The 144,179-nt window shown below is 46.4% G+C and overlaps 1 protein-coding gene across 1 annotated transcript; it reads right to left on the bottom strand.

The window, feature by feature from the left end:
• Positions 1–60,747: 60,747 nt before the first annotated feature.
• Positions 60,748–110,244, bottom strand: LOC115081985 (interferon-induced very large GTPase 1-like). Its single transcript, XM_029586226.1, has 3 exons — positions 109,776–110,244; positions 71,421–71,720; positions 60,748–68,255 (listed from the first exon to the last, which is right to left on the bottom strand). Exons 1-3 carry the CDS (start codon positions 110,242–110,244, stop codon positions 60,946–60,948), a joined length of 8,079 nt encoding a protein of 2,692 aa, XP_029442086.1. The 3' UTR covers positions 60,748–60,945.
• Between the last annotated feature and the right edge of the window lie 33,935 nt (positions 110,245–144,179).

Genomic DNA, 144,179 nt, shown 5'->3' on the forward strand with positions numbered 1-144,179 from the left:
TTATCGAATGGAAATAAATTAATAACATGTTGGACAGCCGTGCATGCATCAGCACTATCAACATATAAGGTATGTAGCGTGCTAGATTGTCCTATTTGGTCATCTGAAACCCGGTCTGCCATAACGGAATCCTGCCTACGTTTCCTACGCACTAGTAACTGGATATAGTAACAAATGCAAAATAGACACAAAAAATATATACACGCTAATAGCAAACCACACAATAAGTACAAGAAAAATATCACTGCAATCGTTTCTGCAGTATTTTAACCCTGGGTACCCACAAGAAAAACAACAAAAGCTGCAGCGTTAAAACCCTTGGCGCCTTTTCTCAATTCACGATTCACTCAGGACTCAGCCTCTGCTGAGAACGTGAATCTATACTATTACCAGGATTCACTCAGGACTCAGCTTCTGCCGAGAACGTGAATCTAAACTATCACCTGGATTCACACAGGACCCAGCCCCTGCCGGGAACGTGAATCTAAACCTCTTAGGTGCACCCTTCAGCAAGATTCACACAGGACTTGGCTTTAAACTGATTACTCCCTGACCACGGCTGATCACTCCGAGTCAAGGGAATCACCAAAGAACGTGAATCTTCTACACTTCACTAGAAACAATCAGAGTTGCTCCCACAAACATATGCGGAAGTTCCCCGGCATCTCCACCAATTGTTTAAAAGACCACCTCAGAGGTAAAATAGTTTATAAGAACAACTCTGATTCTACTTTTAATTAATAATCTTTATTGGAAATCATATACTATTCATACACAAAACAGATCAATACTCAGGAAGCTAAAAGTACACAGGAAGCAAATATAGTAAATATATACTTACATAATAAAGAGCTCAGCGCTGGCTCTGCTACAGATTCCTTGCTAACCCCCACTACATACCAGCTCTGCTTATATAGGTTAAAAGAAAAAAAACAAGGCCAGCAAGCCATCTGGTTTCTGCTTGCATGCTTCACACCACAAACTTTATTGCTTTGTTTGCTTTTGCTTTGTCTCTCCCCCTATCTCTCCCTTGCATTCCTTCCCAAGGATTGTCTGCTTCGTACCCCAGCGCTGTCTCCTGCTTCATCCTGTGTCTCACTGCTGTTATCTATGACGTCCTGCAAGAATGGTTTATAACTTTTTCTCCAGAGCCTGGCATTCACGGTCTCCGGTATTTTCTGGTATTTTGCTATCAGCAAAACTTGCTGGCAAGCAGAGTCTGCAAGTCTCAACCTAGTCCTTCATGCTCTCTGTGCGGCTCCCTTCGAGCCTCTTCGCCACGCTACGCTCAAGGATCTTACTCTAAAGACTGTCTTTCTGGTCTCTATTTCCAAGCTTCAGGTGCTGTCCTGTCGGGAGCCCTTCTTGCGTTTCTCCGATTCCGGGGTTTCTCTCAGGACGGTTTCTTCCTTCTTGCCTAAGGTTGTCTCTGCTTTTCATGGCAACCAGTCGGTCGAACTCCCAGCGTTCTCTCTGGAGGAGATTGTGGGTACGGCGGGTGGCGACCTTCATCGGCTAGATGTAAAACGAGTCTTGCTTCGCTATATCCAGGTCACCAATGACTTCCGGGTATCGGACCATCTCTTCGTCCTTTGGAGTGGTCCCAACCGTGGTAAGTAGGCTTCTAAGACCACGATTGCGCGGTGGTTGAAGGAAGCCATTTCCTCGGCGTATCTTTATCAAGGTCGTCCGCTTCCTGAGGGTCTGAAGGCCCATTCTCTGCGTTCTCAAGCTACTTCATGGGCGGAGAGTCAATCTGTCTCCCCGCAGGAGATTTGCAGGGCCGCCACTTGGACGTCTCTGCACACTTTTGCTCAGCACTACCGTCTGGATGTACACGCTCCGGTGTTCGGTTCCTTTGGGCGGCAAGTGCTTCGAGCGGGACTGTCTCAGTCCCACCCAGTTTAGGGAAGCTTTGGTACATCCCACTGTCTGGACTGATCCGGGTACGTACAGGAAAGGAAAATTACTTGGTCCTCCTCGGACCAAGTCAGGCTGCTATAGAGCCCTACACAGAAACTACTCGCCAGCAGAAAACCTCACCTAAATCACATGTGCTGACCCTCACCTAACAAAGAATAAAGAGACCAAAACGCATAACTAGAAGCATTTTCGATCCTGTAGTACCACGGATCAGTCCAGACGCCCTTCCCTGTCTGTCTTCTGTCCTCTCGAAGCTTGTTTTCTTGCAGGTCTGCAGATTTTCATATTTTCCTTGATGCAAGATTACTGAGCATTTACACCGGAAGCCTTGGTGGTTATTTTATACCAAGTTTATGCAAGAGCGTATAGGTATACCATGCTTCTACATTAATCTATGGTTGCTCCGTTGAGCTTTTTGGTTACTTGCTTGATCCTATTCTTGGGTTTATTATTTTATGCTTTGACATATGTTATACTGAAGGGTTAGAGGATAGGCTCTGTCCTGATATAGGGCATCCTGCAAGTTTTAGTCTGTCTCCACCTGCTGGAAAGGAGGCTCAACCCACTGTCTGGACTGATCCGTGGTACTACAGGAACGAAAATTAACAGGTAAGAACTAATTTTCCTATACATCTCCTATTAAGAAAACGGACCAAGTCAGGCTGCTATAGAGCCCTACACAGAAACTACTCGCCAGCAGAAAACCTCACCTAAATCACATGTGCTGACCCTCACCTAACAAAGAATAAAGAGACCAAAACGCATAACTAGAAGCATGCAGAAAAAACTGATTTGGAAACTGCAACAAGCCAGAGTTACTGTATGTAGTGTAATAAAGGAAAAAAGAAACATCACCCATCCTTATAAAACAAATCAAGAAATATAAAATCAGTAGCAGTAAAACTATACTAACAAAAAGAACAGATTATTTCGAAACAGCTGATGAGTTTAATATCCAATAATTTAAAACTCATATAAATAATTTCTAGATACCAATAAAATATTTCAAAATAGCAGACACAAAGACCCAGTAATGAAAAATAAGGATACAAAAATTTTTTTTCTGGGCATACCTGGGAACATTTGATATCCAGGTGTCCTGAGATTGTTTTGAATTAGCAGGAGGAGGGGTGGTTTGCTTGGAACTTTCTCCTCTCTCTCAGTCACATACCAGCGCTCTCTCTCACACTGGCTCTCAATTACACACCTATACACACATGCTCTGTCACTCACATATACACATGCTTTTTCTCTCACTTATATAGGCTCTTAATTACACATTTACACACATGCTGTCTATCTTTTCACGCTTACACACATAGGCTTTCAATCAGACACATACATGCTGTCTTTTTCTCTCACACACAGGCTCTCAATCACATACTCACATGCTCCCTCACCTAAACCAGCTCTCAATCACACATAGACACACATGTTCTCTCTCTTACTTGTACACACAGGCTCTTAATCATACATACACATGATCTCTCTCACACACAAAGGATCTCAATCATACACACATACTCTTTCACACAAACAGGTTTTCAATCACAAACTTACACATACAGGTTCCCAATCGTAAACTTACATTCATGCTCTCTCTGTCACAGGCAGGCTATCAATCACACACATACTCTCTTTCACATATACAGGCCCTCAATCATTCATATACATGCTATCTCACTCACACACACAGGATCTCAAACACACATGCTTGCTTGCTCATTCACTCTCTCTCTCCCTCCCTCCTCGGAACTAGCGGCAGCAGCAGCCTCCTCCCAACCCTAACCTCCTTCATTTTCAGCCCTTGCGGAGAAAGGAGTTCCATCGGCCACGGGGGTTGACGTTCTTCCTCATTTTCCTCTGAGCCGCACTGCTAATTCCTCCGGCCGCGTCTCTCTTCTGTTCTTCGGGCCGACGCTGACCACACTAGCATGGTCTCTTCTTCCCACGCACGCACCCGCTGCTCACCACTTCCTCTTCTGGGCCGCTGGGGGGGAGAAGAAGAGACCATGCCGGTGCTGCTGACTCCAGCTGTTCTGCTGCGTTCCGCCCGGGCTGACAGCATTTTAAGCCCAGGTGGAGGAGGACTGGGGATCAGCTGGGTCCACGGGGGACCGGGAAGTGTGGCGACAAACCTGCATGTTCATGGCGACACACTGGTTGAGAACCACTGGTTTAGATTCCACAAGCCTAAGTGAATTGTGCCAATCTATCTTCTGTGAAAAAAAAAAAAGTTTTCTTGACTGATTTTCCTTACTTAATTTTCCTTTTTAACATTTGTTATGTTCAGAGATGGTAAATGAAATGATGGCAGCAAAAGACCAAAGTGGTCCATCCAATTTCTGTTAAGGGTAGTAACTGCTGCTCCATGCAGGTTATCCCTATGCTTTCTGATAAGGGTAGTAACTGCTGCTCCATGCAGGTTACCCCTATGCCTTCTGTTAAGGGTAGTAAACATAGAAACAGAAATTGACGGCAGAAAAAGACCAAAAGGCCCATCTTGTCTGCCCAGCAATCTTATTTTGTATTGGATCCACAGACCTTTAGTCCAGGCCCATATTTTTGTCACTAGGGTTCCAATTCCCACCTCCCTGTTCTATTGAAGCTGATAATATTGCTAGGATGTTGTATATTATGTAATTGTTTTGTATTTTGTATTTACCATTTTCACCCAGTGTCATGTAATTGTTCTGCAAACCCCCATGACTCTTGGATTTAGCCCCCAATTGTTATTATTAACCCCATGTTACTTAGATTTAACTGTTTAGGGATCCACAGAGTTTATCCCATGTCCTCTTGAAGTCCCTCACTGTCTTCTTCACCATCTCCTCCGGAGGGACATTCCAAGCATCCACCAACCTCTCCATGAAAAAATATTTCCTGACATTCGAGTTTTCCTCCCTGGAGTTTCATATCATGACCCCTCGTTCTCCTTATATCTTTCAAGTAGAAGAGATTAGTTTTTAGTTGTTTGTTGTTTATATCTTTCATGTATCGGAAGGTCTGATTATGTCCCCTCTGTGTCTCCTCTCTTCCAGGGTATACATATTTAGGGCCTTCAGCCTGTCCTCGTAGGTCATATGATGGAGACCTCCCACCATTCTGGTCGCCTTTCTCTGAACTGCCTCCATCCTAGTTCTGACTCCCTTGAGATATGGACTCTAGAACTGAACATAGTATTCCAGGTTGGGCCTCATAAGGACCTGTACAAGTGAATTATCACCTCTTTTTTTCTTGCTAGATATTCCTCTTTCTATGCAGCCCAGCATTCGTCTGGCTTTAGCTATCGCCTTGTCACACTGCTTTCCCATCTTCAGATTGCTAAACACTATGACTCCAAGGTCCCTCTCTTGCTCCGAACACATCAGCCCTTCACCCCCCCTAGCACATACAGTTCCTTTGGGTTGCTGCAACCCAGATGCATGACTCTGCACTTCTTAGCATTGAATCTCAGCTGCCATGTTTTGGTCCACTTCTCGAGCTTAAATCACGTCTCATTCTCTCCACCCCTTCTGAGGTGTCCACCCTGTTGCAGATCTTAGTATCATTTGTGAATAGACAGACTTTACCCTCTATCCTTTCCACTATATCGCCCACAAAGAGATATTGAACAGCACCAGTCCCAACACCGATCCTTGCGGCACACCTCTCTCTCTTCAGAGTAAGTTCCATTCACCGTCACACTCTGTCTTCTATCAGTCAGCCAGTTTGCAATCCACGTCACCATCTTGTCTCTCAGCCCTAAACTTCTCATTTTGTTTACAAGTCTTCTGTGTGGGACCATATCAAAGGCTTTGCTAAAGTCCAAGAAGACCATGACTAGCGCTCATCCCTGGTTCAATTCTTTAGTCACACAGTCAAAGAAATCTATCAAATTCATCAGACAGGACCTCCCCCTGGTGAATCCATGTTGCCTCGGATCAAGCAACCTCCTAGATTCTAGATAGTTTACTATCCTCTCCTTCAATAGTTTCTCCATTAATTTTCCCACCACTGAGGTGAGGCTAACCGGCCTGTAGTTTCCAGCCTCATCTCGGCGCCCACTCTTGTATAGTGGTACCACTACTGCTCTTCTCCAGTCTCTCGGCACCTCACCTGTATCTAGTGATCTACTGAACAGGGCACTTAGCGGACTCGTCAGCACATCTCTGAGTTCACTCAGCACCCTGGGGTGAATTTTGTCCGGCCCCATGGCTTTGTCCACTTTTATTATTCCTAGCTCTTCCCATACCTTTTCCTCAGTAATTGGCTTTTCGTCTATTACACTTGCACCCACAGTCAGATGAACCAGCGGTGGTCCATCTCCTGCATTTTCTTTGGTGAACACTGAACTGTTTGTTTAATATTTGTGCCCTTTCAACGTCCCCCTCTACATACCGATCAGTGTCATCCCTTATTCTCAGTATGCCTCTTTGGACTTCCCTCTCTTCTCTGATGTATCTGAAATATGATTTGTTTCCCTTCTTAACCTCTTTGGCAATCTTTTCCTCCATCAGTCTTTTTGCTTTCCTGATTTCTTTTTTTGTTTCCCTCAGTTCTTCTATTTGGGATCTTTTGTATTTCCTAAATGCCATTTGTTTGGTTTTTATAATGTCAGCCACTTCCTTTGTGTACCAGATTGTTTGTTTTTTTTCCTTTCTTTTACTTTTGCTTACTCATTTAACTGCTGCTCCATGCAGGTTACCCCCATGTCTTCTGTTAAGGGTAGTAACTGCCGCTCCGTGCAGGTTACCCCCATGCCTTCTGTTAAGGGTAGTAACTGCTGCTCCTACAGGTTACCCCCATGCCTTCTGTTAAGGGTAGTAACTGCTGTTCCCTGTATGTACCCGGATCAGACCAGACTCCTGGGTTTGCCCCCCCCCCCCCCCTAGCAGATGGAGACAGAGCAGTTACCATAACAACGCTCCGCCTATAAATAGAATGGTGCCACCTACAGTCCGGCAGTATTCCTCTGTCTCCAGCAGATGGTGGCGGTGCCAAACCTACAGGCTGGTCTGTGTGGTAGTTTGTTTTGGGAGTTAGTCAGAGTTAGGTGGTTTTTTTTGGTTCCTTTTCTTATTTCTTAGTCAATTGGGCTTAAAAAAAAACAACCCAAAAACCTTAGCCATAGCAGTGTTGTCTTCAGCCTCCCAGGGGGTTGTGAGGTCCTGAGAGGGCCATCCCCCACTGGTCGTGAGGCAGCTGCATAAGAGGGTCGAGGACTGTAATTTCTTTCTTGGGCAGCTTTGGGTGCAACACCGGGGAGCCCGGTTCACCTCACCCTACAGGAATCAGCACCTTGGACCACTGCCGGGCAAGTTTCTACAAAAAAAAAAAAGTTTCTTTTCATTCGGCCGACAGTATCGCAGTGGCTCTCTCCTTCCTGGAGCGGGGGTGAGTTATTTTTAACATTTTTTCTTGTCAGTGTAAATTTCTATTTTCTCTCGATGCCACGATCTTCTTCATGCTGTGTGTGCGGCTCGGCCTGCGCGCGCCTTTCATGGGAGGGCCTCTGCTCCGCGTGTTTGCCGGAGGGGGAGGGGTCCTCCGGGGCCATTAATGCTGTCAAAATAGTGGAAACCAAATCTACCCTAGTGACTGTGGGCTCAGATACTGCAGGTCAAGCTGGGGCTGACCCGTTCCCACTCAGCGTGGGAATGGATGCCATTTTGCAGTCTTTCAGAGCTGCCACTTGTGCTGCGATAGGGGAGGGGTTTTTACCGCCTCCTTTTTCTCCTCAGCAGAGGTTCCCAGGTGAAAGGGACCTTTTGCATCATGATTTGCCAGCAACAGAGGATAGCCCCGAGGGGGTTTCTGACTCCTCCTCTTCCTCGTCGGACTTTGTTTTACTGCTCCATAAAGCTTATACAGCAAAAAAATCAGGGAAGCAGCAGTCTGGCTTAAAATCCTTCTCTTTGGGGTCCAAGCCTATTTTCAAGAAACGCTCTAAGCACCCTCTCCGAACAGGGGTCCCTCAGACTGACTCAAATACCTCTGATCAAGATACTGACCCTGGGGACCCAGACCCTCAGTCCAAGCCCCCACAGGGGGTGGATACTGATGCTGATGTGCATCCGCAGGGTTCAGCGAGGGGCTCGCATGTGACAGAAGGGCACGACCCTAAAGTGGTCCATCTCTTTAGAAGGGAGGAGCTGGGTCCTCTTACCCTTCTATTTTGGCTGAGCTGGGCATTGAGGGGCCACCTGAGGAATCCAAACTGGGAGCGACGGATCCGGTTTTCCTGGGCCTGAGAGGCCCTGCTACTTCCTTCTCTTTTCATTTTTCGGCTACAGACTTGCTGTTCCGGGTCTGGGATACCCTGGATCTCGATTTGAAGGTGAGTAAAGCCATGGATAAGCTATATCCTCTGCCGGATGATGCTTTAGAGCTGCTATGAGTGCCCAGGGTGGACGCGGCGGTGTCCGCGGTTACCAAGAAGACCACGATCCCGGTCACAGGAGCTACAGCACTCAAGGACTTGCAAGACAGGAAGTTTGAGGTGCAGCTTAAAAAGATTTTTGAGGTGTCGGCACTGGGAGTGCAGGCAGCCATGTGCAGCAATTTTGCCTTGCGAGCGGGTCTGCGCTGGGTTCATCAGTTACAGGCTAATGCGATGAGGAGGCCACCCAAGCAGGACTGCTAGAAGCTTCAATGGCCTACAGTGCTGATGCGCTTCATGATCTGTTGCGGACGTCGGCGAGGTCCAGGGTATCCGCAGTCTCTGCTTGGAGACTCCTGTGGTTAAGAAACTGGTCGGCGGACGTGTCCTCCAAGGCGCAGAATACATTTTTGTTTGATTAGTGAGTTGTTTGTATAGTGAGTTGTAAGAGGAAATATCTATTGAGGATCTGGAATTTGTTGCCAGAGGATGTGGTTAGTGCAGTTAGTGTAGCTGGGTTCAAAAAAGGTTTGGATAAGTTCTTGGAGGAGAAGTCCATTAACGGCTATTAATGAAGTTTACTTAGGGAATAGCCACTGCTATTAATTGCATCAGTAGCATGGGATCTTCTTAGTGTTTGGGTAATAGCCAGGTTCTTATGGCCTGGTTTGGCCTCTGTTGGAAACAGGATGCTGGGCTTGATGGACACTTGGTCCAACCCAGCATGGCAATTTCTTATGTTCTTATGTTCTCTTATGTTCTTTGCCCTTCAAGGGTAAATTGCTTTTTCGGAAAGGACTTGGAAGATCTGATTCAATCTCTGGGAGAGAATAAGGTCCATAGGCTGCTGGAGGACAGACCTAAGTCATGAGGTGCTTTCTCGTCTCGGGCCAGATTCAGAGGGAATCGCCGTTTCCGGCCAGCTAGACCACCCAGTTCTTTTTTTCGTCAGGCACCAACTAGACAGCAGTCCTGGTCCCAGTCCTTTCGTGGCAGAAAACTTGTCAGAGCCTGGAATTCCCAGTCTACTTCGGGAGCTAAGTCTTCACAATGAAGGGGCACCGGTCCATTCCTCGGTGCCTGCGCTAGGGGGCAGACTAACCCTATTTTTCGAGGAATGGGCCAAGTTAACAACGGACCAGTGGGTGCTGGCTATAAGACAAGTCTAGACTTGATAAACACTGTGGATCCATCAAGTCTAGAGGACGTGAATGAAGAGGGGGTGGCTCGCGGGTATGAAGGCTACTACCTGGAGATAATACCCTTATTCAATATACATACACACGGTTAATGGTTACTGCGACTCCAACATTGCTCTAAGCTTCAACAGTAAGAGGAAATGTGGAAAAAAAAAAGAAGGATTTGCATTCACAAAAAAGCGGGGTGTAGCTTGCTTGTTACGGCGGTTACTACCTCCAAACCAAATAAGCCTGATAATTTACTTTCAATGCATATCTAGCATAGCTCTCTGCTTCAGTGGCAGGGGAGAAAGTCTGATGCTTCACTTTCAACGCATATCCAGCATAGCTCTCTGCTTCAATGGCAGGGGAGAAAGTCTGATACTGATACTTCACTTTCAACGCATATCCAGCATAGCTCTCTGCTTCAACAGCAGGGGAGAAAGTCTGATACTTCACTTTCAACGCATAGCTCTCTGTTTCAACAGCAGGGGAGAAAGTCTGTTACTTCACTTTCAACGCATAGCCAGCACAGCTCTCTGCTTCAACGGCAGGGGAGAAAGTCTGTTACTTCACTTTCAATGCATAGCCAGCATAGCTCTCTGCTTCAACGGCAGGGGAGAAAGTCTGATACTTCACTTTCAAGGCATATCCAGCACAGCTCTCTGCTTCAACGGCAGGGGAGAAAGTCTGATACTGATACTTCACTTTCAACGCATATCCAGCATAGCTCTCTGCTTCAACAGCAGGGGAGAAAGTCTGATACTTCACTTTCAACGCATAGCCAGCACAGCTCTCTGCTTCAACGGCAGGGGAGAAAGTCTGTTACTTCACTTTCAACGCATAGCCAGCATAGCTCTCTGTTTCAATGGCAGGGGAGAAAGTCTGTTACTTCACTTTCAACGCATAGCCAGCACAGCTCTCTGCTTCAACGGCAGGGGAGAAAGTCTGTTACTTCACTTTCAACGCATAGCCAGCATAGCTCTTTGCTTCAACGGCAGGGGAGAAAGTCTGTTACTTCACTTTCAACGCATATTCAGCATAGCTCTCTGCTTCAATGGCAGGGGAGAAAGTTTGTTACTTCACTTTCAACGCATATCCAGCATAGCTCTCTGCTTCAACGGCAGGGGAGAAAGTCTGATACTTCACTTTCAAGGCATAGCTCTCTGCTTCAACGGCAGGGGAGAAAGTCTGTTACTTCACCTTCAAGGCATAGCCAGCACAGCTCTCTGCTTCAACGGCAGGGGAGAAAGTCTGTTACTTCACTTTCAACGCATAGCCAGCATAGCTCTCTGCTTCAATGGCAGGGGAGAAAGTTTGTTACTTCACTTTCAACGCATATCCAGCATAGCTCTCTGCTTCAATGGCAGGGGAGAAAGTCTGATACTTCACTTTCAAGGCATAGCTCTCTGCTTCAATGGCAGGGGAGAAAGTCTGTTACTTCACTTTCAATGCATAGCCAGCATAGCTCTCTGCTTCAACGGCAGGGGAGAAAGTCTGTTACTTCACCTTCAACGCATAGCCAGCATAGCTCTCTGCTTCAACAGCAGGGGCAATGTAGAAAAGAGTATCTATATATATATAGACAACAACCAACAAGGGCTAAATTACGTAGTCGAGTAAAGAAAAGCATGGGTGTAGCTTGCTTATTGAGGCGGTTACTATCCCTAACTAAGCTACATTTTCAATTAGATGCAGTTCCAACACTGCTCTCTACATTAATGGTGGGGTGGAAGGGAAATAAAACTAAAAGGTACTAAGAGCCAAGCTTAACAAGTAAGAGGAAAAAAAAAAGTGCATAGCTTGCTGGGCAGACTGGATGGGCTGTTTGGTCTTCTTCTGCCATCATTTCTATGTTTCTATCTATGTTTCTAAGTCTACTCTTTAGATACTGCATGGCGCCCTCAGGACATTTTCTCATCTCTCCCTGCGGTTAAGCAACAAGCGAAGAGCGGTCCAGGAAACTTTGCAGCGCCAAAGAAAGAGGGATCCTGTTGGCCCATTCTGGATCTCAAACGAGTGAACAGATGCCTCAGGGTGCCACGTTTTCGCATAGAAAAGCTCCGGTCAGTCATTGCCTTGGTGCGAAAGGGAGAGTTTCTGACGTCCCTGGATCTCACGGAGGTGTACCTTCATATAGGCATCTGATCAGATCATCAGAAGTTCCTTCGTTTTGTGATACTGGGTCAGCATTTTCAGTTTCGAGTGCTGCCCTTTGGGCTGGCCACCGCGCCCAGGACATTCACCAAGGTAAGTAGTCATGGCAGCCCAACTCCGAAAGGAAGGGCTGCTGGTACATCCCTACCGGACGAATGGCTGATTTGAGCGAAGTCGGAACTACAGGCCTGGTTGACAGTTCACAAGGTACTCCAGCTACTTCAGTCACTGGGCCGGGTGGCCAATTTATCCAAGAGCAGGCTCGTGCCCTCTCAGTCCTTGGAGTATTTGGGGGCTCTATTCGACACACAGCAGGGCAGAGTATTTCATTTTTTTTTTTTGTAAATTATTTTTATTAAGCAACCAGCATAATACATCAAAACATTTACATCCAAAAATAAATCTAAGAACATTGCACAGTTCCTTGATTTTTCCCTCTTTTGTGAGCATGGATAACCAATATGATAAGTTACATACCAACGACAGCAAAACCCTCCCCACCCATCCCCCCTCCCCTCATTTCCGCGTCTTGGTGGCATATAAAGAACCTTAATATGGTAGACAGCAAGGTGGTATGAGAATTAATAGAAACTATCGCTCATAGTATAGCATATGACAACTTCTTCGAAACCTAAGAATCAGACACGGTTCAGAGGTGCAAGGACCTTCACAGCAGCAGGAAAATGTTGATAGTAGTCATACCATATAGCCTTAAAGAACTTCTTCTTCGGTGAGAAGCGCTTATAAAGAGATCCATATTCCAATTGGTACAGTTCCATTAACATGACATTCCACATCGCTCTCGTCGGAAGTTCCCTTTCAATCCATTTTAACATAATACATTTTTTTGCTATTAAACATGCTTTTACAAAAAATTGCACATTATCATGATTCAAGCTTACATCTCCCACATCATTATGTAATAGGCAAAAAGAAGCAGACCAACAAACTTCCATCACAAATATTTCCGATAGCTGTTTCCGGATATCCTCTCAGTACTCCTGTATACAAACACATTCCCAGATACAGTGAATAAAAGTAGCTTTACCCTCTCCACATTTTAAACAAACATCAGAAGTGATAATGCGCATCTGGTGTGTTCTAACTGGGGAAACAATGATTCTATGAAAAATCCTTTGTTGGAGTTCCCTATAACTGGCATTGTTTGTTACAGTGGGGATGGCAACATAGCAATCCCGTTCTAAAGTTAAGAGGACTGAGTGAGGGAGTATATTCGTCAGAAACATATCTAAAAATGATAAAGTACCCTTAACTAGCCTCTATAGTGGTATACAGAGCTCTACTAGAATTGTCAAGTGGACCAGTAACAGTGTGAAGAAGATCGCTGCAGGTGTCCCTCGGTTATCCATATAAAAGAAAATGTGTAGGTTGAAACCCCAAGAGAGCGTGACATTGTATAAAAGTATTAATGGTGTTAGTGTTTGGATCAATTATGTCCTTCAACTTCCAACGTGAGGAGACATGGAAACCATGAACCCTGGGCAGTATCTCCAAAGATAGTGCAGTGACTCCTCTCAGGGGGAAATGTATAAATAAGTGAACCGGTAGTCTTAAAGCCTGCCTAAGGAGTCCCCATATCTTCCTCATAGTTTGTTTTAAAGTGAATTGCCGATGGCGGCCTGACATTTCCCGCCGAGGGAGGTGCAAGAGGAGATTGGGATCCATGGGGGCACAGATATTTATAATCAAATCCTCATCAGTGTACGGAGATGTCCCATTTCATCAGTCACCCAAAAATCGTAAATTAGCAGCCCAAGTATAGGTGCAAAAATCTGGGAACCCATATCCCCCTTGATTCTTGGGAGCACACATAGTAGAGAAAGATAAACGAGCCCTCTTGCCCTGCCATAAGAAATCTCTTAATAGCTTCTGTAAAAGAAGGCGGTCGTTTGCCTTCCTTAAATATGGGACCATTAGAAAAAAATAATCAATCTTGGGAGCTATGACCATCTTCACAACCGCTATTTGGCCCTGTAAAGACAACAGGAGAGACTTCCAGCTATACAGTTTCTGTTTGATTTTTTCCAAGAGAAGGGGGTATGTTCAATCCATACCAATGCATGGGTGAGTGATGGATCCATATCCCCAAATATTTAATAGAATCGTTTGCCCATTTAACAGGAAAATTTGTCCAATGTGCCCGTAAATTTCCCATAAGATCTAAGGCTTCAGTTTTGTTGAGATTGAGCTTAAAGCCAGAGACCATCTGATATTGTCGAAAGATGGTAATGGCTACCGGAAGAGGAGAAGAATATCGTTGGTAAACAAACAAAGTTTTATAGTGTTGGGTGCCCACCCTTATTCCCATGACGCACGGATCCTTCCACAGTTTATGTACCAGTGGTTCAACAGTTAAGATGAATAGTAAGGGGGATAGTGGACACCCCTGTCTCGTGCCCCTTGCTAAAGGAAACTCATCAGACAATACTCCATTTTCCCGTCGATAGCAGGGCTGAAATAGCCATGCTGTATGGGAACTGTCAATCAGGGCCCGGGAGGCGGAGCTTCATAGCAGAGTGAAGATCTTTTTGATCCTCTGCGGCTGCGCGTGGGTTCCTGCGCAGTAGTAACGGTTCTCCTCAGTCTGGTTTTTTCCGCGCGCGGGAGCGCACGTGGAGCCCTTCTTCTCCTCAGAAGAAACGTAAAATGTCCAAAAAACAGTCGGGGTTTAAACCGTGCCCTTGCGGTAAGATCATGTCCGTCACTGATGGGCATGATCGCTGCTACCGCTGTCTTGGGCGCGAACACCCCCAATCAGACTGCGAGCACTGTGAAAGAATGTCACCCAGAGCTCGTTGTCACAGAAGTTACCGGTGGCTGGAGTTAGAAGACAAGGCATCCACCACACACTCTTCTCCGGGACCCAAATCAAAATCTTCAACCTCTATGAAGCGAGCGGCTTCCTGGGACCCTCAGTCTCCGAAGGTACGGGAGACAAAAAGGAAACCCAGAGACAATGGATGGAGGACGGGAAACAGAGGCCTTTCAAGCTGTCTCAGCCCTGTTCCCAAAGTCCTCAAGGATTTACCGGATTTTCCCTCAAGGGGATTACCGGATTAAGGCCCTTACCGGATTTTCCCTCAAGGGGAAAATCCGGTAAGGGCCTTAATACTTTCAAAGGCCACGGAGCCGAAGCCGCGATTGAAACGAACGACGACTACGGAGCCGTCACCGGCGCCGAAGAAATCGCGTCCGGGAATGGAGACGCAATCGACGCCGAAAAGGTCATCGACGCCGAGTACGTCACGATCGGCGCCGAAGACACACCCGGAGCCGAAAAGTCACCCGGCGCCGAAGGAACCGGAGCCGAAAACACATCCGGCGCCGAAGTACCCAGAGCCGAAGACACATTCGGCGCCAACAACAAAGGAAACAGACAAGGGAAAATCAAAGTCCACTTCCGGACTCGAATCATTGGAACCGTTGGCGCAACATCAGAGGCCTGAGACTACATCTAGCAAGTCCTTGGACCCTAAGCGGCGCAAAAAGTCTATCGGGACAGTGCAGAAAAAGCCTGCATCGACTATGGCACGTCCAGAGACGATCAGAAGGGAACAGAGACAATCCAGTCAAGACCCACAGCCTATTACAACAGCGGACCCTCTCCATGGGTCGGGATATGCCCACTCAAAATCATATCCAGATTCACGGGGGCATAAGTCACGAGCGATATCTCCAAGAATAGAGAAGCACTCAGTCAAGGCATCAAGTTCAGACAAAGATTCCAGGAGCAGCAGAACTTCCTCTTAAAGGAAGAGACGTCATCATCATTCTATCTCATCGCCCTCCCCGAGTCGACACCACGGGGAATCTAAGAGGCATCATAGATCACATCAGAAGAGGGGAAAATCTTCTCCCTCTTCATCCTCTCATTACAAGAGTAGTTCAAATCGCTCTTACTCGTCCTCACACAGAGTGATTCCTGTTTCCTCGTCTCAGTCTCCCAGCAGTATATACTCGGTGCAGTCCAGAGGTCAACATGAAGCGAACTGGAGTGATCAATCAGATCGGGATAATGATACTAATCCTCTTCCTTCGCAGTCGCCTCAAGTGGCTCAACGACCATCAATGCCACAGCACACTTCAAAGGCTTTTTGGGACCTCACTAACTCCTTAGCAGGATTCTTCGAATCACTGCAATCCTCGTACACTCTACCACCAGAGTCTGCTACCCCGGAAGGGACGGCACACACTCCACCTCAAACTCAACGGGATATTCCCTCCTCTTTATCCCACTCTCCACCAATATATCCAATTTCCTCTTCCCAACACACAGATTCCATATCAGTACATTCCTCGCCTACTTCATCTACAGGTTATCCATCTGATCCACCTGAACAACCAGCGGAACCATACTCCCCCCCAGAGGATCTCACGTATCCTAAGTTTGTGGACAAAATGGGACAAAAAGCTAGATATACAGAAATTACCAGAGCCAAGGGCAGAGACTTTTGGGTTACTCAAAATTTTCGATGCCCCGGGGGAACCGTCGGCTCTTCCACCACACGCGGTGTTGCATGGAGTGCTACAGAAGTCATGGGATACCCCCTATACTTTATCAGCAGTATCGCGGAAGACGGACTTGAAATTTAAACTGCAAAAACCATCCATGTACTCCATCCCTCAGTTACCACATGAATCTATAGTGGTAGAGTCGGCACTTCAAAAGTATCGAAAAACAAAATGGCATACATCTGCCCCTCCAGGAAAGGACAATAAGTGCCTCGACGACTTTGCGAAACGGATATATCAGAACGCAATGCTTACGTCTCGGATTAATCACCATCATTTCTACGTGGTACAGTACTTGTACGAATGTCTACAGGCCACCAAAGGCATGTTCACGGCAGCGGGGGAAAGCATTCCGTCCTCGATATCAGACATGGAAGAATGCACTCGTCATATGCTGAGAGCGGTGTACGAAGGGTTCGAGAATTCATCAAGAGCTTCAGCTATGGCGATAGCGGCCAGACGTCTAGCTTGGCTTAAGGCTAGTGCCATTAGGGAAGATCTGCATGAAAAACTGGCTAATTTACCATGCTCGGGTGATAACCTCTTTGGAGACCATCTTCACGATACAGTGAGTAAACTCAAGGATCAGGCTCTAGCAGTCCAATCACTCGCAGCTCCAGCGTCTGCAAAACGATACTTTCCTTCCTCCCGCAGACAGCCATACGCCAGGAGACCGTATAGGACTTACCAGAACTTTAGAACACAGTCCTATACACCTTACCATAGACAAACAAACAATAATCCTCCTCAACAACAACAGAGGAGGGGCAAACCACGAGCACAACGTCAACCACAACAACAACAGACGGCAGTTCCAGCTAAAACTGCGCAGTCTTTTTTAGTCCACTGCCACCTCTGCCACCCTCCATACCAGAACATCCCCCGGGCAGGATAACCGCTTGTTACGCTGCATGGCAAACCATCACGACAGATCAGTGGGTTCTAGACATAATTCGAAACGGATATCAGTTACACTTCCTATCCAAACCCATCACTCCACATTTTCCCCTGATCAGGGGAAAACCATTACAACCCCAACTGACCCAGGAATTGACCACCCTTCTTCATCAAAAGGCGATTCACCCGATTCCTCGGGAATCAAAGGGCCAGGGGTTCTACTCCCCATATTTCCTCATTCCAAAGAAGTCTGGGGGCAGTCGACCCATTCTGGACCTCAGGGAACTCAACAAGTGCCTAGTCTGGGAAAAGTTCAAAATGGTATCCCTAAAGTCCATCCTACCCTTACTACAACACAAGGATTGGAGGTGTTCTATAGACCTCAAGGATGCGTACACGCACATTCCGATTCACAAATCCTATTGGCAAAACTCTGGGGTGTATACCATCCGGTCCAGGTGATTTACTACTCTTCAGTTTGTCAATCAGGCCTACCACATCTTCTAGGTTCACCGTGATATGATTCAGTCCATCTGAATCATTACCCATGAAAACCTTCTCCATTACGGGTACCTCCCCAACATCCTCTTCAGTAAACACCGAAGCAAAGAAATCATTTAATCTTTCCGCGATGGCCTTATCTTCTCTAAGTGCCCCTATAACCCCTCGATCATCTAACGGTCCAACTGACTCCCTCACAGGCTTTCTGCTTCGGATATATTTAAAAAAGTTTTTACTGTGAGTTTTTGCCCCTACAGCCAACTTCTTTTCAAATTCTCTCTTAGCCTGTCTTATCAATGTCTTACATTTAACTTGCCAATGTTTATGCTTTATCCTATTATCTTCTGTTGGATCCTTCTTCCAATTTTTGAATGAAGATCTTTTGGCTAAAATAGCTTCTTTCACCTCCCCTTTTAACCATGCCGGTAATTGTTTTGCCTTCTCACCAGCATCGCCACTCATTAAGTAGAATGTATCTTTGTTCTGCATTAGTTTAATTTTCACATCCATGCCATTATGAGCAACTTTTCTTGAAAAGACAGATCACTAATAAATGCTCCAGAAGCTCTACTTTATGACTAGCAGCTGTAAAAAAAAAAAAAAAGCTCTTTTGGTAAAACAAGCATTATGGGGCCCCAAGTCTCTCACTTCATGGTTTCTGGCTGTGTCTTTATAAAACAGATCGCCTGTAAACTGTGTTTTGAGAGGTCCTTCACCATGAAGGCTCTGTAAGATAACAGTTGTTGCTCTGACTAATGAGTCTGTCTCTGAGAGTGACATCCAGCTGGCTAAAAATAGAGGCTACTGGATAGCACATGATAATACTTTTGCTCTGAGAAGAAGTGGAACCACAGTTTTGCCAATGGGAGCCACATTGATCACAGCTAGATGTAGTTGAGCTGGGTCTATGATGTACTGAGGTGTTAGTATAGCATCCTCAGCCTCAGAAGTGTGAGAGAGAGCATCAGCTCGAATATTCTTTGAGGCTGGACGATATCGAATAGAAAAATTGAAACGAATGAAAAAAGGGACCAGCGTGCTTGTCGAGGATTTAATTGCTGTGCTTGACACAAATACTCCAAGTTCTTATGATCAGTGTGTACAGTTATTTCATGTTGGGTCCCCTCCAACCACTGTCTCCATTCTTCAAAAGCCATCTTTATAGCAAGCAATTCCTTATCTCCAATACTGTAGTTTCTCTCAGAAGACGTGAACTTCTGAGAAAAACAAGAACAAGGTAACAGTGTTCCCTTGGGCGAGAATTGACTAAGCATGTTCCAATCTATGTGAATTGGTTCGGATGTGGACCCTTGGTCCAGAGGGTACTCACCAAAGATCAGCCTTGAAGAGCTCTTCTCCGGAAGGGGGAGTGGAGTAGTCCAGGCGGACGTCAAGGCGGGCAGCAAGCAGTACAGAGTCCAAGACCAGGCAGGGTCTAGGCAGGCGGCAGGCAAACACAGAGTCCCAATCCAGGCAGGGTCAAGGCAGGCGGCAGGCAAACACAGAGTCCAAATCCAGGCAGGGTCAAGGCAGGCGGCAGGCAAACACAGAGTCCCAATCCAGGCAGGGTCAAGGAAGGCGGCAGGCAAGCACAGAGTCCAAATCCAGGCAGGGCGAAGGCAGCACCAACATAAGAACATAAGAAAATGCCATACTGGGTCAGACCAAGGGTCCATCAAGCCCAGCATCCTGTTTCCAACAGTGGCTAATCCAGGCCATAAGAACCTGGCAAGTACCCAAAAACTAAGTCTATTCCATGTAACCATTGCTAATGGCAGTGGCTATTCTCTAAGTGAACTTAATAGCAGGTAATGGACTTCTCCTCCAAGAACTTATCCAATCCTTTTTTAAACATAGCTATACTAACTGCACTAACCACATCCTCTGGCAACAAATTCCAGAGTTTAATTGTGCGTTGAGTAAAAAAGAACTTTCTCTGATTAGTTTTAAATGTGCCCCATGCTAACTTCATGGAGTGCCCCCTAGTCTTTCTACTATCCGAAAGAGTAAATAACCGATTCACATCTACCCGTTCAAGACCTCTCATGATTTTAAACACCTCTATCATATCCCCCCTCAGTCGTCTCTTCTCCAAGCTGAAAAGTCCTAACCTCTTTAGTCTTTCCTCATAGGGGAGTTGTTCCATTCCCCTTATCATTTTGGTAGCCCTTCTCTGTACCTTCTCCATCGCAATTATATCTTTTTTGAGATGCGGCGACCAGAATTGTACACAGTATTCAAGGTGCGGTCTCACCATGGAGCGATACAGAGGCATTATGACATTTTCCGTTTTATTCACCATTCCCTTTCTAATAATTCCCAACATTATGTTTGCTTTTTTGACTGCCGCAGCACACTGTACCGACGATATCAATGTGTAATCCACTATGACACCTAGATCTCTTTCTTGGGTTGTAGCACCTAATATGGAATCCAACATTGTGTAATTATAGCATGGGAGAAGCACAAGGAGCAGCCACTCTGGAATCTTGTTGCAAGGCATCTGCTAGGTCCCAGGGAGAGGTTTAAATCTCCCTGGGTGATGACATCATCTTCTGGGGCCGGCCCGGTCCTCGCGCCATGGCCCCTTTAAGAGGCGGGGTTTGCCGCGCTCTTTTTGATGCTGCAGTGCTGACGCCGGAAAAGTTGTGCCGCGGTCTGCGCGCCAAGGGAAGGCCCAGCACGGAAGGAGGTAGGGGGTCCTGGCTGGGGGCTACCTCGGCCAGGAGTCACAACAGTACCCCCCTCTTACGCCCTCTCCTGGAAGGACCGGGTTTCTCAGGATGCATTAGATGAAAGTGCTGAAGTAAGGTTTTATCCAAAATGTTCACTGATGGTTCCCATGAATTCTCTTCAGGACCAAAACCTTCCCAAGCAATCAGGTATTCCCACCGCCTGTGATGACGACGGACATCCAGAATTTCTCGTACTTGATAGATCGGGTCCTCCTCAGACACAACAATTGGTGATCGGGATGGAGAAGCATGGAAAGAGGAGGAGATCAAAGATTTCAGCAAGGAGATGTGAAAAGAATTATGAATCCGAAGACTGGTTGGAAGTCGTAGATTATAGGTTACCGGACGCAGGCGTTTACTGATGAAGAATGGCCCAATGTATCTGGGAGCGAGCCTCATGGAAGGAACCCAGAGGCGGATGTGGTGTGTACTGAGCCAAACTCGATCTCCTACATTAAACAGAGGGGAAGGTCGACGGTTCTTGTCCGCCATCCGTTTGGCAGAATTGCATTGGTAGCCTTCCAAAGGTCATGCAACTGTAATGTGGAAAGCTGGGCCGCTGGAGAGGCAACTGATAGAGATAGAGGTAGTGGAGGCCAGGGTTGCTTGCCATAGACGATCTGGAACGGTGAAGTTCCAGTAGCTGAGTGTTTATGGGAATTATGGGAGAACTCGGCCCAGGGTAATAGCATGGACCAATCATCCTGGCGGTCGTTCACAAAGAGGCGAAGAAACAGCTTCAATCCAAGATTGACCCTTTCAGCCTGCCCATTCCCTTGGGGATGAAAGGCAGTGGTAAACTCCAGCTGTACGCCAAATTTCTTGCATAGCGCACCCCAGTATTTGGCGGTAAATTGCGGACCCCTGTCCGATGTGATGTGGAGTGGAAGGCCATGCAGGCGGAATACATGATGGGTGAAGAGCCCAACTAGCTCAGGGGCAGAGGGTAATTTGGGCAAGGGAACAAAGTGGGCCATCTTGGAAAAACGATCTACCACTACCCATATTACTTGATGAACTGAGAAGGAGGGAGGTCCACAACAAAGTCAGTGGATATATGGGTCCATGGTTCCTGTAGCGGTGGAAGGGGTTGGAGGAGGCCCCATGGCCGGCCAGGTAATGGTTTCTGTTGAGCACATTTCGGACAGGAATCAACATAGGCACGCACATCCCGGCGCCAATGTGGCCACCAATAGTAACGGGATAATCTTTGCAAGGTACCCCTCCTCCCAGGATGGCTGGCCGTAAGGGAGTCGTGTGCCCATGAGAGTACCTTGGGATGAAGGCGGAGAGGAACTACTGTCTTCCCTGGTGGTGCTGTCTCTGAGGTGGCCAAGACCACCTTGGCTGGATCAATAATATAGCTGGGGGGGTCGGGTGTATCATTGGTCTCGTGCATTCGGGAAAGGGCATCTGCACGAATGTTTTTTGTTGCGGGACGATAGCGTACTACAAAATCAAATCAACTGAAGAACAGCGACCATCGAGCTTGGCGAGAATTCAATCGTTGCGTTTTACTAAGGTATTCTAAATTTTTATGGTCTGTGTAGACCATAATTGTATGTTGCGCTCCCTCCAGCCATTGCCTCCATTCCTCAAAGGCCATCTTTTTAGCTAATAATTCCTTGTCTCCAATCCCGTAATTTTTTTCGGCTTGGGAAAATTTGCGTGAGAAGTATGAGCGAGGGAGTAACTTTCCACGGTTAGAATGTTGGCTAAGTACGGCTCCTACCGCCACGTCCGAAGCATCTACTTCCACAATAAACGGACGTGTGGGATCTGGGTGACGGAGACAGGTTCTTGTGAAAATGCGGTCTTGAGATCCAGAAAGGCTTGTACAGCCTCGTTAGGCCAATTCCTAGGATCTGCCCCCTTTTTAGTCAAGGCCGTGAGCGGTGCTACGATGTGAGAGAATCGTGGTATAAAAGACCTGTAAAAATTAGCAAATCCAAGGAATCATAGGGCGCGAAGTCCTGTTGGTTGTGACCACTCTCGGATACTAGCTAACTTATCAGGATCCATTTGAAAACCAGTGGTAGAGATGATGAAGCCCAAAAAAGGTAGTGATTGTCTCTCAAATAGGCATTTCTCCAATTTTACAAATAATTTGTTTTTTCTCAAGCGTTGAAGAACTCTTCGGACATCTGTACGATGAGCAGCCAGATCCTTAGAATAGTTTAATATATCATCAAGATAAATGATTACTCCTTGATTTAACATGTCCCGAAATATCTCATTCATTAGATTTTGGAATACTGCTGGAGCATTATTTATTTATTTATTTAAATTCTTTTATATACCGAAGAATAGCAATCTGCCTTCTCTCCAGTTTACAGTATAACAACTTGATACAGGTAAAGAACTTGATACAAAGACCAAACGGCATCACCAGATATTCATAATGGCCTCTCGGGTGTTAAACGCAGTCTTCCATTCATCTCCCGGTTTGATCCGAACCAGATTATATGCTCCACGTAAATCCAGCTTAGTAAATACGTTAGCTCCATGAAGACGGTCCAATAATTCCGGAATCAGCGGGAGAGGATAGCGATCCTTGCGAGTTATTGCATTAAGTCCTCCGTATTCAATGCATGGTCTTAACGACCCGTCTTTTTTGGGGACGAAGAAGAACCCTGCTCTCGCCGGAGAGGATGAAGGTCGGATGAACCCACGTTCAAGATTTTCTTTAATGTATTCGGACATAGCCAGGGATTCAGGTCCAGATAAAGGATACACCCGCCTCTAGGTGGACAAGTATTGGGATGTAGATTAATGGCACAATCAAAGGTACGGTGTGCCGGGAGGATCTCCGCCTTTTCCTTGGAAAAAACGTCCATGAAATCTGCATATTGTGGAGGTGGTTGAAGTCTTGTAGCAGCTAGTTGGATCCTAGGTTGGGGTCTCTCATTCAAACAGGTAGCAAAGCATTCTGATCCCCAAGCTGTAATCTGAAGTGTCCTCCAGTCAATGGTGGGTGCGTGTTTCTGTAACCAGGGGAGGCCCAATACCACTGGGTGGACTGCTTTTTCAAAAATGAAGAAGAATATCTCCTCCTTATGGAGGATCCCCGTATGGAGTGTTATCGGGGTGGTGCAGGCGGTGATTTGATCCGGAAGCTTCTCCCCCTGAATTGATGAGATTTTATCATACTCCATTGTATATAGTAACTTATTGTATAAAATTATTTATCTTTCGTTCTCCCCCTCTTTTTTTTCCTCCTCCCTGTTAAGGCAACCCTGTTATAATGTAACTTTTATGCTCCTTCTAAATGACTCTTGTTGAATTGTTGGCTATAGTTCTGCTTAGTTCGATGTAAACCGAGTTGATTTGATCTGTATCAAGAAAGTCGGTATATAAAAGCCTTAAATAAATAAATAAATAAATAAAATAAATGAGATGTATAGAGGTGACTCGTGATGAAGTACTGGTAGTTGGTGAACTAATTCCGCTAGAATGAAGTTTCTTCCTGACCCCGAATCGATGAGGGCCAAGGTTGTAAGGGATACATGGAGGTAACTTAGCATGACTGGAACCATACAGTGAGGGGCGAGGTTGCTCCCTAGGGTCAGCCCCTCTAAGACACCTAGGTTCGAAAGTTTCCTGGACGTTCGGGGCACTGAGCTAGAAGATGTCCTTTGTTTCCACAATAGAGACAAAGTCCCATCCTTCTTCGATGTTGTTTTTCTTCAGTAGTCAGATAGCTCCTACCCAACTGCATGGGTTCCCCTCTGCCCTCGGAAGGTGCTTCCGGAATGGTTAGGTGGACCCTGGGGCGGGAGAAGGTGGGGGCCAAAGGAACTGGACGACGGTATGATCTCGACTCCTTGGCTCGTTGTTGTAGCCGATCAATACGTCCCGCGAGGTCAATTAACGCCTCAAGATCCTCTGGAATCTCTCGTGCTGCCAACTCGTCTTTGATATGAGGAGAAAGTCCCTCCAAGAAGATTCCTCTTAAGCAGTCCGTCTGCCATCTCAGCTCGGAAGCCAAGGTGCGGAATTCCACTGCGAAATCAGCCAAAGTGCGAGCACCTTGAAGGAGGTTAAGGAGTTCCGAGGAGGCAGTGGATAGCCGTCCAGGCTCGTCGAATACTTGGCAAAATGTCCGAACGAATCGCTGCAAGTCACCCAAAATGGAGTCTCCACGTTCCCAGATCGGGGACGCCCAGGCCAAGGCCTTTCCATCCAACAATGAGATGATGAAGGTCGTTTTGGCCCGATCCGTTGGGAATTGTTGTTCCTGCAGAGAGAACCGAATGAAGCACTGGTTCAAAAAACCACGGCAATGTTTGGCATCTCCGGCATATGGAGGTGGAGCAGGCAAATGGGTTACAGTACTTGGAATGCTGGAAATCGCAGGAGTAGGAACGGCAGCCTCAGCTCCTCGAACCGAGTCAAGTCAGTTTGCTAACCGTTCCACAGTGGCGGTCAAAGCTTCTAGGCACTGTTGTTGTTGCTGTTGTTGTCTTTGTTGCAGAAGTTGTTGGGCCAGGCCTGGAATAGCCTGGAGACCTGATAGATCCCCCGGATCCATGGCTTTGCAATCTGTTCCAGTCTATGTGAATTGGTTCGGATGTGGACCCTTGGTCCAGAGGGTACTCACCAAGGATCAGCCTTGAAGAGCTCTTCTCCGGAAGGGGGAGTGGAGTAGTCCAGGCGGACGTCAAGGCGGGCAGCAAGCAGTACAGAGTCCAAGTCCAGGCAGGGTCTAGGCAGGCGGCAGGCAAACACAGAGTCCCAATCCAGGCAGGGTCAAGGCAGCACCAACAGAGAAGCACAGGGAGCAGCCACTCTGGAACCTTGTTGCAAGGCATCTGCTAGGTCCCAGGGAGAGGTTTAAATCTCCCTGGGTGATGACATCATCTTCTGGGGCTGGGCCGGCCCGGCCCTCGCGCCATGGCTCCTTTAAGAGGCGGGGTTTGCCGCGCTCTCTTCGATGCTGCAGTGCCGATGCCGGAGAAGTTGTGCCGCGGTCCGCGCACCGAGGGAAGGCCCCGCTCTGCCGCGCGGAAGGAGGTAGGGGGTCCTGGCCGGGGGCTACCTCGGCCAGGAGTCACAACAAAGCACAGCTCCAATGGCAGAATCTGAAGCATCCACCTCCACCACAAATGGTCAAGAAGGACAGGATGTCATAAACAAGAGTCTTTGAGAAAAGCTAGCTTTAATTCTTCAAAAGCTCTCAGTGCTTCAGGAGGAATTAGTCCCTTTCTTAGTGAGTGCAGTGAGCGGAGCCACTATATTTAAGTAACTAGGAATGAAGTGGCGATAAAAATTAGCAAAGCCAAGAAATCGTTGGAGAGCCCGAAGTCCCACTGGGCGAGGCCACTTCTTTATACTTGCCACTTTCTCTGGATTCATGTGAAACCCGGTAGATGATAAAATATATCCTAAGAATGGAATAGATTCTTGCTCAAAGAGACACTTCTCCAATTTCGCGTAAAGATGATGTCCCGGAGAAGCTGAAGTACTTGTCATACTTGATAGCAATGGGAACAAAGGTCTTTTGAATATACAAGGATGTCATCAAGATATATTATTACCGAGGACTGGAGCATGTCACGGAAAACCTCATTCATAAGGTTTTGAAATACTGCTAGAGCATTTCAAAGTCCAAACGGCATTACCAAATACTCATCATGTCCATCTCGTGTATTAAAAGCTGTCTTCCACTCATCGCCTGGATTTATTCTAACCAAATTATAAGCCCCTCTTATAACCAAGTTATAAGCCTCTCTAAGGTCCAACTTCGTGAAAATCTTAGCTCCTTGCAATCGATCCAAAAGTTCAGGGATAAGTGGTAATGGGTACCTGTCCCGACGGGTAATGGCATTGAGTCCTCGGAAATCTATACATGGACTTAAGGAGCCATCCTTTTCAGCCACAAAGAAAAACCCGGCTCCAGCTGGAGAAGTAGAGGACATGAACCCTCTTTCAAGTTTATCTTGAATATATTGAGTCATAGCTTGAGTCTCAAGTAAAGATAGAGGATATACTTGGCCCCTTAGAGGTATAGAGCCGGGAAGCAAGTCGATTGCACAATCAAAAGGCCAATGTTCTGGTAAAGTTTCTTCATCATCAAACAGCAAAAGGCACCACCTATAACTCTTCAATTAGACTCGGCTCAGCAAAAAAAATGTATGTATGAAAAGATATACTTTTAGTAAAAGCTGCATCAGCAAGCCTGGCGACATGTTCAAACCGGCAAAGTTGAACCGTCCGGTCTTATAATCATTTGTGGCTCTTACCGGCTGTGAAGCCTGTAGAAGTGTTTCTGCATGTTCAGAGTTTTTACATATTTTTTTATGTTGTTGTCATCCCGTGTAGAAACAGTTCTTAAGCATGTGACACTGTCCCGACTATATGAGATGAATCTCTGAGCCCGACAGCGGCTGGTGTTTCGCTGCAAAAATGCAGCTTCATCAGGGGTAAATGACCTTAAAACAGAAGGAGCAGAAAAGTCAAAGTCAGACACGGGAACAAGAAGTAAATCATTTAGCTTAATATCTTTGCGGAGCCAACCTCCTTTTTATGGACGCAAGGTCTCGCAGCAGTTCTTCATGAACGCGGGACAGAGACCGATTACAGCAGGTTGTAAAGATTAAATAGCCCGCGTAAAATGGAACGTAGTGACGTCATGATGTTCTGTTGCCATGACAACTGTATCAACAAAAAACGATAGACGTTTCATAGAAAAACTTGTAATTCTAAAGCGGAGTTTAGACCATTCGGATGCGCTGTGTCAAGCAAATGAATCCACCTTTGTTCCTCTTGCAGCAGGACAGCATTAAAATCTCCTCCACGCCAGGATGGAAAAAGTTGTTCCAAAACGCATACATGCAGTGAATCAAAGTTATGAGCGTGTTCTAAGCAATGTGCAACCAAAGGCGCTGTAGTGCGTGCTTTATTGAGGCAAGATCTATGTTCAGTCATCCTGGTTTTCAGCTGTCATCTTGTTTTACCCACATACCAGAGGTTACAGGGGGCATTGTATGAGATAAACAACTCCTGTTGATGTGCAATCTGTCTGATGTTTTAATGAAAATGTAAAACTGAGTCTGGAGAAAAAAATGACAGAAGTGTCAATCATTATGTTGCACACTGAACAGGAGCCACATGCTTTATGTGACCCTGTGATGCCAGTGTGCTGTTGTTTGCCTGTATCCGAGTGTACTAGCTGGTCTCGTAAGTTGGTTCCACGGGTATAGGTAAACCGTGGGAACTTGTCAAAGTTCTGAATGAAGTTGTAAAATATGCCAATTCTTGACAATGATGTATCATAGAAGAAAAAGGAAGCACACAGGTAAGAATGTCCGGTCGATCCTCTGATTTAGGTAAAAATAACTATTCTCTGTGAGAGTGTCATGAACCCTGCCCGCGGAGCTGTACCCCCGCGAGCAGGCCCTGCTTACCTCACCCCATGCTGCTTCTGCTTCTTCACCCGACGCAGCACGGACGCCGCCGAAGTCTGGCCTTCCCGCGCGGCTGGAGCCGCGGACTTGATTTCCTTCGCGGCCCGGGAGCTGCACCTCATGTCCCTCTTCGCGGCCAGAGTCGCCCCTGACTTTTGCGACATCTTCGCGGCAGGAGGCCGCAAGCCCCAGCCTGGATTAGTGGCTGGAGCCGCCCCCGGGGCCTCCTGCAGCGGCTGGAGCCGCCGCCGTCATCGGGGTCTGCTTTCCAGGCCAGCCCTGCATCTGTACGTCGACGTCTGCAGGACCGCTGTCCACGGTCCTGCACAGCCAGATTCAGTTTCCTGTTCCTCACGCCTCTCTTCAATATTTAAAGGGCCAGCCACAGGAAATGAGTTGGGCCCCACCTATGGACTGATTTCCTGCCTAGCCCTATAAAAGGGCTGTCTTCGCATTACGTCTTCATCTTGCATCGGAGTTACTTCACTCTGGAGGCTCCTGCCTGCCAGAGCTCTGTCAGGTTTTCTTCGTGGAGCTCCTCATCGTTTGTCTTCATGTCATGTCATGTCAAGTCTTCGTGCCAGAGGTCCTTGCCCAGGTGTCCTGGTGTCTCGCCTTGATCTTCTGCTTCCTGATGTCCCAAGTTCCTTGGTGTCTTGCTCCTGTGTCTTCAGCGCTCCCGAGCCTTCTGGTCCTGTCAGGCCCGGCTCCCTCGGATGACGTCTTTCCCGAGCGTGGAGTGGCCTACAGGTGGAATTTGTTCCTGTGCTCCGGAGCCGTCATGTCCTGCCAGCCTTCGTGGTGCCTCGGACGACTCATGGCTCTGTCGTCGAAGTTCTGCCTTGGCTGGATTCTTCCCTGTGCTCGTCCCGTTCTCAGAGTGGTCTGTGACCAGCTTCCTCAGGCTGTGTAAGGTGCGCAGTGGGACAGGGTGGTCCGTGACCAGCCCATTGGGTCTGCCCGTGAAGGTGGGCTGAGTAGGGTGCCCTGAGAGACAGTGCCAATGTTCACCCTCCCAGCTTCTCGTCTCATCTGGACTTCGTCAAGTTCCTCGTCTCGTCCTGGATGCTGTTGCATCAGTCTTGGTGTCATGTCTTCGCTTCAACGTCTTGTTCCTGATGTAGACGCATCGACCATTGGACGGTGATGCCATTGCATCGACCCTGGTTCATGATGTCTTCGCATCAGCCTTGGTGTCATGTCTTGTTCCAGCCCTCGTCTCTGATGCCGTCCACATCAGCCTTGGTGTCATGTCTTCGTCTGTGATGCCGTTGCATCAACCTCGGTGTCATGTCTTCATGTCAAGGCCCGTCTGCCCTCGTCCTCAGGCCAGGCCTGCTGCTCCATGCTGATCCAAGCGGCAGGTCCGAAAGGGCTCGGAATGGTCGGAGGACCATTCACATTCCAACATCATGTTGTTGGCCTTGGGAGCTTGCAGGCCTGGCAGAGGGTAAGACCGTCAGCCATGCTGGAACATGCCGTCAACCCTCAGTTCGGCCCTGGATCCGTCTGGGGTCGGGCTGAGGCCCAAGGGCACGAAAACACCCGTTATGTAACAGAATGCAAGGCCTTTTGAGGCCGTTCACGTAACAGTGAGAATTTAGCTCTGTTGTTGGTTCTTTTTATACAACGTCTAGGGTAACCTCTTGCCTGTAATCTGGCACTTAAAAAACGTGCTTGAAAATTAAAATCCGTTACAGTAGTACATAGCCACCGAATTCGAAAAAAATTGGCTGACTGGCAGATTTTCTTTTAAACTGCGGGGGTGTGCACTATCGAAATGCAAAAACGAATTGCTTGAAATAGGTTTTTTGTATAATGTGGTGATAAATTTCCCAGAGGTCTTAATAATAGTAATGTCCAAAAAAGGAATGCTGTCCATCTGAATATCAGCTGTAAAGTGCAAATGGCTGTTGCATCCGTTTAGCCAGACCAAAAACAGAGACAAAGTTTCAGTGGTGCCTGACCACAAAAGGAAGATGTCATCAATGTATTGTTTCCACACTATGATGTTGTGTAAAAAAGGATTGTTTATATAAATACATTGATTCTCAAAATTTGCCATACATAAATTAGCCAAATCAGGGGCCATGGTGACCCCCATGGCTGTCCCATAAATCTGCTGAAAAAAGGCTCCCTCAAAAGCAAAAACATTTTTGTGAGGGCTATCTTTAATAAGGATCGTAGAAAATCAGTGGGAATCCTTTGTGGCTGTGGGCATGCTTCAAAAAATTGTGTGGCTATGTCTATAGCCTCATCCTGTTGGATGCTTCTGTACAAGGCCTCTACGTCAAGTGTAACCATCTTCAAATGAGATGCGTGTCCATCAAAAGATTCAAGAAACTGGCTCATGGCTTGCGAATCTCTAATATAAGATTTCTGCAATGGTATATAGGGTGCCAAAAAATAATCTATAAACTTCAATTAGGGTTCTAACAAAGAACCTCTGCTGGATACGATGGGTCTCCCAGGAGGTTGTGTAATGTTTTTGTGTATCTTAGGAAGGACATAAAAAACAGGGACCTTGGGAAATTTCTTCATCAAAAAAATGGTCTCCTGAGAGGTTACGTATCCTGTTTCTGTGCCTATTTTAACTAGGGCTTCAATTTCTATCGACAGTTCGTTAGTTGGATTAGTTTGTAGAAGTCTGTAAAAATTCTGATTGTTCAATTGCCTATAGACCTCTGTTAGGTAGTCGATGCGATGAAGAAGTACTATCTTTCCCCCTTTGTCTGCAGGTTTTACAATCAGATCTGAATTATCACAAAGGGATTTCAAGGCTGAAAGCTCCTGTCTGGTCATGTTAGAAAAGAGCGTTTGCTCGAGAATCTTTCCCATAGGTCTTGTATGGTCCTTTGATAAAAAGTGGTGATAACTGGGTCCAATGGACCAGGGGGCATCCATGTCGATTTGTTCTTTAATATGGACATCTCTGGACCACTTGGTTGTTCAGCAAAAAAATGCTTAATATGCAATGTGCGAACGAACTTGAAGAATGCCACTTCTAATTTAAATAAGTCAACTTTGGGAGAAGGTATAAAAGTTAACCCTTTTTCCAAGACCTGAGTTTGTGTAGAAGTGAGTCTGACTGAAGACAAATTGCATATCAAAGATTCTGACGGGATTGGGAACGAATTTGTCTGTTGTTGTGTTGAGGGTCGTCTTGCCAACTGACTCTTCGTGACCGGGGTGGTTGTCGATATCCCTGGCCTCAGCCTAAAAAACGATTGTCTCCACTCGCTTTCTTTCCAGGATAATTCGTGGTAGGTCTGTTCACAATTTCATCTCTAGAGGAATCATCAATCCCGGAGTCAAAGGTGGTTGTGTTAACTTTGGATTTGGCTTTTTCACTCATCCAGGGATATACATACCCCTGGGTATAATCTCATTCGTCCCTTTGAAATTTCTCGAATTTCAATTTTTTGTTATCTGATTGAAGTTTATCAATGGAGTCATTTAATTTATTAAGTTGTTCAGTGAAAGTGTCATGATCCATAGTAGTTAATAGTTGTTCTTTGATTGATGAAATCTCTTTTGTCTGTGCAGTTTTTATGATTAAAATCATCAGGTCTAGACTACACTTATTCAATATGACATTCCAGTCTTGGGGAAAATCAGGGTCTTCTTTATAAAGATGAGGCTCCTTTAGGATGCGCAACCCTCTAGGAATCCTGTGTGTCTGCATGTAAGGAGGTACGTGTAGAACGCCGAAACAGCTTATTTAAAACAGTCCATCTCAGTTGATACAGTCCTGGATCCAAATATAGATGGTCTAGTAAGCAGGGCTTGCAACTCAGCGTCAGAAAAGCTGAGAGTTTTTAGCGGCTCTGTTCCTGACATCGCTCAACAAATTGACAAATCGAAAAAAACAAAGAGCACTATGTTGGTTCTGAATGTCAAAATCAAACAGCAAAAGGTACCACCTATAACTCTTCAATTAGACTCGGCTCAGCAAAAAAAAAAATGTATGTATGAAAAAATATACTTTTAGTAAAAGCCGCATCAGCAAGCCTGGCGACGTGTTCAAACCGGCAAAGTTGAACCGTCTGGTATTATAATCATTTGCGGCTCTTACCAGCTGTGAAGCCTGTAGAAGTGTTTTTGCATGTTCAGAGTTTTTACATATTTTTTATGTTGTTGTCATCCTGTATAGAAACAGTTCCTAAGCATGTGACACTGTCCCGACTATATGAGATGAATCTCTGAGCCCGACAGTGGCTGGTGTTTCGCTGCAAAAATGCAGCTTCATCAGGGGTAAATGACCTTAAAACAGAAGGAGCAGAAAAGTCAAAGTCAGACACGGGAACAAGAAGTAAATCACTTAGCTTAATATCTTCACGGAGCCAACCTCCTTTTTACGGACGCCAGGTCTCGCAGCAGTTCTTCATGAACGCGGAACATAGACCGATTACAGCAGGTTGTAAAGATTAAATAGCCCGCGTAAAATGGAACGTGGTGACGTCACGACGTTCCGTTGCCATGACAACTGTATCAACAAAAAATGATAGAAGTCTCATAGAAAAACTTATAATTCTAGAGCGGAGTTTAGACCATTCGGATGCGCTGTGTCAAGCAAATGAATCCACCGTTGTTCCTCTTGCAGCAGGACAGCATTAAAATCTCCCCCAAGCCAGGATGGAAAAAGTTGTTCCAAAATGCATACACGCAGTGAATCAAAGTTATGAGCATGTTCTAAGCAATGTGCAACCAAAGGCGCTATAGTGCATATTGTGTTGGAATACCGATTCAAGATCGTATTCGAGATCGGACTAACTTATTTAGGCATGAAGAAAAACAAGTTGATCCCCATACTGTTATTTGTAAAGTTTCCCAATTAATTTGAGGTGAGTGTTTCTGTAGCCAAGGGAGTCCTAAAATCACTGGATGAATGGTCTTTTCCAGAATGAAAAAACGTGATTTGTTCTTCATGAAGAGCCCCCGTATGAAGAGTTATAGGAGCAGTGATAGAGGTCACCCAATCAGGAAGTGGACTTCCATGTATAGAGGAAATTTGCAGAGGAGGACTTTTGGAAAGTATTGGAAGCTGTAATTCTTTTACCAACTCAGCTAAAATGAAGTTCCCTTCAGCTCCCGAATCAATGAATGCCATAGTAGAGAAGATCCCGCCTGAGTAGTGCAATGATACTGGAACATTGCATTGGGGGGCAGTATTTACACAGCCTAAGGTCAGCTCCCCTATAACTCCTAGGCTCTTGAGTTTTTCCGGCCTTTCTTTACACTGAGCTAGCAAGTGACCCTTATCTCTAGAATAGAGACAGAGGCCTAAAGATCGATGTCGTTGCCGTTCCTCTGGTGTAAAAGGAGTGCAACCAAGTTGCATGGGCTCCTCTGAACGTGGTGAGTCCGTTTTGGTAGGCAAAAGAGTTAAAGGCCGGGAAAAAGATGGTGCTAATGGAATGGGTCGACGTCCAGTTTTTACCTCTTGAGCTTGTTGAAGTCGCCGGTCAATGCGACCAGTCAAATTAATTAAGGACTACAGATCCTCAGGTAGTTCTCTAGCAGCAAGCATGTCCTTAATTTTGGTTGAAAGACCTCCCAAGAAAACACTCTGCAGACTATCCTCTCGCCAGCCCAGCTCAGAGGCCAGGGTGCGGAACTCAACCGCATAATCAACCAGAGGATGGGCACATTGACTTAAATGCAAAAGTTCTGTGGCGGCTGTAGATTGTCTGGCCGGCTCATCAAAAACCTGTTTGAAGATTTGCACAAACCTTGGTAGATCTGACAGCAAGGAGTTGCCATGCTCCCAAAGAGAAGCCCAGGCCAGAGCTCGACCATCCAATAAAGACAAAATGTACATCGTCTTTACCTGATCCGACAGAAATTGAATCGGTTGAAGTGAAAAACGCAGTTCTTGCAGTTTGGCCTCAATTGTATGAGCTAATACAAAATATTTACCTAATTCCCTAGTTCCATTGACCATTTATGTGCAAGTACAGAGAGCAACTCCCCAAACTCCTCTAAAAATACAATTGTACCAAAAGGCAAGTGTATTGGAGCATCTGATCACTTTTTGAAATAAAGGAAAATTCCGTGGGGTGCCAGGCTATCTTAGCCTGAATCTGATGAAGATAATGTCTTTCTTGTAAGTACATATATTTTATTTATTTATTTAACTTCTTTTACTATACCGACACTCAAGACCAGGTCTTATCGTACCGGTTTACATTAGAACATGGGGAAAAAAAACCCAATTAACGTATAAGTGGAAATGAGAAGTTACATTAAAACAGGGAGAGTAAAAACATGGATGTCGGAAGATAGGACAGAATTATATAGAACTTATATTTTATATATATATATAAAATATATATATAGAACTGTGAATGGGGAATACAGCAACATTGTTGTAGTTGCGCAAATGACACTACTACCTTTTGCTCAGCAGAATAAAGGTTCCCCGAGTTTGGGAGGCAAGATGGCGTCCTGAATGGGACACGAACACAGAGCTGCTCCTTACCTCATTTCAGAATCTGTGTTTCCTGAGCTGCTAAGCCAAAACGAAAGGCGAGGGGTTTTCCCTCTATACCGACCCAACTTTCAGAGCAAACTGATTACAACCTTTCTATCCCAAGGAGCTGTAAATTTCAGGGAGGGAATCCCCATTGCGAAAGCGTCTGGAGGAAAGGCATTTCATCAGGGGCAGAGGTTTCCCTTAGTCCCCCCGATGTGCGACCACCGGCAGCCAGAGAAACGCCGACCCAAGACGCCCTGCAGGAGTTGCAGACTGATGAGGTCAGCGCTGAGAGTCTGCAGGGGGATTCGTCAATGAGGTCGGCTGAACCAGAAAGCAGAGGAGAAGAAGCATCGGGGGAGGTAGTTTCAGCTCCTGTTGCTTCAACAGTTCCAGTGACCTCTGCAGTGAACCCACTAACATCACGGGAACAACCAGGAATTCTGGCAAGACCTGCAGTCGTAACACTGGAATCCCTGTGGGAATTATCCACTGGACTTATTGGCTGTAAGGGAATGCAACAGTAAGTTGGATTCATTTTCTTTTCAAATGAATCAGAAAATACTATTGCAAGAGAACACTTTTCTCAAGTTCAGACATCTCTCGTAAAGGCAGAGACAGATAAAGAATTTTAATGTGGCAACCATTAAAGATAGAACAGCCCTGTCCCGACGCTTGGAAATGACGGAGAACTGGAACCGCTGTTTGAACCTACGTTTGATTAACTTTCCTAGAATCATGGGAGAACTGCCGATGATTACTTTTAAAAGATATCTCACAGAAATACTTCAATTACCTGAATCACAATTTCCTGCAATAAATAAGGTTGGGTTTTTTTGCCTACAAATAATGTTCAAAATCGTTAAAATGATGCTGCAGCTCCCTCTATTGATTTTCAGAATTTGATCACATTTTTGGAATACTCAGCTATAGAGATCATAAAATGTTCTACTTTGCTGGTGTCACTAATTATAGAACAAGACATTAGTAAGTTAATGTCTTTTTACTTTAGGCATTTAAATTCCTTATTCCATGGCAGCAAAATTCGATTGTTCCCTGATATCTCAAGGGTCACTCAGGAGAGAAGGAAGGGTTTTCTGAGCATGAGACAGGAGGCTATATCTAAAGGGGCCTCCTTTATATTACGATACCCCTGCAAATGTATCATAAAGAAAGAGAGTGATACCTATATATTCTTTTCTCCCGAACGGCTGCGAGTTTACTTAGATTCTTTTCTTTCCCAGGAAGTACCATAGGGAACCAGATAAATAAAAGAAAAACAGCTCTGTGATCAAGTAAAGCCTTATTATATTTCTTTAATTTCCTAATACTCCTCTAAGTTTAGCCTCCGGAGTCTCAATTGTATTGAGATTAGGGTTAGCCCATTAGAATTTTCTTGTGTTATATATGTAATTACTTATGTTAAAAAATGTTCTCTAATGTGGTATAACATGTTTCCTGTATACTTTAAAATACTTCATGTATTAGAAAAAGTGATAAATAATTAAAAAAAAAAAAAAAAGTTCCCCAAGTTTGACTCCATTCCTATGCCATATGTGAAATAATTGATTCTGTATACCAGGTATAAATGCAGGGTTCCCCACAAATTCTATTAAATCTGTTGCCTACAGATTGTTCCCCTCCTTCCCCCACATAAATCTCCAGGCTAGTATCACTGGTCTGAGAAGCACATCTTTTCCTGCAACACCGATATTCGGGATAAGGGAAGCTCTGCAAAGAACTCCTCGTATTGGGATATAATCGCCTGTTTCCGGGCATACAGGTCATAAGAACATAAGAAAATGCCATACTGGGTCAGACCAAGGGTCCATCAAGCCCAGCATCCTGTTTCCAACAGTGGCCAATCCAGGCCATAAGAACCTGGCAAGTACCCAAAAACTAAGTCCATTCCATGTAACCATTGCTAATGGCAGTGGCTATTCTCTAAGTGAACTTAATAGCAGGTAATGGACTTCTCCTCCAAGAACTTATCCAATCCTTTTTAAACACAGCTATACTAACTGCACTAACCACATTCGCTGGCAACAAATTCCAGAGTTTAATTGTGCGTTGAGTAAAAAAGAACTTTCTCCGATTAGTTTTAAATGTGCCCCATGCTAACTTCATGGAGTGCCCCCTAGTCTTTCTACTATCCGAAAGAGTAAATAACCGATTCACATCTACCCGTTCTAGACCTCTCATGATTTTAAACACCTCTATCATATCCCCCCTCAGTCGTCTCTTCTCCAAGCTGAAAAGTCCTAACCTCTTTAGTCTTTCCTCATAGGGGAGCTGTTCCATTCCCCTTATCATTTTGGTAGCCCTTCTCTGAACCTTCTCCATCGCAATTATATCTTTTTTGAGATGCGGCGACCAGAATTGTACACAGTATTCAAGGTGCGGTCTCACCATGGAGCGATACAGAGGCATTATGACATTTTCCGTTTTATTCACCATTCCTTTTCTAATAATTCCCAACATTCTGTTTGCTTTTTTGACTGCCGCAGCACACTGCACCGACGATTTCAGTGTGTTATCCACTATGACACCTAGATCTCTTTCTTGGGTTGTAGCACCTAATATGGAACCCAACATTGTGTAATTATAGCACGGGTTATTTTTCCCTATATGCATCACCTTGCACTTATCCACATTAAATTTCATCTGCCATTTGGATGCCCAATTTTCCAGTCTCACAAGGTCTTCCTGCAATTTATCACAATCTGCTTGTGATTTAACTACTTTGAACAATTTTGTGTCATCTGCAAATTTGATTATCTCACTCGTCGTATTTCTTTCCAAATTATTTATAAATATATTGAACAGTAAGGGTCCCAATACAGATCCCTGAGGCACTCCACTGTCCACTCCCTTCCACTGAGAAAATTGCCCATTTAATCCTACTCTCTGTTTCCTGTCTTTTAGCCAGTTTGCAATCCACGAAAGGACATCGCCACCTATCCCATGACTTTTTACTTTTCCTAGAAGCCTCTCATGAGGAACTTTGTCAAACGCCTTCTGAAAATCCAAGTATACTATATCTACCGGTTCACCCTTATCCACATGTTTATTAACTCCTTCAAAAAAGTGAAGCAGATTTGTGAGGCAAGACTTGCCCTGGGTAAAGCCATGCTGACTTTGTTCCATTAAACCATGTCTTTCTATATGTTCTGTGATTTTGATGTTTAGAACACTTTTCATTATTTTTCCTGGCACTGAAGTCAGGCTAACCGGTCTGAAGTTTCCCGGATCACCCCTGGAGCCCTTTTTAAATATTGGGGTTACATTAGCCACCCTCCAGTCTTCAGGTACAATGGATGATTTTAATGATAGGTTATAAATTTTTACTAATAAGTCTGAAATTTCATTTTTTAGTTCCTTCAGAACTCTGGGGTGTATACCATCCAGTCCAGGTGATTTACTGCTCTTCAGTTTGTCAATCAGGCCTACCACATCTTCTAGGTTCACTGTGATTTGATTCAGTCCATCTGAATCATTACCCATGAAAACCTTCTCCATTACGGGTACCTCCCCAACATCCTCTTCAGTAAACACCGAAGCAAAGAAATCATTTAATCTTTCCACGATGGCCTTATCTTCTCTAAGTGCCCCTTTAACCCCTCGATCATCTAACGGTCCAACTGACTCCCTCACGGGCTTTCTGCTTCGGATATATTTAAAAAAGTTTTTACTGTGAGTTTTTGCCTCTACAGCTAACTTCTTTTCAAATTCTCTCTTAGCCTGTCTTATCAATGTCTTACATTTAGCTTGCCAATGTTTATGCTTTATCCTATTTTCTTCTGTTGGATCCTTCTTCCAATTTTTGAATGAAGATCTTTTGGCTAAAATAGCTTCTTTCACCTCCCCTTTTAACCATGCCGGTAATTGTTTTGCCTTCTTTCCACCTTTCTTAATGTGTGGAATACATCTGGACTGTGCTTCTAGAATGGTATTTTTTAACAATGACCACGCCTCTTGGACATTTTTTACTTTTGTAACTGCTCCTTTCAGTTTTTTTCTAACAAGTTCTAACAAGTTTTCTCATTTTATCAAAATTGTAGCATAATATTCGTTATACCCGCTGTGGTGGTAGTTAGCTTCCCCTGATCATCTTATAGACCGGTAGTATATTGCTTCAGTTTGGAAATTCATACCAAATGCGTCCTGAGCTTTCTAATTTTGTTTCCTTGGCAGAACAAGACTGACTTGTAGCACAAAATGTGTTGCATTTCATGCTGAGAGAGCAAGGCATTCAATGATCTTCGAATGTTATTCATGTGCTGCAACACTTCTGGCTGCATAGTGGCTATATGGTGTTTTTTGAGAGAATGCAATTGTTCACCCAAATTTAATATCTTTGTCCCTCTGTTTTTTTTTTATACGCCACATACAGTTTAATCTGCCCTCTAATTACTACCTTCACAGCATTCCAGAAGGTCTCAGCACTTACATCAGAAGAAGAATTCAATGTTACATATTCATCCCAGTGTTTTTTCATATAAACTTTGAAATCAGGGTCATGATACAAGAATGGTTGCAACCTCCAGGCAAAGGGGGAAGTCATTTATTGACAAAGTTCAGTCCCAAATGAATGGGTGCATGATCAGAAATCGTGAATGTGCCAATACTTTTAAATCCAACCTTGGGGAACAGCTCCAAAGAAATTAAAACATAATCAGTTCTAGAATAGGAATCATGGACTCATGAATAAAATGTATAATCTTTCTTTAAAGGATGTAAAGAACAACAAACATCCATCAGTTGCAATTTCTGCATCAAAAAGTGAACCCCTTCCGAAGACTTATTTGATTTTTTAGCTCTTATAGGTTGGGTATCGAGCTGAAGGGAGATCAAAATCACCTGCCATCACTATTTTATAAGAGGGATATTGACTGAGAAGAATCATTAATTTACAGAAAAAGGATTGGTCAAACACGTTAAGCACATAGACACCACAAAAGACCATGGCTTCATGTAGAATTTTGTCTACTAGAATAATATAGCTCCCTGCACTGTCTATTATCTTATGTTCCAAAACAAAGGGACAAGATTTATGAAATAAAATGGCTACACCCCCTTTGCCTCGTAGAAAATGAAGCATAATCAGTGGCCCACCCAATCCTGCTTGAGTTTTCTGTGTTCCTTGTCATCTAAGTGAGTTTCCTGAAGGAATGCAATATGAGATTTTTTTTTTTAAACTAAGTATTTTTTTCTGCTTAACAAGGTGAATGGATGCCATCTACATTAAGGGAAATTATATGTAAATCAGCCATTACACATTTTCCATAAATCAGAAAATCTCAACACTTCACATCTGTTTTGTTGGGAAGTGATTGCCCAGCCTTGATCACCCCCCACATAGTCATGATAGTATTCAGGGGAACAAAAACTACGAATCCATATAGTCAAAGTCCATACTTATAGACTACACTTTCCACTTCAAATATCCAACATCACCATTCATACCACATACACACCACATCCGTCCACCCCCACATCGTATCCACACACAATCCAGAGTAGTTCCCCAAATCCCTCTCAACTGAGATCCAACCCACCAAAATAAAGACAAAAATACAAAACCAAAAACTCCAGACCATCTCCAAGGTCCTTGGACCACCCCATCTGGTTCTATTCTAGGGTGACCCGAGACCCCCATGTACATCACAACACAAATAATCTGCAAAAACCAACATTTTCTTTTGGTGACAATTGCTCATAACATACTTTGCGGCATTTGCTTCAGTAGACTGAGAAAGGAGAGTTCTCACACAAGTGCAAAATAAAATGTAAGCCAACTGCTCAAAAATTTAGCAGCCTTTGGCCCTTATGAATCCATGATAAGAACATTCCGAAGGCAATCAAAAAGCAATAAAGTAATCATAGAAACCAGCAAAAAAAGCCAAAAACAAAAATAGTTTTAAAGAAAAAAAGAATTAAAATGAAAATCATGTGTTGTGGCTTGTCGTCCTCTGTATGCGATGAATCCCCTACCCAGCATTTCCAACATAGGGAGCAAGGGAAAATTCCAAAGCATTTAATCAAACAAACACCACACTTAAAAAGCACAGTCTGGTGGATATGTATAGCTTATCCACTAGAAACCTTTCTGTCTCGAGCCAAAGCATTAGCTTTCATCTCTTGGAAAAGTCCCCCATAAAAAAAACCAAAAAATGCCAAAGCATATATGCACTTCCACATCTTGCACATAATGTCCAAAAAAATAAATATCTACCAATCAAGGACCCTTTAATCCAACCTCATGGTGAACTCAGGCATTCCAACAGTTTCAAAGCTTGATCCTTCGTGGTAACAACGGTAGCTGTACCCTTGTGAAACACTTTAAGCTTTGCGGGGTATAGTAGCACAAACTTGACTCCCTTCCTACGAACAAATTGGTGTCAATGCCTTACTGCATTCAGTCACTTTAGCAGAATAATCATTAAACAAAAGAATTTTGGAGCCATCATGTTGAATCTGGTGGTCCCCACCGTGCTTCTTTTTAAATTTTTTTTTATAATTTTTTCTTTATTGAATTTTCAGTTAATCTAACGCAAAATACAGGAAATGATATGAGAATCATAATCTTTAATAATTATAATCAAAAAATAAAAAGTTCTACATAATCAACCATAATTTTGGGGGGAACAAGGAAATATGCAGTCTTACCATAGTATTCTATTCTAAGTGCATATTCAAATAACATAAAATTAAATTATAGTAAGGAGAGTTTAATTATTCATTTTGGTTATCATTACTATCTCCTCCAGGTCTCCTATCTGACAAAAAGGTCTCTAGATGGAGAGGGTCAGAGAAACTAAATTTTTTCCCCTGAAAGGGAACAAAACATAAGGATATTTCAAAAATAAATTAACTCCTAATGCTATTAATTTACCTTTCAGGGACAGGAAATGCCTCCGTCTAGCTTGTGTAGATCTAGAGACATCGGGGAAAATTTGTATTTTCTGACCACAGAATGCCAAGTTCTTATTCCTAACAAAAATTATCTCCTATTCTCTATCTCATTCATTGTTCTTGTCAAATTTTCTATATTTTCCATTTTGTTGTATATAGCTAGACTATCCTTAATATGAATACTTTCCGTATCTTGTAATAATCGCACTTTGGCTGCTAACACACCCACACTATTTTCCAAACTGGAAATCTTTTTTGCCTGTTCCTCAATCAACAAACTATTTGAATTAACAATAGAAGATAAGGAAGCATTTACTTGAGAGACATTTGAGTCTAATTTGGAGATCATTAAACAAAGGTCTGTCCTTTGTGCATACATGTCGTTATGACTCTTTATCCACTAGGGTTGAATTGTACAAATTTTTCCGTCATTTACATTTGAAGGAGTTCTTTGGGGATAATGCAATGTTGATGGATTCCTCAAAGTTGTATAAACCTTCTAAATGGTCACCCCCACGGCACCTAGTCCACTATTACAGGCATTTCAGACTTTGGTTCTGGAAGATCTGAATGAGATAGAGAATAGGAGAGAATTTTTGTCGTTCAATCTTGCTAAAGACGAATGGAGTTCTTTAGGTCAATTACGGGAAGATACATCTATTTGCATTGTTGCTGCAGACAAGGGGGGTGGCATAGTGGTGATGAATCAGTTGGATTACCATGAGGAAGTAATGAGACAATTGAACGACAGATTATCTTATGTACAATTGGACACTGACATATCAGAGAATTTACACATTCGAATAAATGAGATTTTGGATCAAGCTGTTAAGGATAAAGTCATTTCTGAAAAGGAATATAGATTTCTTACTGTATCCTGTCCCACGGTAGCATATTTTTATATTCTACCTAAGGTTCATAAATCTTTGATCAAGTCCCCATGAAGACCAATTGTAGCGGGGATAGGTACAGTACTGGAACCCTTAGCTAAATTGCTTGATTATAATTTACAACCTAATGTATTAAACATTCAATCCTATATACGAGATACCACTGATTTCATCACACAATTAGCGAACCTCCCTGAGGTGGAAGATAATTGGATTTTGGTTACAGCGGACATCATGTCCTTATATACCAGTATTCCTCAGAGTGAGGCCTTTAACATCATTGAAACTGAGCTTAGACGAAATGGGCTGTCGAATCGACGTATTGAATTTTTATTGGTTATCGCTGAGATTACCCTTACCTCGAATATTTTCAGTTATAATCAACAATTGTATTTACAGACTAAGGGGATCCCTATGGGGTCCCCGATGGCACCTAGCGTCACATGCCTGTATGTGTCTCATTTTGAACAGACATATCTATTCCTCCCGATGGTACACTCACATTGTTAGTTGGAAGAGATACATAGATGATTTGTTCTTTATTTGGCAAGGTTTAGAAGAAGAACTGGATCAATTTCTAGTGGTATTAAATACGAGTGATGCAAATTTAAAATTTACTGTGACTAAGCACACTCAACCAGTTAATTTTTTGGATACTCAGGTATTCATTCACCAGGGGAGGCTTGTTACCACGGTTTACAGGAAGGTAACGGATAAAAACACATTGCTACACTATGACAGTTATCATCCAAAAAAATTGAAGGACAACATTCCTGTTGGACAATTCTTACGTTATAGATGTTTATGTAGTTCTACTCTAGATTTTAAGATCCAGGCTCAAATTTTGTCCGATAGGTTTATAGCACGTGGGTATACACGGTCTTGTATTAGGAAAGCCTACAAGAGAGCATTGTATGCTCACAGAGAAAATCTGTTCCTGCCTACTAACAAGAACACACCTTCCCGGGTAATTTGTGCGGTACCCTATTCTCGGAAAGTGTTTGATATAAAGAACGCCATCTTATTTATTTATTTATTTAGAATTTTTATATACCGACATTCTCGATACAAATATCAAATCAGATCGGTTTCCATTATAACAAAACAGTCGCGGTTAAGGCGTTACATTAAACAGGGTGTCTGAACAATAGAACATAAGAACATAAGAACATAAGAACATAAGAAAATGCCATACTGGGTCAGACCAAGGGTCCATCAAGCCCAGCATCCTGTTTCCAACAGTGGCCAATCCAGGCCATAAGAACCTGGCAAGTACCCAAAAACTAAGTCTATTCCATGTAACCATTGCTAATGGCAGTGGCTATTCTCCAAGTGAACTCAATAGCAGGCAATGGACCTCTCCTCCAAGAACCCATCCAATCCTTTTTTAAACACAGCTATACCAACTGCACGAACCACATTCTCTGGCAACAAATTCCAGAGTTTAATTGTGCGTTGAGTAAAAAAGAACTTTCTCCGATTAGTTTTAAATGTGCCCCATGCTAACTTCATGGAGTGTCCCCTAGTTTTTCTACTATCCGAAAGAGTAAATAACCGATTCACATCTACCCGTTCTAGACCTCTCATGATTTTAAACACCTCTATCATATCCCCCCTCAGTCGTCTCTTCTCCAAGCTGAAAAGTCCTAACCTCTTTAGTCTTTCCTCATAGGGGAGTTGTTCCATTCCCCTTATCATTTTGGTAGCCCTTCTCTGTACCTTCTCCATCGCAATTATATCTTTTTTGAGATGCGGCGACCAGAATTGTACACAGTATTCAAGGTGCGGTCTCACCATGGAGCGATACAGAGGCATTATGACATTTTCCGTTTTATTCATCATTCCTTTTCTAATAATTCCCAACATTCTGTTTGCTTTTTTGACTGCCGCAGCACACTGAACCGACGATTTCAATGTGTTATCCACTATGACACCTAGATCTCTTTCTTGGGTTGTAGCACCTAATATGGAACCCAACATCGTGTAATTATAGCATGGGTTATTTTTCCCTATATGCATCACCTTGCACTTATCCACATTAAATTTCATCTGCCATTTGGATGCCCAGTTTTCCAGTTTCACAAGGTCTTCCTGCAATTTATCACAATCTGCTTGTGATTTAACTACTCTGAACAATTTTGTGTCATCTGCAAATTTGATTATCTCACTCGTCGTATTTCTTTCCAGATCATTTATAAATATATTGAACAGTAAGGGTCCCAATACAGATCCCTGAGGCACTCCACTGTCCACTCCCTTCCACTGAGAAAATTGCCCATTTAATCCTACTCTCTGTTTCCTGTCTTTTAGCCAGTTTGCAATCCACGAAAGGACATCGCCACCTATCCCATGACTTTTTACTTTTCCTAGAAGCCTCTCATGAGGAACTTTGTCAAACGCCTTCTGAAAATCCAAGTATACTATATCTACCGGTTCACCTTTATCCACATGTTTATTAACTCCTTCAAAAAAGTGAAGCAGATTTGTGAGGCAAGACTTGCCCTGGGTAAAGCCATGCTGACTTTGTTCCATTAAACCATGTCTTTCTATATGTTCTGTGATTTTGATGTTTAGAACACTTTCCACTATTTTTCCTGGCACTGAAGTCAGGCTAACCGGTCTGTAGTTTCCCGGATTGCCCCTGGAGCCCTTTTTAAATATTGGGGTTACATTTGCTATCCTCCAGTCTTCAGGTACAATGGATGATTTTAATGATAAGTTACAAATTTTTACTAATAGGTCTGAAATTTCATTTTTTAGTTCCTTCAGAACTCTGGGGTGTATACCATCCGGTCCAGGTGATTTACTACTCTTCAGTTTGTCAATCAGGCCTACCACATCTTCTAGGTTCACCGTGATTTGATTCAGTCCATCTGAATCATTACCCATGAAAACCTTCTCCATTATGGGTACCTCCCCAACATCCTCTTCAGTAAACACCGAAGCAAAGAAATCATTTAATCTTTCCGCGATGGCCTTATCTTCTCTAAGTGCCCCTTTAACCCCTCGATCATCTAACGGTCCAACTGACTCCCTCACAGGCTTTCTGCTTCGGATATATTTAAAAAAGTTTTTACTGTGAGTTTTTGCCTCTACAGCCAACTTCTTTTCAAATTCTCTCTTAGCCTGTCTTATCAATGTCTTACATTTAACTTGCCAATGTTTATGCTTTATCCTATTTTCTTCTGTTGGATCCTTCTTCCAATTTTTGAATGAAGATCTTTTGGCTAATATAGCTTCTTTCACCTCCCCTTTTAACCATGCCGGTAATCGTTTTGCCTTCTTTCCACCTTTCTTAATGTGTGGAATACATCTGGACTGTGCTTCTAGAATGGTATTTTTTAACAATGACCACGCCTCTTGGACATTTTTTACTTTTGTAGCTGCTCCTTTCAGTTTTTTTCTAACAATTTTTCTCATTTTATCAAAGTTTCCCTTTTGAAAGTTTAGCACGAGAGCCTTGGATTTGCACACTGTTCCTTTTCCAGTCATTAAATCAAATTTGATCATATTATGATCACTATTGCCAAGCGGCCCCACCACCGTTACCTCTCTCACCAAGTCCTGTGCTCCACTGAGAATTAGATCTAAAATTGCTCCCTCTCTCGTCGGTTCCTGAACCAATTGCTCCATAAAGCTATCATTTATTCCATCCAGGAACGTTATCTCTCTAGCATGACCCGATGATACATTTACCCAGTCTATATTGGGGTAATTGAAGTCTCCCATTATTACTGCACTACCAATTTGGTTAGCTTCCCTAATTTCTCTTAGCATTTCACTTTCCATCTCACCATCTTGACCAGGTGGACGGTAGTATACCCCTATCACTGTAGTCTTCCCTGATACACAAGGGATTTCTACCCATAAAGATTCAATTTTGTATTTAGTCTCATGCAGGATGTTTATCCTGTTGGACTCTATGCCATCCCGGACATAAAGCGCCACACCTCCTCCCGACTGCTCCTCTCTGTCATTGCGATATAATTTGTACCCCGGTATAGCACTGTCCCATTGGTTATCCTCTTTCCACCATGTCTCTGAGATGCCAATTAAGTCTATATCATCATTTACTGCTATACATTCTAATTCTCCCATCTTACTTCTTAGACTTCTGGCATTAGCATACAAACATTTCAAAGTTTGTTTTTTGTTTGTATTTTTATTCTGCTTTTTAATTGATAGGGATAAGTTAGAATTTTTTAGCTCAGGTGAGTTTTTAGTTACAGGCACTTTGACTACTTTTCTAATTATTGGAACCTCACTGTCGGGATGCCCTAATTCTAATGCATCATTAGTATCCTTTAAAGATACATCTCTCCGAACCATGCGCTGCTGAGCGACTGTCGGCTTTCCCCTTTGTTCTAGTTTAAAAGCTGCTCTATCTCCTTTTTAAATATTAGATAGTCATAAATGAATCGTCGAACAGCGTTAATAGACGTAACAAAATAAATAAAATAAAATTGAATGATACATGTAACAGCGAACAATGTTAATGGGCGTAACATGAACTAATGAACTAATGCATCTACTAGGGTGTCTTTCATAACATATGGACTGTCCAAATCAGGCGTAGCGGGCCCTAAGGGAAGTGATAGTGATCATGGGTCTTGTAGTGGGCTGTTATGCCCTTTGACCGGTGTCAGAGTGTTCTTGAGATTCCGGGAAGGCTTGTCGGAAGAGCCATGTTTTTAGGTGTTTCTTAAAAGTTTGATGACATGTTTCTTGGCGAAGCTCCGGAGGCAGTGAGTTCCAGAGGGTGGGCCCGGCAATAGAGAATGCTCGTTTTCTTAATGAGGTTTTGACCGGAGGAGCATATAGAGATCCTTTGTAAGCGTATCTGTTAGGTCTTTGTGATGTATGAGGGCGGAGTTGCGTGCTTAGATTGAGGTGGGCAATGCCACTAATGTCCTTGTGGATCATCATTAACGTTTTGAAGGCGATCCTGGATTTTATAGGGAGCCAGTGAAGACCGTGTAGAATTGGTGTGATGTGGGCTCTTTTATTTGAATTAGTGAGTATCCTCGCCGCTGCATTCTGGACCATCTGTAGGGGTTTGGTAGTTATGGCAGGAAGGCCTAGGAGAAGAGAGTTGCAGTAGTCTAACTTTGTCAGAATGATAGACTGAACTACTAAACAGAAGTCGCTGAAATGCAGGAGGGGTTTCAGATTTTTGAGCACTTGAAGTTTGAAAAAACATTCTTTAGTAGTGTTGAGGACGAAAGATTTTAAGTTGAATTGATTGTCGAGTCGCACCCCTAAGTCTCTGACGGAGGGGGAGTGGTTAATGGATGATTTTGCGAATTGTGTTGCGCTTTGGGAGTTGATGAGAGTGTGGTTTTCATCAGGCGAGATGATGAGGATTTCAGTTTTATTTGAATTGAGTATAAGGTTCAAGCTGGATAACAGAATATTGATAGACTGTAAGCAATTGTTCCAGTGTGCCCAGGTTTTTTGCAGGGATTCAGTGATAGGAAGAAGTATCTGAATGTCGTCAGCGAAAATGTAATACTTTAGTTTGAGGCTGGAGAGTAGATGGCAGAGTGGTAGCAGATAAATGTTAAAAAAATGTGGGGGAGAGGGATGATCCTTGCGGGACTCCTCGGTTTGATTTGATTGGGAGTGATTCTTTGTTATTGATCCTGACCTTATAGAATCTATTCTCCAAGAACGATTGGAACCAGCTATGTGCTTCTCCTTGAATTCCTATATCAGAAAGCCGTTCCAGAAGGATGGAATGATTAACCGAGTCGAATGCGGCGGATAGATCGAGAAGGGCGATAAGGTAAGGTTGTTTTCTTTCAAGATTGAGAAGGATAGTGTCAGATAACGATGATAGTAAAGCTTCCGTATTGGCGATTTCCTGAATCCGAACTGGAAAGGGGAGAGTATGTTCTCCTCCAGGTACTCAGACAGTTGTTTGTTTACAAATCTTTCCATCACTCTTGAGATCAAGGGAAGGTTAGCGATTGGACGGAAGTTTGCAGGGTCAGCCGTCGAAAGGTTAGGTTTTTTTTAGTAAGGGTTTCAGGATAGCTATTTTAAGTTGTTCTGGGACCTTTCCTTGAGTTAGAGAGCAGTTAATGATGTCTGCTAACGCTTTGGAAATGGTGTTTGGAATGGATAGTAAAAGATTGGAGGGTATTGCGTCCAATGGATGAGAGGAAGGTTTGAGCTTTTTGAGTATGATTTCGATTTCCATTGATGATGGGGTCTCGAAAGATGTTAAGCTGAATTTCTTGGTAGGTGTTGAGGCGCTGGAAGGCAGTGCTGTCGGCTGTAGGGTAGAGATAGGCTTAAGGAGGTTGGTTATCTTCTTATCAAAGTAGATGGCTAATTCCGTGGCTTTATTGGATGCTTGTTCGTCAGGGATGATAGGTGGGGAAGGTTTTGTAAGAGATGATACAAATGAGAATAAGGCTTTGGAGTCGAATGAGAAGTTGTGAATTTTTTTTGCAAAGAAGTCTTTTTTGGCTTTGAGGATGGCCATCCTGTATGTATTGAGGTGGGCTTTGTAGTTTAACGTTGTGACGGTGGAAGGAGACTTGCGCCATCTGATTTCTTTTTTCTGAAGTTCTTGTTTAAGGATTTTAAGTTCCAGAGTGTACCACGGATGCCTATTGGCTTGAGGTGGTTTCAAGGGTTTCGTGATGGTGGGGCAGGATAGATCTGCGACCTCGTTTGTTATCTTGAGCCAGGAGTTAATAGCTGAGGGAGCATCAGTGAGATCCAGTCGGTCGAGCTCTTTGGTGAGCAGTTTGCTAAGTCTGTCTGTGGGGCAGGGTTTCCTGTATTGTATTGTGGTTGCCGGGTAGATAGGACGAGGCTGGTCTTTAATTTGAAGTTCGGCAGAGATGATGTGATGGTCTGACCACGGGACAGGGACGCAAGTAGGGTTAGTGGCCGAGGATAGGCCATCGTTGAGAAAAATCAGGTCTAGTGTGTGTCCCGCTTTGTGCGTGGGACCTTTGACGATCTGGTTGAAGCCTAAGTGATTGAGCGCTGTAAGTAGGATGTCACAGTTATGGGATAGACGGGAGATGTTTACATGGAGGTTAAAATCTCCCATCAAGATAGCCGGTTTGTCGCGCTTGAAATGTTTAGCTGTAAATTCAATTAATGGTGAGGGATCTGTGTCTAAGGTTCCTGGTGGTGAGTAAACTAAAGCTATTTGTAGATGGTCCGAATTGAATAAGGCAATATTGAAATATTGGCATATTTTGTCTCCTTTAAAAATTTTTGACCAACCTCCAATTTTCGCCATCAAGAAACGGCAATGCTTGCGGGAGAAATTAAGAAGACACAATATAGAATATATAGAGAAGGATGAGATCTGAGGCCAGGTCCCTTGCGGCTCATGTTCCGTTTGACAACATGTATTACAATGTACAAGCTTTCAACCCCCCAATATGTCTTATACGTATGTACTTCCTGAACTGTTCACGTGCGGGAGTAGTGGGGTGGTTTATATAATCAAATGCCCCTGTGATTTAATATATGTAGGGCAAACATGTAGGACGATCCGAGCCCACATTATAGAGCACCGCAGTCGGGTCAAGGCGTTGAAGGAGCATGCTCCCCTAGTTGATCACTGGATAGCATATAATCATTCCTGGGAGGACATTAGATTCATGGTGATTAAGCGAGTCCAGTTGAGGAACGGTGGGGATTTATCTGCCGTGTTGCGGAAAGCGGAACAACGTTTTATTTTTAAATGGTCTGCTACAATGCCGCACGGGTTAAATGGACCTGTTGAGTGGAACTGTTACAGTTTTGGCTGCAGTGCAACCGCCTCACCACCAGGGGTCCCTCTAGTGCTGGCTTCCGGACAGGCCCAGTCCATCTCCTCTCTATGTTCTGGGCTGTCCCTTATAACCCTGCCTGACAGTTCCCTCAGTGCTTCGGCATCGAGCTCACCTGGGCTCCCTGCTCTAGCCTTGCGCGGCCTTCTTCCTTGCTTTTCTTACCTGGCCTACGGGCCTTCTGACCTGCCTTGCCCCGACTACGGTGTGTGGCCTACGGGCCTTCTGTGTGTGTGTGGCCTACGGGCCTTCTGACCTGCCTTGCCCCGACTACGGTGTGTGGCCTACGGGCCTTCTGTGTGTGTGTGGCCTACGGGCCTTCTGACCTGCCTTGCCCCGACTACGGTGTGTGGCCTACGGGCCTTCTGTGTGTGTGTGGCCTACGGGCCTTCTGACCTGCCTTGCCCCGACTACGGTGTGTGGCCTACGGGCCTTCTCTGTGTGTGTGTGGCCTACGGGCCTTCTGACCTGCCTTGCCCCGACTACGGTGTGTGGCCTACGGGCCTTCTGTGTGTGTGTGGCCTACGGGCCTTCTGATCTGCCTTGCCCCGACTACGGTGTGTGGCCTACGGGCCTTCTCTGTGTGTGTGTGGCCTACGGGCCTTCTGACCTGCCTTGCCCCGACTACGGTGTGTGGCCTACGGGCCTTCTCTGTGTGTGGGTGGCCTACGGGTCTTTTGTGTGTGTGTGTGGCCTACGGGCCTTCTGACCTGCCTGCCCTGACCCAGCCTGAACCTAGACACTGCTTCCTGCTGCCTGCCCTGACCCAGCCTGAACCTAGACACTGCTATCTGCCGCCTGCCCTGACCCAGCCTGACCCAGACACTGCTATCTGCCGCCTGCCCTGACCCAGCCTGACCCAGACACTGCTATCTGCCGCCTGCCCTGACCCAGCCTGGACCAGACTCTGCTTTTGCCATTCCTGTCTCTCTCAACCTGGAGCCACCCTTCTGGGTGGTGTTCACGACTCCTGACCGGAGCCCAGCCGTAACAGTATGCCGAAGCCATTTACATTGGGAGAGACAGAAAGGACTCAGTATTCAGACGGTGAGTCTCCATGCTTTATTATCTGTACCATTTGTCAAACTCTGAATTATCCTACATACCTGAACTGTTTAGCTTGTCAGCTCTCGGACCAGGAGCACTGGATTTGCAGCAACTGTCACAAAAGAAATGTGTCTGTATACCAAGAATGCCTTAATTGCAATTCTCCCAAACCAGGCTGGTGGAAGTGTCTCTGTCTTCCTTGTCTTTTGCCTCCAGGCAAACCCTGCCCCCGCTGCACAGCTAACGGGCCACCGTCTCCTCATAAAGATTCAGCCAGAGCTATCACACTTTGCCCTGCTTCTGGCTCAGCTAGAAATGTTTTCACCCTGGACAATTTACTAACAGAAGATTGTAGCATAACTTGTCACAAAACTTTTCACCAAAATGCAGCTTATACTCCAAGAAAACAAAAAACTTACCTGGCCAAGAGAACTTCTAGGACTTCCGTTCTAGGAGAGCAAGCACGAAAACAGATGGAACTCATTAGCCCGAGCAGGGCTCTGCTTCCCACAGCTGCTGAACAGCCTGTAACGAGCACCTTCCCTAGACGTCCTAGAACTGCTTGTGCCTTTTCTAAAATGCTCCCCGAGAAACAAAATCAGGAGCTTCAGACTTTGGCTCGAGGTATCAAGCCCTTGGCAGTACAATCTGTGTCTTCCATGTACACTACTGCTAACCGTGCTGCTCTGCCATCTGAGTTTGCTGCATCGCCCCAAGAAGGGGCCAAGCCTGCTGCATCACCCCAGGAGGGGGTCAAGCCTGCTGCATCGCCCCAGGAGGGGGCCAAGCCTGCTGCATCGCCCCAGGAGGGGGCCAAGCCTGCTGCATCGCCCCAGGAGGGGGCCAAGCCTGCTGCATCGCCCCAGGAGGGGGCCAAGCCTGCTGCATCGCCCCAGGAGGGGGCCAAGCCTGCTGCATCGCCCCAGGAGGGGGCCAAGCCTGCTGCATCGCCCCAGGAGGGGCCAAGCCTGCTGCATCGCCCCAAGAGGGGGCCAAGCCTGCTGCATCGCCCCAAGAGGGGACCAAGCCTGCTGCATCGCCCCAAGAGGGGGCCAAGCCTGCTGCATCGCCCCAAGAGGGGGCCAAGCCTGCTACATCGCCCCAAGAGGGGACCAAGCCTGCTGCATCGCCCCAAGAGGGGACCAAGCCTGCTGCATCGCCCCAAGAAGGGGCCAAGCCTGCTGCATCACCCCAGGAGGGGGCCAAGCCTGCTGCATCACCCCAAGAGGGGGCCAAGCCTGCTACATCGCCCCAAGAGGGGGCCAAGCCTGCTTCATCGCCCCGAGAGGGGTCCGATCCTGCTACAACGCCCGGAGAGGTGTTCCAGCCTGCTGTTTCATCCCGAGCGGGGCCCGAACTTGCTGCACTACCCCGAGAAGAGCCTGCTAAACCGGTCCTGCTGCCACCCCCGGTGGGGCTCAAACCGGTACCACTAACAGACTTTCTAACTCAGCCATCTGAGCCTGTTGACTTGCTCCAGCTGTGGTTGCCCTCGGAGGGGCCAGATTTCATCTTTGAATACCCCCTGCTAAGATGGGACCCAGGAGGAGGGGGAGGCCTTGAGGAGGGGGTACTGTTACAGTTTTGGCTGCAGTGCAACCGCCTCACCACCAGGGGTCCCTCTAGTGCTGGCTTCCGGACAGGCCCAGTCCATCTCCTCTCTATGTTCTGGGCTGTCCCTTATAACCCTGCCTGACAGTTCCCTCAGTGCTTCGGCATCGAGCTCACCTGGGCTCCCTGCTCTAGCCTTGCGCGGCCTTCTTCCTTGCTTTTCTTACCTGGCCTACGGGCCTTCTGACCTGCCTTGCCCCGACTACGGTGTGTGGCCTACGGGCCTTCTGTGTGTGTGTGGCCTACGGGCCTTCTGACCTGCCTTGCCCCGACTACGGTGTGTGGCCTACGGGCCTTCTGTGTGTGTGTGGCCTACGGGCCTTCTGACCTGCCTTGCCCCGACTACGGTGTGTGGCCTACGGGCCTTCTGTGTGTGTGTGGCCTACGGGCCTTCTGACCTGCCTTGCCCCGACTACGGTGTGTGGCCTACGGGCCTTCTCTGTGTGTGTGTGGCCTACGGGCCTTCTGACCTGCCTTGCCCCGACTACGGTGTGTGGCCTACGGGCCTTCTCTGTGTGTGGGTGGCCTACGGGTCTTTTGTGTGTGTGTGTGGCCTACGGGCCTTCTGACCTGCCTGCCCTGACCCAGCCTGAACCTAGACACTGCTTCCTGCTGCCTGCCCTGACCCAGCCTGAACCTAGACACTGCTATCTGCCGCCTGCCCTGACCCAGCCTGACCCAGACACTGCTATCTGCCGCCTGCCCTGACCCAGCCTGACCCAGACACTGCTATCTGCCGCCTGCCCTGACCCAGCCTGGACCAGACTCTGCTTTTGCCATTCCTGTCTCTCTCAACCTGGAGCCACCCTTCTGGGTGGTGTTCACGACTCCTGACCGGAGCCCAGCCGTAACAGGAACGTATTTGTATAATATATACAATTCTGTGTGTGAATCTGAGGGAGGCATGTTTTCCTTTAATTTGGGCTGAGAGGTTAGTTGGGGGCGAGCCCCTTTTGGAGTAAGTATATATACTGTATCTTAAAGGATTATGCGTCATCACGCCTCATTTGAACGCCAGGAGTGCGTCAGTTCTGGGTAAGGGTAAATCGTAGCAGTTGGAAGACGGCGTGGGTAAGCATATTTATTTATTTATTTATTTATTAACTTTTATTTACCGACATTCGTGAAGCACATCATGCCGGTTTACAATGAACTCAAGCGGGAAATACAATAAACAATATAACATTGATCACAAAAACAAAAACAAAAAAATATAAATGAACCAAAGGAGCAATAAAATAAGGGAGGATAGGGGAAGGAGAGGTGGGGGAGGATAGGCAGGGGGGCATGGCATGGGGGGGGAGGGAGGGTAGGGGGGTAGGAGGGGTGTGGGAAAGGGGGGGGATGGGAGAGCGGAGGGGAGAAGGCATAGATAGATGAAGTAAAAAACAAAAAATAAAATAGAAAAGAGGGAGACTATGTACAGTTGAAGTGTGTACAGGTACCATTAACTTAAATATTACTACGGAAGTGTTGAAAAACCGGCCGTATTAACTGGGCGAAGGTATTCACTAGGATATATGGGATTTAAAATTTACCTTTTCATTCTTTACTGTGTCTTTACAGATGGTGGAGGTTAAAATTGAAATTTTATATCATGGTTTGAATATGATGGAGAGTGATATCCTCTTTTGAATATGTTTCATGGCCACAGTAGAATTAATCGGTATGGATAACACTTGGTCAATATTCACAGTTGATTTTGTAATATCTTACTACTGAACATATGATGAGTTGTTTGCTTATCTGTGATTTTTTGTTACAGATTCAGATACTGTGGGGTGTAAAGAATTAGATAGATGGTGACTCTAAGATCATAGTCGATGTTGCAATTTGATGCCGTTTCAGCATATGTGGAAAAGGTTCTAAGTTTGGTAAGCAATGTGATCCGTGGGTATGTGAGGTAGTCATGTTTCAGTACACATTCAGGCAGGTTTTTTTAATATATTTTTTTCATTGTTTTGAATTGATAGGTATATTTGAAGATTACATAAGTATAGATTGAAAATACATGGTGGAGAAATTCCAGATGCATTATAGAGTGAGGCGGTATTCTGAATATTTTTGAAGTCCATCCCTGAGGAAGCCCCTGAGTTAAAAGGGGTGAAACGAAGATCTTTGTCGGATAGTCGGACTAACATTGATATTCTATGGATACAATGTTCATTGCATTGGATACATAATGGGGCGGATTTTAAGAGCCCTGCTCACCGGCGCGCGCAGACCCCGGGACTCGCGTAAGTCCCGGGGTTCTCCGAGGGGGGCGTGTCGGGGGCGGGCCCTGTCGTCGCGGCGTTTAGGGGGCGTGCCGGGAGCGTTTCGGGGGCGGGCCCGGGGGCGTGGCCGCGCCCTCCGGACCCGCCCCCAGGTCGCGTCCCGGCGCGCTAGCGGCCCCCTGGCGCGCGGGGGAGGCGTAAATCCCCCGACAAAGGTAAGGGGGGGGGCTTAGACAGGGCCGGGGGGGTGGGTTAGGTAGGGGAAGGGAGGAGAAGGTGAGGGGAGGGCAAAAGGAAGTTCCCTCCGAGGCCGCTCCGATTTCGGAGCGGCCTCGGAGGGAACGGGGGTAGGCTGCGCGGCTCGGCGCGCGCCGGCTATACAGAATTCATAGCCTTGCGCGCACCGATCCAGGATTTTAGCGGATACGCGCGGCTCCGCGCGTATCTACTAAAATCCAGCGTACTTTTGCTTGCGCCTGATGCGCCAGCAAAAGTACGCCTATTCGCGTTTTTTGAAATCTACCCCAATATGTTGTAATTATTAATTACATGTGTATACTTTTTAATTGTATGTTAAAAAACGTTTTCAAAGCGTAAATTATTTGATATGGAAATCATTGGGATATGGGATTTTATGGTGGTGTGTATGTGATGGATGTATGAGTTAGAGAGTATTCTTAATGTTAGGCATATGTTGGTAATGCAAATAAAAATTATAAACTATAAGTGTCTTCTTCTTGTGTATAGTTAAGTATTTTGATAGAAGAGGGATTAACTATTGACCCTTTGTATAGTATACCGCTGATTTTAAAGCGGCAGTCAGCCGCGAATGATGTCACTCGGCTCCGCCCACGATGTCAGTAAACCAGCTCCAGCTGGTAGGCAGCGAAACAGTTCCTGCTCTGCGGTATTCCCCCAATGGGGTAGGTGGTACAACGCTGAACGGCCTGGACTCTCCTCACCTCTGGAGTCCCCCAAAGTTCTGCTGCTCTGCCGCTGATTTTAAAGTAGAAAAATCAATACCCAATGTATAGCGTGAAAAATTGAACTTAAACCTAATAAAAGAATTCCGCTATGTGAGGGGGCTTTTATCAAATTTATATAGATGTGAGTACGGTGACCGTCATAGTGCCTTTTTGCTTCTTGCGGCTTTTACTGAAGCCTTTTGGAGCGTTAGGGCTTTCTAATCTTAGGTCACGTACACAATAGTTCATGTATGCTCATTGGAAGAGCTATCAAAATTCATATGTTCTCCTAACAGGAGCTATCATGTAATGCACTTATCTCTGAATGAATCATCCACAATGCAGCGATGCCTAGTCCATCCGACACTGCAATGTTTCAGAGTTACATTACTCCTTCTTCAGGGAGCTTCTAAATGTAGTCTGCGGTGGATAAATTTGATTATGAAAGTGTGGTCAGTTTGCTAACGGGTTTAAACCACTGTGTGCCTTAACGGTGCTGCGAGCTACCTATCAGAGTGTATCCCCTAGTGCTCCAAAAGGCTTCAGTTAAAGCCGCAAGCAGCAAAAGGTGCTATATGACGGTCACCGTACTTACATCTATATAAATTTGATACAAGCCCCCTCACATAACTGATTTAAGTGGCAGTTGGCTGCAAATGACGTCACTCTGCCCACGATGTCAGTGAACCAGCTCCAGCTGGTAGGCAACGAGATATTTCCTGCTCTGCGGTATTCCCCCAATGGGGTAGGTGGTTCAACGCTGAATGGCCTGGACTCTCCTCACCTCTGGAGTCCCCCCCCCCCACCTTGTTTCTTATATGCTGTTAAGATCTTCATTTTATCAGCAAAATTTAATATCCGTGTGAACACCACTCTGGGCCTACCATTTTCTTGCAGTGGCTTACCCACGCGATGGCCCCTTTCAACCATAATGGGCTCAGTCTCCAAAGAAATGCCCAACTGCTCTGGAAACCAAACCTGCACCAAGTGAGGTAGATCAGCATCTTGAACTTTATCTGGTATCCCAACAATATGTAGATTATTACGCCTTCCTCTATTTTCTTGACTCAATTTACTCAGCCAAAGTTGCATTCTCTTTTTGTAATGCTGCCACAGTAGATTCCAATCTGTCCGTCGTAATTTCTGTGCCATTAACCCTATGTTCAATCCCGTCCATCCGATTCTGATGGGAATCAAGGCTATCTTTAACCTCATCAGTAGATGATTATAATTTGTTAAGTTTATTGGCAAGGGCAGCTGATCCATTCCTAGTGATTTCTTTTATTAAGTCTGCTTTCAGCTCCTGCATCGTCGCTTCCAGATCCACTGCCATTTTGTTATCCTCACTCTTGGACTTACTTTTTCGCGCTCGCAGAGATTTTATAGTCAGTCCAATTGAAAACTTCCCGCGAGGAGTCCAAATTAAAGGTGACAACGGAGTAATAGCCTGGTGTAAAAAACAATCAAGCTCAAAATCACCAAATACAAACTGTGTCTGGCAGGAGCTCAGCTTCTTAGCGACTTCCCATCTCCTCAGCTGCACCGTAAGTCTATATTGTTCTATGCCAGGAAAAATAGTGGAGAGTGTTCTAAACATCAAAATCACAGAACATATAGAAAGACATGGTTTAATGGAACAAAGTCAGCATGGCTTTATCCAAGGCAAGTCTTGCCTCACAAATCTGCTTCACTTTTTTTAAGGAGTTAATAAACATGTGGATAAAGGTGAACCGGTAGATGTAGTATACTTGGATTTCAGAAGGCGTTTGACAAAGTTCTTCATGAGAGGCTTCTAGGAAAAGTAAAAAGTCATGGAATAGGTGTCGATGTCCTTTCGTGGATTGCAAACTGGCTAAAAGACAGGAAACAGAGAGTAGGATTAAATGGACAATTTTCTCAGTGGAAGGGAGTGGACAGTGGAGTGCCTCAGGGATCTGTATTGGGACCCTTACTTTTCAATATATTTATAAATGATCTGGAAAGAAATACGACAAGTGAGATAATCAAATTTGCAGATGACACAAAATTGTTCAAAATAGTTAAATCACAAGCAGATTGTGATAAATTGCAGGAAGACCTTGTGAGACTGGAAAATTGGGCATCCAAATGGCAGATGAAATTTAATGTGGATAAGTGCAAGGTGATGCATATAGGGAAAAATAACCCATGCTATAATTACACAATGTTAGGTTCCATATTAGGTGCTACAACCCAAGAAAGATCTAGGCATCATAGTGGATAACACATTGAAATCGTCAGTTCGGTGTGCTGCCGCAGTCAAAAAAGCAAACAGAATGTTGGGAATTATTAGAAAGAGCATGGTGAATAAAATAGAAAATATCATAATGCCTCTGTATCGCTCCATGGTGAGACCGCACCTTGAATACTGTGTACAATTCTGGTCGCCGCATCTCAAAAAAAGATATAATTGCAATGGAGAAGGTACAGAGAAGGGCTACCAAAATGATAAGGGGAATGGAACAGCTCCCCTATGAGGAAAAACTAAAGAGGTTAGGACTTTTCAGCTTGGAGAAGAGACGGCTGAGGGGGGATATGATAGAGATGTTTAAAATCATGAGAGGTCTAGAATGGGTAGATATGAATCGGTTATTTACTCTTTCAGATAATAGAAAGACTAGGGGGCACTCCATGAAGTTAGCATGTGGCACATTTAAAACTAATCGGAGAAAGTTCTTTTTTATTCAGCGCACAATTAAACTCTGGAATTTGTTGCCAGAGGACGTGGTTAGTGCAGTTAGTATAGCTGTGTTTAAAAAAGGATTGGATAAGTTCTTGGAGGAAAAGTCCATTACCTGCTATTAAGTTCACTTAGGGGTAGATTTTCAAAAACCGCTAATAGGCGTACTTTTGCTGGCGCATCAGGCGCCAGCAAAAGTACGCTGGATTTTAGTAGATACGCGCGGAGCCGCGCGTATCCGCTAAAATCCTGGATCGGCGCGCGCAAGGCTATGAATTCTGTATAGCCGGCGCGCGCCGAGCCACACAGCCTACCCCCGTTCCCTCCGCCCTCCCCTCCCCTTCCCCTACCTAACCCACCCACCCGGCCCTGTCTAAGCCCCCCCCTTACCTTTGTCGGGGGATTTACGCCTCCCAGAGGGAGGCGTAAATCCCCGCGCGCCAGCGGGCCGCTAGCGCGCCGGGACGCGACCTGGGGGCGGGTCCGGAGGGCGCGGCCACGCCCCCGGGCCGCCCCGGGCCGTAACCACGCCCCCAGGCCCGCCCCTGAAACGCTCTCGGCACGCCCCCTAAACGCCGTGACGACCGGGCCCGCCCCCGACACGCCCCCCCCGGAGAACCCCGGGACTTACGCGAGTCCCGGGGTCTGCGCGCGCCGGTGAGCCTATGTAAAATAGGCTCACCGGCGTGCAGGGCCCTGCTCGCCTAAATCCGCCCGGATTTGGGCGGATTTAGGCGAGCAGGGTTCTTAAAATCCGCCCCTTAGAGAATAGCCACTGCCATTAGCAATGGTAACATGGAATAGACTTAGTTTTTGGGTACTTGCCAGGTTCTTATGGCCTGGATTGGCTACTGTTGGAAACAGGATGCTGGGCTTGATGGACCCTTGGTCTGACCCAGTATGGTATGTTCTTATGTTCTTATGTTAATTGCTCTGAACCTGCCTTGAGTTGTGAGGAAGGTGGTTTATAAAATAGAAAAATACATGCATATTATGTGGAGGACCTGTGTTTAATTTCTTTTTCAGTTCTGTTCCCCAAGTCAGCCTTGCTGGTAGGGGCCAATACCCTCTAATTTTAATTAAAAATTAAAATCTTGACTGTGGTCCTCCAGCCTTCCACTTCCTCTCCCTCTCTGCTAAATAAAAAAAAAAATTGCGTCCTTGCCACCCGGGGCTGAATAGTTACGCTTATAGCACAAACGTCCAGCCATATTACCAGAGTAAAGCTGGTCGTGCCCAAGATTGCTGTGTACTGTGATCCCAGGTCTCCAAACGAGCCCTGAATCAGGTTCTGTGTGGGTGGGAGAGATTCAGAAAGAGGGTGGTGGCTTGTGGAGGGTGGCAAAGAGGCAATTTATTTTTGTGTTTAGTGGACAGGGAGTGGGAAGGACTGGAGGGCTGCTGTCAATATTTTCATTTTTTATTAAAACTGGTGGGGTTGGGGGTGGATTGGGAATTGGGCTGGGAGGCCCATTATTATGATTTTTGTTTTGTTCCAAAGGAGTGCTAATTAATCGGTTATCTTTTGAAGATATCTGGTTAAATATCTAGTCATCTGGCCTCATAGGCAAGATAAACTTAGGCCTAACTGGTGAAATTCAAAAGCTGGCTGATTAGGTTTAAAGTTAGCCGGATAACTTTAGGAAATATATACAGCAGGACATGTATCCTGCTGAATATCTAGGCGAAGCTATCTGGCTAACTTTAGCCAGATAACTTTTCCACTCACCAGCTTTCTGAATATTACTCCCTAGGTGTGTACCTTTACACTAAGGGGTAGATTTTCAGAGCCCTGCTCGCCTAAATCCGCCCAAAACCGGGCGGATTTAGGCGAGCAGGGCCCTGCGCGCCGGGAAGCCTATTTTACATAGGCTTCCCGGCGCGCGCAGACCCCGGGACTCGCGTACGTCCCGGGGTTTTCGGAGGGGGGGCGTGTCGGGGGGCGTGTCGGGGGGCGGGCCCGGTCGTCGCGGCGTTTCGGGGGCGTGTCGGCAGCGTTTTGGGGGCGGGTACGGGGGCGTGGCTACGGCCCGGGGCGGTCCGGGGGCGTGGCCGCGCCCTCCGTACCCGTCCCCAGGTTGCGGCCCGGCGCGCAGCAGGCCCGCTGGCGCGCGGGGATTTACGTCTCCCTCCGGGAGGCGTAAATCCCCCGACAACGGTAAGGGGGGGGTGTAGACAGGGCCGGGTGGGTGGGTTAGGTAGGGGAAGGGAGGGTAAGGTGAGGGGAGGGCAAAGGAAAGTTCCCTCCGAGGCCGCTCCGATTTCGGAGCGGCCTTGGAGGGAACGGGGGGAGGCAGCGCGGCTCGGCGCGCGCAGGCTATACAAAATCGATAGCCTTGCGCGCGCCGATCCAGGATTTTAGTGGATACGCGCGGCTCCGCGCGTATCTACTAAAATCCAGCGTACTTTTGCTTGAGTCTGATGCGCAAGCAAAAGTAGGCTGTTCGCGCGCCTCTTAAAATCTACCCCTAAGTGTTTTGGAATTGGCAATGTGGGATGGGCAGATTGGATCAGGAGCTTTCATCTCTTTGTCACTGCTTCAGAGGAATTGCATGTGTTTGTGCATAAAGAACACTGTGATTTCTCTCTTCCTGTAGATTGACTGCAAATCCCATTTTGTCACTGTCCAATGCAGTTATAGCTGTTGTTCCAGCTCGGAGATTACGTTGTTCTTTGTAATAAGTTCCCACTCAGCAGGAATTTCTCCTTTTCCCTCAAACTTTGCACAGTAGTCTTTCTCTAATCTTGACCTGAAATGGCACACAAACCATTTCCAATAGAACAATGGTGAGGAGTCTGGTGTGATGCTCCAGTTTGCGTAAGTGGGCCCCACCTTTCGATAACTCTTGTATGGAATTTGATCATTTCTGCCAAGCACTATCAGAGAATTGCTGGCTACAAGACTTGAGCAGATATCAATGACAAAGTGATCTGTCTGGTCCCACAAGATGCCAGACAGGGCTTGAGGACGATGGAAATGAACACTGTGGTCCCCACTGTGCTTTGGTATTGTGTTGGTACAGATGGCCTTGCAAAAGGGACACTGCTCAGTGCAGCCACCTAGCTCCTTAGCGAGTATTTCAGATGGCCTTGATTGAAATTCTTTCACACTGACCTTAGCAAAGTCATCTTTTAGACTTTTTGTCATATTTTCCAGCTCTTTGCTTGTTGCTTCCTTGAGAAACCCAGTATCCGTGATTTCATGATGCTCAATGGCTTTCAGATCACTTCTGGCAAGACAAATCTCATCTCCAAGTGCTGCACAAAAGCTATCTAGCCACAAAGATGCATTGCAACAAGGCTTATTAATCACCAGAGTGGATTTGCCAATGGCTGACAAAACAAGGCTGTGAAAAAAGTCTAGACTGATGTTTAAGAAATTCATCAATCTGGACTGCTCTTTGCAATAATCATCAACACATTTTTCAATGAAAATCTCAAAAGATTTTTTCGGAGAATGAATATACAATCTATATTTCTCAAAGTTTTCCTCTTCTGCAAGAGACATCAGAATGTAGGTTTCTAGTTTGGATCTGTTGCCATTGAAGGCTGGGTAGTTACACCTCATCTCATCGACTATTTTAATGGCTGTTTTCTCATAGACAGCCTGTTGGACAGCCTCTTTAAGTTTCATGCATAGGTGCTCAGCAAAGGTCGTGATAGATGTTGCTCCTTGGCAGGAAACTTTAAAACAATGAAAGAAATCCTCTCTTTTACTCTCAAGATGCATTACTGGATCATTTGATTTCTGAAACACTTTGTGCATGTTTTCAAATTTCTTTGCTGCTGTTTGGCAAATGTGGAGCAGCAAGTCGATTTTGAATGGCGTTGTTAATGTAAATGTTTTCCCTTTGGACAGAGCATCCACCTCATTGTTTACTTCATTGACTATATAGTGAATATAGCTTATATTATAATCCATTCTTCTTTGCTCTTTTTCTTTTATATATGCATCAATGTTTTGTACCAGCCGATCTTTCAATTGCTCTATGTTTCGTTTGTCATCCTCTTGTAATGTTTTCTTCCAGCTCCATTTGGCTTTCTTCATTTGCACATGCTCAAAATAATTAATGGAAAATCTGTTCAGTTGCTGAATTTTTTCCTGTATAAGAGGTTCGCGTTGAAAAGTACTTAAAAGAATATTTTCTACATCAATGCTAACATTAGGCTGTTTAGAAGGAGGTACACTAGAGGCGATGTCACTGACAAACTCATTCCATAAAAGATTAAAATGATCTCGCAGATCCTCATCACTCAGTTTCTTATTTTTCAATAATAGGGCCACATCTTTACTTTTTTGAAACAAATTATCTTCATATTCTGCCTTTTTTTTATTTAGCCTGCTTTGGCTGTCTTTTAATCTGATAAATTCTTTTGCCTTTTGTCCAGTTATTTCAATAAGTTCTTCTTTAAGATAAGTCAGTCTATTTTCAATATTGCTTTTCCACTGAATCAAAATTTTGCACTCTTTGTTCTCAGAGAAATATGTATTTAGGTCTTTCATTACATCTTCATATTTCTCTTTAACTTGACCCTCAAGACTTCCTGATTCAACAGACTTGATGTTGCCTGCCTTGATTTGATTGTTTAATTTGTTCTGAAGTTCCAGCATGTGACTTCTCAGCTTCCAGGTCCAGTCCCTGTATTTTATTTCAAGTTTGCTGTAGGCTGAAATCTCCAGTGCGTTCTTAAAGCTGAAAACAAAGTTTTCTTTTAAAAGCGCCTGCCAAAGATTTTGCATACGTGCTTTGAATTCTGAAATCTTTAAGATATTTGAATATGAATCCTTTTTGGCTGTTGCTAAGATCTGCTTCTTTAGTTCCTGAACACATTGACTGTAGCTTGGATTAGGTGGTGCCATTGGTGGATCTCCTTCCCAGAGGTGAGCAAAATAATGAACCTGGTTGTTCACATCAAATTGGATAACATCACTGAAGCATGTTGCATCACATAGCTCTTGTTGAGCAGCAGTAAGAGTCATTTCATCCAGTTTCTGCTGAAGGTTTCTTCGTCCTTCCATATTTTTAGATTTTGCAGTTATTTCTCCAACATTCTGGTGGACAAACAGACAACTTGGAGACAGTTTCACTTGTTTCATTCTCAAAAATGCCTGTACAGTAATCTGAAGAATGTCTTGGATTTCTGATGGGGTCTCTCCAAAAATATTTAGCAGAGTCATGCTGCCAAGACCAATGACAAAGGTTGCCAATTCATTGTCATGGTTGAGTGACAATTCAGTTGGTATTTCAGGGGCTCGAAGCCCTTCAGTATCAATCACCAGAACAAAGTCAAAGTTCAAATCTTGCCTCAGGTTCTCATCAACTTTAATGAGCTGTATAAATGCTCCCCGGGTACATCTCCCTGCACTGACGGAAAACTGAAGGCCAAACATGGTGTTCAGTAATGTTGACTTTCCACTGCTTTGGACACCAAGTACAGAGAGAACAAACAATCTTTTATCTCCCAGTTTCTCAATTAATCTGTCTAAGATAGCTCCTATCCATTTTAGAGGCACGTATGCAGCATCTCCATCCATCAGTTCAATAGGGTAACCAGAATTCATCATGTCTGCTGCTATCTGTGGTAGAGCAGACAAACATGCATCTGTTTGGTGTACTGAGCTCAAAGCTTCATAAACCTGACCAACCTCCCTTAACAGATGTTCAAGGCCCAACAGGCCAGCATTTATCTTATTGGATAATGCTTCCAGTCTTTTCTGCAATTTGTTTTCCAGCTCATTCTTATTCCCAGTTTGCTTTTCAGCAAGTAATTTTGACCACACCGAATGGTACTCTTGACGTAGTTCTGAGAGAGGGCCAGAAGTCAGGTCCTCTATGAATACTTTCAGGAACTGTAGAAAGTATTGTTTCATTGTATCTGAATTTAACTGGAATGCTTGAATAAATGAGTTCATAACTTTGTTGAGGGGAAATGCGTTTTGCAGCTGCTTATTCCGTAAATCCTGTTTCTCCGATTCAATTTGACTTCTGTGCTGTTCAATGCTTCTTTTCCTTTTGTCCTGTAGGCGACTAAGTTCTTTGTCCTTTGTACACCACTGATGCCACAGCATTCCTTGGAGAGGAAGACACTGTTCCTTCCTATCTGATAAATTCTTCTCCTTCAAGAGATCCAGAACAAGCTGTGCCCGTTCTTTCCCACTTTTGCACTCTGGTTCATCTTCATCTATAAGGAACCCATGTTTCCGTGCAATATCTGCGCATTCATCAAGGGTGCAACTACTGGTGGATATTGCCAGTAAATGCTTAATTGCTGTTCTTAGCTCATTAATAAATTCTGTCTCATTTCTGTTCTTGAGGGCTATTTTTATCTTGTTTTTACACTTACTAGGTGGGATCTTCTCTCGGTCAACACAGAGACAGATCAAGAGTTTCTTAGACTGCAGGAGGTCATTTAAAATGTCCTTGCTTTCTTCATGATTAATGTCAGAGTCAGAGAGGAGGATCACGTTGACAGAAGCTATTTCATTTAAAAAGGCAACTTGCTTTTTATGCTCTCTGGCATCCCCATGCAGATTAGTGAATGCAGTGCAGTCCTTAAACCAGCTGTTGTTCTTACCACCAGGGCAGTACCAGAAGACTTCGACAACACCCTTCATTAAAATGCAGTCTTTGCTGCTGCCACTAGAGTGCCGGTGGAAAAAGATGTCATGCCTGTACTTGCTTAATAATGCATTCAAGATCAGAGACTTAGAACTGGAATTTGTGCCGAACCTGATAAAGGAAACCACTGGTGTATGAGCTTTTGAAATAAAGGTGTCTCCACATTTTGCTTCCATACTCTCCTTTTCTAAATTCTCTAAATTCTCAGCATATTGCCAGCTCTTCTTGACCTGCCTAAAGGACCAAAGAGGGAATTCTATTTTTGAAGTGCAGGGATTTGGTACCAACAAAGGGATTGCAAACTGGCAAGCAGAAAGTTTTGTTGAAATGTATTGTCTCAGAAAATCATCTGCACAATGAAATATAATCATCTGCAGATCCATGGGATGCACAGACACCTGATCTGTTCTACCAGCTCTACCATCATCTTCGACATCACCATTAAAAAAGTCTTCCACAGCATCTAGGGATCCATTTGCATTGTCTTCGGGGCTTGAGGTATCCTCACAAATGAACATAGTTTTACTTTCATTCTTGCATACCAAATACCTTGCCCGGTAGTCCAGTATTGCCAATTTTTGCAAAAAGTAAAAAGGTAGTTCACTTTCTGAGTTTGGCTGGCTTTCATGAACTTGTAGAGAATACCGGTCAATACAGGTAAAATTCATAATCCCCATCTTCCTGGGATAGTAATTTTGCAGAGCAAGTCTCTTGGTCAAGTTGAACAATTCTTGGTCTTTGATAGGTTGATATGCAGTCTTGTGATACTGCAACATATCTATGGCTTCTGGCATTGGTGTGGTTTGTTGGACATCCTTTTGACAGATGTCTGCTAGTTCTTTTATATGTGCTTTATATAATTCAGACATTGCTGCTTCATTGTTTCCAGCCTGGAGGGAGAGTAAGTTTTTCTCAAACGTGATCCAGTCACTACATTCATGATGATGGTTAAGGACTTTACATACTTCAGGTGAGAGAGAACCTTTCATGTGATCCACCATGAACTTCAGACGTTCTTTCTTATGTTCTTGGGGTACATCTTCAGATTCAACAGCTATTGTTAGACCTGTGAAGATTAGGAAGGCTTGAGCTCTGTAAATATTTAGATCCCTAAGATCCAAGTAAGCTTTATGTGTGGTTTCCATTTCCTTGTGCATAAAGTCAATTTCTGGGTAGCCCAACAGATATGTAAAACTAGCATTTTCCAAAGAGTATCCCAGGCGGTTTGCAATTATCAGTAGTAATAGTTCAATATCTGTTTGCTTTGTATTTCGTAGGGCCTTCAGCAAAAAATACAAAGATACGCTTATGGTACAAGTGGCTTTCACCTTTGCTTCATGCACCATTTCTGCAGATGGTCTGAGTTCACACACAACTTGCTGAATTTGTGTTTTTAGTTTACACAAGACTTTGACAAATTCATCAAATTCTGAAATAGAAATACTGTTTTGCTCTTTTTCAGGATGGCAAATCCACTTCATTAGACAGGAATACTGATAGAAATTCTCAACTCTGTAGACATGGGAGTTGAGAAGACAGCGCATTTGAGTTTTGATATATGTAGTTTTATTTTCAGGCATATCTTTATATACTTCAAATACCTTCATCAGGAAATCCTGAAGCACCTTATTAGAGAGGCATATATTAATCCAAGTACTGTAGTGCCCTGTCCTTTGATTCAGTTTCTGTTTAAAGTCAATTAGTTTCATCAACTGGTTTTCAGCACAAGAGATCTCCCAGGATTTAAGGTCCTCTAGGAATGACTGGGCTTCATATATGGCACTAGCTAGCTGCTCTCCAATCAGCATGCTTGCACTTTGGCTTGTTAGGGCTTTGTAGGCTTCCATTAGGCAAGAACTAATTTGCTGAACATCCTTAAAATCTTCCCTATGACTGGACAAAATTATGCTCCACACGGGTACCAGCTGGAAGCCTCTGTCAATTACGCTCCATGTTTTGTTACTGGTCATTAGCCCAGACTTCCACTGCATAAGAGAATCTAATTCAACTGGGCCACCTGTTTTGGTAACAAATACCTGGATTTGTGTCCGGAGATGTTCCCTCTGTTTACCTTGAAAAGATGCTTCAGAGTGTGAATTAGCCATGCCAATTCTTGCCCCAAAACCAAAGTAGCTGGCTCCTATGTAATGGTTTAGTTCAGTAGATGACAATTTTTTTACCTCTTCTAGCTGTTCTGTTTTGAAACCCTGAGAGGTAGCATTCCACCGGAAGATCCCACCAAAATGAAGAGGGCCTTGGTTAGCATGAGAGCCAAATGTGTTGAAAAAATCCCCACATTTACTTTTGATCAACATGAATTTGTCTGCTTCTAGGGTAAGATCTAGGAGCTGCTCAATATCTTTTAGCTCCTGAAGGGCAGCTCTAGAAAGGCGAATCTGGTCCTTAGTGAAGTGATATGATGCCAGTGGAATATAGTTGTATTTTGTAGAGCACAAATATGTGTGTTCAGAGTAAGAATTTGTTTTTTTTTCAGACACTGATGATTTACTATAATCATTGCTGGTTTCAATTTCAACCCCCCATAAGCCCCCTTGAAGTGAGCAGCTGATGCTGAAACCTAGTTTTTCCATACTCTTTGTAAACATTGATTCTGCATGATATGATGAGAATTCCTTCTGCTCAAATACAGGCCCATGCTCTGGCCCTAGGAGCTCAACCTCTTCGGGAATGCTGATTAGTTGATCTCGCTTTCCCAGAAAATCTTCCAGTTTGCTAGTCTTGTAGATGCCTTGCAGGACAAGACCTGCTGAGGCATATCTCAGCACTTCCTTATCAGGAATATTCTCACTTCTTGACGCTATCTCTTCCATGACTTCTAGTTTGTTGTGCATGTTTGCTATGAGATCCTTGAAAGATGTCTGAGCTGACACCCAGGAATTGGTGGGTATGTCCATGGCTAATCTCAGTTCCTCTTCTTTCATTTTTACCAGTTCATCCTTCCGGCTTTTGCCTTCTGACTGCATCTGTTTGAGCTCCTTCAGTGTTAATTTTGCCTGCTCTTGCTTCTTTTTCAGCAGGTCACATCGTTCCTTTTGATTTTCCTTGCTTGTTACCTTTCTGTCTGGTATTTTCAGTAACTTTCTAAATGCTGTTTTTTCCCACATATGTTTTGCGTAGGATTCCAGTTTTAGGTAGTCTTCGTGGCTCAAGTGTTCTAGAGCTGGTGCATTAGTCACCCCAAGTTGTTCATTTAGGATGGGCAGCCAGTATTCCACAGTCAGTCCCGTTTCAGTCAGGGTCTTCACAAGGTCCTTCTTTGCAGAATCTGCTCGACTTCCATCTGGTTCTTCCATTTCTGAGATGGCTTTAAAGAGAAAAAGAGCAGTATTTTTGTCAGTGATAAAACACAGAATGTAAAGGTGAAGTACTAAAGGAAACATAGGCAAAGAGAATATGAAAGGAGGTCTGGTGAAAGAAGGTTGAGTTATACAGGTTAGTAGAAGTGGACCCGATAATCTCAATGTCTTAAGGAATAGGCCAATTCTGGTTTTGCCCTTTGCATCTATGTCTTTGCTTTTGTTTTTTAATACAGAACTGGAACTACAAGTGCAGAGATGAAATGAGTTAAAATCAGGCCCAGCTCAGCCTATTTCCAAGGACATGGAGCTAGTTAGTCACTTTAAGTCAGAGCTTCCCAAACCTGTGCTAATGATCCCATGTTTAGACAGATTTTCAGTGCATCCACAATGAACATGCATGAGATAAATGAGCATACATTGGAGACCGGGAGTATGCAAATGTGACTGCATATTTATTGTGGATATCTTGAAAATCTGACTGACTGGGGGGGTCACCAGGATAGGTTTGAGAAGTCCTGCCTTGGGTTATTATGTATTTAAGATTATGCAGAAAGCATAATGCTGAAGCCTGTGAGATCAAAATGTTGTTAGTTCAGACAGCCCAAGTCTCCCAGATCTTCCAGAAAACTCTTCCTCCTCCTACTTCTTCTCCTGTTTCTTTATTTATAATCACACTTTTCCACTGAAAGAGTTCAAAGCGTGTTATAAAAAGTTTATAAAAGATAGACAAGCAATTCCTTAGTAGATAAGTATAGCAAACCTCAGTGTGACCAGAATTGGGAGGAATAGGAGACAATACTATTTACTAGAGATGTGCATTCATTTGAAACGACATATACAATTTCAGCAACATGGTCAATGGCATTTCAAGTCATTATTTAAACAAAACAATATAAAAAAACACAACATTTTGTTTTATTTTCTATTGTTTTTTGCATGCACTATTTGCAAAGAATGCATACTGTACGCAAATAGTCCACACAGGTTCCCCTGATAAACCTCATGACCACCTTAATTTCCTCTGGAGGCAGCTGAAGTTTCCCAGAAATGAAATATTTAGGGAAAGCCCCTCCCCCCTGTCCACATTGCTCACTCCCAATCCCCAACCCCTCCCTTTTGTTTAAAAAATAACCCCTCCCCAACTGCCAGCCTCCCTCCCCCCACAGAGCCCACCCTCTTGATCCCCCCAGACTTATCAAAATTGTCTTGATGGTCTATTGTGGGTCTGGGAGCGACCCCTCAGCCCCCAGACACGGTGGCTCCCATATTCCAAAATAGTGCTATAATTACACAATGTTGGGTTCCATATTAGGTGCTGCAACCCAAGAAAGAGATCTAGGTGTCATAGTGGATAACACATTGAAATCATCGGTTCAGTGTGCTGCGGCAGTCAAAAAAGCAAACAGAATGTTGGGAATTATTAGAAAGGGAATGGTGAATACAACTGAAAATGTCATAATGCCTCTGTATCGCTCCATGGTGAGACCGCACCTTGAATACTGTGTACAATTCTGGTCGCCGCATCTCAAAAAAGATATAATTGCGATGGAGAAGGTACAGAGAAGGGCTACCAAAATGATAAGGGGAATGGAACAACTCCCCTATGAGGAAAGACTAAAGAGGTTAGGTCTTTTCAGCTTGGAGAAGAGACGACTGAGGCGGGGGATATGATAGAGGTGTTTAAAATCATGAGAGGTCTAGAACGGGTAGATGTGAATCGGTTATTTACTCTTTCGGATAATAGAAAGACTAGGGGGCACTCCATGAAGTTAGCATGTGGTACATTTAAAACTAATCGGGGAAAGTTCTTTTTTACTCAACGCACAATTAAACTCTGGAATTTGTTGCCAGAGGATGTGGTTAATGCAGTTAGTATAGCTGTGTTTAAAAAAGGATTGGATAATTTCTTGGAGGAGAAGTCCATTACCTGCTATTAAGTTCACTTAGAGAATAGCCACTGCCATTAGCAATGATAACATGGAATAGACTTAGTTTTTGGGTACTTGCCAGGTTTTTATGGCCTGGATTGGCCACTGTTGGAAACAGGATGCTGGGCTTGATGGACCCTTGGTCTGACCCAGTATGGCATTTCCTTATGTTCTTATGTTCTTTGACCCTATCATGTGACAGGGACTAATCACTGGTAATCAGGAAATAGCATGCACTATTATCCCAGGACAAGCAAGATGCTAGTCCTCACATAAAGGTGACGTCACTGATGGAGCCCTATTGCGGGAAAACTTTCTGTCAAAGTTTTTAGAAACTTTTGACTGGCACTGTGAGGCCACTGAGCATGCCCAGCATGCCATGATATTCTCTGCCACAGGGGTCTCTCTTCAGTCTTCGTTTTTCCACGCTGCTGCAAGCATCGTGGAGCTAGGAGCCCTATGAGTTTTTACTCACACATTGCTGACTGAAAAAGTCATTATTTTCAAATTATCTCTTCCATAAGGTATCTCTCTCTCTTTTTCTCCACCGGAAGGTGGAGAGTTTGGTATCGTTTTTACTGCAAGTAAAAACATTTTTTTCTCTCAGAAAATTTCCCCCGTTTTCATCGACGGCTGTCGGTGAAAACATGGCTTCAGGCTTTAAAAAAATGTCCGATTTGCAATCGGACTATGCCTATCACAGACCCACACCTTGAGTATGTTCTCTGCTTAGGCGAAAAACATGATGTCTCATCTTGCCAACAGTGTGCAGAAATGACTCCAAAAGGAAGGAAGCTTCGACACAAGAAAATGGAACACCTTTTTCACCTCCAACTCCTTCGATGTCAACGAAATCGTCCCCAGCAGGACTTACCAAAAAAGTTTTGCTGAAAAAATGACGTCTGGAGGGATCGGGTGATCAGGCATCGCCAACACCGTCGATGGCGTCGATAAGGTCGGTCATCGAGCAAAGGCCTAAACATAAGTATCGACACCGACATGCCCCAACACGAACATTAACTCCCTCCCCGGGAGAACCGAAAGCAAAGCGGCAAAAAGACAAGGAAACACCGCCACCGTCAGGGCCTACATCGATGGAACCCATACAACCATTGCATGAGGTATTATCTACTCCTCCACCGCCACCGTCCATTCCAGCTGTATGACAGGAATTGTCCCTGATCATCAAGCAAGCGGTGATGCAGGCCCTAAAAGAACAAATTCCAGTGACCATGCCGATACCGGTGACATTACTGATGACTGTGACACTACCGATGCCGGGGGCAATCCCGATGCCGGGGGCAACACCGATTCCAGTGACAACTTCGATGCCACTATCGATGCCAACGTTGGTGACTTCATTTTTACCAGTCACCATGCCGATGTCGATGACCCTGTCGGTTCCGGCACCGATGCCAATCTTCACGATTGCGCCGATGCCAGGCAATAAAGACAAAACAACTACGGTGACTTCGAAGAGATCATCAAAGACACTAGTCCCATCTTTGATCCCGAAGCCTTCACCATCGGTGCCTCTTCTTTCTGGGGATCCAGGACACCCAGACTCGGCACCACATCAAATAATAATGAAAAGATATCAGGATCTACTGGATTCTCTCCCCTCTAATCCAAGGGAAGAGCATTTTGAGGAATCATATCCTGAAGATCCATTGCCAAGACCTTCTGGCATTCCTCCTCCACCCAAGACTTCAGCAACTCCTCAGCACATCCAAGGATATGACACTTGGAGTGACACAAATTCAGAAACTTCATCTGAGGATTTTATGTCTGAGCCATCCCCACCAGATCCACGAAAGAAATCTCCTCCAGAAGATTTTACTTTCACAACTTTTGTCCAGGAAATGGCTGATACCATTCCTTTCAAATTAGTCACAGAGCAGGATACCAGACAACAAACCTTGGAGGTGCTTCAATTTGTCGACCCTCCAAAACAAGTGGTAGCCATACCAGTACATGATGTTCTCCTAGAATTGCAACATCATCTGTGGGAGCATCCCTGCTCCATTCCAGCTGTCAATAAGAGAATGGACAGTACATATTTAGTACAATCTGCTCCTGGGTATGAAAGGTCGCAGCTCCCTCACCACTCAATAGTGGTGGAGTCAGCACAAAAAAGATCAAAAAGAATTAGACCACATTCATCGAATCCCCCAGGTAAAGATCACCGGTTTTTAGATTCCCTGGGTCATAAAGTCTATCAAGGGGCCATGTTGAACTCTAGAATCTCTTCATACCAACTCTACATGACCCAATATCAAAGAGATTTGTGGAAACAAATGCAAGATTTTGTTCCATCTCTTCCATCTCAATATCAAGAGGCAGCCCAGGCCATCATCCACAAGGGTCTGGAGGCCGGAAAACATGAGGTCCGTGCGGTCTATGACAGATTCGAAACAGCTTCCAGGGTAGCTGCATCAGGGATCAGCGTCAGGAGGTGGGCATGGCTTAAGGCCTCAGACCTTAGATCTGAGGTCCAAGATAAATTAGTAGATCTTCCTTGCTTGGGAGATAACCTTTTTGGATCCAAGGTCCAGGATGCAGTGACTCAATTAAAGGAGCACACAAACACTGAGGCAGCTTTCTTCGCTTCCACAAGATCCTCCTACGCATTCTGGGCGTAGGCCTCAACGAAAAGAAGCTAGAAGACCTTTTTACAGACAAAGGAGATATTACCCTCCTATATCTTGAGCCAGGCCTTCTAGGACTCAACAAAGACCGCAACCAAGACAACCTAGGGCAGCTAGGCCTCAACCTGCTCCACAGACAGGACCTGCTGCTGATTTTTGAAACCACTTCCAAAGAACTCAGCTACTTCTCCAATCCTCAGCCAGAACTTCCAGTGGGAGGCCGGATATTCAAATTTTACAACAATTGGATGCCAATAACATCAGACCAATGGGTTCTGTCCATAATATCTCGCGGATACCAACTCAGTTTCCTCTCAATTCTCACAGATTTTCCTCCGAGTCATTCTCATCTCAGCGAAAATCACATGCTTCAACTACAAGTAGAATTATCCACCCTTCTGAAAGCCAGAGCTGTAGAGCCGGTGCCCCGGCCTCAGAGGGGCAGAGGATTCTATTCCCGTTATTTCCTCATTCCAAAGAAAACAGGAGGCCTTCGTCCCATCCTAGACCTCAGAAATCTCAACAAATTTCTAAAGAAAGAAAAGTTCAGGATGGTTTCTCTAGGCACCATGCTTCCACTTCTTCAAACAGGAGATTGGCTTTCTTCTCTGGATCTACAAGACGCTTACGCTCACATTCCAATATTTCCCCCTCATCGCAAGTATCTGCGCTTCATGGTGGGTCAACAACATTTCCGATACAGACTATTGCCATTCGGCCTTGCTTCTGCTCCCAGAATATTCACCAAATGTTTGGCAGTAATAACAGCACACTTGCACAAACACAGTGTCCATGTGTTTCCATATCTAGACGACTGGCTCATCAGAAGTCAATCTCTACAAGAAGCTCTAGCTTCTCTCAATCAAACAATTACTGTACTCCATTCGATGGGATTTCTCATCAATTATCAAAAGTCCCATCTTACTCCATCTCATCTGCTTCAATTCATAGGAGCAGAATTGAACACCATCTTCTCAAGTTCTTTTCTACCCGAGGATCGTGCAGACACTTTCCCTTTTGACAAACTCACTACGCTCAAAGAAACAAGCAACAGCTCATCAGTTTCTAACTTTACTAGGCCACATGGCCTCCACAGTTCATGTCACTCCTATGGCACGGTTCGCCATGAGAGTCACCCAATGGACTTTAAGATCACAATGGATCCAAGACATTCAAGCACTGCATTCTCCAATTCAAGTAACCCACCAGCTACGTTCCTCTCTACTTTGGTGGGCGAACAAGGACAATTTGCGCAAGGGTCTACCCTTGCAACAACCAGTCCCACAGATAACATTAACTACAGATGCATCCACCTTGGGTTGGGGAGCTCACATAAACAATCTCCAAACCCAGGGTACTTGGACAAAGCTCGAAGCAACATTTCAAATCAATTTCCTGGAACTTCGAGCTACACGTTATGCGCTGCTTGCGTTCAAGGACTGCCTTTCACACAAGACTGTTCTGATCCAAACGGACAACACAGTAGCCATGTGGTACATCAACAAACAGGGAGGTATGGGCTCGTATCTCCTTTGTCAAGAAGCTGCACAGATTTTGGACTGGGCCCTGAACCACTCAATGTTTCTCCGAGCCACCTATCTGGCAGGCATTCACAGTGTAGTGGCAGATCGACTCAGTCATCAGTTTCACCACACGAGTGGTCCCTGGATCCCTCAGTAGTGACCAGGATATTCCAACGTTGGGGCAGCCAACAATAGATCTCTTTGCGTCACATCTGAATCACAAAGTGAACAAATTCTGTTCTCTACACAAACAAAAAAACCAGCCAGCCAAGGACGCTTTTGCTCGCCCTTGGAACTCAGGCCTTCTATACGCGTATCCTCCAATATCGCTCCTAACCAAAACTCTAGTGAAGCTACAACAGGACAGGGGGACCATGATTCTCATAGCCCCGTATTGGCCTCGACAAGTATGGTTTCCCACACTTCTAGACCTCTCGATCAGGGATCCTATTCGACTAGGAGTAGCTCCCACTCTCATAACTCAGGATCAGGGTCGGTTGCGCCATCCCAATCTTCAATCCCTATCCCTGACAGCATGGATGTTGAAAGCTTGATTTTACAACCACTCAATCTTTCAACTAATGTATCTCAAGTGCTTTAGCTTCACGTAAACCTTCCACACGAAAGAACTATTCTTCCAAATGGAAAAGATTTATTTTGTGGTGCAGTCAAAAGAATATTAATCCTTTCATCTGCCCCACTACTTCTCTGCTAGACTACTTATACCATCTTTCAGAATCTGGTCTCCAGACTTCGTCTGTAACAGTACACTTAAGTGCAATCTCAACTTACCATAACAAGATGGGAGATGCACCAATATCCATACAATCTCTTGTCAGTAGGTTTATGAGAGGTTTAATGACACTTTAAAAAATGAAAAAAGGCAAAATGAAATGATAGACAAAACTCGACAAAATCTTTTGCTCTACACACTTCTACTTTTTACTTATAATAAGGAATTGTAGCACAGGTAAAGCCTCTGATTAAAGAATATACATTCAGTGGAGCAGAGAAGGCCTAGATCTAGTCAGCGAGGAGTAAATGTGATTTTTAATGGGCTAGGGTAGAGAATCAAGGGTCTCATCAGGAGTTCGGGGTTCAGGTTGCAGGCCATAAGCTGCTACGAATAACCAGATTTTCAGTCCCTTCTTGAAAGTAGGAAGGCCTGGGGCAAGCCTGATCTCAAGAGGAAGTGAGTTCCAGAGGATGAGCACTGAGCCTGTGAAAGTTCTTTTCCTAATGGTTGAGAGTCTCATTTCTTTGGGCACTGGCACTACCAGGCAAGCTTGGGTAGTGAGCAAAGTAGGCTGGCGGGGATGTAAGGGATGAGTCGGTTGTTCAAATAGGGAGGTGGTAAGCCTTTGAAGGTCTTACATGTAAGGACAAGCATTTTGAATATGGCCCTGTAGTGTGTTGGGAGCCAGTGAAATGTTCTGAGGAGTGAGGTGATATGATCAAGTTTTCTGGCTTTTAGTATGGTTTTGGCAGCTGCGTTTTATATAAGATACATGTGGGGTCAAGTATTTTGGGAAGTCCAATGTATAATAGGGCTGCCAACTTTCAACTATGAAAATTCTGGACACTTGAACACATGGAATAGAATTTTCAGTTATGTCTTTCCACACCACTATTTATTTTAAACTTTTATTACTTGTCTTATTACTAGAAGACTGTACACAAAGAAAGGTACAACCAAGTGATCTCAAATATAAAAATACGAATAACATTCCATTAGAAGTGTCAAAAAAATTGTTTAACAACTGCCACCCCCACCTTTAGGAAAACATGCACTTGATCTTTCAGATGAATCATAAATATTTATCGGGTCACACAAACTTTCTAATAACTCATTTCCTAGCGTGTAGCAGATGGACTCAAAACAAATGGGTATAGTGTGCTCGTGCTAGCAGTTGGAGACGGATCTGACATCAGCACGGGTACATATACCCACACAGGAAGTGTAGCAATTCAGTAATTTCCGTCTCCAAAGCGGTTTGGAGCTACCTCACGCTCGCTGAGCGTGTTTCCAAATTCTACACAACTAAATTCCTAGAAGACAACTTACTGAAGACGAGCCCCGCACTCCTGTGGTGATACCATGAGGTCCCTCACCCAGTTGAGTTTCCCGAGCTGACTTTCGTGGTCCCTCGGAGGTAGGAGCCTCGGTCCGGTGGCCGACTCGCGGCAGGGACTTAGCCCCCGAGTGAGAAGGGCTCGGGCGTGGCATAAGAGGCAGCCTCGGTCCCTGCGAGGACTTGGCCCCCGAGCGAGACGAGTTCGGGCGCAGCTTAGAGGCAGCGGGTGCACTTCCTCGAGCGTGGCGGTGAAGGTACTCACCCTCTCCCACCGCAGCCGGAGACCGCCCGGGTTGCAGCCGGGAAGCGCCGAAGACAAGGTAAGGCGTACATCTTTACTGTGGCCTCCGAGGAAGTGTGGATTCGCTGGGCATGCCTTCGTGGCAGCCCGCCAAGGAGGTCGCCATTTTTACCTGCCTACTCGCCTTCGCTACCTAGTCACACGTTATAGGCGCACGTTCATAAGACGCCATGGATAGGCGCACGTTATAGGCGCACGTTCATAAGACGCCATGGATAGGCGCATGTTATAGGTGCACGTTCATAAGACGCCGTGGATAGGCGCACGTCATAGGCGCACGTTCATAAGATGCCGTTGATAGGCACACGCTATAGGCGCACGTTCATAAGACGCCGTTGATGGGCGCACGTTATCGGCGCACATTTATAAGACGCCGTTGATAGGAGCACATTTATAAGACGCCGTTGATAGGCGCACGTTCATAGGCGCACGCTCATAAGACACCTGTTGGTGGGCGCACGATCATAAGACGCCCGTTCATAAGCGCATACTGCTAAGCGCAGGTTGATAAGCGCACACTCATAAGATAAGCGCATATTAGTAGGCGATACATATTGCAAAGTGTATGGAGCATAAGAGAGCCCACACGTCCGCAGAGCTGGCACCTCCAGAATCGGGCATAAGAGCCCTAAGCCTCTGCTCAGCATGCTCAGCATGCAACCTCAGAGCGAGGAAGCAGACTCGCTATGTGCCCAATGTGAGGAGGCCATGGGAATCCCAGGACAGGACCAGTCCCAGCCCAGCGGTCCGGAGTTTTCCTCAGGGAACACTCCGGACCTAGCAGGCCGAGGGAGCAGCCAGGGAACACAAGAGACCTGGTGCCCCTAAGGCCAGATCCAGCCTCTCTCTCCTGGGTGGAATTATTCAAGGGGATCCAAGCCTTTGTCCAGATGCAGTCTGCTCCTCGAAGGGGTCTTTCTGTTCCGGATGATCCGGCCCCTGGACCCTCGAGACCTAGGCATGGCCACCCGGAAGCCCCACTTATGGGGATTCGGATTGCTCCGAGGAAGATGAGGAGCCCCCCAAGGAGGGAGACCTTCCCTCGGAGATAGAACCATATCAGACCATGAGACGCTTCTTTCGGAAAGAGGACCTTCCAGGCCTGGTTTCACAATGCCTATCAGAACTGGCTATTCCAGGCCAGGACACCCTAGGGGACCCTAACATGAACCCCGTGTTAGAGGGCCTGCGCCAAACGGCTCACCATTTTCCCCTCCTACAAGCAGCACAGCAGCTAATAGATCAGGAATGGACTGCGCTGGAGGCCTCATTCAAAGGGGGTCAGGCCTTGTCAGGCATGTACCCTCTGGACCCGGCATCCAAGGAGCTGCTGGCATGCCCCAAGGTAGACGCCATAGTTAACGCAATTGTGAAGCGCACCACAATTCCGGTGGAGGGGGAAGCGGCCCTCAAGGATACACATGACCGGCGCATGGACACCATTCTGAAACAAGCCTTCGAGGTGGCAGCTATGTCCCTACGAATCGCGACCTTCTGCACCGTGGTGACGCGTTCCTGTTTATCACAAGCGAGAAACAACACTCCGAGAGAAGGCATGGAATCAGCTCTCGCGTTCCTCACTGACGCAGCCTCCGACCTCGTCCGTACGGCAGCCAAGGGAGTGTCATCCTCAGTGGCAGCCAGGAGACAGCTCTGGCTACGCAATTGGGCTGCCGACTCTTCCTCCAAGACGCGCCTCACAAGAATGCCCTTTAAGGGATCCCTACTGTTCGGCAGCGATCTCGAGAACTGGGCTAACAAATGGGGTGCCTCTCCATTACCCTGTCTGCCAGAAGACAGGTCGAGGAGGAACCAGCATTCGTTTTCTAGACCATCCAGAGGTAGAAACTCTCAGCGCTTCAACCCTTACAGGGCTCGCTATCAAGCACCTTGTTCTCAGGCCAGGAACCAGCCCTTTCGGGCTAAGCACAACAAGAGGAGAACCGGCTCGGGTTCTGGTCCCGGCCGCAACCCACAATGACAATCAGCCGACCCATCCGGGGGTAGCAGCCATAGGGGGCAGGCTAACCCTCTTCTACCGCAGGTGGATCGAGATTACTTCGGACTAGTGGGTCCTCTCCATCATCCGAGAAGGTTGTTTCCTGGATTTTCTTCGGCTCCCGCCGGACAAGTTTATGGAATCTCCTTGTTCGCCTCTCAAGAAGGCGGCACTAGAAGTGACCTTACAGAGGCTCCTGGCACTAAAAGCCATAATCCCCGTGCCTGCAGAGGAGATAAATTCTGGGCATTATTCCATTTATTTCATAGTACCCAAGAAGGAGGGCACTTTCAGGCCCGTCCTGGACCTTAAGTCAGTCAACCGACACCTACAGGTCCCCAGCTTTCGCATGGAAATGCTACGGTCTGTCAAGAATGCAGTACAGCCGGGGGAGTTTCTCACCTCCCTAGACCTGTCAGAAACCTATTTGCATATCCCAATTCATCGGGATCACCAGCGCTATTTACGCTTCAAAGTCCTGAATCAGCACTTCCAGTTCCGAGCTTTACCCTTCGGGTTAGCCAACGCGCCGCGGATCTTTACCAAGGTCATAGTAGTAGTGGCGGCAGCACTCAGGAAGGAAGGAATTCTCGTCCATTCCTGCCTAGACGATTGGCTGATCAGGGCAAAGTCACCAGAGGAGAGCCACCGGGCAACCAACAGAGTTATAGCTCTTCTAGAAAGCCTAGGATGGGTAGTCAACATAAAGAAGAGTTCCCTACAGCCGTCCCAGTCGCTGGAATTCCTAGGGGTTCAATTCGACACCCAGGAAGACAAGGTCAGCCTGACCTTCAAAAGGAAGTCTAAACTCCGGAATCATCTGCAGGCCCTGCTGAGCGCCAGCCGGCCCACAGCTCGAGATTACCTACAGGTCCTCGGCCTCATGGCATCCACTCTGGAGGTGATACCATGGGCGCGGGCTCATATGAGACCATTACAACGTGCCCTCCTTTCTCGGTGGAGCCCGCGATCACAGAACTTCACCGTACACCTACCTCTCCCAGCCAGAGTGCGGAATCAGCTACTGTGGTGGTTGCAGCCCGGCCACATGAGCCGGGGGTCGAGAATGTCCTCCCCAACCTGGACCCTGCTCACTACAGATGCCAGCCTGAACGGCTGGGGAGCACACTGCGAAGAACTCACCGCCCAAGGGCGGTGGAACAGAGAAGAGTCAAGGTGGAACATCAACTGACTAGAGGCACGGGCAGTCAGGCTAGCTTGCCTGCGATTTGCCCACAGACTTCGCCACAGAGCGATCAGAGTGATGTCAGACAACGCCACCACGGTGGCATACATCAACCGACAGGGCGGAACCAGAAGCCAACAGGTATCCCTAGAAATAGCCCCCTTGATGACTTGGGCGGAAGCGAATCTCCAGGACATCTCCGCCGTTCACATCGCTGGGAAGGACAACACCACGGCAGACTTCCTCAGAAGAGAAAGCTTAAGTCCAGGGGAATGGCAGCTGTCGCCCACAGCTTTCCAGATGATTGTGGATCAGTGGGGGATGCCGGGCATGGACCTATTAGCAGACAGGTCCAATGCTCAAGTACCCAGATATTTCAGCCACAGGCGGGATCCGCTATCCCAGGGGATCGATGCCCTGGTACAGCCGTGGCCTCAGGGAATCCTGCTGTATGCCTTTCCTCCGTGGCCCCTGCTGGGCGCCATTATACACAAGATTCAGCAACACAGAGGCCTAGTTCTTCTAGTGGCCCCGGACTGCCCAAGAAGACCCTGGTACACAGACATGAGAAGACTACTGGCAGGGAATCCTCTACGCCTGCCTCCACACAGGGACCTGCTGCGGCAAGGTCCCATCCTCCACGAGGATCCAGCTCAATTCTCTCTTACGGTCTGGCCATTGAGAGGGCTAGATTGAAGAAAAGAGGATACTCGGAGCCGGTAATAGATACACTCCTCCGAGCACGCAAGTTCTCCACATCACTGACATATATCAGGATCTGGAGAGTTTTTGAAGCCTGGTGCGACTCTCACAGCACCAATTCACATGCCGCTAAGATTCCTATCATTTTGGACTTTCTACAAGATGGACTTCAGAAGGGTCTGTCCCTCAGCTCCATCAAGGTTCAGGTAGCAGCGCTGTCTTGCTACGGTCCCAGGAGTGATGGCAACACCATTGCCAAACACCCAGACGTTTCACGTTTCCTGAAAGGAGTCAAACACATTCGCCCGCCACTGAAGTGGCCAGTGCCCTTGTGGAACCTCAACCTAGTGTTGGAATTTCTAGCGGGATCCGCCTTCAGGCCCCTTCGAGGCCTGTCTCTCCGTTTGTTAACTTTGAAGATGGTGATCTTACTGGCTGTGTGTTCAGCACGCCGCATCTCAGAGCTACAAGCACTGTCCTGCCGTGATCCGTTTCTCAGAATCACTCCAGAAGCTATCCATCTTCGCACGGTTCCTTCCTTCTTACCCAAAGTGGTCTCACACTTTCACCTCAACCAAACCATATCCTTGCCATCTACGGGAGGTTTGAAGAAGTCAGAAGAAGGTCGAATACTGCCTCATCTCGACATCGGCAGAATACTGGCCAGATACTTGGAAATGTCAGAAGCAGTACGAAAGACGGACCATCTGTTCGTCCTTCACAGCGAGAAGAAGCAAGGGGAAGCAGCCTCACGGCCAACCATCACCCGCTGGATCAAAGAAGTTATCAAGGCAGCCTACGTTGAGGCGGAAAAACCACCTCCTCTACAGGTCAAGGCTCACTCTACCAGAGCGCAAGCGGCCTCTTGGGCAGAAACTAGGATGCTGTCGCCTGCAGAGATATGTAAAGCGGCGACGTGGTCCTCCCTCCATACCTTCTCCAGATTCTACCGTCTGGACGTCCAGGCCAGGGAGGACACAGCATTTGCGAGGGCAATCCTACACGGTCCTCGGGCAGCCTCCCGCCCAGGCCGGGAGTAGCTTTTGTACATCCCATTTGTTTTGAGTCCATCTGCTACACACTAGGAAATGTAGAGATTACTTACCTGATAATCTCCTTTTCCTTAGTGAATGCAGATGGACTCAGCATCCCGCCCGGCTGCCGGTATACATGGGGATTCGCCGACTCACGGTAAGCCATGTTTGCTTATATAGGGCTTCCACCCTGCCGGGTGTCGACGCCTTCCGGTTGAGAACATTGGCGGTCTCCAGCTACCATCAATTGGTGTTATGCTTCCGGGGTGTGAACCCTTGGTTCAGCGAAGAACGAATGTTCAGACGCTGATTGGCGAAACCTCGACTTGGACTATCACGAAGGTCTGGATGAAGGCACCTCCAGCAGGATGAGGTAAAAAGCTGAGCTGGCGCCTCCAGCAGGTCGTGGGAAGTGAAGCTGAGCTGGCGCCTCCAGCAGGTCGTGGACTCGAAGGTGGATGTCCTCAGCAGGTCATGGAAAGTAGAGCTGAGCTGGCGCCTCCAGCAGGTCGTGGAAGTGAAGCTGAGCTGGTGCCTCCAGCAGGTCGTGGACTCGAAGGTGGATGTCCTCAGCAGGTCGTAGAAAGTAGAGCTGAGCTGGCGCCTCCAGCAGGTCGTGGACTCGAAGGTAGAAAAGTTCAGGCAATGAGAGTTAGAGGAATTTTTACAGCCAGTCCGAGGGTCGGAAGCCAAAGGGTACCTTGCAGCCAGTCCAGAGGTCAGATGCCAGAGAATACGCCAAAGCCAGTCCAGAGGTCAGAAGCCAGAGAAGATGCCGCAGCCGATCCAGGAATCAGGAACCAGAGAGTACGTCACAGCCAGTCCAGGGTTCAGGAGCCAGAGAATACGCCAAAGCCAGTCCAGAGGTCAGAAGCCAGAGAAGATGCCGCAGCCTATCCAGGAATCAGGAACCAGAGAGTACGTCACAGCCAGTCCAGGGTTCAGGAGCCAGAGAGAAGACACCGCCAGTCAGAAGTCACTACCAAAGATCAGGAATCACAACAGGAACAAGCCAGGAGCCAAGATGAAGTCAAGGCAAGGTCTGAGGTGCAGGACCTGCCTTTAAATAGCTCCTTCCAGCTGCCACACCAGGGGAGAGCCAATCCTGCTGCAGGAGGCATCCAGCAGCCAATCAGAGGCAGCGATGTTGGTCCCTGAAGGAGGGCGGAGCCAGCAACCCGGAAGAGGAGCCGAAACGCCGCGGCCATGTTGTGCCGTGGTCCGCGGCCCCGGACCCACGCCTCAGCATGACATCAGGGTAATTGCGGTGGTCTGCCGCGCTGGTAAGTGGCGTTTTTCGGTCGCGGCGCGCCGCGAGCGCGGCTCCTAACAGTACCCCCTCCTTTAGGCCTCCCTCTAGAAGGCTTGGGCTTCTCGGGATGAAGAGCATGAAAGGTCTGGAGAAGATCTTTATCCAAGATATTGGTAGCTGGTTCCCAAGAATTCTCCTCCGGGCCGAAACCCTCCCAGGCAAGAAGGTACTCCCATTTACGTCCTCGTTTGCGCACATCCAGGACTTCTTGAACTCGATAAATGGTATCCTCTTCAGCCCGTACCACCGGAGAAACAGGTGTCTTACGAGAAGGCCAAGTGAGAAGTACGGGCTTCAAAAGGGATACATGAAATGAATTATGAATACGAAGTGTGGAAGGCAGTCGTAATTGATAAGTCACAGGACCCACTTGTCTAAGCACCGGAAAGGGACCAATGTATCGAGGAGCCAATCTCATGGAGGGAACCCGTAAACGAATGTGTCTGGTACTTAGCCACACTTTGTCTCCAGGAAGGAATCGTGGCGCCGGCCGTCTGTGCCGATCCGCAAATTTCTTGGCAGTGTTGGCTGCCCTTTTTAACATTTGTTGCGTATGGATCCATAGTTGTTTTAATTGTAGAGCCGTAACCTGGGCCGCTGGAGAGGCAACTGGCAATGGTAAGGGTATCGGTGGAGCGGGTTGCTGTCCATAAACGATTGTAAAAGGAGAAGCCCCCGTAGACGTGCAAGTGTGAAAATTGTGAGAGAACTCAGCCCAGGGCAGCAGGGCTGACCAATCGTCTTGTCGAAAATTAACATAAGTTCGTAGAAATTGTTTTAAGGACCGGTTGGTCCGTTCGGACTGCCCGTTGGCCTGGGGGTGGAACGCCGTGGTGAAATCTAGAGCAATGTGGAATTTAGTGCAAAGACTCCGCCAGTATTTTGCAGTGAACTGAGATCCACGGTCAGAGGTAATGTGCTGTGGAATGCCATGGAGGCGAAAAATGTGTAACATGAAGAGTTGAGCCAGACGTGGAGCAGATGGAAGGGCGGGTAGAGGTGTAAAATGAGCCATCTTCGAGAATCGGTCTACCACAACTCAAATGACCGTATGACCTTCAGAAGGCGGCAGATCAACAATAAAGTCCGTGGAGATGTGAGACCAAGGTTTGGCAGGTACCGGCAGAGGTTGTAATAGCCCCCACGGCCGTCCAGTAGGATCCTTATGTTGAGCGCACGTAGGACAAGAATTTACGTAGGCGCGAATGTCCTTACGCATTCCAGGCCACCAATAGTGATTCTGCAGGAGGGCAAGCGTACGACTCTGCCCTGAATGCCCAGCTACCTGGGAATCATGGCCCCATTTCAATACCTTGTTGCGGAGTCTTCGAGGTACCACTGTCTTGCCAACAGGAACCGTGAAAGACGCAGAGAGAATGATGCGAGCAGGATCAATGATGTTTTGAATGGGCTCCAAGATGTCTTCGCTGACAAAAGATCGTGATAACGCGTCTGCTTTAATGTTTTTGCTGGCGGGTCGATATCGGATTTCAAAATCAAAACGGGTAAAAAAAAGTGCCCAGCGGGCTTGACGTGGATTGAGCCGTTGAGCCTGCTGTAAATAGATTAGGTTTTTGTGGTCCGTAAAAACCGTGATCGTATGTTGAGACCCCTCCAACCACTGTCGCCATTCCTCGAAAGCAAGTTTAATGGCGAGCAACTCTTGGTCGCCTATCGAGTAATTGCGCTCAGCGGGTGAGAATTTCTTCGAAAAGTAAGAGCAGGGATGAGACTTGCCAGAGACAGAAATTTGGCTCAAGACCGCACCTACTCCTACAGTGGACGCATCAACTTCGACAATGAAGGGACGTCTGGGATCCGGGTGATGCAGGCAGGGTTGACGTAAAAAGGAGTCTTTAAGGGTTTGGAATGCCTCAATAGCGTCCACTGGCCAGGATTTAACATTAGCTCCAGTATGGGTGAGTGCAGTAAGTGGTGCCGCGAGCTTGGAAAAATCCTTGATGAAACTGCGGTAATAGTTGGCGAATCCAAGGAACCGCTGCAGTGCGCGGAGACCAGTTGGTTGAGGCCAGTGCTGTATACATCGTAATTTGGCCGGATCCATCTGAAATCCTCGGTGAGAGATGATATACCCTAAGAAAGGAACAGATTCGGTCTCGAAAACACATTTTTCTAATTTAGCATATAAATGATTCTCCCGTAGACGTTGCAAAATCTGTAGAACATGTTGACGGTGAGCTGGTAAATCATTAGAAAAAATTAATATATCATCTAAATAAACCACCACACAGATGTAGAGTAGATCCCTGAAGATTTCATTGATGAAGTTTTGGAAGACGGCAGGAGCATTAGTTAAGCCAAACGGCATAACTAAATATTCATAGTGTCCGTCCCTGGTGTTAAAAGCCGTCTTCCACTCGTCACCCTCACGAATCCGAACTAGATTATAGGCGCCACGTAAGTCCAGTTTAGAAAAAATTCGAGCTCCTTGTAACCGGTCAAATAACTCTGTGATGAGGGGTAGAGGGTATCTATCCTTGATGGTTATAGCATTGAGCCCCCTAAAATCAATGCAAGGTCGTAAGGTCCCATCTTTTTTCTTAACAAAAAAAAATCCAGCTCCCGCCGGGGAGGTAGATCTTCGTATAAATCCTTTCTGCAGGTTATCCTGGATATATTCGGACATGGCTAGAGTCTCTGAAACGGATAAGGGATACGTTCTTCCTCGAGGTGGTGTGGATCCCGGAATCAAATTGATAGCACAGTCGAACTCCCGGTGAGGAGGCAAGATATCTGCAGCCTCTTTGGAGAATACATCCGCAAATTGTTCATATTGAAAGGGTAAACTCCCTAGGTCAGAGGTACAAATGAAACTCTGTGTGCTTGATGTAGTGTTTAAGCATACTCCCAGACAATTAGGTCCCCACTGCTTCAGTTTTAGAGTAGTCCAATCAAATTGGGGATTATGACGCTGTAGCCACGGAATGCCCAGAACCACTGGATGAATGGCTTTTTTGAGTACGTAAAACATAATTTGTTCCCGGTGATCTGGTGCAATGAGACAATCCAGAGGTTCCGTCTGATGGGTAATGGTCCCGGGTAAAGGATCCCCGTGGATAGATGAGACTACTAAAGGTGAAGGACAGGGTTGAGTAGGAATTTGTAATTGTTCGATTATTTCTTGCAAGATAAATTCTCCACCGGCACCGGAATCCACTAGGCCCAAGGTGGTAAATGCATGTCCTTTAACTGTGAGTGTGACAGGTAGCGTCAGTGGGGGAGCTGGAGATGCAAGACCTAGGGTTACTCCCCCCATGGACCCTAGGCTCTGGAGTTTCCCGGTCGGATAGGACAGCCTGCAATCCGATGACCGGAGCCTCCACAATATAAACAAAGTCCTTCTCTACGTCGTCTCTGACGCTCAGCCGGAGACAGAGGTCCTCTGCCGAGTTGCATGGGTTCTTCAGTAGCGGTTGCACTGGAATGTGCTTCTCGAGTACTTATGGGAGGCGGAGTTTGAGAGTAGGAATTGGGCGGGCGTCGTCTAATTCCCAGGCCCTCCCGAACTCTTTCCTGAATTCGCCGATCGATTCTGGTGGCTAATTCAATAAGAGAATTTAAGGAGGCAGGAAGTTCCCTGGCTGCTAGTTCATCCTTGATTTTAGAAGAGAGACCCTCTAGATAAATTGTTCGGAGGGTGGCCTCCTCCCACTGAAGCTCTGTCGCCAGTGTTCGGAATTCAATATTGTAGTCCATGAGAGCGCGACCTCCTTGACGAAGGTGTAGGATGGTGGATCCGGTTGCTGCTTTTTTCCCTGGTTCTTCAAATACCAAATGGAACAACTCTGTGAAGCGAGAGAAGTCCTGTAGTACTGGATCAGCACTCTGCCACAGGGCCGAACCCCATGCGAGGGCTTTACCATCCAACAGCGATAATATGTAGGTAGTTCTGGTTACATCGTCCGGGAAGAGAGAGGATTGTAGACGAAAATGCATATTGCATTGGTCCAGAAATCTCAAACATAAGCGTGGATCTCCAGCATACCAAGGTGGGACCGGTAAAGGTACTACCGGACGGGGAAGTCCTTGCAGTGTAGATGGAGCAGGAACAGTTGGTAGGCTGACTGCGGGTGGAGCAGCTTGCGTAGCGACCACAGCGTCTAGACGGGCATTCAGTCGTTCGATGGAGGCGGCCATGGCTTCTAACATATTCTGTTGTTCGACTACCCTCTGTGCCAGGCCGGGAATTGCTCGTAGTGCCGAGGTCTCTGCCGGGTCCATGGCCTTGACTTACTGTTATGCTTCCGGGGTGTGAACCCTTGGTTCAGCGAAGAACGAATGTTCAGACGCTGATTGGCGAAACCTCGACTTGGACTATCACGAAGGTCTGGATGAAGGCACTTCCAGCAGGATGAGGTACAAAGCTGAGCTGGCGCCTCCAGCAGGTCGTGGGAAGTGAAGCTGAGCTGGCGCCTCCAGCAAGTCGTGGACTCGAAGGTGGATGTCCTCAGCAGGTCGTGGAAAGTAGAGCTGAGCTGGCGCCTCCAGCAGGTCGTGGAAGTGAAGCTGAGCTGGCGCCTCCAGCAGGTCGTGGACTCGAAGGTGGATGTCCTCAGCAGGTCGTAGCGCGGCTCCTAACAATTGGTCAGGGTAATCCTGTTTATTTAATCGATCGGTCAGTCACACATATGTGTATGTTTCTGAAGGGATGTATTTTACTAGCATGTAGGCATTTGTATTAGTCTTATTTGTTGTGTTTTCTCAATAAGACATGCATTAGTGGTATATTACTGTCTTTTCAAAAGGAGGGCTATTGCGCCTGGTAGTAGATAAAGTTGAAATTAGATGGACTTCCATAATAGTACATAGTCTGTTATATATCATTATAGAGTATTGTGAAAGACAAATAGAGGCAATACTAAAATTGTTGGAGTTTGGAACAGGTTTTTAGATGGGAGGGATGGATATATGAATGTATGTGAAAGAGATATGAATGAGAAAGAATGGGGATTTTATATGGGTATTTGTGATAGGTGAAAACCATAGATATATTTAAAACTTGTTGATGGTCTAAATAGTTATAAAGAGTTGTGTATAAATAAGAAGTAAACATATGTTAAGATATAAGTTTAAAGAAAATAAAGGAATATTTAAAAACAAAACAAACACAAAAATTCTTTATGAATATGTATACATATAAGCAGAAATAGGTAGACTGTCTTAATATAGGAAAGGCTAAAGAGGTTAGGGCTGTTTAGTTTGGAGAAGAGACGACTGAGAGGAGAAGATCACCTTGCTGGTGGCTGAAAGGAATCAGTAAGTTCTGCTTGGGAAATGTTTTAAAAGTATTAGGGAGAAGTAAACTATTGGGGTATATTATTTAGTGTTTGTGCTTTAAAAAGTCAGTAAGGCAGATAATAAACAGAAGTTAATGTGTTTGTATTTCCCAACCCTCCTACCCCTCTCCTACCCACCCCTAGCTCATCTTTTAATTTATAGGCAGGTTCCACTTTCACACTAAAAAAAAAAAAAAAAAAATCAGCCTTTTAACTTCACATATTCTCCACACCTTATTGAGAGTTTGATCATTCACTTGTAGGCCACTACCAGATATATAGTGAATACACTAATACAGTTAAAAGATCGTAATTAGACACATTCCTACTCCCATAGCAACCTAAAACTTAACTAGGAACTGAACAAATTTGAGATGAAGGCAGCAGTCCAGCAGCAAGAGGGGGGTCTCCCAGTCTTTTGCATCGAGTGTCACATGTATGATTTTTTACCCACCGGTGAGAAGTTGTACATGTGCATGCGATGCAAAGAGCTCCTGTCTCTCAGAGAACGAGTCTGATCTCTGGAGGCTAGAGTGGCAGACTAGTAGGAGCTGAGGCAGACAGAGAGGTATATAGATGAGACCTTCAGGGACATAGTAGCAAAGTCCCAACTTCAGACTGGCAGCCCTGGTGCTGCCTTGGAGGAAGAAGGTCTCATGATCGGAGAGCATAAACCTGGTGCAACAGGAAAGGATCCTATAGCAAGGACTTGCTGTCCAGGTGGTGCATTGTCCTCTCGCACTAGGATGTGTCTCCCAGGGCTACTGCCCAGGAGGGAAGGGTTAGATCGGCTGTCATACTTGGTGATTCGATTATTAGGAATGTAGACAGCTGAGTGGCTGGTGGGAGTGAGGATTGCCTGGTAACATGCCTACCTGGTGCAAAGGTGGCGGACCTCATATGCCACCTAGATAGGATTTTAGACAGTGCTGGGGAGGAGCAGGTTGTTGTGGTACATGTGGGCACCAATCACATGGGAAAATGTGGGAGGGAGGTTCTGGAAGCTAAATTTAGGCTCTTAGGAAGCTGAAATTCAGACCCTCCATGGTAGCATTCTCTGAAATGCTCCCTATTTCATGCACAGGTCCCCAGAGGCAGGCAGAGCTTCATAATCTCAATGCATGGATGAGACAATGGTGCAAGGAAGAGGTTTTCAGTTTTGTAAGGAACTGAGGAAACTTTTGTGGAAGGGAGAGTCTTTTCCGAAGGGATGGGCTCCAACTTAACCAGGGTGGAACCAGGCTTCTGGCACTAACCTTTAAAAAGGAGATAGAGCAGCTTTTAAACTAGAACAAAGGGGTAAGCCAACAGTCGCTCAGCAGCACATGGTTCAGAGGGAGGTAGCTTCAAAGGATACTAATGATGCATTAGAATTAGTGCATCCCGACAGTGAGGTTCCAATAATAAGAAAAGTAGTCCAAGTGCCTGTAACTAAAAACTCACCTGAGCTAAAAAATTCTAACTTATCCCTATCAATTGAAAAGCAGAATGAAAATACAAACAAAAAACAAACTTTGAAATGTTTGTATGCTAATGCCAGAAGTCTAAGAAGTAAGATGGGAGAATTAGAATGTATAGCAGTGAATGATGACATAGACTTAATTGGCATCTCAGAGACATGGTGGAAGGAGGACAACCAATGGGACAGTGCTATACCGGGGTACAAATTATATCGCAATGCCAGAAAGGGGCATCTGGGAGACGGTGTAGTGCTTTATGTCCAGGATGGCATAGAAGCCAACAGGATAAAGATCCTTCATGAGACCAAATACACAATCAAATCTTTATGGGTAGAAATCCGTTGTGTGTTGGGAAATAGTATAGTGAAATTTTAAGAGAAATTAGGGAAGCTAACCAAATTGGTAGTGCAGTAATAATGGGAGATTTCGATTATCTCAGTATTGACTGGGTAAATGTAACATCAGGACATGCTAGAGATATAAAGTTCCTGGATGGAATAAATGATTCAGGAACCAATGAGAGAGGGAGCAATTTTAAATCTAATTCTCAGTGGAGCACAGGATTTGGTAAGAGAGATAACGGTGGTGGGGGCTGCTTGACAAGAGTGACCATAATATGATCAAATTTGAATTAATGATTGGGGGGGGGGGGGGACAGTAAGCAAATACACGGCTCTCGTGCTAAACTTTCAAAAGGGAAACTTTGATAAAATGAGAAAAGTAGTTAGAAAAAAACTGAAAGGAGCAGCTACAAAGGTAAAAAGTGTGCAAGAGGTGTGGATATTGTTAAAAACTACCATCCTAGAAGCACAGTTCAGATGTATTCCACACATTAAGAAAGGTGGAAGGAAGACAAAACGATTACCGGCATGGTTAAAAGGTGAAGAGAAAGAGGTTATTTTAGCCAAAAGATCTTCATTCAAAAATTGGAAGAAGGATCCAACAGAAGAAAATAGAATAAAGCATAAGCGTTGGCAAGTTAAATGTAAGAAATTGGTAAGACAGGCTAAGAGAGAATTTGAAAAGTAGTTGGCCATAGAGGCAAAAACTCACAGTAAAAACTTTTAAAAATATATCCGAAGCAGAAAGCCTGCGAGGGAGTCAGTTAACCGTCAGATGATCGAGGGGTTAAAGGGGCACTTAGAGAAGATAAGGCCATTGCAGAAAGATTAAACAATTTCTTTGCTTTGGTGTTTACTGGAGAGGATGTTGGGGCAATACCCATTCCGAAGAAGGATTTCATGGCTGGTTCTGAAGGAACTAAAAAATGAATTTTCAGACCTATTAGTAAAAATTTGTAACCTATCATTAAAATCATCCACTGTACCTGAAGACTGGAGGATGGCTAATGTAACCCAATATTTAAAAAGGGCTCCAGGGGAGATCCGGGAAACTACAGGCCAGTTAGCCTGACTTTAGTGCCTGGAGAAATAGTGGAAAGTGTTCTAAAGATCAAAATCACAAAACATATAGAAAGACATGGTTTAATGGAAAAATGTCAGCATGGCTTTACTCAAGACAAGTCTTGTCTCACAAATCTGCTTCATTTTTTTGAAGGGGTTAATAAACATGTAGATAAAGGTGAACCGGTATATGTAGTATATTTGGATTTTCAGAAGACTTCTAAGAAAAGTAAAAAGTCATGGGATAGGTGGCAATGTTCTTTTGTGGATTACAAACTAGTTAAAAAACAGGAAACAGAGAGTAGGATTAAATGGTCAATTTTCTCAGTGGATGTGGGAGGGCAGTGGAGTGCCTCAGGAAACTGTACTGGGACCCGTGCTTTTCAATATATTTGTAAATGATCTGGAAAGGAATACGATGAGTGAGGTAATCAGATTTGCAGATGATACAAAATTATTCAGAGTAGTTAAATCACAAGCAGATTGTGATAAATTGCAGGAGGACATTGTGAGACTGGAAAATTGGGCATCTAAATGGCAGATGAAATTTATTGTGGATAAGTGCAAGGTGATGCATATAGGGGAAAATAATCCAAGATATAGTTACACGGTTAGGTTCCATATTAGGAGCTATCACCCAAGAAAGAGATCTAGGCGTCATAGTGGATAACACATTGAAATAATATTGAAATCATCGGCTCAGTGTGCTGTGGCAGTCAAAAAAGCAAACAGAATGTTAGTAATTATTAGGAAGAGAATGGTGAATAAAACAGAAAATGTCATAATGCTTCTGTTTTGCTCTATGATGAGACCGCACCTTGAATACTGTGTACAATTCTGGTCACCGCATCTCAAAAAAGATATAGTTGCGATGGAGAAGGTACAGAGAAGGGCAGCCAAAATGATAAAGGGGATGGAACAGCTCCCCTGTGAGGAAAGACTAAAGATGTTAGGGCTGTTCAGGTTGGAGAAGAGATGGCTGAGGGGGGATATGATAGAGGTGTTTAAAATTATGAGAGGTCTAGAACAGGTAAATGTGAATTGGTTATTTACTCTTTTGTATAATAGAAGGACTAGGGGGGCACTCTATGAAATTAGCATATAACACATTTAAAACTAATCGGAGAAAATTCTTTTTCACTCAACAACGCACAATTAAACTCTGGAATTTGTTGCCAGAGGATGTGGTTAGTGCAGTTAGTGTAGCTGGGTTTAAAAAAGGATTGGATAAGTTCTTGGAGGAGAAGTCCATTACCTGCTATTAATCAAATTGACTTAGAAAATAGCCACTTCTATTACTAGCATTAGTAGCATGGGATATACTTAGTTTTCCCGTCGATAGCAGGGCTGAATTAGCCATGCTGTATGGGAACTGTCAATCAGGGCCCAGGAGGCGGAGCTTTTTAGTAGAGTTAAGATCTTTTGATCCTCTGCGGCTGCGCGTGGGTTCCCGCGCAGCATCAACTGTTCTCCTCAGTCTGTTTTTTTCCGCGCGCGGGAGCGCACGCGGAGCCTTCTTCTCCTCAGACAGTAAAAAAAAAAAAAAAAAAATGTCAAAACCGCAGTCGGGGTTTAAGCCTTGCCCCTGTGGCAAGATCATGTCCATCACGGATGGACATGATCGCTGCTATCGGTGCCTAGGGCGCGAGCATCCCCAAACTAATTGCGAACACTGCGACAGGATGTCGCCGAGAGCTCGTCGTCATCGAAGCTATCGCTGGCTGGCAATTGCTGAGAAGACTTCGACGACACACTCTTCGCCGAGGCCAGAATCTAAAACTTCGACGGCGAAGAGAGCCTCCTCCTGGGATCCTCAGTCCCCGAAGGTAAGGGACGCGAAGAGACGACCCAGAGCAACGGAGGACCAGGGCCCTGGTCACTCCGAGGAAAGGGACGACGGGTTACAAGGACAATTTACATTGACTGAACCCGATTCCCAGGGACCCGGGAAGGAGATTCCAGTCAGAACCTTGTTGCTATCCAAGACCAAGGGTCCGAAGCCTGTAGGGGCGAAAAAGCCACGAGCACAAGGTGAACCCGGGTCGGCGCAGGGAAAAGTATCCCGGCCTAGTGCCTCCAAATCGGCGCCGAGGACTCATATGGCGCCGAAATCACTCCAGGCGCCAGGGAGCCGACCGGAGCCGGACTCGAATACGGCGCGGGCTCAAACGGAGCCGAAGGATCATAGACCGGCGCCGAAACACTCGGCGCCGAGACCGGCGCCAAAACATCCGGAGCCGGGGCGGGCGCCGAAACATCCGGAGCCGGGGCGGACGCCGAAACATCCGGACCCGGGGCGGACGCCGAAGCTCCGAGAAAGGGAGCCGGCACAGAAACCGAAGTCCACGGCGCCGTCTCGGGCTCGGACACAAGAACGACCTGGCGAGAAAGCAGAGTCACGGGCGGGTCCCTAGCTCTCGGGTGGAACCACATAAAAAAGGGGTTTCTCAGCGGGATACATCAAAGCTGAAAGCGCAGGGTCCGCAGTCGGACTCGACGAAGGCAACGGACCATAACAAGCGTAAATTCAGCGATCTAACGGTTCAGGAGCCACGACCGCTCACAAAACCGACTACACTCCAGGGAACGAGATATTCAGGAAGTGAAAGCTCCCGAGACCGGAGCAGGTACACCGAAAAGGATGACCTGGCGTCCTCTTCCAGAAAGAGAGGACATCCTCGTTCGCCGTCATCGCCCCCCCCCGAAGGGACTTCAGGGCGAGGCAAAGAGACACAGAGGCACGCATCGCCACCATCGGAAATCTTCCTCCTCTTCATCATCTCAAGTTAGGAGTAACTCCCGTCGTTCTGCTTCCTCTTCGCATAGGGTGATTCCCATCTCCTCATCGCAATCCCCTAACTCTGCAGACTCGGCACATTCTACGAGTCACAGTGAGGCGAGTTGGGGGACTCATTCGGAGCAAACGAAGGTGACAAGTCCTCTTCCGTTTCACTCCCCTACGAGGACCCAACCACCGCCAATGCCACAACACGCTTCTAAGGCGTTCTGGGACCTAACTCAATCTCTGGAGGGGTTCTTTGAATCCTTGCAGTCTACATACACCCTTCCTCCAGAGGCCACTACTCCGGGGAAGTCGACAAGCACCCCACCACAAACGCCACTGAGTAAACCAGCCTCTATTTCTCCCTCTCCACCGCGATATGCAGACTCGCCGTCCCACCACACGGAGTCCATATCACCACACTCTTCACCGGCGTCCTCGATGGGCTACCCCTCAGACCCACCGGACCAGCCGGCGGAACCGTACTCTCCCCCGGAGGATGTCACATACCCGAGATTTGTGGACAAAATGGGTAACATCTTGAAGCTCGAGGTCCAGAAATTACCGGAACCAAGGGCGGAAACGTTTGGTTTGTTAAAAATCTTCGACGCTCCGGGGGAACCGTCCGCCTTACCACCACATACAGTGTTGCATGGAGTTCTACAAAAGTCATGGGACACCCCCTATACACTGTCAGCAGTATCTAGGAAAACTGACTTAAAATTTAAGCTACAGAAGGCATCCTTGTATTCCATGCCACAGCTACCACATGAATCGGTAGTGGTAGAGTCCGCACTCCAAAAGTTTCGAAAGGCGAAGTCGCACACTTCGGCTCCGCCGGGAAAGGATAATAAGTGTCTCGACGATTTTGCGAGAAGGATGTACCAAAACGCGATGCTTACAGCCCGAATTAATCATCACCATTTCTACATGGTGCAATATTTGTACGAGTGTCTGCAAGCCACCAAGGGCATGTTTACGGCAGGGGGACAAGCGGTTCCGTCCCCGATTACGGATATGGAGGAATGTACACGGCACATGTTACGAGCGGTGTATGAGGGGTTCGAGACTTCTACAAGAGCTTCCGCTATGGCAATCTCAGCCAGACGTCTGGCCTGGCTCAAGGCTAGTGCCATTAGAGAAGAGCTACATGAAAAGCTGGCAAATTTACCATGCTCAGGGGACAACCTGTTCGGCGATCGGTTGCATGACACAGTAAGCAAACTTAAGGATCAGGCGCTGGCGGTCCAATCGCTGGCGGCTCCGCAGCCTCCGAAACGATACTTTTCAGCACGCCGGCAACCGTACAATAGACGGCCGTATAGGTCGTATCAAACCTTCAGACCTCAACCTTTCACCCCTTATCAACGGCAAGCGCATAACAATGCGCCTCAACAACAACAGAGAAGAGGAAAACCTCGAACGCAACGGCAACCACAGCAGCAGCAACAGACGGCAATCCCAAGTAAAACAACTCCGTCTTTTTGACTCCATTGCCACCTCTACCTCCATCCTTACCGGAACATCCCCCGGGCAGGGTGACAGCTTGTTGCGATGCATGGAAAGCCATTACGACAGATCAGTGGGTTCTAGACATAATTCAGGAGGGATATCACTTACACTTCCTCTCCAAACCCAGTGTTCCTTACTTTCCCCCGAAAAAAGGAAAACCTTGTCAAACCCAATTGGCCCAAGAATTGACCACATTACTTCATCAAAAAGCAATTCGCCAGATTCCTCACAACGAACAGGGCCAGGGGTTTTATTCCCCATATTTCCTCATCCCAAAGAAATCGGGGGGCACACGTCCCATTCTAGACCTACGGGAGCTCAACAAGCACCTAGTCCGAGAAAAATTCAAGATGGTGTCCCTGAAATCCATCCTCCCCTTACTTCAGCACGGGGATTGGATGTGTTCAATAGACCTCAAGGATGCGTATACCCATATCCCAATCCACAGTTCGTGTTGGCAATACCTGTGTTTCCAGTATCGCAACCAACATTACCAATACAGAGTACTACCCTTTGGACTGTCGGCAGCACCCAGGGTGTTCACCAAGTGCATGGTAGTAGTGGTGGCTTATCTTCGCTTACAGGGTCTAACAATATTCCCTTACCTGGACGACTGGCTATTAGTAGCATCGGATCCGGTGCTTCTGGAATCGCACCTCAACACTGCAATAACCTGTCTGCAACACTTGGGTTTGATCATCAATTACCCAAAATCCAAGTTACAACCAGCACAGATTCTGCAGTTCATTGGGGCACGTCTCGACACGAGTCAGGCCCGAGCGTTCCTTCCGGAGGACAGGAGACTAATCATCTACTCCCTGCTCTTAGCACTACAGAGCATGCAAACGTCTACGGCTCGAACGGTGCTCCGTTTGCTGGGTCATTTGGCGGCGGCGAATTTCACAGTCCCCAACACGAGGCTCCACATGCGACGCTTACAGTGGGGCCTGAAACGTCAGTGGACTCAACACACTCAACCGTTACACACACGGGTAGTTATAACTGCCCAGATGAGACAGGACATTGCATGGTGGCTCAAAGCGCCAGTTATGACCAAGGGGGCGCCGTTCAACCCGCCGCCACACAATGCAGTCCTTACGACGGATGCCTCACGGAGGGGCTGGGGAGCTCACCTGGACTCCCTAGAGACACAAGGCCTCTGGTCGCACGACGAACAACAGCTACAAATCAATCTGTTGGAGCTCAGAGCAATTCGAAACGCCCTACTCACCTTTCAGACTTACCTCCGGGGCCGGAGGCTCATGATATACACGGACAATCAAGTAGCCATGTTCTATATCAACAAACAAGGCGGGTCAGGTTCCTGGTCCCTCTGCAAGGAGGCGCTGCAGCTTTTTGCTCACGCCCACAAACACTCCATTCACCTGCAGGCCTCTTACCTGCCGGGAATTGCAAACACAAGAGCGGACAGACTGAGCCGAATATTTCACCCACACGAGTGGAAACTCAATCCCGAGGTCCTACAGGACATTTTCACCAGTTGGGGAACACCGACGATAGATCTGTTTGCCACGGAAGCCAACACTCAACTTCCTCAATTTTGTTCCATCCGACCCAGTCAACACAGAGTGGCGCAGGACGCCTTCCTGATTCCCTGGAACACAACGCTCCTGTATGCCTTTCCGCCGATTCCATTAATCACGAAAACGTTACAAAAATGCATCGCAGACAGCAGTCAGCTCATTCTCATAGCTCCAGCCTGGCCGCGTCAACCGTGGTACAGCTACCTCCTACGTCTGTCGGTAGAACAGCCGATCCGCTTCCCGGACCGTCCGGACCTTCTCTTGCAAGACGACGGCCTTCTCATCCACCCGCTTCTCTCATCCCTACATCTGACTGCGTGGAGATTGAGCGGGCACTATTAACGGAACAGGGGGTTTCCCACTCGGTACAAACTATTCTTCTCGAGTCCAGGAAACCATCCACCAGAAGAAGTTACTCCTTCAAATGGAAGCGCTACTCTACCTGGTGTGGGGTGCACAACATTTCGCCAATCGACTGCTCCCCCACTGCCTTACTAGACTATTTACACTCGCTCTATGAATCGGGACTGGCCACCTCCTCGATCCGGGTCCATCTTAGCGCTATTGCAGCGTATCATAGGCCTCTAGATAATCACTCTGTGGCAGAGCATCCGCTTCTATCTCGATTCTTCAAGAGTCTCCTACATTTACGACCACCAGTGTCTAAGCCACTGTTTCCATGGAATCTAAACTTACTGCTGGACCAGCTGATGCTATTTCCATTCGAACCCATGGAATCCGCACACATAAAGTACCTAACGTGGAAGACAGTTTTTCTAGTGGCGATAACATCTGCCCATAGGGTAAGTGAACTACAAGCGCTAGTGCACTACGAACCGTATCTACAGTTTCATCATGATAAGGTCGTTCTACGAACTCATCCTTCATTCCTTCCAAAGGTAGTGTCTGCCTTCCACCTCAATCAATCCATTAACTTACCGATTTTCTTTCCAAAACCTCATTCAAATGAGAGAGAACGATTACTGCACACCCTAGATTGCAAAAGGGCTTTAGCATACTATAAACGAAGGACACACTCCCTCAATAGATCTTCGCAACTGTTCCTCTCATTTAACCCTAACGCTCCTGGCCTCCCAGTAGCGAAACGCACCATCTCTAGCTGGATTGCGCAATGCATCAAATACTGCTATGCAAAAAAGGGGATGCCACTTTCTTCAACGCCAAACGCCCATCAAGTGAGAGCAATGGCCACATCGTTGGCTCATCTACAGAACGTTCAACCAGCGGATATCTGTAAAGCAGCCACGTGGTCCTCACTGCATACCTTCACATCCCACTATTGCATAGATAAGCTGTCGGCGGGAGATGCCATACTAGGGCACTCGGTTCTACACACCATGTCTAAGTAATGGCCACGACTGACACGATATTACACTACTTACAAACCATTTGACAATGCATACGGGAGCTTTGGACTCCCATACAGCATGGCTAATTCAGCCCTGCTATCGACGGGAAAAAGCAAGTTTGCTTACCGTAAACGGTGTTTCCGTAGATAGCAGGATGAATTAGCCATGCTGACCCGCCCTCCTCCCTGTCAGTCATGGGGTTTTTTTCCCGCTACGCTCAAGCTTAATTACAGACTGAGGAGAACAGTTGATGCTGCGCGGGAACCCACGCGCAGCCGCAGAGGATCAAAAGATCTTAACTCTACTAAAAAGCTCCGCCTCCTGGGCCCTGATTGACAGTTCCCATACAGCATGGCTAATTCATCCTGCTATCTACGGAAACACCGTTTACGGTAAGCAAACTTGCTTTTTTGGGTACTTGCCAGGTACTTGTAGCCTGGATTGCCCACTATTGGAAACAGGATGCTGGGCTTGATGGACCCTTGGTCTGACCCAGTATGGCAATTTCTTATGTTCTTATGAACAGGTGACTATAAACCGGTTATTTAGTCTCTCAGATAATAGAAGGCCTAGGGGGCACTCCATGAAGTCAGCAAGTGGCTCATTTAAAACAAATCAAAGAAAATGTTTTTTCACTCAGGACATAGTTAAGTTCTGGAATTCATTGCCAGAGCAGGTGGTTACAGCAGTTAGTGTAACTGGGTTTAAAACGGTTTGGATAAGTTCCTAGAGGAAAAATCCATAAACTGCTATTAATTAATATGCAATAGTAGCTTGAGATTTATTTAATATTTGGGTACTTGCCAGGATCTTCTGCCTGCGATTGGCCACTGTTGGAAACAGGATACTGGGCTTGATGGATCCTTGGTCTGACCCAGTATGGCATATCTTATGTTCTTATGGAGTTTGTTTTGCTTTTCTGAGTTGTCACCAGAACCAGAATATCTTTTTTGTATTGTGAGTTGTATGGGTAATGCCTTAGTTCTACTTTGCACCCATTGTTGGGGGCTGAGGGGAGTTCCTGTTGATGGAAATTATATGTTTACATTTAGCCCTGTGACTGTCACATGTTCAGTGTATCACACATGTGAAAACCATCTGTCAGGTGTGTCCTGGCTGAAAAACGTTTGAGAACTACTATCCTAGGCAAAGTGTACAGCCATGTGTGATCCCTTCCCCACACACAATTTAACATTTTGATGTTATAACAAATTTTACATGGAAAAGGACATTCAAAGTACAGTCTGCTGAAATGAAAATATGACTTATGTTACGTTTGTGGGTATGTGGGCCCCTGGGCTGCAGTGAGCGATGGAACCACCCACAGGGAGGAGCCCTGTGAGTCTCACCGTTGGGAAGCGAGGTCTTGGCTGACGTCAGTCACAGCTGTGGAATAGAGATTTTATTGGAGAGAGAGAGATACTGCCCGAGGAGCAGGTAGTGTAGGAGGAAACACAGAGTCTGTGCAATGGGATATACCCATAGGGAATACCTCAGTAATAGCAATCCGGTAGTGGTCCGCAGAGCGGGGTATACCGATGAGGTCCTCTTGTAGAGATGGTTCAGTAGCCTGCAGTGCAAGGCATACCAATGGGGCTCCTTTCTTAGGGAAGGTATGGTAATGGCCTGCAGCACGGGGTACACCGGTGAGGGTTCCCACAAGAGATGGTCCAGAAGAGATCCCCAATATAAGGTGCTCATAAGAGGATTCCTATGGAGGTGAACACGGTAGTGGCCTGCAGCGTGGGGTATGCCGGAGAGTAGTTGTAGTCTGAAGAGTCAAGGTACTCACAGCAAGGTGCATTCCAAGTTAGCCTCGGGAAACGAGGATAAGACGTGGTCCAAGGTAGAAGGCCCTCCGAGGAGTGGATAGCCAGAGACAAGGAAGGTCCCCCGAGGAGCAGGGGGACCTTCCTTGTCTCTGGCTATCCACTCCTCGGAGGGCCTTCTACCTTGGACCACGTCTTATCCTCGTTTCCCGAGGCTAACTTGGAATGTACCTTGCTGTGAGTACCTTGACTTTTGATGTTATAACAGGGGGACCTTCCTTGTCTCTGTGTTTTTGAACACAAAGCAAGCTACACATTATACAATGTGTAGCTTGCTTTGTGTTCAAAAACATTTTTTACTTTATATTGTAATTAATATTTATTTTCATTACATAGTTCCCCCATGGCACAAGTATTCGGTTTATTAATATAAGAACATAAGAAAATGCCATACTGGGTCAGACCAAGGGTCCATCAAGCCCAGCATCCTGTTTCCAACAGTGGCCAATCCAGGCCATAAGAACCTGGCAAGTACCCAAAAACTAAGTGTATTCCATGTAACCATTGCTAATGGCAGTGGCTATTCTCTAAGTGAACTTAATAGCAGGTAATGGACTTCTCCTCCAAGAACTTATCCAATCCTTTTTTAAACACAGCTATACTAACTGCACTAACCACATTCTCTGGCAACAAATTCCAGAGTTTAATTGTGCGTAGAGTAAAAAAGAACTTTCTCCGATTAGTTTTAAATGTGCCCCATGCTAACTTCATGGAGTGCCCCTAGTCTTTCTACTATCCAAAAGAGTAAATAACCGATTCACATCTACCCGTTCTAGACCTCTCATGATTTTTTTTTTTTTTTACAGTACAATACTATTTCACACATGTTCTGTCCGTTCATTTTCATCCCACGTTTATATTTTTTTTCCTTTTCTGGCACATATTTCCTTTTTTTTTTCCTTTTCTGGCACATATTTATATAGCATCTGTTTTTAATAGGGGCATTTTTCCTAGACTAAACATATGAGCACCCTCTCAGCTGCTTGCGCTTGAAAAGTATTTTGACGAGTTTCACCATATTTTCGAATAGGATACACAGCCTCAGTATTGATTTAAATGTCCTTATTGTTGAGTGTGTGTGAACCATAGGTAACCATAACTGGTTTACAATGTCCAAAAAATTATTTGTTGTTTAGAATTTTATGACACATCTAATTTACATTTCCTAGCGTGTAGCCAGATGGACTCAGAACGAATGGGTATAGTATGCTCGTGCTAGCAGTTGGAGACGGATCTGACGTCAGCACGGGTATATATACCCCCACAGGAAGCGTAGCAACTCAGTAATTTCCGTCTCCAAAGCAGTTTGGAGAGCCTGCACGCTTGCTGAGCGTGTTTCCAATCTACTTTCTATTTTCTACTTTCTGTATTCTTCTTACTAAATTTCTTCAGGAACATCGAGCCCCGCACTCCTGCGGTGATACCCTTGGGGTCCCTCCCCCAGTTGAGTTTCCCGGGGTGATTTCCGCAATCTCCCGGAGGTTTAAGGCCTCGGTCTGGTGGCCGAATCGCGGCAGGGACGTAGCCCCCGGGCGAGAAGGGCTCGGGCGTGGCGAAAGAGGCGCCTCGGTCCCGGCGTGGACGAGGCAGCGGGTGCATTTCCTCAAGCGCGGCGGTGAAGGTATTTCTCCTCTTCCCCCACAGCCGGAGACCGCCCGGGTTCCAACTGGGAAGCGCCGAGGATCAGGTAAGGCGTACATCTCTTACTTTTTGGTCTCCGAGGAACGAGGATCAGCGGCGTTGCCTGCATGTGGCACGCCGTGGAGGTCGCCATTTTGTCTGCCTTGTTCAGGTATTGAGCGCCCATGATAGGCGCCTGTCTATGCTTAAGCGCATATGGGATATCCTTGAGTGTATATTGCATACTACTGAGCACATATTGTATATCATTGTGCGTATATTGCTGACTGCAGACTAATGAGCGCATATTGGATTTTATTGAGTGTATGTTGCTAATCGCATACTAATGAGCGCATATTGGTTATCATTGAGAGTATATTGCTGCCGCATATTATTGAGCGCCTGTTGTGTTAAGCGTATATTGCTGCCGCATATTAGTCAGCGCCTGTTGTATTAAGCGTATATTGCTGCCGCATATTATTGAGCGCCTGTTGTGTTAAGCGTATATTGCTGCCGCATATTATTGAGCGCCTGTTGTATTAAGCGTATATTGCTGTCGCATATTATTGAGCGCTTATTGTATTAAGCATATATTGCTGCCGCTTATTATTGAGCGCCTGTTGTATTAAGCGTATGTTGCTGCCGCATATTATTGAGCGCCTGTTGTGTTAAGCGTATATTGCTGCCGCATATTATTGAGCGCCTGTTGTATTAAGCGACTGTTGTATTAAGTGTATATTGCTGCCGCATATTATTGAGCGCTTATTGTATTAAGCATATATTGCTGCCGCTTATTATTGAGCGCCTGTTTTATTAAACGCCTGTTGTATTAAGTGTATATTGCTGCCGCATATTATTGAGCGCCTGTTGTATTGAGCGCATATTGCTGCCGCAGATTATTAAGCACCTGTTGTATTGAGCGCATATTGCTGCCGCATATTATTAAGCGCATATTTTTCAATGGAACAGAACGCCTCAGCGTCTTCAGCGGCAGCGCCTCCTGATTCAGGCATTAAAGCCCTCGGCCTCTGCTCAGCATGCCAGCTTAGAGCCACACATAGTGAGGAGCCAGACTCCCTTTGTGCCCAATGTGAGGAGGCAGTGGGAGCCTCGGGCCAGGACCAGTCTCAACCACGATTTGCTGACAGTTCCCCAGGGGCCACTCCGGATCTAGCGGGCAGTCTCGAACAACCTGGGATCCCGGGGGATCTGGTACCCTGACGACTCGAGACCGCTTCCATTTCCTGGGTGGATCTCTTTAAGGGGATCCATGCCTTTGTACAGATGCAGTCAGCTTCCCGTCCAGGCCCTGCTGCTCCTGCCGCTGCGGTTGTTACTCCAGCTGATCCTGCCCCTGGACCTTCGCGCCCTTATCATGGGCACCCGCCTCCGAGCAGTCCGGTTCAGACGGACCCTGATGTCTCGGAGGACGAGTCCGAACCCCCGGAGGAGGGGGAACTTTCCTCGGGGATTGAGCCATATCGAACCATGAGGCGGTTCTTTCCCAAAGAAGATCTCTCCGACCTGGTATCTCAGTTCCTGGCAGAGTTGGATATTACAGGTCCCAGCACTACGGCGCCCTCTACGCAGAACCCTCTGCTGGAAGGTCTTTGTCCTCCAGCCCGCCATTTTCCCTTCTTGCAAGCAGCACAGCAACTGATAGATTTGGAATGGGCGGCACCAGCGGCCTCATTCAAAGGGGGTCGGGCCCTGACGGGCATGTACCCTCTGGAACCGGCAATCAAGGAGATGCTGGTGTGCCCTCAGGTGGACGCCTTGGTCAGCGCTGTGGTCAAGCGCAATACCATTCCAGTTGAGGGGGGGGGGGGCCCTCAAGGAGGCTCATGACCGACGCCTGGATGCCATCCTGAAACAGACCTTTGAGGTGGCAGCTCTATCTTTGCGGATCGCAACCTGCTGCACAGTGGTGACGCGTTCCTGTTTGTCACAGGTCAGGAACAATGCTCCGGCAACAGACATGGAGTCAGCTCTCTCTTTCCTCACGGATACTGCATCCGACCTAGTCCGTACAACAGCTAAGGGGGTCTCATCCTCCGTAGCCGCCAGGAGGCAGCTCTGGATACGGAATTGGTTAGCCGATGCGCCTTCGAAGACACGCCTCACCAGAATGCCCTTTAGGGGTTCTTTCCTGTTCGGCAGCGACCTTGATAAACTGGCCAGCACATGGGGCACCTCTCCTTTACCTCGATTGCCGGAAGATCGATTCAGAAGGAACCAGCGTGCCTTTCCAAGGCCCTCCAGAGGTAGAAGCTCCCAACGCTTCACTCCCTATAGGAGTCGCTACCAGGCACCTCGTCCTCAGGCCAGGAATCAGTCCTTTCGGGCCAAGCAGCGCAAGAGGGGAGCCAGCTCGGGTTCAGGTCCCGGCCGCGCCTCACAATGAGAATCAGCCGATCCATCCGGGGGATGGAGCCATAGGGGGCAGGTTAACCCTCTTCTACCCCAGATGGGTCGAGATTACGTCGGACCAGTGGGTCCTCGCCATCATCCGAGAGGGGTATTATCTGGACTTTCATCATCTCCCTCCGGACAAGTTTGTGGAGTCTTCGTGTCCCATACACAAGAAGGCAGCATTGGAAGCTACCCTGGCGAGGCTCCTGTCCTTGAAAGCCATCATCCCAGTACCTGCCTGGGAAATGAATTCTGGACACTATTCCATTTATTTCATGGTACCCAAGAAAGAGGGCACTTTCCGGCCCGTATTGGACCTCAAGTCAGTCATTCGATACTTAAGGGTCCCGAGGTTTCGCATGGAAACTCTGCGCTCAATCAAGACCGCAGTACAGCCAGGAGAATTCCTCACGGCCTTAGACTTATCAGAAGCCTACCTGCATATCCCGATCCATCCGGATCATCAGTGCTACCTACGCTTCATGGTTCTGGGACGCCATTTCCAATTCCGGGCTCTGCCCTTTGGGTTAGCCACGGCGCCGCAGACCTTCACCAAGGTGGTCGTAGTGGTAGCAGTGGCGCTCAGACGGGAAGGAATCCTTGTCCATCCCTACCTAGACGATTGGCTGATCAGGGCAAAATCACGAGAGGAGAGCAATCGGGCAACCAACAGAGTGATCGCCCTTCTGGAAAGCCTGGGATGGGTAGTCAACCTCAACAAGAGTTGCCTACAGCCTTCCCAATCACTGGAATACCTGGGAGTCCAGTTCGAAACCCAGGCAGACAAAGTCAGTCTCACTACCAAGAGAAGGTTAAAACTTCAGACGCGTCTCCGGTCCTTGATGGGAGCCAGCCGGCCCATAGCTTGGGATTATCTGCAGGTTCTCGGCTTCATGGCCTCCACCCTGGAAGTGGTGCCCTGGGCAAGGGCCCATATGAGACCTCTACAACACTCCCTGCTCTCTCGCTGGAGCCCCCGCTTCCGGAATTATTCCACGCACCTACCTCTGCCGGCCAGAGTGAGGACCCAGTTACGGTGGTGGTTGCAGTCCAATCACACGAGCAGGGGGTTGAAGATGTCCTCCCCCACGTGGACTCTGCTCACCACAGATGCCAGCCTGAGCGGCTGGGGAGCACACTGCGAAGAACTCACCACACAAGGGCGGTGGAACAGAGAAGAGTCAGGATGGAACATCAACCGTCTAAAGGCACGAGCAGTCTGGTTAGCCTGCCTGCAATTGGCTCACAGACTGAGGAACAGAGCAGTCAGAGTGATGTCCGACAACGCCACCACGGTGGCATACATCAACCGCCAGGGCGGAACCAGAAGCCGACAGGTATCTCTAGAGATAGCCCCGTTGATGGCTTGGGCAGAGGCAAATCTTCAGGACATCTCCGCCGTCCACATTGCCGGGAAGGACAACACCACGGCAGACTTCCTCAGCAGAGAAAGCCTAAATCCAGGGGAATGGCAGCTGTCACCCACAGCCTTCCAGATGATTGTGGATCACTGGGGGATTCCGGACATGGACTTACTAGCGGACAGGTCCAATGCTCAAGTACCCAGATAATTCAGCCGCAAGCGAAATCCGTTCTCACACAGGATCGACGCCCTGGTTCAGCCATGGCCTCCAGGGACTCTGCTATACGCCTTTCCTCCGTGGCCTCTACTGGGCGCCCTGATCCACAAGATCCAGAAGCACCGGGGCCTAGTTCTTCTAGTGGCACCAGACTGGCCAAGAAGACCCTGGTACGCGGACATGAGAAGACTACTGGCAGGGGAGCCCATTCCCCTGCCTCCTCTCCGGGACCTGCTTCGTCAAGGTCCCATCCTCCACGAGGATCCGGCTCAATTCTCTCTTACGGTCTGGCCATTGAGAGGGCTAGACTGAAGAAAAGAGGTTACTCGGAGCCCGTGATAGATACACTCCTCCGAGCCCGCAAGTTTTCCACATCCCTCACCTACGTAAGGATCTGGAGAATATTTGAAGACTGGTGCGATACTCACGACACCAATCCACATGCGACCACAATTCCTATTGTTTTGGATTTTCTACAGGATGGGCTTCAGAAGGGTCTCTCCCTAAGCTCCATCAAGGTTCAGGTGGCTGCGCTGTCTTGCTACGGTCCCAGGAGGGATGGCAAGACCATTGCCACGTATCCAGATGTTTCTCGCTTCCTGAAAGGAGTCAAGCACAATCGTCCACCACTGAAGTGGCCAGTGCCCCTGTGGAACCTTAACCTAGTTTTGGATTTCCTCGCGGGATCCACCTTCAGACCCCTTCGGGGCCTGTCTCTCCATTCTCTAACTTTGAAGATGGTGTTTCTGCTGGCAGTGTGTTCCGCACGCCGCATCTCAGAGCTACAAGCGCTGTCCTGCCAGGATCCCTTTCTGAGAATCACTCCTGAGGCGATCCATCTTCGCATGGTTCCCTCCTTTCTACCTAAAGTGGTTTCACGATTTCACCTCAACCAAACCATATCCTTGCCTACCACGGCGAGTTTGAAGAAATCTGAAGAAGGGCGTTTACTACGCCATCTCGACATCGGCAGATTGCTGCCCAGATATCTGGAATTGACACAAGAAGTACGAAAGACGGACCATCTGTTCGTCCTGCACAGCGGAAAGAAACAAGGTGAAGCGGCCTCTCGGCCCACCATCGCCCGCTGGATTAAAGAAGTTATCAGAGCAGCTTACGTAGAGGCCGGGAAGTCGCCGCCTCTACAAGTCGAGGCTCATTCTACCAGAGCCCAAGCAGCATCTTGGGAAGAATCCAGGATGCTGTCGCCTGCAGAAATATGTAAAGCGGCGACATAGTCCTCCCTCCATACCTTTTCCAGGTTCTACCATCTGGATGTCCAGGCCAGGGAGGACACAGCATTTGCGAGGGCAGTCCTACACGGTCCTCAGGCAGCCTCCCACCCAGGCTGGGAGTAAAGCTTTTGTACATCCCATTCGTTCTGAGTCCATCTGGCTACACGCTAGGAAATGTTGAGATTACTTACCTGATAATCTCCTTTTCCTTAGTGTAGACAGATGGACTCAGCATCCCGCCCAGGCTGCCAGTATACATGGGTTTCACCGATTCAAGGTAGGCCATGTCCTTTTGCTTACATAAGAGCGTCCCCTTTGCCAGGTGTCGACGCCTTCCGGTTGTGAATGCTGGTGGTCTCCAGCTCCTATCAATCGGTCAGGGGAATCCTGTTTCACTAATTCATTGATCGTCAGTACACACATCTCCATAAAAGCTTTTGCAAGGAAGATTACTGAGTTGCTACGCTTCCTGTGGGGGTATATATACCTGTGCTGACGTCAGATCCGTCTCCAACTGCTAGCACGAGCATACTATACCCATTCGTTCCGAGTCCATCTGTCTACACTAAGGAAAAGGAGATTATCAGGTAAGTAATCTCAACATTTTAGCCCAAACGGTTTTCTTAGATAGCCTACCCTGTTGCTTTATCAGTCAAGGGTCCTAGCCTGTCCAGGGTGACCTGCAAGTAAAGAGTCGTGGATCCATCTAAGGATCTTCCTACTGAGTGGTCGAGGAACCATAATCTTCCCGGTTTGTACTGTGTGTGTGGCAGAGAGGAGCCATCAACCCATCGCTGGGTTGATGATATGGCGTGGTGTGTCTGGAACATCCTCTGTAGTAAATGAACGGGAGAGTGCAACAGTTCGGATGTTTTGTTTGCTGGCCGGTACCGCAAGAGAAAATTGAATTGGGCAAAGAATAGAGACCAGCGGGCTTGTCTGTGATTAAGGCATTGAGCATGGTGCAGGTACTCAAGGTTCTTGTGGTCAGTGTAAACCGTGATTTGGTGCTGCACTCCCTCGAGCCAGGGGTGCTACTCCTCAAAGGCCAACTTTATTGCTAGTAGTTCCTTGTCCTCGATCCTGTAGTTGGACTCCGTGGGAGAAAATCGCCGGGAGAAAAAGGAGCATGGGTGTAGAGTGTGATTAGCGGAGTGTTAGCTGAGGACTGCGCCAACTCCAATGTCAGATGCGTCTACCTCGACGATGAAGGGCTGTTGGGGTCTGGGTGGTGTAGGCACAATTCTCGTAAAAACGCCTCCTTGAGTTCTTGGAAGGCGGTCACGGCTTCGGATGACCATTGAGAAGGGTTGGCTCCCTTCCGAGTCATAGCTGTGAGTGGGGCAGACAGAGTAGAGTAGTGATTGATGAATGACCTGTAGTAATTGGTGAAGCCCAAGAATCTTCGGAGTGCCTTGAGCCCTGTGGACTGGTGCCAATCCTGGATGCTGTTAGTCTTTTTTGAATCCATCTGGAATGCTTGGCTTGAGACCACGTAACTCAAGAAGGGACCCGACTCCTGGTGAAAGGAGCACTTCTCCAGTTTAGTGTATAACTATGTCCCTTAAACATTGTAAGACATTAGTGACGTCCAAGTGATGGCTCTAAAGGTCTTGTGAAAAAACCAAAATGTCGTCCAGATATACCACTATGCAAGTGTACAGCATGTCCCTGAGGATTTCATTCATCATGTTTTGAAAAACTGCCGGGGCATTGCAGAGGCCGAACGGCATTACTAAATATTCAAAATGGCCATCATGGGGGTTAAAAGCTGTCTTCCATTTATCGCCCCAGCGTATCCTCACTAAATTGTATGCTCCTCTGAGGTCCAATTTGGTGAAAATCTTGGCCCCTTGGAGCCTGTTGAAAAGTTCAGATGTTAAAGGCAATGGATAACGATCCTTCTGGGTGATCTCGTTTAAGTCGCGGTAGTCTATGCACGGCTGGAGAGAGCAGTCTTTTTTTCCTACGAAGAAGAATCCAGCTCCGGCAGGAGACTTAGCAGGTCGAATAAAGCCTTTCGCCAAGTTCTCTTTTATATACTCGGACATGGCCTTGGTTTCAGTCAGAGAAAGTGGGTACACCCTTCCTCTAGGAGGCTCAGTGTTGGGTAGTAAGTTTATAGCACAATCAAAAGAGCGATGAGGCGGTATCTGTGGCTTTCTTGCAGAACACATCCTTAAACGAGGAGTACAGTGATGGAAGGCCCGGAATAGAGGTTGTAGTAGTTAGGCAGGGTATGGGAGAAACAACCTTCAAGCACTTCCCATGGCAGGAATCGCCCCAGTGAGACAACTGTAATGTGCTCCAATCAAATTGGGGTGTATGCGTTTGCACCCACAGCAGTCCAAGTACCACAGGGTGTATAGCTTTGTCTAGAACTAGGAACGAGATGGCCTCTGTGTGCATAAACCCAGTGAGAAGGTGGATAGGATCCGTGGATCGGGTAACTTCGCCTGGTAATGGCTTGCCATGGATAGAAGACAATAGCAGTGGCGTAGGTATCTGTACAGTGGGAATTCATAGGTGTTCCACGAGTTGTTTATGTATAAAATTGCTGCTGGCCCCGGAATCTACCAGCCCTAATGTGTGAAACTACAGGGAGTCCGAGTTGATAGAGACAGGCAGTGTTAGTGGAGGAGATGGTGCTGTTAGGCCTAGGAAGAGTCCTCCGGCGGATCCTAGACCTGGAAATTTCCCGGACAGATTGGGCAGGAGAGTACTATATGACCCGGTTGGCCGCAAAGCAGGCAGAGGCCTGATCTCTGCTGACGACGCTTCTCTTTAGCGGAAAGATGACTATGACCCAACTGCATAGGTTCATCCTCATCGATACTGGGTGCAGGAGCAGTCTGGATGACCGGTGTTAGACGAATGCAAAGGGCACCTGATGACACTTCCTTGGTTCCTTTAGCCTCATGTGATCGCTCACGTAGCCAACGATCAATGCGACCAGCGAGGTCGATAAGGGAGTCCAAGGCTTCAGGGAGTTCAAACGCAGCAAATTCATCCTTGATGCGTGAACTTAACCTTTCAAGGAATATGGCACGCAGGCAGTCCAGGTCCCAGTGTATTCCTGAGGAAAGAGTCTTGAACTCAATGACATACCCGGTCAACGACAGAGTATCTTGTTGTAGGTGCAGGAGTGTGAATCCAGCGATGGTTTTGCGACCGGGGTCATCAAATACTGAGCGGAATAGGGCAAGAAAGCCCGGCGGGTCGTTGAGTATCAGATCCCTCATTTCCCAGAGGCCTTTCCGTCCAGGAGAGACAGGATATTGTTGCATCCGGTCGCAGACAGCTGGGAACGCTCTGCCTCACCTCTCTTCTACCCTTTTCCTCCTCCCTCGAAAAGATGGCTGCCTCCCCTGCGGTTTTCCCTGAGTCCCTCGGCGTCTCCAAGCCAACATGGGCGTCCCCGTCCACCATGCTTCTTCCTGAGGCCTACTAGGGCACGCGCGCACACTCTGCCTACGTTTTTGAATACGTCATGGCGGGAACCTCGGGGGCGGCCCCACCGCATGACGTCAGTACCTCTGGGTATTTAACCTCTGCTCCACTCCAAATTCAGCGAGTTAGCAAGGACTTCAGTTTTGCTACTCTGACCGCTTCTAAGCTGCTCGCTTGGATTCCTCATTACCCTCCGGGGTATGTCACTCCTACCGAAGCTCTAGGTACCCGCTCCTTGGGGGGCCTCTTGCTTCTGCCTAACCTTAAGGACACCTGCTCCTCGGGGGTCCTGTTTGCTTTCTTTCAGGAACCTTTGGCGCTCCTAGATACTCGCTCCTCAAGGGCCTGTTCTGCTCAGGGTATTCTGCACCTCGGACCATGGGTCCCTCTCTTCATTCTACCATCAATCTACCATCAAAGGAAGTTATCAGCACTGCTACTCTGTGAGTATCTCTACGCTCCAGTTCTCTTCATTCCACCCTTCAGGTTCACGCCCTATCCCGCGCTGTGGAACACTACCGGACCTTTGCTACATCTGGGTGAGACCATCTACTGCAGAGACTGTCTGAGCTAGTGTGTATTTGCTGGACTGCACTACTGTCTGTTCCTTGGACAAGATTTAATGCATCAACAGCAGTATAATAAAGCTTTCTTTCCTCAGTATCTGCTTACTAGAGTCTAGCCAATCATTGTGGTTCTCCACGGGCCCCTCCCCATGGGAGGAGTCATCACCACTTTGACCAAGAGTCCACAATATGCCACATACACAACAGATTGCTAACTCCATGGACTCTGCTCAGCTCGTAGCCTTGCAGGCCATTCCTAGCCTAGCCCAGCAGATCACTGAGCAACAAAAGTCTCTGGAAAGCCTGGCTACTGCCTTCAATCAGCTACATGCTCAACTGAATACTTTGGCAACTCCAATGAAAGAATTGCTGCCTCCGGAGGTGAATGTCAAGACCACCGTACCGTTATCCACGCCTACCTACTTCACGGGTGAAGCAAGGATGTGTAGAGGGTTTGTTAATCAATGCAATATGCATTTTTCTATGCAACCTACCCTCTTTCCCACAGAAGCTTCCAAGACCACCTATATCCTATCTCTACTTGAAGGAAGAGCCTAGGCTTGAGCTTCACGTTATGGGACCATGAAGATCCTATCCTGAATGACCTATCAGGATTTTTAAAACTTTTCAAGTCTGTCTTCAATGACCCGGCTCGCCACACCGTCGCTGGCTCTGCTCTGCTCCATCTCCAGCAAGGTAATAAGCTGCTAGCTGACTATGCTATCAAATTCAAGACTTTAGCATCCAAACTACACTGGAGAACAGGATGTTTATGTGCTTTCTTCATGGAGGGTCTCAACTCTCGCTTAAAAGACGATCTGGTGGCTCGCGATCTGCCTGATACCCTTGAGTCTCTCATGGAACTGGCTGGGAGAATAGACCACCGGATTCGAGACCGAACTCAAGAGGCTAAGAGTCCTCAGAAGCCCACCCTGGGATCTAACCATCCTAAACCTGTGCCAATTGCCTCCAGCCTACCATCTGCACCCCTAGAAGAAGATGAGCCTATGCAACTAGGAAGAAGTCATTTAACTTCTAAAGAAAGATGATTCCACAAACACATAGGGTAATGCATGTACTGCGGCCAATCAGGCCACGCCGTCTAAACTTGTCCCATCTGTCCGGGAAACTTTCAGGCCTAGGATCTGCAGGAGGACTTCTCCTAGGCCTCACTGCTTCATCTCCTCCATTTTCTCTACCAGTCTCTCTTATCTGCGGAAGTCTCGAGTTTCAGACTCTAGCCCTAGTAGACTCCGAGACTGGAGGAAATTTCATCTTAAAACGCTTAGTGGAACACCTCCAGATTCCTACCACACCAATAGCTAAGCCATTGCTATTATCATCAATCCATGGAGAGCCACTTCCTGGAGAGGTTTCATTGATCATCCAGGCCATTGGCCTGCGCACCGGAGCTTTGCACTCTGAAACCATCTCCTTCCTTGTATTGGAAAAGGCCATGCATCCGGTGGTGCTTGGACTGCCCTGGCTACAAGATCGTATGCCACAGTTTAATTGGGCAATGCTGGAATTATCCTGGTGGGGACCTGGCTGTAGGGCCGGTGTCTCGCGGACGTTTCTCCATTGATATGCATGCCCACTACACCATCTTTACCAGGCCTACCTCCACAATACGCCTCCTTCCAGGATGTCTTCTCTAAACAAGCAGCAGCTGTACTTCCACCTCACAGAGTTTGACTGTGCTATAAACCTGAAACCCAATACGGAGCCTCCAAAAGGGAGAGTTTACCCTCTTTCTGCAGCTGAGACTAAGGCCATGTCCACCTATATACAAGAGAACCTTCAAAAAGGCTTTATCAGACCCTTCAAGTCCCCTGCTGGTGCAGGATTCTTTTTTGTGGGAAAGAAAGATGGCACCTTACGTCCCTGCATCGACTATAGGGGTCTGAATGAAATTACCATCAAGGACCGGTATCCCCTGCCCTTAATATCCGAACTATTTGACAAACTCCAGGGAGCCAAGATATTTTCTAAACTGGATCTCAAAGGAGCTTACAACTTGGTGCGTATTCGTGAAGGTGACGAATGGAAGACAGCCTTTAACACATGCGATGGACACTTCGAATATCTCGTCATGCCCTTCGGACTAAGTAACGCACCTGCAGTCTTTCAAAATATGATGAACGACATCTTATGGGTCTTACAATATCAATGTGTAGTATTATATCTTGATGACATTCTGATCTTCTCCCAAGATCTAGAAACACACCAAGAGGATGTCAAGAAGATTTTAAGATGCCTACGGGAGTACCAGTTATACGCAAAACTCGAGAAGTATGAGTTCCTCAAGGAATCTGTACCCTTCCTGGGATACATTGTTTCAAAAAACGGGTTTCAGATGGACCCCAAGAAATTAGAAACCATCCAAGACTGGCCTCAACCTACAGGCCTGAAGGCACTGCGCCGTTTCTTGGGCTTCACGAACTACTACCGTTCCTTTAACAAGAACTGTTGATCATTGACGGTCCCTTTTACTGCAATGACCAGAAAGGGAGCCAACCCTGCCAACTGGTCTCTTGAAGCTATATCAGCCTTCCTGTCTCTCAAAGAGGCTTTTCAAAAGAAGCCGTGCCTCCGCCATCCAGATCCGCATCGCCCATTCATCGTCGAGGTCGAAACGTCAGTGTGGGAGCAGTTTTGAGCCAGTACAGCAAATCCAATGTGCTCCATCCATGCTCCTTCTTCTCAAGGCGGTTCTTGCCTGCCAAAAGAAATTACGGAATCGGAGACAAAGAGTTACTCACAATTAAGCTGGCCTTTGAGGAGTGGCGTCCTTGGCTGAAGGGTGCACAATACCAAATAGTAGTGTACACCGATCACAAGAACTTAGAGTACCTCAGACATGCACAACGACTCAATCACCGTCAAGCAAGGTGGTCACTGTTCTTTAACAGATTTGATTTCCTTTTAAAATACCGTCTGGGAGAGAACATCCGGGCTGATGCCCTGTCACGATCCTTCTCCCCTCAAGATGTGCCTGACAAACCCCGTCACATTATTGATCCTGGGAATGTGGTCCTTGCAGTCACTCATATTGAACCCACTGGGAAGACGTTGTGACTAGAAATCAAAGGAAGAAACTGTTGAAGTGGGCACATGATTCCCGCCTGGCTGGCCATCCTGGTCAGAGTCGTACTTTGGCCATGTTACAGCGGTACTACTGGTGGCCAACTATGAAAAAGGATGTACAAGCTTATGTGGGTTCCTGCGCTGTCTGCGCCAAGCAAAAGCCGCCAGCTCGACGTCCTTGTGGTCTGCTTCAACCCCTGCCAGCACAGGATGAACCTTGGACACATATAGCAACTGATTTTGTGGTAGACTTACCACTCTCCAATGGGAACAATACCATTTGGGTCACTGTTGATAGCTTCTCCAAGATGGCATATTTTGAGCCTTCACTCATAGCCCAGCAAGAAACATATTTTGAGCCTTACCAGACTGCTCTGTAATACGTTGGGCCAGGAATGGCCTGAATCGCCGAGACTTGTGCCGGGTCCATGACTTGGAAATCTGTTACGTTTGTGGGTATGTTGGCCCCTGGGCCGCAGTGAGCGATGGAACCACCCACAGGGAGGAGCCCTGTGAGTCTCACCGTCAGGAAGAGGGGTCTCAGCTGACGTCAGACACAGCTGTGGAATAGAGTCTTTATTGAAGAGAGAGAGAGAGAGAGATACTGCCCGAAGAGCGGGTAGTGTAGGAGGAAACACAGAGTCTGTGCAGTGGGGTATACCCAGCGGGAATACCTCAGTAGTGGTACTGGTATTGGTCCGCAGAGCAGGGTACACCGATGAGGTCTTCCTGTAGAGATGGCTCAGTAGTAGCCTGCAGCGCAAGGCATACCAATGGGGTTCCTCAATTAGGGAAGGTATGGTAGTGGCCCGCAGCGCGAGGTACACCGGTGAGGGTTCCCACAAGAGATGGTCCAGAAGAGATCCCCAATATAAGGTGCTCATAGGAGAATTCTTATGGAGGTGGACACGGTAGTGGCCCGCAGTGCGGGGTATGCCGGAGAGTAGTTGTAGTCTGAAGAGTCAAGGTATTCACAGCAAGGTGCATTCCAAGTTAGCCTCGGGAAACGAGGATAAGACGTGGTCCAAGGTAGAAGGCCCTCCAAGGAGCGGATAGCCAGAGACAAGGAAGGGCCCCCCCAAGGAGCAGGTACCCAGAGAGTCTCACGCCAAGGTAGGAGCTGGAACGGAAGTCCTTACAGAGTGAAGCGGAATCAGCAATGAGGGAACTCATTGCCAAGTCGTCAGTGCTCAGATTCAGTTGGCTTAAGTATACAAGGGTAGACACATCATCAGAAGGGGACGCCCCTGAGGTTCCCGCCAAGGTGCACTTAAGACTGACCTGTGCACATGTGCTCCTATGTGATCCCAAAGGCAAGATGGCGGTTCACAGCGCCCACGCTGTCCCGGGAACGCCAGGCAGGTCGGCGGTAGCTGGTGGAGGCCGCTACTTTCCCCAATTACATTAACACAGGAAAAAGAGAGGTGAGCAGTAGTGGTCGCAGCTGTCTGCGACCGGGCATAACAACTTCTTTATTTACTTAACTGTATATATAAATCCCGTGCCCTCCAAAGTTTGGGGCGGGTTACAAAAATACATACATAATAAGAAATAAAAAACAATAACTAAAAATTACATTTATGACATAACTTGAAAATATAACAACGTAAAATGGTGAGAAATTAAAAGAAATTAAAACTTAAAAACATTGGATAGATTGAATTAGGATGTACACAGGTCAGGGAATGCAAGTAGGAAAAGACAGTACTTAAGTGCTTTCTTGAAGTCTTTTTTGTCGGCAATTAGTCGTAAATCTGGAGGGATAGTGTTCCATAATATAGGGCCTGCATTGGAAAATGCCCTTTCCCTGGTTGAGACCAGTCTAGTAGTTTTTGGCGATGGAATTTGTACATTATATTTACGTGTATTGCTGTGTTGCCAAACAGAAAACTCTGCAAAAAAGAGAATTTGAACCCATATGGTATTAGGCCTGTTGTCACAATCCAACAGGTGTGTTGCAAAGTCAATTGCAAAGGTCCATGTAAAACAAACCAGAGAAAACAATTTAAACAGGAAAAGTTCAATAATTCCAAAATGCCAAATCTTTATTGAAATGTCAGTTTTGGCATTTTGGAATTATTGAACTTTTCCTGTTTAAATTGTTTTTCTGGTTTGTTTTACATGGACCTTTGCAATTGACCTTTGCTAGCTAACCGAGTTAGCAAAGATTGGACTAGGACTGGAACACGGATTGGACTCGTCCGGTCGCTCCTCGGGGGGCCCTCTGCTTTTCTTTCAGGTGCCTAACTGGGATCAGGTACTCACTCCTCGAGGGCCTGCTCTCCCTGCATCGGTGCCTGTTACCATCGACTTCTTCCTGGTGGAATCATCAACTTACAGCTACCATCTAGTGAGTAATCTAATTCTCAGTCTGTCTCATCTACAGCTCTGCCGTGCTGGAAAACCTACACCTGGATATCCCTATACCATCTTGGTGAGACGGGTTCCCTCTGCTGAGAGTCTCTGGACTGCTATCTCTGGATCAACTCACTACTGCCACCTCTGGTGGTATACATCATCTGTACAATAAAAGACAAAACTGTGTTTTGTGCGTCCTGAGTCTAGTCCAGGACTGTGGTGCACCACGGGACTCCTCCCATGGGTGTGGTCATCTGCCACAGTACCCAGGAATCCACTCAAACACCTTGAAACGATAACATATACACACAGGCTCTCTCACACTCACTGGCTGTCTCCCTCACATACACACACTGGCTCTCACACAAACTGGCTCACACATACACACAGGCTCTCTCTCACCCTCACACACAGATACAGGCTCTCTCCCTCACACACACACACTCAAGGCCTCTGCTTCAGCATGCCAACAGTCACTCTCCCCCAGTGGATTAAATAAATAGATCAGCATGCCAAAGACCCTGCTGCGCCTTTTCTTGTGTGCTGCAGATGGGAGGGAAGCTTCCAGCAGTCCCACTGGGCCTTTTCACATGTGCCACAAATGGGAGGGGAGATTCCTGTAGCCCTGCTGGGCTGTTACTTGTGCACAATGGGTGGGAGTTTTCTATAGCCCTGCTGGGCCTTTTTGTATGTGCTGCAGACAGGAGAGGGGATTCATGCAGCTGCACTGGGCTCTTTCTTGTGCGCCACTGGTAGGTTCCTTTGGCCTTACTGGGCCTTTTCTTTTGCACCACAGGTGGGAGGGAAGCTTCTGACGGCCCACTGGACCTCTTACTGTTATGCCATGGGCAGGAGTGGATCCACTGGCAACCAAAGAATTAGTTGTAGCATAGTGCAGTTGTTGGCTGTGGAATTAAACCACAGTTCCTTTTGCCTAGGTTTGGAGAAGTGGGCTGCTGAAGGCTGCCAAGATAGCTATTGTGCTGGACTGGAGGGCTGAAATCCATACAATTTTAGCCCTCCACCTGGCTCCTCAACACTGTTTTGAAATTCTGTACTGTCCAGAGAAAATCAGGACAGTTGGCAACTCTAATGTATAAAGAGTTGCAATAGTCCATGCCGGAAGATTACACAGACCTGAATCACTGTTGCCGTCTAGAAGGGGCAGAGGTGACGCAGCTGGCATAGTTGGAAGAAAGTGGATTCAGTTACAGAAAGTATCTGGGTATCAGTGGTGAGTCATGAATTCTGGATAAAACCCAGACTTCTGACCTGGTGAGAGAAAAAGAGATCACCCTTGAGTAGATGTGAGTATGGTCTTTTTTTCCAGTCAATAAAACCTTCGTTTTGGGGGGTTTATTTTCAGTTTGTGGCAGAGTAGCCAGTTTGAGACTTCATCCAGGCAGGTGTTAAGCTGGGCGATTGCCTAATCACGGTCTGAGTCTAGGGGGGCACAGTAGTTTGATGTCATCTACATGTAGAGGATATTGGAATCCTTGAGTAGCTTGCCTATCAGGGCCATATAGTTGTTAGAGTGTTGGAGAGAGGATGGAGACTTGTGAGACTTCGCATGGTAAGGGATGGGGGCATGAGGATGCTTGTCCAAAGGAGACAGTCTGGGTACAGTCTTGGAGGAAAGATTCAAATCAATTCTGTCCTGGGCTAGTGATGCCTAGGTTTGTTAGGCAGGTGATAAGGATATTGTGGTCAATGATGTTGAATGCTGCCGAAAGGTCAAGGAGTTGTAGGAGTGTAGGTGAGCCACGTTCTAGGCATCATCAACCAGGCTTACTATTGCTATTTCAGTGCTGTGATGGGCTCTGAACCCAGATTGGAAGGGGTCTAAGAGGCTGTTAGTTTATAGAAAGTTGGTGAATTGTATTAGGACTGCTTTCTCAGTAACCTTGCTGAAGAATGAGACATTAGAGATTGGCTGGTAGTCGATTTCAGTGATATTGCCACTGCTGTGATTGTTGATCCTTTTTACTTATTTTTATGTTAATTTGTATATGTTGTTGGAGCAAACTGTTTTATGTTAATTTGTTTAAGCATTTTATGAAGTTGTATGCATATGCATTTTTATTCTGTTTTATCACCTGGAGGAGCCAATCCACCACATAATAATTATACCAAATAGGCAATTAATTGTGGACACGAAAATCAATAATTTCAAAAGGCTTTTAAAAAATGTTTTGAAAGCATCAAACATGGAGCTTCATCAAATACATTTTTATAGTGAAGCTCTCCACCCCTTTTTTTTTTGTAAGTAAAGTGATAGGGAGGTGCTTAAAAGTGACGACAACATTTTCAAAATGATGCCGCCAATATCAGTCACAAGGATATAACTTCTCCCAAGGTTTGTATAGCTTGACACACGTGAAGTTTTTACCAAGCCGCAAGTCCTGACATCGATGTTTTGCAGGAATTCTTCATCAGGAGACTTGCACCAAGGTCTGACAAAAGAGACCTTGTCCAGGGGGTGGGCATCATTTGGAAAATGTTGTTGTCACTTTTAAGCACCTTCACTATCACTTTTTGTTTAAAGTAGAAAAAAGACTGGCATACGATGACAAGGGGTGGAGAGCTTCACTATAAAAATTTCTTTGGTGAAGCTCCATGTTTTTGATGCCTTCAAAAATTTAAAAAAAAAAAAAAAAGGCCTTTTGAAATTGCTATTGATTTTTGTGTCTGCATTTATTTGCCTGTTTACCACCTGGATAACGTGTTTGACAGGTGGAATATAAAGTTTTAATAAATTAAATTGCATGGGTCATTTGGCCAGCTTTCCTCAATGCAGGCTTTACTGCTGCCTTTTTTTTTAAGGTCTTTGGAAGGCATCCTTCTGCCAGACAGGTCTAGAGGCAGTGGAGTAGCCCAGCTTTGACTTGTTTGAGAAACCACGAGGGGTAGGGATTACTATTAATTATTATTATTATTATACACGCTCTCATATACACTCCGAATTCAATTACCTTATGTTCCATTCTCCGAATTTACAAACCCACCAGACATCTAAGATCACTGGACAAAAACCTCTTAGACATCCCATCACCACGACAGGCCCGTCTTGACATCACCAGAAAAAGATCATTCTCTGTCATTGGACCAATCTTAAGGAACGCATTACCAGACTCTTTAAGATCCATATCCAACTCCAAACACTTCAAAAAATCCCTAAAAACACATTTATTTCAATCTGCTTTCCATATATCACACACTAAATAACATAACTACTTCTCCATCACACAGGGCACAACATTATTATATATTGATTTATTTTTTATGTAAACTATTCATTGTTTTAGATTTTTATTTTTATTGTATATTTTTGTAATTTTGAGCTTTTATAATTTGATAATCTTTATGTTCTTTTAAATTTAAATCTTTATTTACATTTGTTTTTTTATTTAGTTATGTAAACCGTTTTGATTAAACACTGTTTGTAAAGACGGTATACAAACACTTTTAAATAAATAAATAAATAAATAAATAAATAAATAAATACTGAGGGGAGAAGAGGAGGAGGGGTGAAAGAAGATACAGACCAATGGCTTTTCTCTGCTCACCAGACTCACTGCTGTCAGCAGGAGGGAGGAGGTGGAAGAGGATGGGGCAAGCCGAGGAGCAGGCAGACTGTGAAAGCTGAGGGTGATGAGGAGGAGGCTGAATAACCGTGGATAGGGAAAGGGATGAATACTGGTGAGAGGCTGGCTGGAGGGAAGACAGGAAGGAGGTTGAGATGCTAACTGAAAGGAGGGCAAGAGGCTGCCTGGAAAGAGGGAGAGAAGGAAGGAAAGTGAGAAGCAGGATGGAGGGAGAGAAGCTGGTGGGAGGGAGGGTTAGAAGGAAGGAGGGTGAGAGGCTGGCTGAAGGGAGGGAGAAGGGAAAGAATTGTGAGAATGAGAAGCTAGTTGGAGGCAGGGGTGGAAGAATGGAGGGTGAGTCTGGTTGGAGAGAGGCTAGCAGGATGGAGTGGGGAGAAAGGAAGGCAGAGGGAAGGGCAAGAAGAAAGGAGGGTTAAAGGCTTACTGGAGAGAGGGGAAGGGGAAAAAGAGTGATAGGCTGGCTGGAGGAAGGGGAAAGGAGGGATGGTGAGAAGCTGGCTGGAGGGAGGAGATGGGGATAATGGTTTGAGGAGGAAAAGGAGGAGGAAGAAGCTGAAGGGAGAGGGAGGAAAGAAAAGGAAAAAGAAGCAAATGCACCCTGCCCCCATGTATAGAGCAGAAAAGCAAAAATAAATGTTATTCTTAAGGAAAAAATAAACATTTTTCCTTGGATCCTAAACATTTTTGGCTAGCATCCAATTTTTCTAAATATTTTTCCACCTCTGCTAATAAGTTCTATATTAAGGAGGAAACTGATTAAACTGCAGAAAAGCAGGCTTGGACTGTGGCACAAAAGCACGATTTCACGCCTGCAAATTCAGGAGTGAATTCTGGAACCTCAGTAAAAGACTTCTATCAAACTTCAGCCAAATCTGGGTACTGAGAGGGCCCCCAACATATGCACTTGGAAAGATGCAGCGATGAAATACAACTAAACATTATTTAATCTCCTAAGTATGTGAGCATAATCTTTCCACAAGTGCACTGATTGGTACAGACACAAGAGTGTTAATGTAAAATGGAATTAAGAAGTAAAAGTTACCAATGGGCTGAAGACACTACACGGGAGGTATGTGCTTGTGAAAACATTTCTACAATGTGCAACTCCACAAATAATCCGCTTTCTTTTCAAACTCCAGGAAATGTAGAGTCTGATATAGCTTTGGATCAGTGGCGTACTGAGAGGGACACAAGGCCATGAGGGGTGCTGATGGGCAACTTAGGGAGGCCCATGGGGCTGCCAGTGGATTCCATCCAACCGGCGACCGAAAAGCCTGTGTATGATAGTGTGTCTGTCTATGAAAGAGAGAGAGGTTGTGGGTGTGTATGAGAGCATGTATGTGTATATATGTGACAGTGTAATTGTGATAAATGGACATGGGAGTGAGTGTGAGAGAGAGAGGATAAAGATTGTGCACCCCTCCCCCAACTCCCTAATCCTCGACAATCTCAGGGTGATTGGAAATCAAGAGTTCCCAGGTATGGACAGCAGGGACTTTTTAAAATCCTTATTAGTTTTAATTATTGGTTGTTATTTGATGTGTCTTGTGTTTGAAATATTTTATTGGCGCTTGGGAAATTTTTAAAAAATGTATATGACTAATTAATAGAACTTATTCTATTCATCAGTAGTTTTGAAGTATTTGTTCTTTTATTAGTGTGTATGGTTTTACTATTATTATTGATGCTTTATGTTTCTTGATTTTGTTGTTTGTTTTATGAGGCATGGTGGTTCTGTTTTTCCATTGTTACACACAGAGTCTGGCTTCTTGGGATTTCCATTTCAGTTTTTGTCTGCATATTGCTGGTTCTAATTTGGGATCTTTACTCTGTATTTGGTGAGGGTCTGCCTCTGTTAAGAACATAAGAAATTGTCATGCTGGGTCAGACCAAGGGTCCATCAAGCCCAGCATCCCGTTTCCAACAGAGGCCAAACCAGGCCACAAGAACCTGGCAATTACCCAAACACTAAGAAGATCCCACGCTACTGATGCAATTAATAGCAGTGGCTATTCCCTAAGTCAACTTGATTAATAGCCGTTAATGGACTTCTCCTCCAAGAACATATCCAAACCTTTTTTGAACCCAGCTACACTAACTGCACTAACCACAACCCAGCTACACTAACTGCACTAACCTAGATTTTCCTCTGGCAACAAATTCCAGAGCTTTATTGTGCGTTGAATGAAAAAGAATTTACTCTGATTAGTCTTAAATGTGCTACTTGCTAACTTCATGGAATGCCCCCTAGTCCTTCTATTATTCGAAAGTGTAAATAAATGATGCACATCTACTCGTTCAAGACCTCTCATGATCTTAAAGACCTCTATCATATCCCCTCTCAGCCGTCTCTTCTCCAAGCTGAATAGCCCTAACCTCTTCGGCCTTTCCTCATGGGGGAGCTGTTCCATCCCCTAGAAAGAGTCCAATTCAAGGTGCGGTCTCACCATGGAGCAATATAGAGGCATTATGACATTTTCCGTTTTATTAACCATTCCCTTCCTAATAATTCCTAACATTCTGTTTGCTTTTTTGACTGCTGCAGCACACTGAGCCGACGATTTTAAAGTATTATCCATTATGATGCCTAGATCTTTTTCCTGGGTGGTAGCTCCTAATATGGAACCTAACCGTGTAGTTTCTATGTAGGGTTCTGTTTTGTTTCCCCAGTAGGTGGTGTATTGGTATTCTGGGACCCAGTGTAATATTTACCTGTGCTTTTTCACAGGTAGGGTTCTTGTAGTTTGAGTCCTTGGTGTTACCTCTGTTATGTTATGGTAGATTTGCTGTATAGATTTTGAGTATCTTTTTTGCAGAGTTCATGTTAGTTCACAACATGTCTGGGAGGATACCGCTTTTGTGCGAGCGGTTCTGATTGGACTGCTAGCATACTCCCGCTGTTTTCAGGATCAGGTTTTGTACATCCCACTCGTTGGGATTGACCTACCCGAACACTAAGGAAGGAGAAATTACTGTTTTCCCGTTGATAGCAGGGCTGAATTAGTCATGCTGTCATGGGAACTGCCCATCAGGGCCCAGGAGGCGGAGCTTCAGTAGTAGAATACAGAGCTTTTCTATGTGCGGCTGTGCATGCCTTCCCGCACAGCAGAAGATATTGTCCTCAGTCTGTTCTTTCCGCGTGTGGGATTGCACACGGGGCTTCGTATTTCTCCTCAGGCTTCAAAAAAATGTACATGTGAAAAGATCTTGTCCATCACCGATGGACATGATCAATGCTATCGGTACTTGGGGCCTCATCATATTCAGGCCTCATGCCCTCATTGCAGCCTGATGTCGCCGCGAGCTCAGTGGCAGCGAGCTCAGAAGATTCAGCGACTAAAATTAGCGGTGGATGATTCCTACGGTCCTCCATCTGAGGCTCACCCCTCACCGGGGCCATTAAAAGAAACAGGCCCAAAGGTAAGGAGGTCAGCGTCAGTAGACCTCCACACCTCCAGGACTGGAGGTTATGAGAGCTGTAGGCCGGAGGAAAACTGACGTCAAAAGGCCTCAAAAAAGAGCAGGGACCCGTCTCTGCCTCGATCGACCGCGTCGGAGGGGCTCCTCTTAGACAAAAAGCGGTCGAAGACAGGGGACGCTGCGTCGCGAAAGACGCACGACGCACCTAAGTTAAAGCGAAGCTTACTACAATCGGCGCCGGCATCAGCGTCAAAAGCGTTGGAGCCAACACATCAACATCCAGATCGACGCACGATTCGTCGAAATCGCCTCCCATAACGTCGACATCGACGCAAAATACATCAAAAGTGTCGGGATCGACCAAGGGAGCACCAGAATCAGCGCACGACTCTGAGTGTTGCGACCGTCGCTGCCCGACGGCTTCACTTCGCCTACCTTTCTTTTTCTGCGACTCCTCCTGCTCCCTGTGGACGTCTGGCTGCCGCAGCATCTGCCCGCCGTCCTCTCCAGCGTCCCCAGACCGGCTTGGGCGCTGCCTCCCGCCATGCCCCTCAGGTATCTTAGAGCGCGTGTGCCGCGCAGCCCTCACTCTTATTTCCTCTTTGGCGCGTACCTCAGGGACGTCCCCCTGTGATGATGTCACGCTGCCCGGATATTTAAGCCTGTACTTTATTGCTAGCCATTGAGGTAGCAAGGGGATTCTTACAGATGGGATTCGCTCTCCATACCCAGCTACTCTGCCTCCAATTCTCATTGGACTCTTTCTACTAATGGGGTACTCCCTCCTCGGGGGCCTCCTGTGCTTCTTTCAGGTCGCTATCAGGAACCGGTACTCGCTCCTTGAGGGCCCATGTTCCCTGACTCGCTGCCTGCACCTATCTCTACTTCAGCTTGGAAGAATTCGCTACAGACACCATCCATGAGTACTGTCATCATCTACTCCTCAGAGCTGCTTCCCTGGAACCAGGTACTCGCTCCGCAAGGGCCTTCCTCCATTCCAGTGCCATTGCCAACGTGGAACCACTGCTTGAGTACTTGCCAATGGGTCTCTCAGCTCCTAGGGATCTGGTACTCACCCCTCGAAGGCCAGCTCTCCCTATATCGGGGCTCTGCTAATGTTCTATTGTACTCATTCTCTCAGTTATCTCCACTACAGAACTGCTACCGGAGGAGCCGCTGTTCCAGCATCCTGAGGAATACTAGCCCAGCTGGGCATAACATAAGAACATGCCATACTGGGTCAGACCAAGGGTCCATCAAGCCCAGCATCCTATTTCCAACAGTGGCCAATCCAGGCCATAAGAACCTGGCAAGTACCCAAAAACTAAGTCTATTCCATGTTACCGTTGCTAGTAATAGCAGTGGCTATTTTCCAAGCCAACTTAATTAATAGCAGGTAATGGACTTCTCCTCCAAGAACTTATCCAATCCTTTTTCAAACAATCTACACTAACTGCACTAACCACATCCTCTGGCAACAAATTCCAGAATTTAATTGTGCGTTGAGTGAAAAAGATCTTTCTCTGATTAGTTTTAAATGTGCCACATGCTAGCTTCATGGAGTGCCCCCTAGTCTTTCTATTATCTGAAAGAGTAAATAACTGATTCATATTAACCCATTCTAGACCTCTCATGATTTTAACACCTCTATCATATCCCCCCTCAGCCTTCTCTTCTCCATGCTGAAAAGTCCTAACCTCTTTAGTCTTTCCTCATAGGGGAGCTGTTCCATTCCCTTTATCATTTTGGTCGCCCTTCTCTGTACCTTCTCCATCGCAATTATATCTTTTTGAGATGCAGCAACCAGAATTGTACACAGTATTCAAGGTGCAGTCTCACCATGGAGCGATACAGAGGCAGTATGACATTTTCTGTTTTATTCAACGTTCCCTTTCTAATATTTCCCAACATTCTGTTTGCTTTTTTGAATGCTTCAGCACACTGAACTGATGATTTCAATGTTTATCCACTATGAGGTCTAGATCTCTTTCTTGGGTTGTAGCACCTAATATGGAACCTAACATTGTGTAACTATAGCATGGGTTATTTTTCCCTATATGCATCACTTGCACTTATTCAGATTAAATTTCATCTGCCATTTGGATGCCCAATTTTCCAGTCTCAGAAGGTCTTCCTCCAATTTATCACAGTCTGCTTGTGATTTAACTACTCTGAAAAGTATGGGTACCAATACAGATCCTTAAGGCACTCCATTGCCCACTCCCTTCCACTGAGAAAATTGTCTGTTTAATCCTACTCTTTGTTTCCTGTCATTTAGCCAGTTTGTAATCCACGAAAGGACATCGCCACCTATCCCATGACTTTTTACTTTTCCTAGAAGCCTCTCATGAGGAACTTTGAAAATCGGCTTCTGAAAATCCAAATATACTACATCTACCAGTTCACCTTTATCTACATGTTTATTAACTCCTTCAAAAAAGTGAAGCAAATTTGTGAGGCAAGACTTGCCTTGGGTAAAGCCAAGCTGACTTTGTTCCATTAAACCATGTCTTTCTATATGTTCTGTGATTTTGATATTTAGAACACTTTTTCCACTATTTTTCCTGGCACTGGAGTCAGGCTGACTGGTCTGAAGTTTCCCGGATCACCCCTGGAGCCCTTTTTAAATATTGGGGTTACATTAGCCACCCTCCAGTCTTCAGGTACAATGGATGATTTTAATGATAGGTTATAAATTTTTACTAATAAGTCTGAAATTTCATTTTTTAGTTCCTTCAGAACCCTGGGGTGTATACCATCCAGTCCAGGTGATTTACTGCTCTTCAGTTTGTCAATCAGGCCTACCACATCTTCTAGGTTCACTGTGATTTGGTTTAGTTCACCTGAATCATCACCCATGAAAACCTTTTCTGATACGGGTACCTCCCCAACATCCTCTTCAGTAAACACTGAAGCAAAAAAATCATTTAATCTTTCCGCGATGGCCTTATCTTCTCTAATTGCCCCTTTGACCCTCGATCATCTAATGGTCCAACTGACTCCCTCACAGGCTTTCTGCTTCTGATATATTTTAAAAGTTTTTACTGTGAGTTTTTGCCTCTACGGCCAACTTCTTTTCAAATTCTCTCTTAGCCTGTCTTATCAATGTCTTACATTTATCTTGCCAACTCTTATGCATTATCCTATTTTCTTCTGCTGGATCCTTCTTCCAGTTTTTGAATGAAGATCTTTTGGCTACAATAGCTTCTTTCACCTCCCCTTTTAACAATGCCGGTGATTGTTGCTAATAATGCTCAAGTTTAATCAGGTTTATCCACAGTTTGGCTTTTCCAGAGAATACTGGCAGGCTGATGTCTGGGTGGGACTATATAGCTGTGACTTCAGCTTTTGCTCCATCTTCATCTGCTGGTAGAGGTACATAATCCACTCATTGGAATTGACCTAATCTTCACTAAAGGAAATAATCAGGTAAGTAGTAATTTCTCCTTTGCTGTTCAATGTAAATAAAGCACTTATAAAGCTACAGATTGCTTGTGCAGGTTTTTCCGTGGGCTTTTAAGCGGGTTTATGCATGTATTTTTCCCACCTTGGCATGTTATTACATACACGCATAAGACTAGTGCAGGGAAAATGCACGCAAAAACCTGCAGCAGCTTTAGTGAACTTTATTACATTGGCCCCTTAGGGGATATAGAAATATTTACTGTTCCCAAATGGTAATCTGCTTTGAAGTGTCTGAAAGGCAGAACATAAAAAAATAATAAATTAGCTATTACCTCCCCCCCCCCTCCCCAATGCAGGGAAGTGAGCTGGATTACCTCCTGTTTTCTTAGTGCTGGAAACTTAACTCCTAGTCCAAGGTGGAGTAAAATTTCCAGGGCTGATGTTAATCTATAGGCAGGAGTTCCAGTGCTAGGACCTGGTTAGCATTTTATGTCCAGCAAATATGCTTTTTGCATGTTTTTTCCACACATAAAATATGATTTATGCCGGGGTTTCAGAAGTTCTGCGGCTGGGGCAAAGGCCACAAAATTTGGCCCTTGCTGCGGAATTGGTCAGGCCTAGTCAAATTGCCGGGGGGACTGGGCACCGTCTCAGAAAAGCAGTAGAACACCACAATTTTTCCCTTCTGTCACCGCCCTCTCACCTCCACTCACCCTCTCCTGACATAAAACAGGAGGAGGAGGGCGGCAGGCTTACCTCTTCTCCGCCGGCTCCACATGGTTTTAAAGCGTGCCGTTCAAGCCCTGGCAGGGGAGGAGGAGGAGGATGCATCTGAGATGCTGCAAGACTGCTGTCCCCCTCCTCCTGTTTCATGTCAGGCTAGGTTGAGTGGGAGATCAGGGGGAGGTGAGGGGGCAGAGAAGGTGTGAACTGGGGATCATGAGATGGGAGGAGGGAGTAAACTGGGGTGAGTGAGGGGTTAGTGGGGTGGGGAAGATTGAATCAGGGTAATTGAGTGATTCCCGAGGGGTAAGGAAGTGGGGGAAGGAGCGAGGATGAGTGAGGTATTCATGGAGGGATGGGACTGAACCAGGGTGAGTGAGGAGATTGGGTGGGGAGGAGGAAGTAAAAGAGGAAGATTGAGGGTTCGAAGGGATTTTGTAAGGGGGGATAAGGGAAAAATGGGGTGGGGATGTGACAGGAGTGTGGCTTCCTTCCTTCTCCACTCCAACTCAATCTTCCCTTCTTGTCTTCCACCCCATTTTCCAATACTCTGTTTCTTCCCACCTCCCCAACCTTGATCCTCCCAAATCCTGTTCCCTCTCCCCTTGCTCGACTTCCCTGAATCCCCTGTCCTGTCCTCACTCTCCCTTTATGCCTTTGTCCTCCTCCATCCCTTATCTCTCTAACCCTCCTACCTGCTTCCTTCTTCACTTCCTTCTTTCTCTGCAGTCTTTGCTCTTCCCATTCCCAGATCCCTTCCTTTTCTCCCCAGCCCAAATCACTAAGATACTTTTTCTCTAATAAAGAACTAAGTAAATTAACTGGACACAGAATTATTAAAAAATGTGTATATAGTAAAATTAAATGATATTAAAATTACAAATATGCAGCAATTATGTGACAAAATTATGCAAATTTGTCACATAATTGCTGCAGAATCTTAAAAAGTTTCCCACAGGAAACTAGTTGTGCAGACAAAAAATGCTTTTTACAGTGAAAACATGTTTTATGTGCATACTGGAAAACCTGATTTATGCACGGTAACCTGTTTTCTGTGCATAACATACGAGTTATGCACATAGATCATGTTTTGCTGTGCTCTAACCCTTTTTTCTTTGGGCACATTTTCTGGTTTTGTGCTTTTTTTTTTTTTTAACTGCCGATGCATTAGCATACTATTAGTTCACTGCATCAGGAGTTTGAAAAAAAAATGTGCTTGCGGCTTAAGAAACCACAGTTTTAATGCTGGGCTATTACATCGGCACCTATAAGAGAAAACACTTCCCTTTCTCACAGGACAAGCAAGATGGTAGTCCTCACATGTGGGTGACATCTGATGGAGCCAATCATGGAATACTTTTGTCAAAGTTTCTAGAACTTTGACTGGCACCTACTGGGCATGCCCAGCATGGCAATAACCCTGCATCCAGCCGGGGTCTCCCTTCAGTCTATTTTTTTCCGCTCAGCTAATAGCCACGCAGAGTTTTGGAGCGCTTCACAGTTCCTGACTGGAAATTTTCCTCAGGAAATTATTTTCCAAACTTGTAAAAGTTTATACTCCCTAGGGGTCTCCCTTCTTCACCATCGAATACCGGGTCATGCGATAAGTTTACCATCGTTTTTCGGTCGGTTCCCGGCGGGGACCTCTGTAGGCCTTGTCGGTGCTGACCGCGGCCAGCCTAAATTTTTCGACGGCCATGATGGCGACAGGTTTTCGTCGGTGCCCTGATTATCCGATGACTATGTCAATCACGGACCCTCATTTAGTCTGTGTTTTATGCCTCGGACCGTCGCATGACGTAGAGACGTGTATCGATTGTGCCCAAATGACCCCGAAGGGCCGTAAGGCACGGTTGGAAAAGATGGCACTTTTACTCCATCGCCAGTCTCCGCAGGTACCATCGACTCGATCCTCGCCGAAGCATTGGCGTGGCTCCGAGGCTGAAGACACCCGATCGCTGTCCCAGTTCTCGGCGTCTACATCATCGATGCCGGAATCAGGGAGAGCGGACCGACGAGAAAAGCACCAACATAAACAAACATCGACGGCCGGTGCCCTCCGCTTCTGCTACGTCGGTGGAGCCGTCGATAGACCCACCGATGAAAAAAACCCAAGCTGAGGAGCGTCCAGGTCCCTCGAAGCCAGATGTACCGAGGCATCCCCGCGCCTTTGGTGGAAGGGGCTACCGAGACTCCACCAGGATTGGTGGACCCTCCGGTACTGCCCGTAGTGCCTCCCACTCCGGACCTGGGGCTCACCACCCCAGTGCTCCGAGAGGAATTGCACCGAATGGTGCAAGAGGCTGTGGTCCAGGCGATCCAAAGCCTTCTGCGACCACCGACGCCAGCACCGATGCCTCTGCCAGAATGGCACCAATGCCTCCAGTGCTGCTGCCTCTCCTGGATAAACTGGATCTGCTCATCGGTGCCCTACCAGGGGCACTGAGAAAATCACCGTTACCGATGATTCCATCGTTGCCCATCCCGCTTTCATCAGGAGAGGAGGATACATTGCTGGAGCCGGTTCCGTCGGGAGTACCACCATCGAGGCCACCGATGAAATCCCCGATGCCATCGGTTCCCGGGGTTCTGGTACCAATGCTGAATCTCAAGTTCGATGCCAAGACCAAGTCCCTCGATGCCAGCTCCAATACCTGTCCAATCTCGACCTCCGGCTGGAGAAGTTCCAAGTTTTCCACTTGGACCACCGAGGGATGCAGGGGATCAGCCCTATGATCCCTGGACGGATGATTCCACAGATACTCAGGACTCAACAGAAGTTCTGTCAGAGCCGCCTCCTCCAGACGAAAGGTGCAAGTCTCCACCGGAAGACCTCTCCTTTATTAATTTTATAAAGGAAATGGCGGAGACTATCCCCTTCCAACTGCAGACGGAGGAAGATTCCAGGCATAAAATGCTAGAAGTCCTGCAATTCCTGGATCCCCCTAAGGAAATCATGTCCATCCCAGTTCATGAGGTGCTGCAGGACCTGATGCAGCGCAACTGGGAGCATCCTGGGTCGGTTCCTCCTGTAAACTGTAAGACGGACGCTATTTACCTAGTCCAGCCTTCCCCGGGATTTCAGAAGACACAGCTAGCTCATCAGTCGGTGGTGGTGGAGTCTGCCCAAAAGAAGGCCAAGCGTCCAAAACCCCATTCTTCAGCGCCACCTGGGAAGAAGCAGAAATTCCTCGACACTTTGGGCCGCAGGATATTTCACGGGGCCATGATTATCTCGCGCATTGCATCATATCAATTATATATGACCCAGTATACCCGTAACCTGTTTAAACAGCTACAGGAGTTTGGAGAGTCCCTTCCAGACCAGCTTCAAGACCAGCTGAATTCCATCATAAAGAAGGGATTCGACGCGGGAAAACATGAGGTCTGCTCGGCATACGATGCCTTCGTTATGACCTCCCGTTTATCTGCGGCTGGTATCAGCGCCCGGCACTGGGCCTGGTTAAAATCCTCTGATTTCCGTCCTGAAGTGCAGGATCGTTTGGCCGACCTCCCCTGCACAGGGGATAACCTGTTCGACGATAAAATTAAAGAGATGGTGGCCCAGCTGAAGGACCATAGTGAAACGCTTCGTCAACTCTCGGCAGTTCAGGCAGATCTTTCCACTCCATCCAAATGATCCTTCCGGTGCGACACTAAATGGATGACTTACAGGACCCGTAAATATTATCCACTGGCATCTCGAGGTCGTTCGTCCCAGCCTTTCCAGAAGTCCACAAGGCGCCAGCCTCGAGCTCAGAAAGCTCAAGCTCCTTCCCAACCTGCTCCTACAATGGGATTTTGACTCCTGACTTCAGAGCAAAGGTCATCCTCCATTGCCCAATCTACCTGTGGGCAGCTGCTTATGCCACTTCTCCACCAAGTGGCTAACCATCACCACCGACCCCTGGGTGCAAGCAGTCATCGCTCAAGGCTACCATCTAAATTTCCTCTCCACGGATTTCGCAAACATTATAGCACCGAAACCTTACTTCTCTCATTGACTGACAGCATAATGAGAGGTTTTGACAATGGTAAACATTACATCCTTCTAATGCTTGACCTACCCTCTGCCTTTGACTCAGTAAATCATGACATACTGCTAAATAGAGTCGACGAAATTGGATTAAAGGAAAAAACTAAAGCCTGGTTCAGGTCATACCTAAGTAACAGATATTATCAAGTTCAAATAAAAAACACATTGTTAGAGAAAATAAATCTAGTAACTGGAGTACCACAAGGATCAGCACTCTCCCCCACACTCTTTAATATCTACCTACTTCCACTGTGCCATGTTCTAGCTGGCCTGGGTATCATACACTACGTATACGCTGATGATATTCAAATATTACTACCAATCAAAGACTCACTGGAAAAAACACTAAACCTAGCAATCATGTACCTTGACATCATTAAACAACTACTAAACCAAATGGAGCTAGTCATTAACATAGAAAAAACCGAATTCCTCCATCTTGAACAAAAAAACATGACAGTCATCCAATCTCCTATACTACTAAAAAACAATCAGAAAATTGAAATAGCCAAGAAATTACGGAACCTTGGTGTAATAATAGACACAGAACTCAGCCTCAAACAACACATTTCATTAAAAGTCAAAGAAGGATATGCCAAACTAATGGTCCTCAGAAAACTTAAACTGTTACTAAATCAAACTAACTTCCGAACTGTCCTACAAGCTTTAATATTTGCCAGCACTGACTACTGTAATGCCCTACTATTAGGATTACCATACACGACAATAAGACCACTCCAAATAATCCAAAACTCAGCCGCAAGAATTTTGACAGGCAAAAGAAAAAGAGATCATATCACTGAAACGCTAGCTGAACTACACTGGCTGCCAATTGAATACAGGGTAAAATATAAAACCCTTTGCACTATACATAAACTAATCCATGACGAAAAAGCTAAATGGCTAAACACAGCACTCCGTGTCCATGTCCCACACAGAAACCTGAGATCTGCCAACAAAGCCCTCCTAACCATCCCCTCAGTCAAAACTGCAAAACTAACACAAGTCAGAGAAAGAGCACTATCATTGGCCGGACCGATACTATGGAACATCATGCCCATAGAGGTAAGACTACAGAGAGATTTCAAGACTTTCAAAAAGAGCTTAAAGACATGGCTCTTTAGAGAAGCTTTTTCACAAAGAGCGAGAAAGAGAAAAATGCTGAAAGCTGTACACACAAAATCTTTATACAGCACTAGCACATTATATGTATGTACGTCATGGTTTGTTTATTGCATCTCTTAATTGAATGTATAATCTAACAGTCTTTATTGTAGTCACAGGTCAGATTAGACAACACTGAACATATAGCCATTATTATGAAACTATGTTACCGCGCTTATCAGGCACCTCCATTACTAATAATAGGAACAGATGCATGTACAATTTACTATATGTGCTGCTATGTAAACCATTGTGACGGTATTCTACTGAACGACGGTATAGAAAAGATTTTAATTAAATAATTAAATAAATAAACATTCTGTCGGATACTCCACCTCGGCTGGGGTGGACCTCTTCCGACCACTGTCTTCAACTGCAGCAAGAGATATCCTCTCTGCTGCAAGCGAATGCTATGGAACCCGTTCCTCTTGCCCAAAGAGGACCCGGATTCTACTCCTGATACTTTTTAATCCCAAAAAAGACAGGAGGAATTCGCCCAATATTAGACGCAAGGGCCTTAAACAAACATCTTCGAAAAGAGAAATTTCGAATGGTATCCTTGGGCTCTTTGCTTCCACTTCTCCAGCAGGGGGATTGGCTTTGCTCTCTCGAACTATAAGACGCGTACATGCACATCGCAATTACCCCGTCTCATAGAAAATACCTCTGCTTCCTTTAGGGAACCAACATTTCCAATACAAGGTCCTCCCATTCGGCCTAGCGTCAGCCCCTCGGGTGTTCACGAAGTGCCTAGCAGTAGTAGCTACATACTTAAGAAGACTGGGCATTCATGTCTATCCTTACCCGGACGACTGGTTGCTGAGAGCTCAGTCATCGGAAGGAGTACTTCACTCCCTCCACCTTACAGTGCAACTACTACTCTCATTGGGATTTCTAATCAATTATCAGAAATCTCACCTGAATCCGTCTCAGTTCCTCTCCTTTATCGGAGCAGATCTCGACATGATCCAAGCAAAAGCTTTTCTTCCCAGGGACCGAGCTCTCACACTGGCGTCGTTGGCGCAGAACATAAGCTCTCGTCAAACCACAATGGCTCGTCGTCTACTAGTCTTGCTGGGGCATATGGCATCCTCGGCCCATGTAACCCCAATGGCTTGTCTAGCCATGCGAGTAACTCAATGGACATTAAAGTCCCAGTGGTCACAGGCACATCATCCAATGTCCAACATTGTCCATATCACCAGGCGATTTCGTCTCTCACTGGCATGGTGTATCCTGGAGTCCCATCTACTTCAATGTCTGCCCTTTCAAGCTCCAGAACCTCAAATAATCTTGACGACCGATGCTTCCAAACTAGGTTGGGGAGCACATGTCAACAACCTGCAGACTCAGAGAACCTGGTCAGCAGAGGAGACGCAACATCAAATAAATTTTCTGGAGCTCCAAGCAGATATGCTCTCTCTGCATTTCGGGACTGTTTGTCCAACAAAACAATCCTGATCCAGATGGACAACCAAGTAGCAATGTGGTACATCAACAAACAAGGAGGAACCGGATCATACCTCCTTTGTCAGGAAGCGGTGCAGATTTGGGCTTTTGATCTATCCCAGGCTATGCTTCTCAGAGCGACCTACCTGGCAGGTATGGACAATGTTCTAGCGGACAATCTCAGTCGGGATTTTCAGCCCCACGAGTGGTCCCTCAACCCTGTAGTTGCGGACAGACTATTCTGGAAGTGGGGGCGTCCAACCATTGACCTATTCGTGTCTCCGCAGAATTGCAAGGTGGACAACTACTGCTCTCTCCATCGAAGTCGCAGTGTTGCACCTCGGGATGCGTTCGCCCTGTCCTGGAGAAAAGGTCTCCTTTATGCCTACCCACCACTTCCTCTATTCAGCAAAACTCTCGTGAAGCTACGCATGACAAGGGTCTAATGATTCTCATAGCCCCCTACTGGCCACGTCAAGCTTGGTTTCCAATCCTTCGGGATCTCTCCCTGTGTCCACAGATTCCTCTAGGCTCAGACCCGTTCCTGATATCTCAGAGGAATGGCCAATTGTGCCACTCCAACCTTCAGGCCCTGTCACTGACAGCTTTCCTTACACAAAATTTCTTCATGATCGGGTGGTCCTTCGCACTCATCCTAAATTTCTGCCGAAAGTGGTATCTGAGTTTCATTTAAATCAGTCCATAGTCCTACCTACTTTCTTTCCAAAGCCTCACTCACTTCCTGCTGAACAGGCTCTCCATTCCTTGGACTGTAAACGTGCACTTGCCTTTTATTTGGAATGCACTGCAGGCCATAGGAAATCCACCCAGCTCTTTGTTTTCTTTGATAAACTTAAACTGGGAACCCCGGTAGGAAAGCACATCCTGTCCTCCTGGTTGGCGGACTGCATTTCCTTCTACTATCAGCAAGCAGGCCTTCCGCTTCAGGACCGAGTTAAAGCGCACTCCATTAGGGCTGTGGCAACATTGGTTGCACACCTTCATTCTGTACCTCTCATTGATATCTGCAGAGCTGCAACCTGGAGTTCTCTTCATACCTTTGCAGCTCACTATTGCATAGACATGGCTGGTACACAAGATTCTATCTTTGGACAGTCTGTTCTAGACAATCTATTCTCAGTGTAATATCCAACTTCCTTCTACACCCGCTGGGATATTCAGGCTGCCCGTCTACCAAAGATGCACCCCTATTGTTGTGCCTGTTGCACGTCTTTGGGTGTTTTCGGTACATGCGCGGGCATCCTCAGCTTGTTATTCACCCACATGTGAGGACTACCATCCTGCTTGTCCTGTGAGAAAGCAGAGTTGCTTATCTGTAACAGGTGTTCTCACAGGACAGAGGGATGTTAGTCCTCACGAAACCCACCCTCCACCCCACGGAGTTGGGTTCGCTTGCAATTTATTATGTTATTTTTCGCACGCTTTTTTTTGTTATACATAAGACTGCTGGAAGCAGGGTTATCGCCCTGCTGGGCATGCCCAGTAGGTGCCAGTCAAAGTTCTAGAAACTTTGACAAAAGTATTCCGTGATTGGCTGTTGCGATCCCCCCTGCTGCTGCGCTGCAGGAGGTCTCTTACCTTTCTCCAGAGGCCGCTCTGAAGCCAGGGCCTCGCCTACGTTCCATCCGGGACTTGCTCCAGGGCCTGAGAGGCCTAGCTGTGCGTGTGGCTTGCATGCCAGCGTTTGGACTTCCTGTTGGGCGACGCCCGTTTCTCCTAGGGGCTGGCCCGCAGCTCTCTACCTGAATTATAGGACCAGCGGTGGGCGGTCCTGACTAGCTCCTCCCAGGGAGTTGCCCTCTACCTCCTGTATATAAGGACTCTCTTGTCACTTGCAACTTGCCTTGGATTTGGGTTACACAGTTGTCTGTGGCCTCTCCCGATCCAGGTCCTCCGTGACTCTGACTCCTGCTTGTCGTCAGCATGTCTTGACTCCGGTCCGTGACTCCGACTCCTGCTTGTTTTCAGCCTGCCTTGACTCCGGTCCGTGACTCCGACTCCTGCTTGTCTTCAGCCTGCCTTGACTCCGGTCCGTGACTCCGACTCCTGCTTGTCTTCAGCCTGCCTTGACTCCGGTCCGTGACTCCGACTCCTGCTTGTCTTCAGCCTGCCTTGACTCCGGTCCGTGACTCCGACTCCTGCTTGTCTTCGGCCTTTGATCAGGCCTTACAGTCGGCTGTAACCGCGCTGATCCAGGTCTTCCTTGGTTCCTTGCCCAGTGTCTCTGCCTGATGTCTGCTCCTGTGCCTGCCAGCCGAAGGGGCTTCGGATGTGAGTTTCCCAGCATCGGAGTCCTGTTCGCCTGGAGTTTCCCTGCACCCTCCTTCTCAGCGTGGTCCGCGACCAGCCTTCCTGGGCTGTGTAGGGCGCGTCTGGGACAGGGTGGTCCGTGACTCAGTCCCACGGGTGGGCTGAGTAGGGCGCCCTGATGGACAGTGCATGTTTCCGCCCAGCCTTGTCTACAGTGTCTGCTTCAGTCCTTGCCCGGATGTCTTCCTGTCTCTGCCTTGACCTACGTCCTCATCTGGTTCCTGAGCCTTCTGGTCCTGTTGGGCCCTGGAGTGGCCAACAGGAGGGATTCGTCCCACGGGCTCTTGAGCTTCTGCCAGCCGAGGGGGCTTCGGATGTGAGTATCCCAGCATCGGAGTTCCTGCTCGCCTGGATCCTTCCAGTGTCTCGCTTCAGCCCTTGTCCTGATGTCTCCGTCTTGCTTCAGCTTGTTTCTGCCCTGTCTGATGTCGTCTGCTTAAGGACTCTGTCTGCCCTCACCTCTGTCCGGCCTGCTGCCCATTGCCGTTCCCTGCGGCAGGTCCGAAAGGGCCGGGAACAGTCGGAGGACCGTTCATTAGTCAACTTCCCCGTGTTGGCTACCATGGGCATGCAGGTCCGGCCGAGGGTCGGACTCCCTGCTTCTGTTCCTGTCTGCCTGGCTCACCATGCCTGCGCAGCTCACCTCCCATGGTGTGGCCTTGGGCTCCTCCTGGGGTCCTGCCGTGGCCCAAGGGCTCACCACCCGCCCAAGACGACCGCGCCCGCGCGTGCTCGTAACATTGGCTCCATCAGATGATGTCACCCACATGTGAGGACTAACATCCTGCTGTCCTGTGAGAACACCTGTTACAGATAAGCAACTCTGCTTTCTCTGCAGCAGCCTCTGGCCCCAGGCAGTGGCTTCCAGTGAGAAACAGCTGCAGTTTGCAGAAATACCGCCAGATAATGGTGAAGCATCCCTGACACTGGAAGTGAAGTCATCTTCCATATACTCAGAAACCTAACCCAGACACACAGACCCGGTGGAAAGGGCCACCAATCACTGCAGGATTTTAGCCTTTAATAGAGTTACAGAATGTTTTTGTTTTTTTTCCCTATGGCTTACTTTAATGACCTGGAACCCATGGCAGCCCTGCCCTCAGCACCGCTTTTTGGTTTGCAGGAGCTGCCCTTTGCAGCATCAGCAGCAAGCTCCTTTCCACCCTCTGTGGAGCGTCTCCATCTCCAGTTGGACCCCAAGGTATAGGGCAGAGCTTTCCAAACTTTTCATGTTGGTGACACACTTTTTAGACAAACATAATTTCACGACACGGTAATTCAGTCTACTAGTAAACCAGAGGTTAAAGGTTAAACGAACGAAACATATTTCGACAATTTATGTATGTTTCCTTAAATATATACATAAATAAAATGTTTCACGACACAACCTATCTCATGAAAACCTTAAATTTATATTAAAAATATATATTCCAAGATTCATGTTATTGTTATAATTTATGAGAAACAATAATAAAACAAATTGTCTGTCCCCCACACACTCATCTCTCTCCTCCCCCCAGCACATGTCTGGCCCCCACACACTCATATGTCTCCCCCTCAAGCACATGTCTGTCCCCCCAGCACGTTTGCCCCCCACTCACTCATCTCTCTCCCCCCAGCACATGTCTGGCCCCCACACTCATGTACCTCGTCTTTTTGATTGTTGCCAGTTAAGTGCTTCACTCCCTTCCATGATCACCAGACACTGCTGCTTGCAGTCAGTACTCCTCATGGCCAGGCCTCATCGGCAGCAGCAGCCAATGCAAGGATGGCTGGGCTCTTTCCACCCACCAAGCCCCCCCCAAAAACACGATTGACAGCAAAAATCATCCAATAATAAGCAACCCATAAACTGAAAAAAAAAAGTGAATCTCTAGGAAAAAAAAAGCCCAAACTCGCATCAGAGTTGACCGGGCTTGCGCGACACACCTGCACACTGCAGGCGACACACTAACGTGTCCCGACACACAGTTTGGAAAGCTCTGGTATAGGGGGATCAGATGCCAGATCCCCAGCGCATAGGGCTTTCCTAAGGGAGGAACAAGCATAGGAAATGATACGATGCAATGGGGAAAAACCAGAAGTGACTCGACCCTTTTGAGATGTCTTCTATTACTAGCTAATTATTTTGATTCTTTTGAGTCCTACAAAAAAACTGTAAAGACAGGATAAGTGAAAAATAAAAGGCATTACCTTGTGTTCCGAGCTGATGCTGTGTCCACTGCAGGCAGAGGAAGTACTGCCTGTTCGTTTAAAGCCGACCTTTGGATGCAGCAGGGATAAGATTTCACTTTCTGTTTCATTCTTAGTCTCTGTGCTATAATCAGTTACCGATTTAACTCCCACAGAGGCAAGAAATAAAGTCTAAAAAAATGCAGGGCCAGTAGAAGGCACTTTGGGCAAACCCTACAGCCTGGTGGCCCACCCCCCTAGTCCTTCTCATTCGCAGTTTCAAATTATGCAATTATAATAGATTATAAGTAAAGAAGGGCACTCAAAATAGTCTTCTGAGATAAAAATATCACAACATGTATATTATATTTACAGGCACTGCTGTGGTAGTAATCAGAAAACTCTGCAGAAAAGATACTTGTAACCAATATGAAATTAGAAACAGAAACAAAGAAACATGACAAACCCCCCCCCCCCCCCCCATATAGCTTCTCTAGTCTGCCCATCCACACAACTGCTCAACTCCACAATCTCTCAGAGATCCCTGTGCTTATCCCATGCCTTCTTGAATTTAGATACTGTCCTTAACTCCACCACCTCCACAGGAAAAATATTCTATCCATCCACCAACCTCTCTAAAGAAATATTCCATTAGATTACTTCTGAGTGTACCCCCATCATCCTCATCCCATGACCCTTCATTCCTAGGTGTCCTTTGTGTTTAAAGAGGCTCACTTCCTGTGCATGGATAATTCTGAGGTATTTAAATGTCTCTATCATATCATCCCTATCTCTCCTTTCCTCTAGGGTATACATGTTTAGATATTTAAGTCTGTCCCCATATGCTTTAGAATGAAGACCACTGACCATTTTAGTAACAATCCTCTAGACAGATTTCAACTGTTTTATGTCCTTTTGAAGGTACAGCCTCCAGAATTGTACACAGTATTCCAAGTGAGATCTCACCAGGGACCTATACAGGGGCAATATCACCTCCCTTTTTCTGCTGACCATTCCTCTCCCTATCCAGCCAAGCATCTTTCTGGATTTTGCTATTGCCTTATCCACCTGTATGGTTACCTTCAGACCATCAGATACAATCACCCCAAGATCTTGCTCTTCATTTGTGCATAGAAGAATGTCTTTTTCCAGCCCACCTATCTCACCTGAAAGCCTCATGACCTCTGGTCCCTCACTGCTCTGTGATAGCAAGGCCTCAGTCCTATCTCCATGACGTCAGCAGCTTCCTGCTTGCAGCTCGAGCTAGCGGATTCCGGGCCCTTCAGTGTGAACAGCAGAGGGAGAGCCAGAGGAGCATCAATGTGCAGGAGTCACTACACTGCAGTTGGTGACCAAAAGAGGGGGCTGCTGGAACTCAACACAGATGCCAGAAGTGAATGGGGCTGATAACCAACTGTGGGGAAGGAGTTGGGCTGGGAAGAGGAGTTGACATGGCGCAGGTGCCACCGCTGCTGTTTTTTTTAATGTTCAGATTTTTCTTTTCTGCTGAGGAGCTGGCAGAGGAAGAGCTGGCACAACCGGGGAGAAAGCTGAGGTGGTGCCTGTGCAAGTTGCACAGGTGAGGAGCATTAGAGGTATTGAATTTGGAGAATCTCCTGTGAGAATGCGGATCCTCTGGTATGGAGACCAAACCTGAACAGGGCTGTAACTCACCCCTCCACCCACTGAAGTGGCTATGAAGGGATGAATTGGTAGGAAGGCATTGGGCCAACAGGAAGAGTATAGCTGCTGTATGCGATGGTAGAGACTGCATAGAGCCTCTCTTAAAGGGGCAGCACCCGATTTAAGTTACAGCCCATTGAAGAGTGTGCAGGAGGAGATGTTGCTGTGTCCTATATGGGCATGCAACCTCCTCCTGAAGAAGATTGTCAAGTTAATGAAGGCAGGGGGATCCTGGGCTATGTTTGGGGAGAATACTATGATCAGGGAAGGAAGAGTGCCAAAATGGTCTCCACCCCTTGCTCACTCTGAGACTGGAGTTCTGAGGGGACATCCCTGGCCCCTGATGCAGGCAAGAACCACAAACGTGGCCCTGCATAAAAAAAAATGTTTACCCGCCCCTGCCCTAGACGAGCGTTTCCAAACTAGTGTGCCGTGGCTGCGGTGCAGGTGTGCCATGAAAAAATCCTGATAAGAAGGTGTTGAGGCGCAGCTGCAGCATGTCCTTCTGCCAGATGGGAGAGCTGAGAGCAGAGCTTATAGAAACATATAGAAACATAGAAATGACGGCAGAAGAAGACCAACCGGTCCATCCAGTCTGCCCAGCAAGCTTCACACTTTTTCTCATACTTAACTGTTTCTCTTGGCTCTTAGTAACCTTATGTTCTAATTCCCTTTTCACCCCCACCATTAATGTAGAGAGCAGTGCTGGAGCTGCTTCCAAGTGAAATATTAAGTTTGATTAGTTGGGTAAGCGGCAGCATAGCTCTCTGCCATTAAGCAGAGGGCAATGCTGGAAATGTGTGAAGTATCAGTTTTTCTTTTCCCCTGTCATTGAAGCAGGGAGTCATGCCGGACATGCACCGAAAGTGAAGCATGCCTTGAAAGTCACATTAACTATCATCAAATATTGAAAAGCCTAATAATTGGTAATACCTATAGCCCATGAACCCATCCCTGTTTTTTTTCTTTTATTTTTTTTAATTGGGAGATGGATGCCCTTCATCCTTCTACTCTGTGAAGGTGGACACCTACCACCGGCCACTGGCATCCCGCTCCGTTAATGCCTCTGTGGCTACTGCCGCTCCATGTAGTGTTTTACTACCTGCTCTTTATATGCGTCCTCTAGAACTGATGGATCCCATCCCTGGGTTTTTTTATTATTTATTTAATTGGGAGATGACAGCCCTCCATCCTTCCGCTCCGTGAAGGTGGACACCTACCACTGGCCACTGGCATCCCGCTCCGTGAATGCCTCTGTGGCTACTGCCGCTCTGTGCAGTATTTTACTACCTGCTCTTTATATGGACACCTACCACTGGCCACTGGCATCCCGCTCCGTGAATGCCTCTGTGGCTACTGCCGCTCCGTGCAGTATTTTACTACCTGCTCTTTATATGCGTCCTCTGGACCTGATGGATCCACAATGTTTATCCCATGCCTCTTTGAAGTGCTTCACAGTTTTGGACTTCACCACTTCCTCCGGAAGGGCATTCCAGGCATCCACCACTCTCTCCGTGAAGAAATTCTTCCTGACATTGGTTCTTAGTCTTCCTCCTTGGAGCCTCAGCTCGTGACCTCTGGTTCTGCTGATTTTTTTCTGTTGGAAAAGGTTTGTCATTGTCTTTGGATCGTTAAAGTTTTTCAAGTATCTGAAAGTTTGAATCATATCACCCCTGCTCCTCCTTTCCTCCAGGGTGTACATATTTAGATTCTTCAATCTCTCCTCGTATGTCAACCGATGAAGACCCTCCACCTTCCTGGTCGCCCTTCTCTGTACCGCCTCCAACTTGTCCTTGTCTCTTTGTAGATACGGTCTCCAGAACTGAACACAGTACTCCAGGTGAGGCCTCACCAAGGACCTGTACAAGGGGATTATCACTTCCCTTTTCTTACTCGATATTCCTCTCTCTATGCATCCCAGCATTCTTCTGGCTTTTGCAATCGCCTTGTCGCATTGTTTCGCCGACTTCATATCATTAGACACTATCACCCCAAGGTCTCTCTCCTGCTCCGTGCACATCAGCCTTTCCCCCCCCATCGAATACAGTTCATTCGGATTTCCACTCCCCAAATGCATGACTTTGCACTTCTTGGCATTGAATTTCAGCTGCCATATCTTCGACCACTCTTCCAGCTTCCTTAAATCCCGTCTCATTCTATCCACTCCTTCCGGCGTGTCCACTCTGTTGCAGATCTTAGTGTCGTCCGCAAAAAGACAAACCTTACCTTCTATCCCGTCCGCAATGTCGCTCACAAAGATATTGAACAGGACCGGTCCCAACACTGATCCTTGCGGTACACCACTTAAAACCGCTCTCTCTTCAGAGAAAGTTCCATTTACCATCACGCATTGTCTTCTGTCCGTCAACCAGTTTGCAATCCAGGTCACCACTTCGGCACTCACTCCCAAGCTTTTTGTTTTATTCACCAGTCTCCTGTGCGGAACCGTATCAAAAGCTTTGCTGAAATCCAAGTAGATGACATCTAGCGCTCTTCCTTGATCCAATTCCTTGGTTACCCAGTCGAAAAAGTCAATCAGATTTGTCTGACAGGATCTTCCCCTGGTGAATCCATGCTGCCTCTGGTCCATCAATTCTCCGGACTGTAGATAGTTCACTATTCTCTCTTTCAACAGTGACTCCATTACTTTTCCCACCACCGAAGTGAGGCTAACCGGTCTGTAGTTACCAGCCTCTTCTCTGTTCCCACTCTTGTGAAGCGGGACCACCACCGCTCTTCTCCAATCACTCGGCACCACTCCCGTTTCTAGGGATCTATTGAACAGGTCACACAGCGGACCCGCCAGCACATCTCTGAGCTCCCTCAGAATCCTTGGATGAATCCCATCAGGCCCCATGGCTTTGTCCACTTTCAGATTCTTTAGCTCTTCCCATACATTTTCTACTGTAAAATGATTTTCATCTATTCCACTACCCTCCAGCTTCTTGTGTAGAAATGGTCCTTCTCCAGGGTCTTCTTTAGTGAACACAGAGCTGAAGTATTCATTTAATATTTCTGCCATTTCTTCGTCTCTCTCCACACATTGATCATTTCCACCTTTCAATTTCACTATACCACTATGGACTTTTCTCTTTCGCTGATGTATCTGAAAAATGTTTTGTCACCATTTTTTATCTCCTTGGCAATCCTCTCTTCCGCTTGACTTTTTGCCAACTTGATTAATTTCTTCGTCTCCCTCAGTTGAATCAAATATTCTTCTTTGTGCTCCTCCCTTTGGGATCTTTTATATTTCTTGAATGCTGTTCTTTTAGCTTTAATTTTGTCAGCCACCTCGTTTGAGAACCAGATAGGTTTCATTTTTCTTTTGCTTTTCTTTACATTTCTAACATAAAGAGTAGTTGCCTTGGTGATTGCTCCTTTTAGATTGATCCACTGCTGATCCACATCTCTCTCATTCTCCCATCCATTTAGTTCTTCCTCTAGGTACTTCCCCATTTCCTCAAAGTCTGTGTTTTTGAACTGTAAAACTCGGGTCTTTGTGGTTCTTTTCCCTATTCTTTTAGTGATATTAAACCATATTGTTTGATGATCACTGGTGCTGAGGTGGGTGCCCACCTGGACATCAGAGACATTATCTGCATTAGTGAGCACTAAGTCGAGTATATTTCCTTCTCTCGTGGGTTCTAATACCATTTGTTTGAACAAAGCTACTTGCATGGCATCCACTATTGCTCTACTATTTTTAGATTCTGCAGATGGGATTTTCC

This window comes from Rhinatrema bivittatum, unplaced genomic scaffold (genome assembly GCF_901001135.1).
Source record: "Rhinatrema bivittatum unplaced genomic scaffold, aRhiBiv1.1, whole genome shotgun sequence".
NCBI lineage: Eukaryota > Metazoa > Chordata > Amphibia > Gymnophiona > Rhinatrematidae > Rhinatrema > Rhinatrema bivittatum.

Bases quoted from the DNA above. Each gene is read 5' to 3' on its own strand.
- LOC115081985 (XM_029586226.1), bottom strand. From the start codon at position 110,244: ATGAGGGATCTGATACTCAACGACCCGCCGGGCTTTCTTGCCCTATTC. The intron at 71,721-109,775 runs GTCAGCAGAGAT...CTGGATCCCCAG, and splicing joins TTCCGCTAAAGAGAAGCGTC to AAAGAAGAGGCACCGATGGT. The intron at 68,256-71,420 runs GTATCGGCATGG...TTCTCTTTAAAG, and splicing joins AGTCATCAGTAATGTCACCG to CCATCTCAGAAATGGAAGAA.